The following is a 115,906-nucleotide window of genomic DNA, read 5'->3' on the forward strand; positions in this document are numbered from 1 at the left end:
GGTACAGGGGAATATATGTACTGGGGAACATAGGTACAGGGGAATATATGTACTGGGGAACATAGGTACAGGGGAATATATGTACTGGAGAACATAGGTACAGGGGAATATATGTACTGGGGAACATAGGTACTGGGGAATATATGTACTGGAGAACATAGGTACAGGGGAATATATGTACTGGGGAACATAGGTACTGGGGAATATATGTACTGGAGAACATAGGTACAGGGGAATATATGTACTGGGGAACATAGGTACAGGGGAATATATGTACTGGGGAACATAGGTACAGGGGAATATATGTACTGGGGAACATAGGTACAGGGGAATATATGTACTGGGGAACATAGGTACAGGGGAATATATGTACTGGGGAACATAGGTACTGGAGAACATAGGTACAGGGGAATATATGTACTGGGGAACATAGGTACTGGGGAATATATGTACTGGAGAACATAGGTACAGGGGAATATATGTACTGGGGAACATAGGTACAGGGGAATATATGTACTGGGGAACATAGGTACAGGGGAATATATGTACTGGGGAACATAGGTACAGGGGAATATATGTACTGGGGAACATAGGTACAGGGGAATATATGTACTGGGGAACATAGGTACAGGGGAATATATGTACTGGAGAACATAGGTACAGGGGAATATATGTACTGGAGAACATAGGTACAGGGGAATATATGTACTGGGGAACATAGGTACAGGGGAATATATGTACTGGGGAACATAGGTACAGGGGAATATATGTACTGGGGAACATAGGTACAGGGGAATATATGTACTGGAGAACATAGGTACAGGGGAATATATGTACTGGAGAACATAGGTACAGGGGAATATATGTACTGGGGAACATAGGTACAGGTGTACGCACCTCTTCTTGTGTGGGTTTCCTCCGCTTTGCCACCGCAGCCTAAAATGCACACTAAATAGTTCCTCAGCTTGGTACTGGTAGGATCTGGAGACGGTTCCCCTGGTACTGGAATCTAGTCACCCACAAACCATCAATAACATTTAGAAGTTAGAAGTCCATTAGCTGGACTATTAGCTCGTTACCGTACTCTCATGGAAGTCTGTGTTTTCTGTCAGTTTTAGCTTTAGTTATCCATCATTCAATTTGAGTAGATTTGGTTTAGCAAGTTCATTTCTAAAAAATGTACTCGCTGTCCTCGCCAAACAAATGTCATCTATTAAACGTTTGAAAATGTACATGTGAAAGTACAGTAGGTTATTCAAATTAAACAGGATTTACAGGTTTAACACCTTTATTGTTTTCTGTTCAGGAGTTATTTCCAGTCTATGACACATTTAATGGATCATTATAATGTCTCTGAAAGAACATTGCTCTTTGTTTTTGTTTCCAACCACTGATCTGTTTGCTCAGCTTTGTACTTACATATTTACCTCAAAATATACATGTTTAAAGAGCAGATCACAGCTAGAACTCAAAACTAAAAGCGTTTACAGTGACACGCCCCAAACCTCCACGAAGATCGATACTTCAGCAAAAACTGTTGGGGAAAAAAGGTAAACATCTTAAAATCCCCTCCGGTTTAGCATTATGCTAACTGAAAAACCTCCGAGGTGCGACGACGTCATGTTGTCGTCATCTGGCCAACCGACCCGCTCAGCTCAGGGAATTGTAGATCGCAAACGAGCATCACTGGCCGGGTCGCTCCATCCACTTCCTGTTTCCTGTCCGCGTCCATAGCTACGTGATGCTCGCGTGCGCCTCTTATTCATCGCAGCATTCCTCGAGTGTGCGCATAGGAACAGGCACAGTCAGGCCCAAAGGCAGCAACTGCTTGGGATTATCTAGAGAGGAAGTGACTATTAAAATGCCTCTCGCCCACTCACGCTGGGTTAGACGGGGAGAAAAGGCTGGATAACAAGACGCTGGCTCCTTCAGTCAATCTTTCTATTTAGACGCTGCCAAACGGGCTAAATAGACCCTTCAGACAGGCCAATGTTGTCAGTTGTTAATCTACGCGCAGACGATGTATTTCCCCCCCTGTTTGTATTGTGGCGTCACGGGCGCACTTGTGACATGGGCATGGTTAAAGCATGAATGCGGGTTATTGTCCGCGCGCGATGGCATGTCATTTGGTGGTGTTTGATGTCACCACAGGCCGGGATGGGTTCGGCTGCCAGAAACTTGTGCTGCACTGTAAAAATGTCCACGCTCGTGGAGAAGGAGTGCCCAGGCCGTGGAAATGATGGCAAAAATGAAACGAATGGGAGAAATATAGAACATTTTGGACTTTAAAAGAAGATGAAATTGAATACATTTGAATTAATACAAGTTCTTTTATAGTATATTTACATCCTTGAGTATTCTGGACATCAATATCATGAAAACACAAAAATATAATGGAAAAAATTGTCAATTATTACTATATTATACAAGTTTATTATCCTCGAATTGTGAGCCAAAGCTTAAAATGTTGGTTAACCACTCCAGAAGACAGTGGGGTTCGTACTACTAAACTAGGGGTTTTCTGGTCATTGTTATTGAGTTAATGTGTGACTTATTGCTACCACGTTTGTCCACAGGCAAGAGCTTCACCTTGACCATCACAGTATTCACCAACCCGCCGCAAGTGGCCACGTATCATCGCGCCATAAAAGTGACCGTGGATGGACCGCGAGAGCCCAGGAGTGAGTACCCCAAAAACACACTCATGCGACATGGTGAGGAGGCCAGAACGCAACATTATCGAGAAGAAAAAGACCCTGACAACCAGTAAATGAATCAAATGTTTGGCTCATTGATAGGGCTGGGCAATATGACAATCCCAAAGTAAACGTTTCCCAAAGTCAGACACTTTTCCTCATCCACTCCTACTATAGAGTCATATACAAACGCCCCTCAACATTCCAGCCAAAGCAAGAGTGTGGCAAAATTATTTCCATCCTTCTGCTTTTTCTTTGCGTCAATGTTGTCCGTTGAAGTATTGTTTTGCTCAAATTAACTTAAAAATGGAAACTCGAAAGTATTTTCTCTGTTGTTGCTTCGACTGCGCAGAGCTGTGCTGGGTTATTTGCTGACGGCAGGGGGAGATAAAGGACACTACAACTCGCCCCAAAATAGGGAATTTCCTCAACAAACTGAATTATTTGAGGAGAGTTCAAACACGCACGATCACAAAGTCCGTAACAGTGGTAAATGTGAGCTTAGCTGTTCTTTTGTGTACACGTTTATATTTGTTATTAGACCGTTGCAGCTCTTTGTTCGTTTTGTTTTGAGCTCTTACTGTAGAACATTTTAATTACTCCTTTCCGACATTTCTGCCTCTCAACGCTGCTAAAATTCCAAATGTTGTTATGTCACTCGCACGGCCTCTGTCAGCTTCCATCACGCTCCGAGTGAGTGACAGGCAGAAACAATCGCACCTCTTAAAGCCGGTATGAAGCTTCTCGGCGTACACGCAAGTGAGTCACATTCAAATTCGAAATTGTGATCTTGGCTCCGGGCCCCTGTTTGTTTTTGCTGAGTATCCATACACAATATACTGTACATGTCTGTTAAAGGAGACACCTCTAATAATAGCTGGGTGGAGCCGGCTACAGTGGAATAGAACTAAAACGAGTGGCTGCCTTGTAAAAGGAGTTATATGACAGAAAAGGCTTTTACTGGCGAGTGACTGTTTCTTAGCAATCACCCGGCGTGTAATTCCGGCGACCCATTTAAAACGCAGTCGTGACACTTTAAAAGCGAGAGGAATTAAAAAGTGAAGGGCAACGTTCCTGCGAGGGTACAGCGGGTTCTAGAGTGCTAGCATCAGCTCCTTTTAACGGCCCATATAAAAACAACTGGGGAGGGGGAAAAAAACTTTACTATAGCCGTGGATGCCAACTGGTCTGGCACGCAGCTGTTTCCCCGAACCCTCCTCCCGATTCATAAAAAGCATATTCTCATCTGGTGGCTTCGCGGCGGAACAATATCGCGTCGCAAACAAAGCCGCCCGCGCCGAACGTGGCACCGAGCGTGGCACAGAGCGTGGCACCGAGCGTGGCACCGAGCGTGGCACCGAGCGTGGCACCGAGCATGGCCCGAGCGGGCGGAGAGGGAGCGGGATTAGCACCAGCGCCCGACGGCATTGTGAGCTGTGTCTGATGTGCTGAGGGCTGTGTTTAGAGCTCGACAAATGTTTAGAGCTTGACAACAAGAACAGAACGAGACAAATGTTTAGAGCTCGACAACACGCACAGAACAAGACAAATGTTTAGAGCTCGACAACAAGAACAGAACGAGACAAATGTTTAGAGCTCGACAACACGCACAGAACAAGACAAATGTTTAGAGCTCGACAAATGTCTAGAGCTCAACAACACAAACAGAACAAGACAAACGGGAACGACAGGATATTTTGTGGTTTACAACTTGAATAATAATAGTCATAAATACCTAAAGTCTTTGCAATTTACTAATTACAACAATTAAAATCGCAGCCTACTGAAACCCTGCCCTCAGTACAAACCGTTGCCCACACATGAATGGTAGTATGGTATTTATCACATTATGAACACGGAATTATGCAAACAAACGCTCTCTATCGGAACCTGCCTGACTTATGGGGACAAAAATCTGGTCCCCGTCGGACAACACCTTTATTAATAGGTCAAAAACACGGTTCAAAGTTCAAATATGAATTCAAATAGGTTATTATTATGGTTTAGAATTAGGTTAGGCAAGTCGTTTCTATGATTAAACATGGGCCGGTCTCTAAGAAATGAATGTAAGTGAGTGTGCAGCCCCCAAAAAACATGGCACCCTATTGTGCGATGGGTTGAGGTCGCAGCATTGGCAGCTACATCGCCACTGGTCTACCCCGGGGCAGCTGTGGCTAATGTAACGACCCAGAGCTCACCACCTCTGAGTACAACTGAGGTAACTCAAAACCTGACAAAACCACTCTCAACTTGGCTGAATGTTCTGGACACGAAGAGAAAAACCTCTTTTAACTTGCGTGGAGCGCTTCTACTTGATCCTTTAATCAAGAACACATTCGCACCTCCCTCCGCGGCCATCTCGCGCCATCAAAAAAGCATTTCCTGTGCATCTGCTGTCCCTCGTCACCGGACTTTCAAACACGTCCAGTCACTTGGCGAACGCGAGGCACGGTTTGTTTAGAAAGGTTCGGTCCGATGCGCGGCCAGAACGCTGACGATAGTGTTGACCGTGGCTTTAGCGCAACTGCAACTTTCTTTTTCCTCGGCCCGTGCGTAGCGGGGGGAATAGTTTCAGCTCGTCTTCTTTGCTTTTCCATGTGGGCAGATGAATTTTGTTTCACGTTTTACCGTAAAGGATGTAGTGGAAGAGGCGTGACCGGGGCTGAGACGGCGCCTGTGTCCACAAACTCGCTCCGTTTACTGTTCTTTTTCGCCACCCGAGCAAAAAACCCTCGCACGGCTGTGAAATGTGTCAACACGAGCTCTAAGTATAGTCCTGGAGGTGACACAATGCCTCGTTTCATCCACGCCGCGCCCTTCGCATCCAATTTAGCTTTAATTGGAGCCCCATTTAAGACTCATAACTGGTACATTTACGTAACATTCTATTTGGCGTTGTGACTTGTGTGAAACGATCCACACAATCAAAACAGAGCGTACCCGTCTCCATGGTGACAAGCAGGTTACGGCACCGGGCAAAGTGGTTTTATTGGTTTGTTCAGCAAATGAATAAATACTGTGTGGACAAAACAAGAGGGTGAAACCTCCTCCCGTAAAATACACAGAGCACCTTTAATATCGCGCATTGCTTTTGTCCATGTTAATAGGGGCCGTGTGGGCGTGGCCTGCGACGCGGGTGCAACTCGTCAATAGCGCTTTAATATTTCAAGTCTTATATGACGGTAATGGTGTTGGACAGTCTCGTCCTCATCGTTCTTTGCCATAGACTTTCAGAAAAAAAACTATATATTAAGAGTTTAAAAGCATGATGTGGTGTCTAATGCTCATAATGACATTTAAAATTCTGCAAAATGTGTTATAACTTATTAATACAGTGTCAAAAACCGATTTAAATATGATGGCGCAGCTGATCGACCCCTGAACAAGCTTTCAAGCCTTTGATACTAATCGTTTTCGGTAAAAAAAACAATGGAAAATGTACTTCTGAAGTCTCGGCGACGCATTTGAAAATGAAAAAAGAGCACATCTCCAAACGTGTTAGTGCAACTCAAAACATCGCCGTGATGACATCGTGATGACATCGTGATGACATCGTGATGACATCGTGATGACATCAGGTGGACGGCGTCTTCGAAGCGTTTCGCCCGACAACACGGCCACAGCACGCGCGAATCGAGACAGTCGATTTCGCTGTCTTCTTCCCTCGTTTGCAAACAGAACGCCGGCCGAGTTCGACACTACTTTAAAGGGGCAAATTAGAGCAAATTGCGGGGGCAAACCTCCAACCAAATCGCCCGGCGAATCACCTTGTCTCAGGTGAGTTTCAAAACCACATCAGAGCGCTGGCAAAGAGCACAAACCCAAACAAGCGCAGCTCTTCTCTTCATTTGCCTACCGAAATTTGCTTATAGGGAAAAAAAGAGCTTTAAAGTAGAACGGGGCTCTGGCTCGCTCCTCTGCTGCAGCTACAGTCCCGGGACAGTAATTAGGGGCAATAAAGTGCGTGTCGTTGTACGTAACCTCTGAACTTCTTTGGTTTGCCGTTAAGTGGTCGGAATTGCAGCTCGGGTGTAATTTGGGCCCAAACCAGCGCCAGAACACGTCTACCTCTGTGGGGTCATTACGCCGAGGTCGGGAGGTGGCAAAACACACATGTGCCCTTTCTGCTCCCTCTCTCTCTCTCCCTCTCTCTCTCCCTCTCTCTCTCTCTCTCTCTCCCTCTCTCTCTCCCTCTCTCTCTCTCTCCCTCTCCCTCTCTCTCTCTCTCTCTCTCCCTCTCTCTCTCTCTCTCTCCCTCTCTCTCTCCCTCTCTCTCTCTCTCTCTCTCCCTCTCTCTCTCTCTCACTCTCCTTCTCTATCACAGCTCTTTTTCTCCTACTCCCACTCTGTCCCTCCCTCTTGTTCTCTCTTTCTTCTCCCCTCCTCATCCTCTCCCTTTCCTGTCTCTCCTCTTTTCTTCTTTTTCCCTCCCTCTCTCTTCTCTTGCTTCTCTTCTCCCGCTGTACTAAGCCTCTCTCCCCTCTTTCTCTATCACTGCTCTTTCCTCCTCGCTCTCTATTTCCCTCCATCTCGCTTCTCTCTTTCTTCTTTCCTCCTCACCCTCTCCCTTTCCTGTCTCTCCTCTTTCTCTATCACTGCTCTTTCCTCCTCCCTCTCACTTTCCCTACCTCTTTCTTCTCCTTTCCCACCCAACTAAGATTTTCTCTTCTTTCTCTATCATTGCTCTTCCCTCCTCCCTTTCTATCTTTTTTATTGTATCCCTCTCTCCTCTCTCTCTTCTCTTTATCACTGCTCTTTTTGCATCCCTCTCTTTCATTCCTTCACTCTTTCTTTTCTTTCTTACTTTTCATTCCTCTTCCTCTCTTCTCCTCACAACATTTATCCTCCTCTTTTCCTCCTCTCTGCTCACCCTCTTCTCCCTCCTCTTTCCATCTTTCTGCTTTCTCTTTCTCTCCACTCTTCTCTCATTTTACAGCTCTCTTTTTCTATCACTTTTTTACCTTTCTGCATTTTTCTTTCTCTCTGCTCACCCACTCTCTACCCCTCTCCCTTTTCTACACTCTTTCCCTTCTTCTTTTTCTGATTTATCTCTTTCCAAATCTTCTCTCTCTTTTCAGCTCCTTTCTTTTCCATCCTCTCTCACCCATCTCCTTCTGCCCTCTCCTGCCTCTGTTTTTTCTTGCTTTTCCTCGACTCGTCTACTTTCTCTCCCTTCTCCTTACTCTCCCTCTCTTCCTCTCCTCTTCCCTCTCTCTCTCTCTCTCTCTCTTGTAGTATTTGGTGAGTGGCTGTGTCCGGAAAGCCGCGATTGTATCTGTGAACGCTTCATTGACACATGGGGGGCTTTGTCGGCCATTACAGCTCTGTTTTGTGCTAAACGAGTGGGTAATTATGAGGCCAGAGGTGCACAGGGCCAGGGAGGGGCCCCACAGCGAGGGAGGGGCCCCACAGGGAGGGAGGGGCCCCACAGGGAGGGAGGGGCCCCACAGGGAGAGAGAACAGTGGGCTGTCTCAGAGCTTCATGTAGACTCGGCGGGTCCACAATATGAAAACACTGCATTATGTATACAGCACTGGCGCAACAACATTTGAAGTGCTTTTCCTGGCAGGTTCCACAGTATGGCATTACATGTGTTTAAATCGGGTGAAATCTCAAGTTACCAGTCAGATCTGTGAAACCATCTCCATCAAATCAGTTTTTTGAGCCATAAAAACACCTGTAATTGAATAAATGCAATATAGATTACTTTAATGCCATTTACTTAATGCCATACTGTGGGAAATGCATAGCAAAGTTAAAACATCTTCGTGGAGACAAGCGTCCTCCACCGCAGATGTCACATTTAAAAGTCAAATAATGTAGATTTCCATAAACTTGAGACAAAATATTTGTTTCTCTAGACGAATGAGAAACAAATGTAATTTTCTAATTTATGCAATGTTTTGTCTTGGGAAAAGAAATAAAAATGTATCGTAACGTGACCTTTTTACACCATGATCATTGTTATATAGAAATGCCATTAACAAGCAAGAAAAATGAATTTGTATTTGTATTGCAAAAGTTGTTGCAATACAAAGTGCTTTACTGTCACTGCAACGCAATTAAACCACAAAACAAATGCACAAAATCACAAAAAAATGCATAAAATCACAAAACAAACGCACAAAATCCCTGTACAAATCAAACACAACAAAACCTAAATAATCAGCATTGGCATTATAAATATCAACCGTATGCACTTCACTTTCACCTATACTGTTCTTTTTTATTACTGTATTACTGTATATATATATATATATATATATATATATATATATATATATATATATATATATTATATATATATTCACCAATTTTCATATAGTAGAATTGTTTGTAAGACAGCTGACATCCATTTTACTGTATATATCTTAAAGTCTTTGTCCTCTGTCAATCACAAATACAACTTCTCATCAGTTCATTTACTTTAAACATTCCCCTTCAAACTGAACACTTTTTACCCTCATTATGTTTTTCCCGTGTTAATGGCGCCTTGGCTCGGCGCCGCTGTATCACTGACAGGAAGGATGTGTTGCCTGTGCGTTTGATGAGCCTTCTGGTGGCCACATGACTTCTCCCCAGCGCTAAAGGCGGCGGCGGCGGCGGAGGACCACCCGGGAACTTTTGTGTCTTTTGAATTGCGTCCCGGAGTTTTTGCTAATTAATTGGTTGCTCGGCCTGAGTGGGGGGGCGGGCGGGAGTGGGAGGGGTGTGATTGTTGCCAGTGGTTTTGCACAGAAGTGGCTATGGCCCGTGAGTGTGGATAAGTGGTCTGTGAGGTCCCGCTGACCACTGTGCGATTAGCGGCGAGGCTAACACCGTTTCTGTGGCGGTTTCTCGTTGTGTTTAATCACTTGACGGCTCCTGGTTACTCTGTGGTTTGCCGCTGCACCGCCAGCGTGTCCTCTTCATGTGCAGGGGGGAGCATTTTATAAACACACAACTTTTTAGGGAATATAATTCTTCTTGTCCCCATGGAGATGCATATGTTGGTACCACGTCATGCCGGTGTCAGTGTCAAATTTATTTTACCAAGACTTATTCAAATTTAGTAAAGACTTTGTTAAGAGTATTAATAAGTAGTTAAGCCTAAACTGTTTGTGTCATTGTGAAATAAGGCATTGCTCATGATGTATTAAGGCTGATAAAAGATCATAAAGGGCTTAATACCATACTGTGTAACAACCCAAGGTAGAGCAAGAACATCTCCATGGTGACGAAGTGGTGTACCAAATGTATTTATATATATATATATATATATATATATATAAATATAATTTTCACTAGACTCATGTTGTTCATTCATCACAGAAATTAACCTCACTTTGAAACCGTTATTTTTCACCTCATTTAAACCGCCTCGCTCCCGAGTTCCCCGTGCAACAAGTTCTTGCACCGTCTGCCGGCAAACGTGGCACTTTGCACGTCCAAAACTCACGACTGCTTTACTTTTCTAGTTCCCTGCTTACACTGTCTTACTACTTCATTTGAAACAACACGGACCGTTGAAACGCAAAACGCTAATGCTAACTGTCACTAACTGTCGCTAACTGTCGCTAACTGTCGCTAACTGTAGCTAAATGTCGCTAAATGTCGCTAACTGTCACGTCATCTCTCGGCGAACGCGACGCTCGGGTGCAAAGCCGTGCCGGACGGTCGTGTCGCGGCGCCCGTGTTTACCTTTCTCCGAGGCGCCACACATGTTTCCACCACGATGTGTTTAGCCCCGAGAGCGAGTGTGTTATTGCTGCCATTAGCCGCGCGTAGCTGCTGATTCAGGACAGCGCTAATAGGCCTAATTAAACGTCATTGAGGCTAATACACAGGGAGTGGCTGTGTGCGCGTTTATAGGTGCTTCTGTCTCCTTTCAGCTGTTGCTAGCAGCGGCGGCGGCGGTGGCCTCGGACAAGCTTCCTGTGCAATAATGGCCCTCGGCGGTAATGAGGACACAATATACACGTCTTTCTGTCCAAAACCACTGTTCGCATTAGGTTTACGTGACGACGGGGCCGAGCAGAGAAGGTGACAAAAGCCCCTGTTCTGTGACGTGCAATAACAGAGGGTTTTTGAAGACGTCAAGCCTTTAAAGTCACTGTTTTTTTTTCTGGTAATATAAGCATAAACTCTAGAACGTCACAGGCAAAGCAAAGTTCCGATAAACCTTCAAAATGTTAGCAGGGGAAAATACTGTTGCTCTGCTGATTTTGTGGCGCAGTTTGAGGAATAAAGCAGGATAATGGACCTATAAACACTATTACAGATGACCAGATTTGTGATAAAAGTATAATCTATTTGATTTGAGTTTACCCCTCTCGAAAACCAATTGGATAAACATTGAAATTTCAAAAAATGTTTGATGATTGGAAACATAAATTAAAAGAAAACAAATAAAATAATATCCCCAAAAACAAACTTGCTTTAGATGTTCAGATGATTCGTTTAATTGATATTGATTGATTGATTTGATACGATAATCGTGATTATCATAAGAACTAAAACATAAGATGTAAGCAAGCTTAATAAATAAGTAATTTGCAAAATTAGGTATTTTTACTTCAGTAATAGTTCTCTGGTCTGGTCTGGTCTGGTCCTGGTCCTGGTCCTGGTCCTGGTCTTGGTCTGGGTCTGGGTCTGGGTCTGGGTCTGGGTCTGGGTCTGGTCTTGGTCCTGGTCCTGGTCCTGGTCCTGGTCCTGGTCCTGGTCCGGGTCCGGGTCCGGGTCCTGGTCTGGTCTGGTCCGGGTCCGGGTCCTGGTCTGGTCCGGGTCCGGGTCCTGGTCCTGGTCCGGGTCCGGGTCCTGGTCCGGGTCCGGGTCCGGGTCCTGGTCCTGGTCCTGGTCCTGGTCCTGGTCCTGGTCTTGGTCTTGGTCTCGGTCTTGGACTTTTTCGAAGACAAATTAGATTGATGTTTACCTTGACCTACGATGTCTTAAAAACAAAAGTATTTAAAAAGAAGATGAATATCATTAATGGCACGTGCTTTTCCCTCTCGATCTCGAATAAAACATGATTCATTGCAAGTTATTAGTTATTATTTACATGCGCCGTTGTGTTTTTGCTGATTCCCTGTAACTTTTTGCACCTACACATCTGTAAAAGTCTGTGGCATTTGGAGTGAGAAACTTAGAAACCTAAAAAGACATTTTATTTGGGTCTAATCTTTTAGTAAGCGTTGAGTTTAAAACGACTGAGAGCCGGATTTTGCATTTTAATATAACTTTGATGAGCCTCCACATATTTAAAGAGACTCTGAACATTAACATTGGGTCTGCAAAACATCAGAATTGCTGTTATTTAGGTTATTTTAGCTGATTATTTATGTCACGTGAATCCATCTGTTACATTTCCCTGAGTAACGTTTTCCTCACTGCACTTCCCTTTCCAACATCTACTTTTCACATACTTTTTTACTCTTAATCCTTTTTTAATGTTGCAGTACTCTTACAACATATTTTGAATAAGTTGTTTTTAAGTAACGACTATTGAGAAATTAGTTTGTGTTAATCGTTAATAGTAAATATAATGATGCCGTTTTGTGGCTTTGCGGTAAGACGCGTTAGCAGCCCGTCTGTCATGACTTCAAACGCGCTGGAACCGCTCAGCCTCGCCGCGCTCGTGCCTGAACACGCAGCCGCCGCTCTAATACTCGCCAACGCACGACAACAAAACACACCAAAAACAAACCTGTCCTTCTTAAATAGTCTTAAATTGAATGCTAAGATTGCAATTACCGATGTGATGTAAGACCGTTTAAATGTCCTAGAACGGGAGAGCTTTTGTGTGTACGGATTAAGACGTAACAACTGCTCCGTCTCTATCTTATTGCTCTCTCTCTTTTTCTCTCCGTACCGTATTTTCTGGACTATAAGTGGCACCTTTTTTCATAGTTTGGCCGGGGTGCGACTTATACTCCAGAGTGACTTATATGTGATTTTCACACTGGCAACCTCAAGAGGGCGCTCTAGGCTCTAAGTGACGCAGAAGAAGAATCTGCACTTCCTCTTCCTCTGGAGTTTGTGGAGTTGTTTAGAAGTGACACAGAGGAAGAAGAATTCAGTGGATTTAGTGATTTGGGGTAAAACTGATGCTTTGGTAAACTTGTTAGCATGTTCTTTATGCTATAGTTATCTGAATAACTGTTAATATGTTACGTTAACATACCAGACACTTACCACAGTTCTGTCTGTGCCTCATGTAGCTGAAGGTGTTAGCGTTAGCATACGTACACCTATTCACCATGTTCTCTCATCTGTTATTATTTTAAATTACATTTCAAGATGAAATATCTGTTCTTGGTGTTGGATTTGATCAAATACATTTCCACAAAAAATGCGACTTATATATGTTTTTTTCTTCTCTATTATACATTTTTTGGCTGGTGTGACTTATACTCCGGAAAATACAGTACTTTGAAGACATACAACTACAGTAGGTGGCGGTAATGTAACACTCGGACACCAACCGCCATAAAACACCAGAAGAAGAAGAGGTCTCATCTGTCCCTCCCGCCGGCTGTCTGTGTACAAAAAATGAAATAAAAGACGTTAGCATCATTCGACATCCTGCAATTAGAGTGGATTTAGTGTGCGTTTGAAAAGAAGCCGATTGTTTTCACAGGCGCCAGCATCCGCGCTGCAAACCTGCTGCTGGCGCTTTGTAACAATGGGAGCCGGACGAATAAAAAGTCAAACCCAACGAGGAGAAAACAACGAGGAGCGAGGGAACGAGGGAAGAAGGGAAAATGGGAAAGAGGGCAGAAAACAACAGAGACAACGTGGGGCTTTTCCAGAGGCAGTCAGTCAGTTGAGCGTCTCATGGAGCTGCTTGAAGAGGAGCCAAAGGCGTACCATCGGGGGAGGGGGGGAGGAAGAGGAGGAAGAAGAAGAAGAAGAAGAAGAAGAAGAAGAAGTGATTCATAAAGAGAGATAAAACACAAAACACAGAGCCAAAAGTCCCTGGGCTTCAGGCGCTGTCACTGAAGAGTTCCGTCACTGCAAAAAGAGCCAATCCAGCTCTCGTTTAGTGGACTTGTCATTGGTTTGGTTACTTTTATTTACTTTAACATCATTCTGACTCGTTTTGCTATAAATTATCATTATTTTGTTTGCAATGTTATTAGTGGAGTAAAAACGCCCTCTCTCCTCCTCTCTCCTCCTCTCCCTCCCTCTCTCCCTCTCTCTGCCTGGCTTGCTTCCTCTCTCCTCCTCCCTCCCTCTCTCCCTCTCTCTGCCTGGCTTGCTTCCTCCAGGCTGGAACGCACAGACCACACAGATGCCTGGCACAGCTCCACGACTGCATGGCTCCCTCGCTCTCGGACCACCTCCCATAACTCTCCCCGTCTTTCCCTCCACGCGCTTATATTTTTCACCATTCTTCTGCCTTTCATGTAGTCTTTACGTGTGCGTTTTTCAGGCTTATTTTTGCGAAGTAATTTGGCCTTTTACGCCATTGTCTGTTGCAATATATGTGTGCAAAACCAGAAAAGAGGATATAACATACATTTTAAAGCAAACTACTGTCCTTAGTGTGACGAGAAGCAGTTCAAATGAGGCTAAAACAATATCATTGTTGACATTTTGAGGCTAAATGTGTGTGGACTTTCCGGTTTGCCATCTACTGACATCAAACATGGATTTAGTGAGTTCTACTGGTAGTTTGGGTACCACTTTGTAATAACCGCATCTTAATTAGTCTCCAAAGAAATCCTGGTTTACAAGGTTGTCTTCTACTGAGCGCTCACAAAAAACTCAGGTTCAAATTTCTCAGATTTGTCCACATGCTTATATTATTAGCATGTCGCGGCAAGCTAGCTTTAGTCTATTCACCCACGATAATGCCCTCTGCTGTCAGTAGATGGAGTGGAAACACCGATCCTGATGAAAGTTCGCCCGATCTGTATAATGTATAATGTGTAGTTTTCAATGATACAATATTTTAGGTGTAAAACACCAGAGGCCAAATCAAAGGTTTAAAGGACAACATACAAATGCGTAATATGTGTCCTTTAATAAAGACCATGTACTTCATTAATTCGGGTTTAGTTGCTTTTAAGGAGTTATGGGAGGTAGCTTTAACAAATATTTACAAAGTCGGAATAACTCGTCACAAACAATTAGTTAATAATTCATGAATAAAGTATTTTTTTTCATGCTTGAATAAGGCTGATAAAAGAATGTACTTAATATAAATCATTTTCAGTTTTATATCGTGAGAAACGTGTGCTGTGCTGGAGCAGACAACTTCTCCAGACAGCACTTTTTATTTCAATTCAAATCCCGGTAAAAACAGATAGTCTTAACGAACACTACAACGTTGGCGGTCAAGCTCGCCCGTCGCGCCGCACGCTCTGCCAGCTCGGACCGCCGCCCGACATCATCGTTCATTGTTTCTGACGGGCCCACGAGAAGAAACCCAAAGCGGACGGCTCCGAATAAAAAAGTGAAATATTGGGCTGGAGATCTCATTCATCCCTCGCTGGCTGCTGCACGGCGAGATGAGTGACGCCGGAGAACATTCAAACACAGACTGGCTGACTGCCCCGCCATAAAACAGACCCGGGACGCCGCGTCGGGCTCAAAAACTGCGAAAACTACAACTGTATTCGCTCTGGCTTTTCCCCTCACATGTTACTTAATCAGGCATTAGGCGAAAGAATTTCCTGTTATCGCGTCCAAAGTCATTTTTTAACCCGTGAAGTGTTAACAGCGCGGAGTAAGCCAGGTCACGGAGACTATATTTGTCATAGAATTGATGAGCTACAGTTTTATAATGTGTCTCACGTCTGTTTTTGGCTGTATTTGTACGATTTTGCTCAAACTTTGGTGTAATGCGCTTTGTTATGCTCTGCACCACTCGGAAATCCAATCTTTTTTTTCACGTTTTACCGCGAAGAACGTTCAGAACGAAATGTTAACTGCCACGGAGGTATTTAGCAACGACGGAGGGAAGATGTATTCGTTTTATTGACGAGAGCGTAGAGAAAATATTCAGAATACCGTATTTTCCAGACTATAAGGCGCACCTTTTTTCATAGTTTGGGCCGGGATGCGACTTATACTTATATTTATACTTGTACTTCGGACACACCACATTTCATACTTCAGTGCAATTTTTGGCCGGTGCGACGTATAGTGCGGAAAATACGGTAGCGCAGGAAGGAGAAAACGGAGCTCTCGTGTTGATGTATTTGTGCTATTTCCGTCTCTAATCGGTGGTAAACGAATGCGCGACAGACATTGAAACAAACATAAAGTTGTTTTTAACACTACTGCAGTGTGAAAGTACTTTAGGTGTTAAGATTACAGTACTACCGTGTCAGAATGTGCTGCAAAATAGACACGGCCGGCAGAACTTGACGTGTGAACTTTCATTGGAAAACAGCAATTGATGGATTTGTTGATATCGATATTCTTAGCCTGATTAAGTAAGGATTTAACAACAAAAAATACAACAAAATTTGAATTTTTACTCACTTTTTCAGTCAGATCAAATGCTAAATAAGAAATCCAGAATCCCCTCGGCACATTTTTAATACATAAACTAAATGAAGAAAGAAAGACATTTAAACCTGGCTCCGTCACTTTCCTACATCCCGAATATTTAACATTTTGGCCAGTTCTACTTTACATTTATGCCAGAAAATCACAGTGAAGATGAATCTCTAAATACAAGATTGTTTCCTGTTCACCTTCAGTACTCTGTAACACAATACATTTCCAAAGTATTGCGCTGTAGTAGTACCATACGCCATTCAGATGAGTTCTGAAAGATCGACTTTTATCTCCTTTTTGTGAATGGTCAGACCGATGTAGTAGCTCTCCCATCAGGCTTTTTTAATGCTCCTATTAATTACCGAGGGCTTACTCTGTGTTTGCCTTCTTGCTCTGGCCGTTATCAGATCGGCCACTGGACCCAGACCTCCGCGAGCAGCTGGAATAATACTGTGTTTGGAGCGGGGCGCAGTGCGATTACAGATACTATCTATAGATCTGTTATTCAATCTCTGTAGTAGCCTAATACAGGGGGCGATCGTACGGGGGGCTCCACTCCACGTGCTGGAGCGTGCACGGGCTGAGTTTAGTCCGGATGCAGGCTTGGTTTGGTCCTCTTCTAATCCGGGTTTAGTCCGGCTTTAGTCCAGGTTTAGTCCGGGTTTAGTCCGGGTTTAGTCTGGGTTTAGTCTGGATTTATTTCAGGTTTAGTCTGGGTTTAGTCTGGGTTTAGTCTGGGCTTAGTCTGGATTTATTTCAGGTTTAGTTTGGGTTTAGTCTGGGTTTAGTCTGGGTTTAGTCCGGGTTTAGTCGTAGTCTGCTTCTGGTTTAGTTATTTCTGGGTTTAGGCTGCATTTGCACTCATCTTCTCCTGGTTTAAGCAAAGTTTAGTCCTGAATCTTGACTTAGTTTGGTCCTGTTCTAGTCCTGGTTTAGTCTTGTTCTACTGTAGTTCTGGTTTGGTTCTGGGTCCAGGCTTTATTCACAATTGTCCTGGTTTAGTCCTGGTTTAGTTCTGGTTTTGTCCTGGTTTATTACTGGTCTAGTCCTGGTTTAGTCTTGTTCTAGTCCTAGTTCAGTCTTTATAGCTCTTCTAGTTTCAGTTTTGCTCTGGGTTTAGCCTGTGTTTTCGCTTGCCTAAGTATGTTCCAGATTTGAGCCCAGTTTAATCAGGATGTAGACTTAATTTGATGCTCTTCTAGTCGTTGTTTACACTACGCTCCAGCTCGACTTGGTTTGGTCCTCATAGTCCTGGTTTAATCCTCGTCTAGTGGTGGTTTACTCTGTAGTATTCAGTCCCTGTTTAGTCCTTGTTTAGACCCTGTTTAGTCCCTGTTTAGACCCTGTTTAGTCCCTGTTTGGACCCCGTTCAGACCCTGTTCAGTCCCTGTTCAGTCCCTGTTTAGTCCCTGTTTAGTCCCTGTTTAGTCCCTGTCCACCGCTGTGTGTGGAAGTGTGAATGCAGCTTATATCCTCCCGTGTGTCTCTCCCTCTCGCTCTGTCGTTCACATCTGGTCTGAATCGGCGCTTGTTTCCGGCGGCCGGCTGGGCACAGGGAAGTGCCAGGCGCTATCGAAAATCTGCGCTGTTTTCTCAGGGATGATGGGAATCTCGGTACTTTCCCTACGGCGGTGAAATCATCCTCCTTCCCGCTCTTTAAATACCCCCGGCTCATTCCTCCGCCCCGCCGAGCTTACGCTAAAACAGCTGAGGCGTCTTTGTGTTTGGAAACAGTTGTCAGTCTAAAAGGTGTCATTAAAACCGTGAAAATACCGTACTTACTGCAGGATCCGCTAAACAAATGGACGTGTGTTTGCCCGAGGAAATTGGACAATAACGCGGTTGGCCGACGCACCGGATCCCTTGAAAGAAAGAGAAGTGCAGTTGTTTTTTAAAAAGGTTGTGACTCTCGTAATTTAAGGCGGGCCGTCTGTATCAGCGCGGTAACGACGAGGAGTGTCCGTGCACACAAAACAGAATAATCCTTGTACACACAGCGCGTCTGCTGAAGGATTGTCTTATCTTAATGTGGCGGCTAAGTGTCCGGAGCTAACAGGGATCGTTAGACTGGACTGGTCAAGCTTCAGTGTGGTCTATATAACCTTTCTTTACAAAAACACTCAAAAAAGACGATAATATCCGAGCATTTTACAGAATTGGACCAACTTTACGAACTGAAAAGACATTATTTATGCTAAACATTTATAATATTTTACCCTATACTCCGAAATGTCCCCATTGTGTGGACAAATAAAGGATATCTTATCTTATTATACAACATGCAAGGAGGTTTCAAAAGCTCAAATAAAACAGTATACTTCATTCAACTCTTGCAACCCATATGGATACGCTCTCGTGACAGTCCTCTGTGTTTTTAAAGTCCCCACACTTTTACCAGACTGGTTCTGATTGTTTTTGTGCTCACGTTCCCTCACTATGCAGCCGTTGTCTGTTGTTTAGTTTTAAATGCTTCACTCGGTTCGCCCTCCACTGGCGTTATTCTATAGAAATGTCACTTCAACATACACACGTTTACATTTGTTTATTGTAAGAAGCAACACGCAATCCAAATATATAACAGTACAAGCATGGATAATACTTACGGACGAGACGCGAGATTTGGTCCGCGAAAGCGAGACTCGACGAAATACTGACATGTTTTTTTGAGAAGAAATTGTTATATTTTTGCTCTCTTTGTTTCAATTTTTTTATGGCTACAGCTTCTGAATGACCCATTTTCATCCAATCCAAATGAAAATGCATAAAATATCACAACAAACACTGGAAAAAATACCATCTAAAATAAGACAAGTAAAGAAATGCTTAAAATCTGCAATATTTTTTTTATTTTGTTTTTTTTTGGTATATTTTGACTACATTGCCAATGGAACAAGCGAAAAATAATGAAAAAAACCGAGATATATATATATATTTTTTTTAATGCTGTTGCAACTTTCTTATTCTACTGGCAAATTATATTTTAAGAACGTCAAAAAATATTCAACTCAAGATGGATTTTATTCAGATAGTAATTCAGGACTTATCATAAGCAGATGCAGACAGCAAACGCAGGTCTTATTTTGACCCAGAGAGCCGCTCTAACAACGTATCTTCTAATTTGACTACGTGCGCAAACGGGATCGGGCACGGTTCCTTAATTGTAAGATAAACTGTACGCAAAACTGTGTACGAACAATAATAATAATACAGAGGATAATAATACGCATTAATGACCTCTGCTTTTCAAAACACCCATACCGCCTCTGCTCGTTCCCATTGGCCGTCCCGCTCCGAGCCTCCGCTAACTGCTTCTCCATTCACAGTTGTGCATGGAGGACTGGTCTCTGCTGCTGCTCCTAATTTACTGGTCAACAGGGTCTTCCTCTCCTCCGCCCGCCCCCCCGTCTGTCCCGCTATGTCTGTCCCAGTGCTATTTATTCCCATCCCTAGGAGACGGCCGTGCACAAAGCAGGCAGTGTGTCTGATGCTTTTTTAGAATAGAGATTCAGTCTGGCGAAAGTGGAAACGCTATGATTGACTGGGCACGGCGTGTACCGAGAGAGGCACAAATTATCCCCGGAATTGGCCGGGTATTATTGTTAATAAAGTTTGGAAAATTGTTGTGATTGGCTGAAGGACTCGTAATGTTTTTTGTATTTGTGTGTGTGAGGCTATTTTCTTTAGACTTAAATACGAGTACGGCAAATGAGAAGTATGACATTGCAGATCGAACAGTGCGAGGTCGACGCAGTTCGACTCTAGAACGAATTTGCTGTGACAAGTCAGATGACGCTTCAAAGCATTAAAGTCTGAGGAACTGAGGGTTTGCGTGTCGTTTACGAATTTGTTGGTGAAATAGATCAAATGTGCTGATATGGGAAAACGTCGCAGTGTCTTGCAGTTCTTCACGTTCGAGGGTAACGTGTCGAAGGACTTGAACATATAGCGCTTGCAGAGGTGGGGCGGGTGAACTACAACAATGAATATGTTAAAGATCCGTCTGTTACCTGTAAATGACTTGACGGAGGTGCGAGTAGAAGCGATTTAAGATAACTGTGCCTTGCAATAATCTTTTTTCAACTTTTTGAGAGGTTTCTTTAGACAATATCGATCTCCGGAGGCCAGGCCAAGTTACAGTTCAGATCTGTGGAGCGATATTCCCTGCAGAGTGAGAAGAGTGCGTGTGTTTGGCCACTTTTTGCAATAAAAACGTTGCTACTAATATACATTTAATGCCATACTGCAGAACATACTGTATCTCTCAAACATCTGGCCCACTTTGAAGTCAGCTGAAGTTCTTGATGTCAATTTCGCATCCATGTTCTCCATAGCTTGTTCAAAATATTCACATTTTAAGAGCAGAGCCACAAAACAGTGTATTTCAGTCCAAAAAAAAATACATTTGGATCTTACAATTCTGCTAAATGTGCAGAGGGAAAGTGCCTGTGCCCCTACTTTTCATATTATATTTTTCCCATAAAGTCTGTGGAGAAAGTGCATCTGAAGTTTGCTTCCAGAACCCAGTTGTGTGTGGTCCTGTTGAGCTCCATCAGAGACAAGCAAATCCTCCTCCAGAAAAGTGACACCTTTAAAACAACCATTTTGATTTGATCTTGTTGCCGATGCATTACAACACGAGCCCTTTTGGCCTTTGTGTCAAGAGAAACACTGTTTAGCTCTGACAGTGGCCCGCATCGCCCGCTCAGAAGCTGTTTACTGTCAACTCTGCTGTGTCTCTCTGCTACAAATGCTCTGTCTCTGGCTGTTTAGGTTTAGTGCCAGTTCTTTGTTCCCTTGTGCAGGCAGCAGCAGCAGCAACAGCAGAAGCAGAAGCAGCAGAAGCAGCAGAAACAGGTTGGGAAGAATTCTGAAGTAGTTGGCTGTTTCTGCCAGAGCCAAATGGACGCGAGCCAAGCACAGCAGGAGTTTGTACTCTCCTCTGTTTGATATTTACTTTACCACCTTCTCAGGGACACATCCACACACCGGCTCTGCTGAGTGTGCACTGGCCTCTGCTAAACCCAAGTCCTTCTCTGGAACCATCAGTTTTCAGGAGGAACGGGCCGTCGGGCCAGGGGTGTCGAACGGGAGGGGGGTAAAAAGGGGTACGTCTTGAGGGCCCATGGCAGGAAAGGGGCCCCCTAAAAATCTGACAAGATAATTACGTTTATTGGCAGGATGCAGCGTTTCTTTTCATTACGTCCGTAAATAGGTCGATGCTGACTCATTCAACAAACTTGGCAAAGGCAAACGAGACTTGTGTTAGGACAAAAAAACAAAAAAGGATTATAAAATAAAGGATTGGAACAACTTCAGTAAAAAGTAAAATTATCAATGACTAATTAAAAAATCAACATCTGTGCTATGTAGATTCTTCATTCATACCATGTGCTGGAAGAAAATTGACCTTGATCTGTGAAAATAATTGTAAAATATAGCCGCAAGCGGCAACGATCGGCCCTCGCCACGCCGCCGCCACGCCGAAAGAGGAGGGGGCGCTAACGCACCCCAATCGTCCTTTTATTACGCCTACTGCTGAATCTGTGACGCTGTCACATCTTCTCCCCTTTGTTTTACCACAAAGTAAACACCGTGACTCTTTGAATAAAATGTGGATAACTTTTGATAGTCCACCACTGAAGATGAGTCTCACCAAATTTCAGATTAATAGGACTAACACCCTGGGAGGAGTTCGTGAAAGTCTAAAGTGTAAACATGTTCTGAAGATTTCACCATTAGAATAACACGGGAGGTTTCGGTCATCGTTACGGCAAAACCATAACAATTATGACATGGGTCTCATTGACTTTTTTGATGTGGATGCCATAAGTTGAGTTTTTTGTCAAATTTCGTAAAATTTCGCTAAACTATGGTTAACCTCCATATAAAATCTGTAGGGGGCACTATGGCGCCAAATAAATGTATTTCACTTCAAGTAGGTTTAGGGCCAAGAATTTAACAACTGATTCTAATTTGACGCAATTTGGACTTGATCTGCGCAAACGGCAGAAATTTTGAATTTGGGAGATTTCTGAAATTCTTGCTACAGTTTGCGGCTTCGCCGCACAGAGACCGTGACAGGTATCAATGTAATTTGAATAACTTTTGATGTCCCACTCCTCAGCACCATTTTCACCAAATTTCAGCTTTTTAGGGCCAACGCCCTGGGAGGAGTTTGTAAAAGTACGACGTTTGGAAAAACTCCAGAGTCATCCTTAGCCATTTTTGAACCAATATGGCCGACATTTGGTTGGGCGGACGGCGTTGCCGTAATAATATTTTTTACTTCTCTTGTCACCATCTACCTCTGCGCCAAATTTCATGATTCTACGATCAGATTTTTTTTGGGTCATTTCCTATCTCTCAATGCATTTTTGGTACATTTGGGGGCGCTGACGCGCCAATTTTTAAATTTTAGAAAATGGAGATAGCCAGAATGTAGAGAAGCACGATTTTTAGAAGTGTGCAAATTTTTGTGACTTTTCATCAATGTTCACTGGGTGAAAAATAGGGGGGTTGGTCCCGAGAAGAAGAAAGAAGAAAGAAGAATATTCCGATGCGAAAACAATGTTTCCCATTTTTCAAATATCATAAACTATACATTTTCGCTCATGGTGTGGGTCCCTGGTCACTGATGGGTACTTTCGTTAATTTTGAGTAATAATTGCATTACATGCTTATATGCACGGAACATGCAAGAGATGGGGAACGTATTTGTGAGCTACTAAGCGCAAATGAGTGCTTTATATGCCCAATGTAAAGTGCTCGTTTAGTGCGCATTTTTGCACGGGTTTCGCCCGTTTACAACGGTAATGTTCCATTTTCCTACTACTAATTAGTATGCACGGGGCGTGCGTGAGTGAAGGAGTGCGTTAGTGAGTGTTTGGAAGTGGGCGAGCGCTTCGCGCTCGATTTTGTGCGCACTTTCGCAGACGTGCTTCACACGGCCTTACGGGACTAATAGGCCTCTCGCCAGCTTGTGGCGCTCGGGCCTAAAAAGCAATTTAATTACTTTTTAGACTAAATAATCGCTGGGTACTAAAAGAATAATTAGCGGCAGCTCTATCTTTTGTGTGTTTGCCGTCTCTAGAGGCTGGAGATGACTTCGAGGGTCCCTTGTGCTGGAGGTGTGTGATTTTATAGGCCGAGGAATGCAGAATATTACATTGAGTTTGGCATTGGCTCGGCTCCTGTGGGGATAATGGGTCCGTGGCGTGAGAGGCGCTGTTTACCTGAAGATGGAGCCGCGGGTCACGTCTAAGCATAGTTTCGGATTCTCACACTCGCCATCGTTCTGCGCCTCTTGCTGTTGTTCGTTTGTTAGCGGGGGTAACAAGGGCCTTTTTGCAAAAATCTGTAAATGGGACAATCCTCACTCATGCAATTGTACTATAAACAGTATATTTAAAGTACAATCGGACACACAAATCATCAGAAGTGACAGGCAGCTAGATAAGTGTGAAGTTTTAATGACTGAACACACAGCGCTTACCGGTAAAGCCTGTTTTCCTGACGTCTTCCTGTGTGTCTGCGTGCTGGCGTTTAGGGCACCGTCAGAAGCTGGAAGACCCCCCGAAGGCCGGCCTGTTCTCTGACCGCCTGAGCGAGCTGGAGAGGATGAGGGTGAGGGTGGCCGTGCCCACCCAGGCCCCCCGACCCGCACTCAACGCGGGCCCCAACTCCTTCACCCCCCAGGGACAGACGCAGATCACAGGTGAGACCCAAAACTGCTCCAAACTAAAGGTGCACCATGTGACTTTGGGGGGTGCGCCAAACGTAGCTTACAATGATCAGATTATAGCTCAAAAATACCTTGAAAAATATATATTGTAATTGTGAGTACGCTCGCCTCTCCACAGATCTGGTATTACCTGCTTACCTCCATTGAGTGTGATGAGTTTAAAGCCATTCCGTGTAACATTGCAAGCGCTGGAACCTCAAAACAATTTACATAGTGCACCTTTAAGCTTAAAGTAATAATGATAATATATTTTATTTATAAAGCTAATGGTAATTCCCTCTGCTGTCAGTAGATGGAGTGCTAATACAAAATCCGGATGTGACTGAGTTTTCCATATTTCCATTAGTTTATGTTCTAAAACAGATCATGTTTAATAGCCAATAAAATACAAATAATGCAAAGTATGTGTCCTTTAAAAAGAGGCGGGACTCTTGAGACGGGTGTCGAGTGGTTTCCTGGAGGTGGAAGGTCAGTGTAGAATATCAAACGCAGTATTTGAGACACAGTCGGAATGAATTAGTTAGAAGAACATTTAGCACCCGGCTTAGCTTAGTTCACATTTGAAGCGATAGCTGTGGTGTTGATGGCGGCAGCTGACACTAAAAATATCTATATCTACATTTCCTTGAGCCTTGATCGTAACATTGTTTGTACGAATATTGGTTCATTTTCAGTCTTTTCTAAATGTTAATGTTCCTAGAGTTGTGTCTGAACAAGTGCAGTCTGAACAGAAACGTATAAACATTTATCACAAATGCAGCCCGAATCTACAGAATATTCCCACTTCACTGCGATTACTCAGAACCTGACGCAGACTGACCAATAGGGGGAGTAAAGGCCAGTTTATACTTAGTTCCTACACTTGTTTGGCTAAACCACAGCTCCTGTTCTGCAGCTTGTTCTCGTCACATCGACCGAGCACAACTTTGTTCTTGCAGGGCTGTCAGAAAACTGTGCTGTGATTGGTTCAATTTTCAAAGTGGGCGTGGCTAATTGTAAATACATTTATTTTTTGTGAATTTAATGTAAACAAATACCATTTTACTAATACAAAACACGTATCAAAACTGTTTCTGAACTGAACTGTTGGCAATCTCCATAGCAACGCCAGAGCAACAGTTGTTTGATCCCAAGGAGGCGGGGCTAAGGCAGCAGAACGTCTGATGAAATATGAAATGTTTGAGCCCAGAAGGAGTTTGTTCCTGTTCTTACGGCTCTGATGAAATATGAACTGGTCTTTAGTGGTGAAAAGTAGCTTTGAACATAGACCTTTATTGAACACTTAATGACAGTATCATCAGAAGGACATGTAGTTTTTTTAAATGTAGTGATAAACATTAGCCAGAGCATGTTTGGTATCAGCAATTTTGAGGCTATTAAATGCATTTTTTTCCATCCTTTTTGATAGAAAGTTGTTGCTTGTCTTTTGTCATTAAGGCTAAAAGTGGTTAGCATGTTCATCTGATGTGAGTTGATGGGTGAAAATGTCTTACGGTTTCCTTCATTTTGCCTCCAGTTGCCTCCATGACACAGTTTTGTTTGTCATTCGAGGGTCTATTGAGCACGAGCGTTGATTTTGATGTCTCTCTCGGATCATCTGACGCTCACAATTAAAACTCAAACGTGTGCGAAAGCGTCTCCAAAGTGACTTTCATGTCTTTTCATGCGAGCAATTAAACCGTCGCTCCACCGCGGGACGGACTCCTTTGTCTGCAGTCAAAAGATGTTTTACTCTGAGCTTTAATCGCCGTATCACATTATAATGGCGGACGTCCAAGGACAGCGATACAGTTAATTAAGACATTTAATAGTTTATCACAGCCGCGCTTTTACTGGCAGGAGTCTTTGAGAGGAGATTATCTTCAACCTAGCTTTCACCTAGCATCAGAAGTGGAAGATACATCGCAAGATTGATAATATTGTAATTGTTGTTTTGGAGATATTTGTTTAAAATGCGTGTAAAAAATTAAACTTTGAGTGTATTAGACCTGCAACGATTATTATTTCAGTATTCGACTAGTTTTGCAATTTATTTTTTCATTAGTCGACGAATCAAAAGATTATTTGTATTGTACATTCATATTTTTAAACACATTATCAACCAAATAAAGGTGAAAAACGGTGACTGAAGCCTTCTAGATAAGATAAGATATTAAGATAAGATATTCCTTTATTGTCCCACATGGGGAAATTTCATTGATGCAACGCAGGAAGATACAGAGGTAGATACAGAAGAAAAGAACATAAAGTAAGAACATATAGATAAGAGTATATCTACGACTAAGGTATTTTATTGGTGGAAATTAGAAAAAGTATATTCCTTTTTAACATTTTGATTTGATTTGAAGTTATTTTTGTAAATTTTAGAGGCTGTTTAATCCAAATAATGCATACAATAACAAAAAATATGACTACGATTATGTTTTTTATTGTCGACTAGTCACAATAAGTTAATTCATTGAGTTTATTCTTTCAAATAACGGTATTTAGTGATATTTCGCCACTTTTAAAATTAATTTTCTTTGTGCGATACACGTTTTTTTCCCACATTTTTAGATAAATTGCCAAAACTCCAAACGTACCAATACCGTCCTCTGGCAAAGCGGCCTTTAAACGCTGCGGTTAGCGAGACGGCGTTCTTCCCGGGAGTAAAGCAGGACACGTGTCGCGGCCGAGACCTCCCGGATCGTCTGTCTGTTTCCCCCCGTCACTCTAGTCAAACGACATCCAGGAAAGAAACTCCATCCGCCGCGGCGACCCGATGCCTCACACCTCCGCACGCAGCATCACTTAGCTCTAAGTTACTCCCTGGCTCTGCTCAACGGGTCATTTGAGGGATGGTTAAACGCGAGCAACCGTAGAACGCCTCGGTGTTGTTCGCCAGCGTTAAATATGGCGCCGTTTTTTGCTGAATTTGGAGCAATATTGGGACCTCGTGGAAAAGTAAATTATGTAATCGAGGCCCGTTTTCTGCTTGACTTGCACTGCGGCTGTCAATCAGGTTCAAGAGTCATCTGAGTCCACTTTCTTCCATTTTATTTGACGGTTATAAAATGCTGTATTTGTGCCACGGCTGCAAAATGAATCACAAGGAAATCGTCATATTATTGTTTATTTTTATTATGATATACTTTCTTTAATGTCATCTACAAATAAATGATCTTGTCTACTTAGAATTATTAGTAGTTTAGACTTCTACAAACATTTTTTCCAAAATGCTAATGCTCCTCTATGTAAAAATTACTAATGTCTAATGTACAAATGCTGCAACTGTCAGTCATTTTGATCATCAATTGTTTAGTCTAGATAATATTTTGATTCATTGATTAGTTGTTTGAACCACAAAAGGCCCTTGAGTATGAGATTTGACTACATTTCACTTTCGAAGCTAAAGTGATGCCGCTTCTCGTAGAATGTGCATTTCTTGTGTCATTTTAAAGTAATTTTTGCTTTACCGGAGTCGTAAAACCTCATCTCGCTGCACATTTTCTCTTTTATTGTGTATTCACTCTTTTAGGACTAAACTGGAACTAGAACAGAACCAAACCGAGTCCACATCAGGACCAAAATGGGATAATTTTAGATACAAATAACGACCCGTGTGAACGTGTTGGTCCAGATAATGTAAACCAGATAATGTAGTCCAGATAATGTAGTCCAGATAATGTAGTCCAGATAATGTAAACCAGATATTGTGGTCCAGATAATGTGGTCCAGATAATGTAGTCCAGATAATGTAGTCCAGATAATGTAGTCCAGATAATGTAAACCAGATATTGTGGTCCAGATAATGTGGTCCAGATAATGTAGTCCAGATAATGTAGTCCAGATAATGTAGTCCAGATAATGTAAACCAGATATTGTAGTCCAGATAATGTAAACCAGATATTGTGGTCCAGATAATGTGGTCCAGATAATGTGGTCCAGATAATGTAGTCCAGATAATGTAGTCCAGATAATGTAGTCCAGATAATGTAAACCAGATATTGTGGTCCAGATAATGTGGTCCAGATAATGTAGTCCAGATAATGTAGTCCAGATAATGTAGTCCAGATAATGTAAACCAGATATTGTAGTCCAGATAATGTGGTCCAGATATTGTAGTCCAGATAATGTAAACCAGATATTGTAGTCCAGATAATGTGGTCCAGATATTGTAGTCCAGATAATGTAAACCAGATAACGTAGTCCAGATAATGTAGTCCAGATAATGTGGTCCAGATAATGTGAGCCAGATAATGTGGTCCAGATAATGTAGTCCAGATAATGTAGTCCAGATAATGTGGTCCAGATAATGTGAGCCAGATAATGTGGTCCAGATAATGCAGTCCAGATACTGTAAACCAGATAATGCAGTCCAGATAATGTAAATCAGATAATGTAGTCCAGATAATGTAAATCAGATAATGTAGTGCAGATAATGTAAATCAGATAATGTAGTGCAGATAATGTAATCCAGATATTGTAGTCCAGATAATATAATCCAGATAATGTAGTCCAGATAATGTAATCCAGATAATGCTTTGAGTAAATGAGTAAATTGGTTGACAATGGACTCAATAACAGATTCGTTGACATGGATCGATCAGACCCTTAGGCATTTGGAACACTGTTATTCCAGACTTCTTCCTCGTTTGCGGACTCTCAATCGTGCAGTGGTACGTTTCCATGGCGTTCGCGGCTCCGTTTGTTGCCACGCTCGTGTGTTTACCTCTTGGGCGTGTTCCAGACTCAGCTGCGACTCAGTGTTTTCTAAGGCAAACAGGAAGATCGCACCGAAGGCAAACATTAGATGTGTCACAACCGACGATGTTACACAATTCACCCGAGCGATCCCACCGGCCCCGCAGCACACGCAACGCTCTGTTTGTAAACACATGCGAGATACTGACGAGAAGAGGGACATCAAGCAAATCCAATGCACAAGTTAGCAATATCAACAGAAAAACACAATTGTATTAGATGATAAAAACTCTCAGCTTTTAGTAGCATCAGAGCAGATCTTCAGAAAACATTGATTTATTTTTATAAATTAATTAGCAGAAATATAAACTTTTTTTTTAGTTTTTCCTGGACAAATACTTGACCCATATTAAGCCATATTTTACTGCAATTCTATTTGGAGGTTAATAAAGTACCATTTTTTTATTGGGAAACAATGACAAAAAAATGTTTATTTATAAGAGTTTTTTTTTAAAAGAGTTTTTTTCATAAGATTATCTGGTTGTTTTTTTAATTATTATTATTATACTGTTGTGCCTAATCTGTGTTGCAACACTGGAATTTACCCATTGTGGGACAAATAAAGGTTATCTTATTTTACATTTCACCCCGTAAATTCAAAGTTGGTGCTTGATTTTTGTATTTATATATAATTATATATATATATATATATATATATATATATATATATATATATATATATATATATATATATATATATAAGATAAGATAAGATAATCCTTTATTGTCCACACATGGGGAAATTTCATTGATACAACGCAGCAGATACAGAGGTTGTATATATATATTTATATATATATATATATATATATATATATATATATATATATATATATATATATATATATATATATATATATATATATATATATATATATATAATAATAATCATTAGTATTTCTATCATATCTTTGTCAATCATCAGTCAATGATTTATGGCACTTTTGCCCCAAGTCGCCTCCATTTTGGGGCCTTTGGTCAAATATGAGCAGTTTTCCTGTATCATTTTTTATATTGTATTTTCACAGTAATGATAAATACATAAGTCCTACACAGCACCTTTCCAAATACTCAGTGTTGCGTTAGAATTGTATCCATTATTCGTTGACTCCCAAAGCTATCGTAGCCACAGCTGCCCTGGACAAACGAAAGTGAGGCTGCCAATCCGCTGCGTCGTCCTCTTGGAGTCTAAAGACACTGGTCCAAAGAAGCAGCACCTCAAAGAGAAATACACAAAACATGATCAGGATGCAGTTTGTTGTGTTGTTTTCTGAGCAAAACCGTCGGGGTAATTCTTCTCTCTCTGTGTGTGTCCCGTGTGCGTCCCGTGTGGTTGTCACGTGTGCCCCAGACCCTCGCCTCTCTCCTCCCTGGGCGTATGAACAGCCGTACTCGTCCTACCTGAGTCCCATGGCGTCCCCCTCCGTGCACTCCACCGCGCCCCTCTCGTCGAGCCGCGCCACGGGCCTGCCCACCGTGACTGACGGGCCCAGACGCATGCCAGGTAGAGCCACCGCCTCGCCGCAGTGTGACACCGGGGCCACGCGGGACGACGGGCCGCGCGGGACGACGGGCACGGGACACTCCAGCCCTGCTCTGCCCTGTTGTCCCGCGCGGCCCGTCGTCCCGCGCAGAGCAGGGCTGGAGTGTTTTTGAGGAGAATCTCCATAACGACAGTCAGGCGATGCTATTTGAAGCCTGTTAAAACAGTCTTTAAACGCTTTAGTTCAGGTTTGATTATCAGACAAATATCAAATGTGCAATTAATGACAAAAAGGCAGAAATATCACCTTATACTACAACTTTTTTATTAGGATTTTTCATTAAATCTTTTAGACGTACTCGATCTTCAAATCTTCAAACAAACTAATCTAAATTCAATATATATATATATATTTCTAATGTTTAGTGTTGAGAAAGCAGGCAATAGTATGTAGTATGTGGTAATTATTCAAGATAATCCTTCAAAAACATTTGATGAGTCATTAATTGTGCTCTGAAGTTGGGGGAATATTCCAAGTTTCATTCATTTATAATTGCTACACCTTTAATAGCCAAAATAAAGTGTGAACTAAATTCATAATGAACTAATAGTTTTAATTATTTACTACTTAATCTAATCTAAACTTAATCTAACTCCTAACGCCCTCATTAAGTAATTACTCATCATGAATAATGTGTGATAAACTAATTGTTCAGTCTTTGTTTTTTCTTTATTAAGGCTAATTAAGGTAAAGCTATGTTAATGTTTTAGATTAAAATCTCAATTTCTTTTGAATCTACTTTCAAATACGCTGCACCACATTAATATAACTGTTCCTCACTGATGCATGAACTAAGACTTTATTATGAACAATCAGTTTATTATCAATGATTCCAGCTTAGTGACATCGTCATTACGTGGTTATGGTTACGAGTGTTTAAGGTTCATTATTATAAAGGATGTCACGCTCCTGCTGAATGACATTTGTGCCACTTTTAGCAGAACTAGCTCCTCCTGAGTTTGGAGTCATTTGGTTTCCTTTTTCCTCGCTCCAAGCCTTTGATCTCAGAGGTAATAACAGGCCCGGGCTTAATAACAGCCTCGTGACTGACATATAAAGTGTCTTTACAGCGAAACGCCACTCTCACAAGGCATTCTGGGTAATCGCATTCGCCTGTAGCCTTTTTTGTTCTTACGGCAGCATCTGTGTTCCAATTTGTCTGTGTTTTCTGGATGTGAGCTCCTTTAAAGCCGGCGCGGGACAGTTGTGCGTACACCTGTTTGTGCTGCTCTGTGCGGGACACTCGGAGTGTGACTGCGCATTAGAAAAGGTTTCAAAGTGGGCCAGCTGCCGTGTCAGCTTTGATTAGCTCGCTCTCTCCTGCTGCTTTCATCTCCTGAGCAGAGGCTTTGTTCTCAAAGTGCACGAGCGAGCGTGCCCACGTGCACTTGCATAAACACAGAGGAACCTCCAGCGCTTAAAGCGTCCTAAGTGATGTGACTAAGGCTCTCAGATCTACAGATCATGTTGACACCTCTCCAGGCTGCGCGGTAACTGTATCCAGCCACAGAACATGGCGACAAGTACAAGCAGAAGCTGATATGGACGCGCTTGTGCAAACCTTTAGCACACACCTCCTCACACTCCAGCTCCGGTGGCCAAATGTCACAGTCACTAAGTCTCTGTTACAAAAGTTCATTAAGTCGGATGTGATGCAGCCGTTTGGAAATCTGCAGCTCCTGTTTGCAACCTTCAGGATCAGCTCCATCACAGACAGACAAAGTCCTGTGTCCACAAGAGACGTTTGATTGAAAAGTTATTTAGAACATGGAGTCAAACACTTTCCCAATACAAGGTGCAGTATTAAAGGGGAAAAATAAATGACATAATATTCCACGCTGAAGCAACAAACTAAACATGCTCCCACAGTCGAGGTGATCACGTGTTCTTTTCCAGGACTCAGAACCAGTTTGGTCACTTTGTCAGCAGTGAGAGGCCTGTGTGCTGCGCTCAAACCCTTCAGCCACAGTGCGGCACTATTTTATGTCCAGCGAGACATTTTACTGCCTTGTTTACTCATGTCAGTCCAGGTTTCCTCTAACTGTGGGGCCATTGTACCACTTCTGCCTCCACATCGGCCTGTGCAAAAGTGGAAGCTTCACTGTCTTAATCGGCCGCATGTGCGATCAGACGCACACGGCGCGCCGCCCGCCGTCTTCACGCTGCAGACACGGTGACACCGAAGACGCCTGGTGATTTATGATAAGAGCGCCGCGGCCCCGGACCCGGGCGGAGACGGGGGAGCGCGGGCGGAGCCGGGAGGACCTCCAGCCCGATCGCGACTCTCACCGCAGCCAGTTAGCGGTTTTTCCGGGGCACTTTTTAAGGGATGAAGGGGGGGGGGGGGACGGGAGGGCGAGATGCACACACACTCGCGCCGGAGCCGGTGGGAGCGGAGCGGAGCCGCCACATCAGAGCTCAGTCCTGCCTCATTATGGATCTCATGGAAACTGTTGGAGCTCAAAGCGTTGCCACATGTTCTGCTTCTGATTCATCCCGACTGCATTTTCTTCTTTTTCTTTTTTCTCTCTTCTTTTTTTTGTTTTAATACCGCCTCGCACACATACGTTAGCTTAGCCCGCGCACATATTTGCATGCGTAAACAGTTACACGGCGACGTCTAAACATGCGCAGACACACACTCCCCAACACAAATAAACAGATGCTAGCGTAGCCACATGTGCGCGAGCCGTTTGGTAGCTTATCAGAAAAGCGCTCGGGAAAGAAAAAAACAAAACCCAACAAGTGCGGAAAACACAGCGTCGATGAATGGAATAATATTTACAGTCCAATTAAGAATGCATAACTGCGCCCGCAAGAATCCATTAAGTCGTGTTTTTTTCCCCCGCGCACACATCCGGCCGGGAGCGTCTGTACAATTGGGTTTACTACCGTTTCAGTACTCGCGGGACTTGTTCGTTAACGTCAAATTACTCTTCCGAGACAAAGTGTTAAACAATTTATGAAGCCAAAGCCGCATTTAATATAATCTCATCTGGGTAAATAGGCAAAGAGGAATAGCGTGTATTTGTGTGTGTGTGTGTGTGTGTGTGTGTGTGCGCATGTGTGTGTGTGTGTGTGTGTGTGTGTGTGTGTGTGTGCATGTGTGTGTGTGTGTGTGTGTGTGTGTGTGTGTGTGTGTGCATGTGTGTGTGTGTGTGTGTGTGTGTGTGCATGTGTGTGTGTGTGTGTGTGTGTGTGTGTGTGTGTGTGTGCATGTGTGTGTGTGTGTGTGTGTGTGTGTGTGCATGTGTGTGTGTGTGTGTGTGTGTGTGTGTGTGTTTGAGGATTGTGTAATGGGCTCGAGTCAGTGGTTTTTAAAGGAGTGGAAGAGTTGCATTGAAGCTCAGCAGTGTAAATACATCTTCAGTCTTGGTATAGATTGTGTAAAAAAAAACAGATTGTGCAAGACTGCCTCCTGCTGTTAAGGATGAATCAAAACAGAAACACTGTTGGGCAATATATATATATATATATATATATATATATATATATATATATATATATATATATATATATATATATATATATATATATATAACTGCACCAACTGTCACAATCATGAAGTAAGAATTGTGATTTTTTTTGAGCTTGTGTTGAGCTGCTTTTATTTTATTCGTCCAAAGTTGCAATTAAATATCAGCTAAAGACTCAAATACCACACTTTAGTTTATGTCAGAGCGCAATTCATCTGTTTTTCCCTGATATATTTCAAAAATGTAAGCGTTAAAAGTTTAAATATACGACAGAACCAGCTTTGTGGGAACGTTTGTCCATAAACGCAGTCCAGAAAACACATTTAAAATTTGGGAAAATGTTTTGATAACTTAGCGATTTGTCACAGTTTCAGACACAGATTTTATCATAGTTCCTGTCGGCATTAGTTACAACGCTGAATAACTTTCAGACTTCCTTTAGTTTCATGTTATTTATGCATTCATCTTTCCTGAAGTGGTTGTTGTATTGCAGCTTCAGTGACTTAAGGTGATTGTAGATCTGAACCTGGGGCAGATCATCTTTTCTCTGGAAGATGAATGGTTTTGTTCACGGTCCCTGATAAATAAAGACTAAACTGATCTTAATAACTGTGTCTGCACTGAGGCGTAGCAAAGGATCATGGTCTTTGTAGTTCTCTCTACACTCAAAGTTACAATGTAATATAATCGAGTGAAGCTAGTGTTTCACCATAATAACATTTCAAACTTAATTTTCACAGTAAGAGAAAGTACAGCTTTTTAAACCACTATTTTCCACACAACATAATGTTACTTTCTTTGTTATCTGGATGTGGTCTTATTCTAGTTCTGATTCTAAAACTATCCATAAAGGTCACATTTATCTCTTTGATGTGCTTTCTTTTCCTCGTTTCCACTCATCAATTATTGTTTGACGTTTTTATACTAGTTTAAGTATCGATTAGTGTCTGGATTTTTGTTCTTTTTATGACACCTATTTTGCAGTGTCTCGTAAAATTCTTAATAACTACCTTTAAAACAAACCTTAGATGTTGTTGATGTTTGTCGTTGTTAGACTTTGTATTTATAATGGCAGTTTTTGTCTCTTTTTACAGTTACATTTAATCGCTTTTTTCTCCTCAATATTCTAATTGTGTTTATCTCCAAACAACAATCACGATATTATAAATGTTTTGATATATCTAAAAAAAGTGTTTTCCCATTTGATTCTTGATGATTCTTTAGAGCATTGTGAAAGTGTGAAAATAACAAATAATATCACTTATAAGTCACTCCAGAGTATAAGTGTAAGTATATACATTTAAATAAAAGTATAAGTTGCCAAAACTATGAAAAAAGGTGTAACTTATAGTCCGGAAAATGCAGTAAATTATTATTATTATTTTTTTATTTTTTTTTTATTTTATTTTTTTATTTGATCTGTCAGATTTTATGAAATTGTTTAGGTAAAGTCAAAACTAAACTTAAATGAAATGCAGCTTATTTGTGCAAGATCTGTGTTTAAGGAAGATTTAATTAAATATCTATCATCTTCTATTTCTATTATCTTTTATTCTTTGTTGTCCAGTCAGATTTTATGAACATTTTTAGGTAAAAGTCTTGTCTTGTTTCCGACGTTACGATGGGCGCATTTCAGGATTAACGGCATGTAACCTTATCTCCTGCCGCGTCAATCCTCTGTAAACCTAACCTCCTCTGACCTCTGACCTCTCCGTGTGTCTCCGCAGGCTCCTCTGACCTGAGTCCGTTCTCCGGTCAGTTCGAGCGCCAGTTCTCCAGCCTGTCCACGCTCGCCGACACGCGCTTCCCCGGGCCCCGGATGCACTACCCGCCGGGCTTCACCTACACGCCGCCGGTCACCTCGCCCATGTCCCTGGGCAGCGCGCACTACCACACCTACCTGCCGCCGCCGTACCCGGGCTCCACCCAGAACCAGAACGTGCCCTTCCACCAGACCAGCAGCACACCGTACCTGTACTACGGCACGTCGTCCAGCTCGTACCAGTTCCCCATGGTGCCCGGCGGGGACCGCTCGCCCTCCCGCATGATCCCGCCCTGCACCAGCGCCTCCACGGGCAGCACCCTGGTCAACCCCAACCTGCCCAGCCAGACGGAGGGCGGCGTGGAGGGCGACGGGAGCCACAGCAACTCCCCGACCGTGCTCAACACCGGCGGGCGCATGGATGAGGCCGTTTGGCGACCGTACTGAAGGAAACGGAAGGAGGCGGCGTTTTTTTTTTAGTCACTCCGAGAAAGGTTTCGAAAAGCACAAACGACATTTTAATCAAGGGGGATTTTTCGTGCGCGCGCATCAGCTAAGAACTGTCTCCGCCTTTCAACGTTGGAAATGAAGGTCGGGGTTGAGAAGAAAGAGAAACACGCGAGACTTGTCGGGACTCGTCGCCCTCGCATGTGTTTTGACCCCGGCACTACAAAGGGAGTCGAGAGGATTCAAAGTCGTTTAGCTTTTTTCTAAGAGTGGATCAAACTACATTTCTCTTTTCATAATCCACAAAGCGAAGAGATGCTTTGCTGTTATTTGTATAAGACTGTCTTTTTTGTACAGTGTTTGAACTTGGTAAGGCTTTTCGCTGGGCTGTGTTTTGTACTATGACAATATTGAGACAAGTGAAGCACTGAGGAGAGGAGCAGAGGTACTTTAAGTGGTATGGACAATCAGTTTTCTTTAATTTAACTTGTATATTGTGGGTGAAACGTGGATGTCGATGGAGACTTTTTTTTCTCTCTTTGTTTTAACTTATAAAGCCATAAATTATGTATTGTATTTGAAACTTGAGTCGAAGAAGTGTAATCTGAATATTTTTGATGCATCTATATGACTAAGTTAAATTAATTGTTTTGCTAGGTAATTTAAAGAGTGAGAGGTTTAATTTTGTAGCACCCAAAGATATAAATGGTTTTGATGTAACGTCCAAAGAGTATTGCAACATGTTTTTTTGGAGTAACTTTCGGTTCAACTGCTCCTCGTATTAAGAGCCCAGATCCATACTAGGCGTTGACACACATTTGGCTTGGAATGAAACCTTGGTATTTATTGAGCAATAACTCGTATTGTGCCTCTTGGCAACGCACCATGAAAGAGCTTCAATGGAGAAAGTGATTATGCGTTGGGGAAATTCTGCTTCATTTCTTCAGTTTGTTTCCTTATGAGCGTACAGATACTTTCTGTACTTTCTGTTGGCTCTGGAAGCTACATTGGTGCTGGAGCCGACACGTTGCTCAGAGGAGGTTCTGGCAGTGCCACGCCAGAGGCAGACTCTGATATTTAGTGATATTATTCCTCAGGATGGATCTTCTCCCAACTGGAACTAACTGCCTGTCTCCTTCCACCACAAGACGCCACAGCAGAACTCCGATCATGTGCAGAAGATAGCTTTAAGCTTAAGTGAGTCTTAGTGTGTGACACTAGTGTTCAGTCTGAGAGACTTCAAAACTAAACTATGACATTCCTTTTATTTATTTTTCTTGCATTTTGTTTACCAAAGTGGTTTGTATCTATTTCTTGCTCGGGTCATAAGTTCTCACTCTTGTGACACCATGATGATATACACAGTTTAAAATGAAAAGTCATAATTTAAAAGAAGGACAAAGTGCAACATGGAGATGATTGGAAGCAGCTGCTGGCAGCAAACTGGTGACTCGACTTGTGTCTGTTTGTTTGATGAAGCACTTCTTCTCCTCCTCTTTCAGCAGCACTTGCAGCGTGCTGCCAGCAGGGCTCGTGGTTTGAGTCTCTCAGGAAAAACCACACACATGTCGAATGGAGAACACTTGGCCAAACAACATTTACATTGAAGTTGAATCTGATCACTCTCGGCACTTGGTATTCATTCGATTTTTTCTAAACTTCACACAATTTGATATTCAGAGCATGAAGGTAATACAATAACCCAATTCAAAAAAGCTGAGAAAAACACGGGCCTGTCCAAGGATCAGGTTGAGGCCTTTCATTGCAGGTTTGCACGCAGACACTGCTGAGGCTGTGTTTCCAATGGAAGAGAACTCACGGCGATTCCCCCTCGGCCCAGACCAAAGCCAGCGTAACACAAGACAGCATATAAAAGTCCATTAGTTAGTTTAATGTTTTCTACGACTTAATTTAATCCCCTTCCCTCTTTAGACTGGACCTGGAAATGGTCTTTTTAAAAGTGTTTACACATCAACGCAGCACTGACATCCATTCTGTCCTTATCTGTTTTTGTTTGTGTTGTGTTTTTTTCATGAGGTTAAACTTATTTCTTTCTTTCAATTCCAGTCAACTTTATAATGTATTATTTAATGACCACCATGTAAAAATATGCAGGAACAGACCTTTACTTTCCTTATGTAAAATGTACTTGTTTCGTCTGTTGTTCTGCTTCTTCTCTCATGATTGCTTGTCAGGAAAACCTCCGTCAGGAATTGCTGGTACGTTTCGCGAACATCTTTTTTAAGGGATAAACACCTGACAACAGTGAGTGAAATTGGCATTGTGATTGTACATTTGTTTATTTTATGAATAAAATATGACTTTTGTAACTTAATTTCTCTCGTATCGTCTGATTTCACTCCAATTAGAAACAGTTAAAGGTGCACTATCTAGCTCTGTGAAGTTCTGTCAAGCGTATCTCCATGGAGACAAGGAATAAGAGTGCACGTTTGAAAGTTAGTTATTAAGAAAAGCCAGATGGATACGTTTGGAATATCCAAGGCAAAACATTAACATCTCCATAATAAAAGTGACTTAATGCACCTTTAAACGACACATAAGCTCAATAAAGTCTTTATTGAGCTTTCAGCCCTGGACTTGTGTTTAGCTTCTGTCACGATTGTTTGTCTCTCATCAATCCCGGTTACGAGGTCGTCCTCCTTTTAGCCTCACAAAAACACTCAGTTTCAAATTTCCCAGATTTGTGATTTCATGAGGCACGTTTTGACTGGTTCACTTTGGAGCGACTGGTTTGCTGTGGAGCGGATCGGGGCGGTCCGAGAGTGCTTTACATTGATGAATGTAGAAACGTGGTGAAAGGAAGTGGAATGAATGCAACAAAAGCTAATGATAAACCGGAAGTTGTGTCATGTTTCCGCTAGCTTTAGCCACGCCGAATCGCAGAGATCGGCTTTATGAATAAAAAGTATAATGCAGCTACACTTTTGATTTGACTTATTTCGAAGACATTTGTTATGTTTGGGTGACGTCAGCCGCTCACGTAGCAGACCTCTACAAACCAGGACGCAGACCTTCCTTAAGTGGCCCAAGACGCCCCTCGTGAACCGGTTTTATAGACCGGGGCCAGTCGAAACGTGGCTGGAGGCAGAGATCTGGAGGTCTCCTGAGCTGTGCTGTCCAGAACTCATCACCGGACTGATTATAAGTTAAATCACGTACATTACAACTGTGTGTTGACATTAGCATGCCTGGGCACGCTAGCTTTTGTTTATCTCTCTATGCTAATTCCTTCTGCTGCCAGTACATGTGGTACTAACATCAAATCCTGTTGAGGGAACGCCTTCCAGCAATAAAGGAACATATGCTAGCAAGTGGACATTTAAGTTCGAACATGAGCTGCTAAGTGACTCTAGAGCATGTTTAAAGACCAATAACGATAGAAATAATGCTTTATATATATCCTTGAAGTAGTTGAGTGCAACATATATCACGAACCATATTTACCAGCAAATGAACAACAGCATATTTTCCTCACATTGTTCCGCCGTAGTTTCCAAACGGTGCAGACTTTGTGTGTTAACAAGCGTCAGTGTCATCTCCCCTCTTTTCCAACATTGTGTTTGGATCCGGACCACTGCTGCCACTGCACTGGGCCGCGCTTCAAAGCCCAACTCCGGGAAGAACCGACACAAGCGAAAACGCAAGGGGAACCTGTTTTACATTATTCCAAGACATAATAGACCACAGCCAGCGCGCCGGCGGAGAGACAGAACCAGCGCTGCGCCGTCCCCGTCCACGCTGTGTGTTTTTTTAGCGTTTCGAGTCGAGAACATTTTTGGGATTTCCCTGAATGTAGCGAATATACAAGGAGAAGAGAAAGAAAGAGAAAAAAAAAGCCGGTTTCAAGTTCACATTCTCTGCGTTCTCAGCCATGTCGGGCAATTATAATAATGAACTCGGGAGAAGCAATGGGACCCAGACACCCAGAGAAATTAGCATAATGTCCTGGCTGCACGGCAGAGGCGCGTTTACGGAGCGCGGTGTAGAGTTTTGTCTCTGCTAAACTCAATACGCATGATTTTCAAACCAGGTTGTAAATAGTTTCGCAGCTGTGCAACAAAGAATATACACTTATCACGTTGAATTAGGCGCTGAATGGACAATACAAAGAACTGCATAACATATCGTGATATTATGACACGTTATGCTAAAGCAACAGGTCTGTGTTGTAATAAACTAAATACATTGCGATATCGTGTGTGATGAGACTTACAGAATGTTGTATGTATGTTTTTGTCTGCTGTATAGTTATAATCTACGGGATGGATCATTGTTTTATACTTTTGACATTTTTAAATTGTAATATTGATCTAAAATGACGGCCCCAAATATGGAGAGCAAAGATCATGAGAGCAATCATAGGATTATACGTGATCATAGACTAAAAAATCAAATCAAACAGTCAGTGCAGAGCGGTGGGCGTGTTGGGGAAACAGGATTTTATTTGGAGCATTGAAGTGTTGAATGTAGGAGAGTAAAGATGAGGAAACATGCTTGAATCACTCTAAATCTAACTTGTAAATGAAAAAGGAAAACAACTGTAACAGTCAAAAGCTCTTAAAAGTTGTTGTTTTAGATGTTGCTGCAACGACAGCACTTCAGACGCTCAATCCTGACCTGTAGACCCAGGTGGTCCTCATCTGCCTGGATGAACTCTCTCTACACTAGATGAACTGCTCTTCATCTGCCTGGATGAACTCTCTCCACACTAGATGAACTGCTCTTCATCTGCCTGGATGAACTCTCTCTGCACTAGATGAAGCTCCCTCTCTCCTCTTGAGTGGCTCTAGTTCCACAGTCTTCCTCTGCAGTCTGTCTGTCTGTGGGAGGAGGATCTCCCCTTCACTTTCCCACTTTTTCCTACTTTTTAAAAGGTTTTTCCTTACCAAGGACGCTCCGGGGAATTAATAAAATAATATATTTAATGTCTCAGCTTTCTTTCTTTCTCTCTCTCTCTCTTTCTCTTTCTCTCTTTCTCTCTCTCTATCTCCCCATTTCATGCTACCATAGTTCTGTCCAATAAAGACATTAATCATTCATCATTAATAATTACACATGAATTAATTAATGTGTACTTAATAATTATATTATTGTACTTAAATACGGTACATAAAGTCTAGAATTAAAAAGTGTAAAATTGGCAGCAACAACAATAATAACGTTGGTCCTCCATGTGTCGGCTCTTGTTTAGACTTTTGTAAAATGTTCAGTTTGACAAAAAAGTACAGGAACTTTCATTTTCGCATTCAAAGAAATCTCTTTCTATTCAGTGTTGCTATTAATCAAACGTTTCTATCGAGTCGCGGCCCAAACCCGCAGTCCAACACAAACTGTTGACGTGACCTCTCGGAGCACATTTGAGAAGGGCCATTTCAGACGGGAACTGCTCCTCGAGGGGCCCATGCTGCTCGGCGCGTTTCCGTTTGCTGACGCGGTGCTCTGCTTCTGCTCTTCACATCTTGACTTCTCATCTGCAGATAAACTCTATGGGCTCTGTGTGCTCCGAGCGCCGGAGGGGGAAAGGTTACGATCATCAGCCGAGGGCCCCGATAACACCATTCAGGCCACGTACTTCACCCAAACTATGAGTAAGGCGGGTTCATACGTAGATAATCGCGGTTGACGTCTTTAAAACGACAACAAACAAAGTCACGTGAAAGAAACCTATGAAAAATAATGAATGTTTCGGCGTTAGCATTTCTGACGCTAATTGTGTCTCTAAGGACGTTTTGCCTGGTTCAAATATAAGATGAGAGTGAAATGTTGGAAAATGTTTGATGCTTTATTGTTATTCCCTAAAACTTTCAAGTCATTCCTGGAGTTTATTTTGTTTTGTTTATTTATGTGTGAATCTGTTTTACTTTAACACACTTTACCACCTCGCTAACCCTCGTTCAAGAAGTATTCCTCTGTGTTTTTCTACTTTTAAAGATCTGCTTGTATTGGTCATCACTCGTCATCTTATTCTGGAGGCTGATTTGGGCGTCGCCGCCTGTTTCCGCTGTATTAGTCAACAAAGTGCTGCCGATTGCAACAGAAAATGAGTTTAAAGTTGTTTTCAGGCCCTGGGAATGGGTGCAATATGTTCTTGTCGGTCACAAGAACACTGCATATTTTACACAAATCAAAAATAAAATATAAGAGGTAAAGGTGGGCGGGACGGAATAAGGTGAAAACCGTTTATTACTAGCCAACCAGACATAGTATTACACAATCTGTGAGAGCGGCTTATAGACTTTTACCTTACATTTACATTACACATTACATTACTGCACTTTTAAAACACATATTTAAACAAAACACAGCAAGAAGGTCCTGGGAGTGATTTTCGACCCCGCCTTTCTGTGTGGCGTTTGCATGTTCTCCCTGTGTCTGCGAAGGTTTCCTCTACCGCTAAAAACATGTACAATAGGCCCCTCCCTTTTTCTTGGTTCCTTTCCTCGTTGGATGAAGGTAAATAAATAAACTGAGGCTCCGGAAATTCCTGTTTTCACCTTCCCCCTAACCCCGCCCACATTCCTGGACTTAGTTGCAATGATTTGATCACATTAAGACTCAGAGTGACACATGTTTGGGTCTAAAATGTGATGTAGCCACTTTTCCAAAATAAGAACATGTAAATGGCAATCTGCTGCATCTTACATTGAAGCGTCACTATGAAGAGGCGGGACTTATCAGAACAACAGTTTTGAACAGGAAAAGTCAATGGACAGGTTTCTATTACTAAACCATTTTGGATTGATATTGCGGTTTACAATGAACAAAATGTAAAACCATGATCAAACAAGGCTTGAGTAAAAGCACAATATGGGAACTTTATAGGTGAGGAGCCCGTTCTTACCGCCGTCCTGGGGCCCTGTGTCCCCCGGTAGCGCCCCTGCTTCCTCCAGCACGACCTCCCTGAACCTGCAACGTTTTTTTTTCTGACGTCCCTTAACGCAACGTGACAAGCCACACTAATGTCATCAAGCCAGGGCCATTATAAAACATCATAAAACCAGCGCAAATGATGTTAATATGACCCGAGTGTAACCGAACTGCTCTCCTCCCGCTCCAAGAGAACATCACCCCGAATCAACAATAACTGTGTACTTTGGCGCACTCTAGTGGCTTTTTTATATAACCTGGGGGATTCTGGTGAGGGGCCCACCCGTACGCCGGCCCACGGAGCCAAAGGCGGCCCGCGCTCTGCCAAGTTCTCTTATTATGTTAGTGGTTCTCCGAGAGCTCCTAAAGTTTCAACACCAAACGCAGCGTCGCCAGCAGCTCGGAGCCCCGTAAATGAATGCCAGATATTTAAAAAAAAAAAAAAAAAGCTCTTCACCCTCACTGGGAGAGGATGTAAAGGACAGTGTGTCTCCTGACCTGTAGTAAAAGGACTGATTTATTGGCTGGACGGTTGTGGAAGACGCCGTGTAAAAGCAGCTTGCAGACAGCAGCAGTGGAACCTCAGAATGACACTAGAATGAGGCTCGACACCAGATTAAAGCTGTGCCAGGCTTAACACGACAACGCGACTCCATGGAAACCAAAGCTGAACATTAAAATGACCGCTTAGTCTGCTCGTTCTAATACTTACTGTCTTTACATGATTATATTTGAGATTTGGCCACAGATCTTGCCCGGTTTTCTCTAGTTTGACCTTTCATCTGGACGTTGTTTTAAAAAAATCAAGACGTTTTGACTTGGAAAACTGATCTTCAGCTAAATCTCAAATATAATGAGGCTCTGTTAAATTTTGTGAAATTAGTGGTATAATCTGTCACTTTAAATGCAATATTGGTTTCATCCCTTTTTCTAGAAGTCTATAATTCTTCAACGAAGCAACCACAAGGGGAAAAGTTAAGTTGTCTAACTTAAAAAATAGTTTCCCTTTTATATCACAAATAATAACATCTGTATTTTGTTGAATTAATATTAAATCCGTCATAAAAACATGATCCTTGTGCGTAATTTAACCCTGGGTTTTGGACGTTTTAAACATTTGTTTGAACTATGGCTGTGTTTGGTTGATTCATTGGTCATTGGTCGACCAATTTTGACATTTTGACTAATTATTTTATTTAGATTATAAGGATTTACAAAAGAAAGAAAGAAGACGGTGTGGAGTGAGTTCTCTGGAGTTTTGGGAGCGACTCTACAGTTGATTTGACTTTTAACTTATGAACATGCTGTTTACTACATCTTTATATAACGCAGCGTTTTGAGGAAGATCTAAATCATTTTGCTACTCCCCATTTTTAGTCTTTAGATGGCCAAGAGTTTCGTCGACTACTGCCCAAGTTTGAACGTTTCTTTACAAACTTAAACTTGATTGAAACTGTGATAAACGTTTGTGACAATTGCTGGTACTTTCCCGCCAAACAAAGCGACAACTAGAAGTTAAAAATATGACGTAACGTGATATCGGCCGCAGTGTTTTTAAAAAGGGAATTAGTCTTAAATGTCAGGACCATGGACAGCACCCAAACACAAACAAAGACCTTGTTAGCCCCCAGGCCTTTCGCGTCCAGCTGTCCGATGACAACGTTAATGCTCCGTTTGTTTTCCACATTTCATCTGCTCTGTGTACATTATTTTCATTTTTAGCATCTCAATTATGACCACCAAAGTCGATTTCTGTCAGGAAAAAAACTCTTAAAGGAAACGCGTAAGACATTTAGAAGTGCTGTAATGTTTTAGGAAAAAGGCAGAAGTGCTGGCTTTAAAAGTGTAAAGTAACAGACCCTTCAACTCAATTTGAAGTTAGAAAATTGCAAAATATAAATCCAGTTCAATTAATTTACTCCAAAATCACAGTCCCCTCGCAGCGCTTCACTAAAACATGAAATAGATAACTACCCCAACCCATCCCCTGTCCTTAGACTCTAGTGTGGAAAGGAACGGGAAAGGAAATAAGGAAAAAATACAGAAAACTCAGTGGGAAAAAAGAGAACCTTTGAGTAAATTCCACCACAGGTCAGGATTATTGTGAACAGCAGTAAAAAGGAAACAGATATTCTGAATTAAAGTCATTTTAAAGGTGTACTATGTATGCAACTTTGCCTGAAATGTTCCACAGTATGCCTTTAAACGTATCCCCATTGGAGACAAGGAGGTGCTGAAGTTACCGGTCAGATCTGTGGAGAGATCACTGTTTGATTGTACGTTTTCCAGCGTGTTTTGAACAATAAAAGCACCAGAAATAAACCAGAAGCAACAAGGCAAGATGGATACATTGAACGGCGTGCTGTGAATCATTGCAGACAGCGCAGTCTCATCTGGATGGAGAAAAGCAGGTGACAGATCCGCGTTAAATAGTCCACATTTTACTATTTACAGTGTATTATTGTTGGAGGAGAAGTCCTTTGGTCCAGACAAAGTGAGAGATGCCCGCCGTCACGTCTGCTCCTGCTTCAGACATCCATCCTCGCCGTCTTCGCGGATCATAACTCGTGTTCGGGGGCAGGTTTTATGCTTTATGAGTGGAAAACACACAAAAAAAGCTCCATGTTTCCTACAGACAGAATGGTGATTTACAACCGTGAGTGATAAAGTGAGCGCTCGGGCGTACGGGAGCGGTTCAGGACCCAGGAGCGCCTCAAAGGTTTCGAGCTCGAGCTGCGGTTTGAAGTATCGATACCTGACATCATCCTCTCACATACTTAGCGCGGCGTCCACATCCGTCTCCTGTGACTGTGGCGTGCCTCATGTGGTTCTGGCTGCGCGAGTGCAGGAGCATAAATGCCTCCGCGGACGGGCAGGATGTGTTTATTCTTCACTCCTGATTATTTAATTATAGGGACGTAAAATAGTGAAATAGAGGCCACGTTGTGATATATGTCATGTAGTATTCTGCAGAACTTTTATAATAAATCAAAGGGGAAGTAAAGCAGTTCATATTTAGATGAAAAACAAAGACACATTTTATTTGTTTTATTTATTTTATTTATTTTATTTATTTTATTTATTTTATTTATTTTATTTATTTTATTTATTTTATTTATTTTATTTATTTTATTTATTTTATTTATTTTATTTATTTTATTTATTTTATTTATAGCAGATTTTGACCTAGAAAGCTGATATAGGCTAATGGTCTTAGCACTTTTTGAATCATAAACAGGGCTGAAGTTGACTACATGTTCTGTCTATCAATTAGTTAAAAAGGGTGTTAAAAACGTAGTATTTGTGTGATTTGACCATGTATTAGTACCCAGCAGGCACTGACAAGACCTGAAGACCCCAATTACAAATATGAAGACAGAAATCTACTTAAATCTGCCTAAAAGCGACGACACAACATTCGCACACTTTGACATGAAGCTTCCTCGTCCACATTAGCATAATCGTGCAATTACCGTGGCAGTTTAAAAATGTATGAACTAGTTGTTACAGAGGACCCAAATTTAACCCAAGAAGACTGTGGTTTGCTATCAAAAACTGCTGGTCATCTGGAGAGCGGTGCGTGGCAGGAGCGGGAACAAAGACATGCTCAGGTTTGCAACATTGGGAAGAAGAAAAACTGTACACGCAGAATCCAACTGAAATCACCGTCTCGCTGGTACAGGCGGGCACAGGTTGGCACAGGCGGGCACAGGCTGGCACAGGAGAGCAGAGCTTAGGTAGTCGTTCAGACAACACACACACAGGGAGAGAAGGGGAGGGGCAACAAGGAAACAGGATATGCCAAAGGGCGCGGCATGTGTGTTGGTGTAACTGCCTGAAGCAAAGTGAACCTCACTGAACAATCTGGAGTGATTCTGTGACTAAAGTCCATTTCTGGAGACGAACAAATGTCTTTTGGGACGTTTTAGAAGAATAATTCTTTCAGTTGAGACTTTTTGTCGGCCCGGCCCACAGCGCAGCAACTAGCTTCTGTCGTGTAATAAGATTTTAAAGAATGGACCTTAATGTTCTGATGATTCTAAGAGTTCTATTCGCTATGATTGGTTAAATGTTCCTGTTGCTTGTGCATTGAGCTGCGTTCAGTTTGGATACGTTCAGTTTTTTTGGGTTCTGGAGCAGGGCCACGCCTCACACGCCCCCACACACGCCTCTGCCTCTCCCCATTCATAAAACCCGCTCCTTTTCTTGCCATCTTCTAATTTAGGTGCCCCTACCGCCCTCTTTTCTTTCATTCTCCATCCTTCGGGCATGAGGAGGAAACCGAACATGCTTGAGTACAGTACTTTTACTCACTTACTCACTTTTTACTTTCCACCACACTGGACTGAAGACGTATTTAGGGTCAACAATGGTCAGTCAGTGGAGTCAAAGTGTTCTATTTGTACTATTTGTTCTATTTGTTCTAGTTAGAGGTGACCACAGCCGTTCAGACACACACAGTGAAGAGTCCAGACCTGCAGACTCCAGTGATCTCACACAGACCAGCGTTTGCCAAACAGCTTCTCTGGTGAGGTCTTCAGCCGTGCGCTCTAACCACAGGCGCGCGCCGAGCCGATCAATAATCCCCATCATCCTCCACCACAAGTCACTCACAGCCCGACGAGGGGGAAGTGAGAGCGCATCGTGGCCGTACCCTCCGTCACGTCTGCCCCAGCAGTCTACGACTCAGCTCTGTTTCTACTTTATGTCAAGTGTCTGTATTAAAAAGCACATTTAAAACGACCTCGTCCGACCAAAGTGTTACATATATTTTAGTTTAGTCGTTCAGAGTCGTACAATACTAGAATCAAAAATAAAGGTATTCAAGTCAACGCAAAGTAAATTTAACATACGACTTTTAATATATTGTGTTTCTGTGTAAATAAGGACAATTCAAACTTTTATTTATAATATTTATTTAAAGATATTTAGATGGAAAAAAGACACCATTTATTTACTTATTTAAATTAAATTGTATTTAATTTTCATGTATTTATTTTATTTCATTTTATTTCATTTTATTTTATTATTATTGCCATTGATAGCAAACATATTTCATAAAGTGGGAACTTGCTTTGCCAATATTGTGCAACATAAAACAATTAATAATAATAGTGATGACATTTTGAGATGTAAACTATGACAAATTAAAAGGTGTAATTATTTATAGTGCCATGGTTGTTTTGATTGGTTTAGTTGTACTTCTTTCACTTGTGTAATGATATAAAATCTTGAATTTAATAATAACTTTTTTAACAAAGTTCCCCTGCGTTGCACCAATGAAATTTCCCCATGTGGGACAATAAAGGAATATCTTATCTTATCTTATCTTAAATAAATATGAAATATAGAGGTGGGTCGTGTTGAATTGGACAGAACTTTGTTAAAAAAGTTATTATTAAATTCAAGATTTTATATCATTACACAAGTGAAAGAAGTACAACTAAACCAATCAAAACAACCATGGCACTATAAATAATGTCAATTCAAGAGGTTTACGCTGCACGATGAACTTGATCTCTCGGGTTTGTATCAGTGCAGGACGTTTCCTCTTGTTGCCTGAGAAACATCAGCGCCACCTTCTGAAGAACGGGAAGCATACAGCAGTTTCAGTAACCACGGTAACCCAACCAACCACAGCATCAGGGACGGAAGGACGTGGAGAGGAGACGGAGGAGAGGATAGAGGTCCACAACATTTTGATTTAACTGTCTATAGTGAGAAAATAAAAGATTAAAAAGCGTAAATCCATTTAAAGCGCAAATTACAGGTCTTTATTATATTCTAATTTGACTTAATTTGGTGTGTTTGTACCTGCTGTAAGTATAAATGATAGTTTTACACCGATCGAGTAGGTATTTGTGGAGAAAAGTTGAAAAATCTGTGGAAAGTGACAGGAAGTGACATCACACCAGGGACACACACGTTCCATCTAAAGTTTATGCATCATTTACACAAAAGAAACTACTTTTTTGACGCTCTAAACAAAATAAAATCTGCTCTTGTATATTTTTATCTGTCAAATAAATAAATTGAAATTGTGGAATTAAGAGTTTTTGGCCCAGTGGTTGCTGGGTAATTTCCTATTGTGATTGGAACACAAACAGGAAGTAAAAGTTTTCCGAAACCTAAAAAATTGCGATTCTGGGATGTTATTTGCATAATTTTTAGCAACATTTTGAACATATTTATCTTAACTTCCTTTTTCAAATTTGGACAAAATAAAACAAAACTCATAGTTTTTTTGTGGTTTTTTTTGTTTTGTTTTTTGACTTTTTGAGACAGTTTTTGGCAGAATGCAACAAATAAAGGTATAAATCAATGCCAGTGGTTCATATTAGTCCATCTCATGCGACTGAAGGGTAAATTCCAGCAGCAACAAGTGCATATTTTTGCTGTGTTCATGGGCAAGACACTTCACCTGATTATGTGTGTTTGGCTCCATCTACAGGTTAAATAACGCTTTAAAATACACTCAGTCGTCAGGCATTATCTGTTTTAAGTTTAGATTAATTGTGAAAATAGTAAATAAAGCCTTTGTTGAGTTACGTGAACCATAAATGAAACATAAATACATAAATGAAAGGCCAAATTAAGAAGATAAGGCTAAAATACTACGTTTCAAAGGGATTCCGCACTGCAGGGACCTTTTTTCAGCTCCTACTTTTTTGACTAAGTCCCAATTTGAGGGCCACACGAAGGACATTTTTTAGAGTGTACTTTCCAGGTAAACCAAGAACCTCTTATATAATATAAATATAACACTGCCTGAAATATGTTTAATCATTCTCAGACATGTAAAATATTTACTGCTCCACAAGAGAAATTAGTTGGACACAGTGGAAAGTAGTAAGCCTGATTAAAATGACAAATATTTGATAATTCGATTTAACTGTCATTTTGGTGGCTGGGTGGTGCCTCGGACTGGGTTTAGAGGATTAAATCTTACTGTTACGTGTAAAAATGCCTATTGTGTATTTGCTGTTCACGTCACTAGTGTTTCATCTGCCTCTGCTGAGGTTTGTGCGTCTCTAGTGCGTCAGTGCAGAACAGTCCTTGGTTCAAAACAGCCTCTTGAAACATTTCCTAAAGCAGGACTAAAGCGGGACTAAAGCTGGACTAAAGAGGGACTAAAGCAGGACTAAAGCGGGACTAAAGCTGGACTAAAGAGGGACTAAAGCAGTACTAAAGCAGGACTAAAGCGGAATAAAGTGGGACTAAAGCGGGACTAAAGTGGGACTAAAGCTGGACTAAAGTGGGACTAAAGCTGGACTAAAGTGGGACTAAAGCTGGAATAAAGTGGGACTAAAGCTGGACTAAAGCGGGGCTAAAGCTGGACTAAAGTGGGATTAAGCTGGAATAAAGTGGGACTAAAGCGGGGCTAAAGCGGGAACTAAAGCCGGGCTAAAGCGGGGCTAAAGCGGGACTGAAGCAGGACTGAAGCAGGACTAAAACAGGACTAAAGAGGAACTCTCACCAAGCTGCACGTTTTATTCCCCTGAACACAGAACATGCGGCGTTTAACCGTAAACCACACGTCCCACAATGCACTCGAAGACCTTTGTGTGCCACTAAAACTACACGTCCACTGAAACAGACAGAAGCGAGAAGAAAGCTGCACACACGCTCCTTTCAAAAGGTGAAACTCCCGTAGTAACCGGCACCTTTCCGCTCCCTCTGCCATGTCTCCACACGAAGGCCCGGGGAGCCTACTGTTGGTGGTAGGTCCTCACATGTCAGACGCACAGTTTATTTTAATCAGCTCAGGTCTCGGAGCAAGCCTCAACTTACGGAACTCACACCTCGAGCTGCGGAAGTTCAGTAAACGCGGCCATAAAAGCTGCGCTCTGTGAGGTGGCCGTGGTGCCTCGTGGTTCCCCTCGTGGTCCCCCTCGTGGTCCCCCTCGTGGTCCCCCTCGTCGTCCCCCTCGTCGTCCCCTGCTTGGGCCCCCCGCTTGCGCCGCCGCTGCGTTACACAAGCGCCGAGAACGTAATAACAGAGTAATGTGGCGTGCCAGTGGCCTGCGAGTGGACGTGTTTGACGTTAATGCTCCACTGTATATTATCCCGCCCGTAGAAGAGTTGGATTTGAGCGCCGGGATCCAGGGACAGGGGATGTTTAGGTACTAATTACCCAACAGCAAGGCACAAGGCCCCGCTGCATATTGCCTTTCTCCTGTGGAAACACCGGGCAGGCTCCATTTATTTTCTTTGACTGTTGTTTCTGGCAAGGCCGCGTCTCAGTAAACAGCGCTCGCCCACCATTGTAAATCCGACAGGCGCACGTCTTTCAAGTCAGACTCCTTTGAGGAAAAACGGAGACGGATCGGATGGCGGCGCTCGGGTTTTCCGTCTTAATGAGAGAGAAGAGAGGGACGGCGTTTGATCCCTGGCATGGAAGCCCCTATTTAAGCCTGTCAGCGGTCATCACTCTCTCTCGCGCTGACTTTTTCCCTGGGCTCGGCTCAGGATGGAGAACCAGACCCGCTGGATTTGATCAGGGACGTTTCCATGGCATTGTGGGGTAAGGGGCCTCGTATGCAACATGCTGCTGGCTTTGGGGCCCTGCTTTGCTCACATTTACAAACTCCTTTTCCCTTTAAAACTCCTTTTCCCTGTTTAGGAAGAACACTTTGAACATGTATTTAGTTACACAATACTGAATACTTGCATTAAAATGTATTTAGTTACAGAATATTCCGATGGTCCAATCAGAGAGCTGTATTCTGAAGAGTGCTGGGGAAGGTACTACACTAGTAACTTGTTAAAATTGTGATAGTACTTTACTTACTGCCCCAAGCAAATTGGTCACATTTATTGTGGAAGACTTTAGTTGTAATATTGTGTAAATTAATCAAATATGTCCGTTTATGTTTAAACAGAGGTAAACAACCAATGAGTGGCAACCCTCAAAGACACTGCAGGTTAAAAACTAAAAACAAAAATCAAAAAACGTGTAGATGTCTTGGAGGGCGGGGGGCCCGGGGCCCGGGGGTCCTCCAGGCCTGAAGGCTGCACGAGGGCCGTAATGGCAGCTGCTTCTCTCTCTGAGGTGTTTATGTCTTTCACTTTCAGCACATTTAGAGTGCGTCTTGCTTAAGCTCAGTCAAGACGTTTGCAAAGGAAGATTATGTTCTCTTCCCTGTTGTTAGTATCGCAAGTCAAGTAAATATGTAGTATGTTAGTAACTGTAACTCAAGTATTGCCGTATCAGTCACTAAGTTACACCCAACACTAATTCTGAATACTTAGAATACTTTCCCATTGATTTGCATTGCATTATAAAGTATTTTTCACTGATGAAGATGAATGATGACGATTAGCTGTACAGTCACTCTGAAGTAGCACATTTAGTGACTTCCCAACACTGTCCCTGAGCGTCGTGGTCACGCTCTCACATCAACACATCAACACAAGCTCTAACACTGGAACCACTTCAATCCTTTGACACTGAAGCTGACGGAAACAATGCCACGGTGAATGTGAGCTCTAATCAAAGCTAAAGGTCGTCCAACAAAATGTTTTCTGGACAGCTGCTCCTGACAGTTGACATTGAAGGATGGGTCAAATGCAGAGGACAATAACGTGTTAAAATAACCGGTTGGTCCGTGTGCAAATGCAAAGTCGTAAAACCGTACTGCGTGTGATGGACCCTGGCAGGTACTGCGTGTGATGGACCCTGGCAGGTACTGCGTGTGATGGACCCTGGCAGGTACTGCGTGTGATGGACCCTGGCAGGTACTGCGTGTGATGGACCCTGGCAGGCACTTTTACCTTCCAGGTGTGAGCACACATCACTGACACACAGTCCGTCCCCGCGCTCAGGTATCAGTATTGATTGATCACCTCGAAAGAAAAAGACACGGCGCACCAGTCGATCTGTGAAAATATTATTTTATTTGCAGAGCTTCACAATGAGCGAGCCTCTCGGCCAACGCGCTCCGGTTTCATCTCATGCATTTGTCCAAACCACACGGCTCTCTCTGCCTCTCAAAGGAAGTCTGACACCGGGCCAAAGACGATACAAGTCCTCGAGACTCGTTTCCGTCGTCGCCGCGGACAACGGATCTGCTGAAGCTTTTTTTTTTCTTTTCGGGGGGATGCAAATGGAGGGAAATGTGCGCTTGATGAGGGGCCGGAGGGCAGGGCCGCTGACCAGAGTGGACCAGCGCCTGGAAGACACGTTTCAACGCGGCGCTAATGGCTAATCACGCCTGATTGTGCTGCTGAGTAAACACGGCTGCGCAATATCGCGTGTAACTCAAGACAAAACCAATACCTGGACCGAGCGCTAATAGCCGGAGGCAAAAAAACGAAACGTCTCAGCTGCGCCTGCCATTTTTCAGAGCCCGTCAGTGCACTTGGCGTGTGATCGAGAGTCAAATAAAGGCACATTTTTCATACTCCGAGCGGGACTTTTGGATTTTGGATCTCCGTAGCAAAACATATAGAAAGTTGAGCAGGAAAAGCCCTTTTCTCATCAGCCCTAAATCTGCGAAAATGAACCTTTCAGACTAAACCGACGGCGACGTTTTGAGAAAGGCGAGACGGGTCGCAATAAACTGCCACGATCAAGCTTTAAATGCACTTTTAAACACACGGATGGTCCGTTAGAGCTCGGATTGTCAGCTTTACGTTGTCGTAAGTTGTATTCCTGATGGATTGACGCTCATGATGTCATACGGAGCGTCGCCCGCGTTTCTCATCCGCTACGAGCCGTTTAAAGCAAATCTTTCAAATCCTTAAAGCGTCTACTTAAGTGCGGGGAAGCGGTTGTTCCTCCAACTGCTGTGTTTGAACATAAACCTGGACTCGGCGCCACCTACAGGCCATAAATGTGCAGGAAGACCGAGCATCGGCGCGTGGGTTTGTTTTTGTGAGAAATAATTGTGACACTGAAAATGGCTTGTTTTCAGATTAAAATGATACAGTTGTGCGGTTATATCAGATGATTTTGCTCGTTGCTGTGGCCGATAGTCGTGATTTGAACTCTTATAATCCGTAAGCAGACAAATCTATCTTAAGTCGGAGTAAAAGTCGCAAATTCACTAAAATAACAAGTTGAAATAACCACAACGCATTTATCCGTGGTGTAAAACAGTTTGTAACATGATTGTGTGACAGTTTAACACGTCTAATTGCTCTTTTATCAGAATTTTTACTCATTAGTCTGTAAAAAAAAAAAATACTATCCGTGCCAAATATCGGCCATTTTATTATTAAAACCATTAAAGTCATTACAATTATCGACCATCCCTAGTACCGAGTTTGTAGTGTGGTTGGAAACGCAGTGGCGTGACGGACAATTGTGCATTTGTTGTTGTGTTTCTCATAAATGAACCAGCAAAAAGCTACAAATCTGAAAACGACCAACGTGTTACACTGCAAAAAGGAATATCTAGCAGAAATGATCATGTTCACATCATTTGAGCGCTTTATGTTTATTAGCTTGCATGACCTAGAGTATGTAACTTTTTTGTGAGGTTTCTGACATTTGAAATGAGATCATAAACCTGCAAATGAGGTAGAAGTGCAATTCTATTCGAATAATTGAGCTTCAAATGAGACGCTGAAACTGGTCGGGGTTTGGGAACGTCAATCGCGTTCGACAAATCTAGATATTTACTCTTTGCGGTGTGTTAAATCTGTATTTTTGTGAGTAAACCCGACGCAAACTGCTCCTTGAAAGCTTCGGGGTAAAGTCCTAAACGTGCGGCGGGTGTTTGGTGTTTTTCCTCGGGAGTTTGTGCCTTGTTTTCCTTCGTTCCTTTGTTCCTTCGTCGGTGGGTGGGCGCGGCGTTACTTGGCCAGCCGGCGGGCCACGTCCTTGTACGCCGTCTCGATCTCGGACTCGGCGGCGCAGGTGTTGGTGAACTCGTCTCGCGTGTAGGCGTTCCTCAGGTAACGCCACACGCCCGCCATCTCGGAGGGAATGTCGTAGTTGCGGTATTTCTTCGCCACGACCTGCGGGAGAAACGGTTCACAGACGCACACGAGATTAGAACAATGAAGAACGAGATTAGAACAATATAGAATGAGATTTGGACCCTCATCCAAGAGTCATTCTCAATCTGTGGATGGATTATCTTCCCATGATTCACAGCAGTATTCTGAAGCCATGAGGCGGCTTCAGCTCAGGCCATTCTGATGCTGGTGTCACTCCCCAACGATCGTGTCACTCCCCAACGATCGTGTCACTCCCCAACGATCGTGTCACTCCCCAACAACGTGCCACTCCCCAACGACCGTGTCACTTCCCAACGACCGTGTCACTCCCCAACGACCGTGTCACTCCCCAACGATCGTGTCACTCCCCAACGATCGTGTCACTCCCCAACGATCGTGTCACTCCCCAACGATCGTGTCACTCCCCAACAACGTGCCACTCCCCAACGACCGTGTCACTTCCCAACGACCGTGTCACTCCCCAACGACCGTGTCACTCCCCAACGACCGTGTCACTCCCCAACGACCGTGTCACTCCCCAACGATCGTGTCACTCCCCAACGATCGTGTCACTCTCCAACGATCGTGTCACTCCCCAACGACGTGTCACTCCCCAACGATCGTGTCACTCCCCAACGACCGTGTCACTCCCCAACGACCGTGTCACTCCCCAACGATCGTGTCACTCCCCAACGACGTGTCACTCCCCAACGACCGTGTCACTTCCCAACGATTGTGTCACTCCCCAACGACGTGTCACTCCCCAACGACCGTGTCACTTCCCAACGATTGTGTCACTCCCCAACGATCGTGTCACTCCCCAACGATCGTGTCATTCCCCAACGACGTGTCACTCCCCAACGATCGTGTCACTCCCCAACGACCGTGTCACTTCCCAACAATCGTGTCACTCCCCAACGATCGTGTCACTCCCCAACGACGTGTCACTCCCCAACGACCGTGTCACTTCCCAACGATTGTGTCACTCCCCAACGATCATGTCACTTCCCAACGACCGTGTCACTCCCCAACAACCGCGTCACTCCCCAACGAATGTGTCACTTCCCAACGACCGTGTCACTCCCCAACAACCGCGTCACTCCCCAACAATCGTGTCACTTCCCAACGATCGTGTCACTCCCCAACGACCGTGTCACTCCCCAATGATCGGTCACTTCCCAACAATCGTGTCACTCCCCACCAATCGTGTCACCCCACAACGACCAAGTCACTCCCCAACGACCCTGTCATTCCCCAATGATCGTGTCACTCCCCAAAGAACGTGTCACTCACCAACGATCGTGACACTCCCCAACAACTGTGTCACTCCCCAACGATCGTGTCACTCCCCAACGACCGTGTCACTCCCCAACAATCGTGTCACTCCCCAACAACCGCGTCACTCCCCAACGATCGTGTCACTCCCCAAAGATCGGTCACTTCCCAACAATCGTGTCACTCCCCACCAATCGTGTCACCCCACAACGACCAAGTCACTCCCCAACGATCGTGTCACTCCCCAAAGAATGTGTCACTCACCAACGATCGTGTCACTCCCCAACGATCGTGTCACTCCCTAATGATCATGTCACTCCCTAACAACTGCGTCACTCCCCAACGATCGTGTCACTGCCCAACGATCGGATCGGTCACTTCCCAACAATCGTGTCACTCCCCACCAATCGTGTCACCCCCCAATGACCCTATCACTCCCTAACAACCGCGTCACTCCCCAACGATCGTGTCACTTCCCAACGATCGTGTTACTCCGGCCCCGCCCCCCGGCCGGCGCCGTACCGCGTTTCCACAAAGGAGGAACTCATGAAACTGTGGAGAACAGTCGTCTTACCCGGAGATCGTCACGTTATCCCGTCGCAATACTGACCTAACCTAATACTGATGTGCAATTCTGTCGTATGTGCAATTGCTGTTGGAATTCATGTGCAATTCATTTGCAATTACTGTGAAATTCATGTGCAATCTATGTGCTGTCGTGACACATATTCATGTGCAATTACTGTCGGGATCACATGCAATGGTATTTATTTATTTATTTATTTGTCTATGGGAGTTTTTGTTTATAGGAGATCTTCTACTGAAAGTGTTTTTCAGACTTCCTATAAGTGATCTGTTCTTCTGGATCTACCTCTGTATCTACCTGCGTTGCACCAATGAAATTTCCCCATGTGGGACAATAAAGGATTATCTTACTCCCCAACGATCGTGTCACTCCCCACCAATCGTGTCACGCCACAACGACCGAGTCACTCCCCAACGACCCTGTCACTCCCCAATGATCGTGTCACTCCCCAACGTCTGTGTCACTCCCCAACGACCGTGTCACTCCCCAACGTCTGTGTCACTCCCCAACGATCGTGTCACTCCCCAACGACCGTGTCACTCCCCAATGACCGTGTCACTCCCCTACGACTGTGTCACTCTTCAAGTATCACTCCCCAACAACCGTGTCACTAAACCCGGCTGAACTCTGCGGCCGCTGTAAAAATGATTCACGCTGCACTTTTCCCCGCAGTGCCAGGATTCATCAAAACACTCCTCAATACTTTCTAAACTTTTGGTCTCGTTTACCCGCACGCCGTGTTTTTAATATGGTCCAATTTCAAACGGCATCCATCATAATTAGTCCATTATTATTCCAGTTATGGTGGTAACATTAGCCGGCCCGTGGAAGAGGATTCAGTCCTGGGCAGGATCACCGCCGCTCACTCTTGGCAGCACGTCCAACCCAGTGTATTAGAATAAGCCCCCTGTGCATTTCCTCAGGTGGGCCCCCCCCCGCCCCCGTTACCTTGACGATATGCAGTTTGGGCAGCAGGTTGCAGTCGGCCAGGGTCAGCTCGTTCCCGTCCAGGAAGGAGCGGCTGGAGCCCTTCTCCTCCTCCATGCTGTCGGCGTCGATCTCCTCCGGCAGCGGCCCGGTCAGGTAGTCGTCCAACTTCTGCATTGCTTTGGTCAGGCCCTTCTCCAGAGCTGGACATGGCATTTAGAGCAAGAAAGGGTTTGTTTAGAGTGAATTATGAGTGAACGGACGTTTGGCAGTGAAAGAGCAAAACGGAATGAACAAATCTGGGCTCAAATCACAGTGGAGACTTGTTTGAAAATGACAGAATAATAATAATGTATAAGTGAGACGGACGATTAGATGAGATGGTTTCGTTCTTCCCTCTGTGTGTCATATTTTTACTTTGTCTCTTCCATTCTAAACATTTAGCATTTGAAAACATTTATATTTAAAAAGGCCTTTAACATGATGCAGTAGGTTTTGTTTTATATTATTTTATTATTATTGTTGTTGTTATTATTATTATTATATTATAATTACTGGTGTTATTAGGCCAGAGCGCCACAAGCTGGCGAGAGGCCTATTAATCTCGTAAGGCCGTGCGAAGCACGGCTGTGAAAGTGCGCACGTAGTGCGCACGAAATCGAGCGCGAAGCGCTCGCCCACTTCCAAACACTCACTAACGCACTCCTTCACTCACGCACGCCCCGTGCATACTAATTAGTAGTAGGAAAATGGAACTTTACCGTTGTAAACGGGCGAAGCCCGTGCAAAAGTACGCACTAAACGAGCACTTTAAATTGGCGGTCGTCATCCCCATATAAAGCACTCATTTGCGCTAAGTAGCTCACGAATACGTTCCCCATCTCTTGCATGTTCCGTGCATATAAGCATGTAATGCAAAAATTGAACATTATTACTGTATAGAGGGCCAAAAACACAAAGTGGGCGGAGCCCACTCAAAATTAACGAAAGTACCCGTCAGTGACCAGGGACCCACACCATGAGGTAGGAAAGCGCTTTCCAAAAATGTATAGTTCATGATATTTGAAAAATGGGAAACATTGTTTTCGCATCGGAATATTATTCTTTCTTTCTTTCTTCTTCTTTCTTCTTTCTTCTTCTCGGGACCAACCCCCCTATTTTTCACCCAGTGAACATTGACGAAAAGTCACAAAAATTAGCACACCTCTAAAAATCGTGCCTCTCTACATTCTGGCTATTTCCCTTTTCTAAAATTAAAAAAATTGGCGCGTCAGCGCCCCCAAAAATGCATTGAGAGATGGGAAATGACCCAAAAAAAATCTGATCGTAGAATCATGAAATTTGGCGCAGAGGTAGATGGTGACAAGAGAAGTAAAAAATATTATTATGGCAACGCCGTCCGCCCAACCAAATGTCGGCCATATTGCTTCAAAAATGGCTAAGCATGACTTCGGAGTTTTTCCAAACGTCGTACTTTTACAAACTCCTCACAGGGCGTTGGCCCTAAAAAGCTGAAATTTGGTGAAAATGCTACTGAGGAGTGGGACATCAAAAGTTATCCAAATTACATTGATACCTGTCACGGTCTCTGTGCGGCGAAGCCGCAAACTGTAGCAAGAATTTCAGAAATCTCCCAAATTTTACATTTCTGCCGTTTGCGCAGATAAAGTCCGAATTGCGTCAAATAAGAATCAGTTGTTAAACTCTTTGCCATAAACCTACTTGAAGTGAAATAAATTAATTTGGAGCCACAGCGCCCCCTACAGATTTTATATGGAGGTTAAATGTTTCGTTTTGCGAAATTATATGAAATTTGACACACAACTACATTTTAGAATTCCCATCAAAAAAGTCAATGAGACCCATGTCATAATTGTTATGGCTTTGCCGTAACGATGACAGAAACCTTCCATGTTATTCCAATGGGGAAATCGCCAGAACATGTTTACACTTTAGACTTTCACAAACTCCTCTTAGGGCGTCAGCCCTATTAACCTGAAATTTGGTGAGACTCATCTTCAGGGGTGGACCATCAAAAGTTATCCACATTTTTATTCAAAGAGTCACGGTGTCTGTGCGGCAAAGCCGCACATTTTGCCAAGAATTCAAAATAAAATTGCTTTTTGATGGTAAAACAAAGGGGAGAAGATGTGACAGCGTCACAGATTCAGCAGTAGATGTAATAAAAGGACAATTGGGGCGCGTTAGCGCCCCCTCCTCTTGCGGCGTGGCGGCGGCGTAGCGAGGGCCGATCATTGCCGCTTGCGGCTATATTTATTATTGTTGTTGTTGTTGTTGTTGTTGTTGTTGTTATTACTTGTTCATTTTTATTTATTTATTTATTTTGTATTACTAAAACAAGCTAATTTTGGCAAAAGAAACACAGTCAGATGAATTATTTCAGGATGTTTCTTGTTGTGGTTTTGGGTTAAAGTTGAAGTGTTGTCAAGATAATTTCAAGAACATTTCATCTCATACTCGATACAGATTTCTACATCACAATGATACAAAAACAATACAAAAATCTTTCTTTTTCCGTCAATAGAATTTTCCACACAGAATAATAGCATGTGGTCTTATAATAATTCTAATAAAGCTCATTATATCAGTCCAAAACTGTTTAAAAAAGGTCAAAATTTGCCCTGTTTGTCTTGTTTTTACTTGTTAAAATGAAAAACAACTGTTAATGTTAATTATAGTATTGAATAGCATCTGATTTTTACTACTTTTGACAATTTTGCTGTTCAAGTTGTGAAATATACTACAGCATTTTTCATATCTACCAAAATACATGTAGTATAAATGTAGAGGGAAGAACTGAACGTGCTCGACAGTACCACTAGATGGCGGCAGTGCGAGCCCCAGTCTCTGGTCTGAATACACACTGAGTGGGGCCATGACACTGCCTCTTCTCATCTGTGTGTGTGGCTAAACGAGAAGCCCACCCGCGTTGGCCTCCACCCGAGTGTTCTTGATGTACGCCGAGAACTTGGCGAATATGTCGTTTCCGGCCGTGTTGGACTCTCTCTGCCGTGCCGCCAGTCTGGGATACCTGAAAAGAGACGGAGTAAAGTTACTGTGCAGAGCTGGAGGAGGCTGCAGAGCTGGAGGAGGCTGCAGAGCTGGAGGCTGCAGAGCTGGAGGAGGCTGCAGAGCTGGAGGCTGCAGAGCTGGAGGAGACTGCAGAGCTGGAGGAGGCTGCAGAGCTGGAGGAGACTGCAGAGCTGGAGGCTGCAGAGCTGGAGGAGGCTGCAGAGCTGGAGGCTGCAGAGCTGGAGGAGACTGCAGAGCTGGAGGAGGCTGCAGAGCTGGAGGAGACTGCAGAGCTGGAGGCTGCAGAGCTGGAGGAGGCTGCAGAGCTGGAGGAGGCTGCAGAGCTGGAGGAGACTGCAGAGCTGGAGGAGGCTGCAGAGCTGGAGGCTGCAGAGCTGGAGGAGGCTGCAGAGCTGGAGGCTGCACGCTCAGAAGCAGCACTTACATGTCACTTCTTCCTCTTCTTCTTCTTCTTCTGTCTGACTGTGGTTCTCCTTTCTAACTTCTAGACCTAAACCCTAATCATAACTCTAACTGTACACGAATAATACATGTCAAACAATGGAATGAGCATCAAACTGAGCTGAATTAAATGAAAGCAACCTCTTTAATTCTCCAGAAAAGTAAAGAAGTGGTTCACAGAGAATCAGAGAAGCACAAACTGACAAGTTAAATGTATTTATTTATGGCTGAAATTGCACTAAATCTGCCTTATAACTACAAGGTCACAGCTCTTTTACAGAAGCTTATTTAAAAGTGTATTTGAGTTTTCAATGTGTAAATTGTGCTGCTGAAACTCGATATTCTATAGTTAATACAAAGTCATTTCAATAGCATTCAGCGTCTGTAATATCTGCACAGTCTGTAATATAATGTGTGATACTGAAGAGTGAAATGAGCTTTCATATCTATAATCTGATATGGGACGAGGGCATTATGAGACTGTATTGTCCTGTTGAATAAATAAATAAATAAATAGATAAATAAATAAATAGATAAATAAATAAATAGATAAATAAATAAATAGATAAATAAATAAATAGATAAACATATAGGTAAAAACAAACCTTTGCTAAAAAAACAAAAAAAACTGCTATGAAGAATCAAAACTATTAACAATTTTTTTTTTGTTTTTTTTATGGATTGTAGTAATTTATGAAAGTTAATATTCAATAACTTTCACATTATTTCATGTAGTTACACAAACGTACAATAATGTCATTACCAAGCACAACCTTTTACCTTAAACTTACTTAGCCAATGTTTAATGGTGATTCATGAAGACTAATGATGAATATGAATATTCAGGGGTTTATGGGAAAAAAAGGGAAGTTAATCCCCCAAAACCCCCAAAAGGTTTTTAATTTTAAAAATGTTGCAGCAGATTGACATGTGTCAGTTTATTTACAAATTATTGAATAATTCATTGTTATTGAGAAGATTTATAATGTCTAAGAATATTACTTCATGCTGACATACGTCACAAAACAATAGTAGATTTAACACAGTTTTTAACTTTGTACTTTGACTTTTCATAAAAGTCAAAATAGTTCCCAAATGTGTTTTTCTCACTAACGTCTCACAGGGCGTTCAGCGCAGATATCTGGGCTTTGAATGTCTGTTCCACAACACAAACTTACAAGACATTCGTCAAAATAAACACTGAAAACTAAAAATGACATACTACATTTATATTTAGGGAAGGGACGGGAAGGTTTCAGACTGTTTCTGTGTCTAGAATATTCTATTATGTCCATGTTTGACCTGAATGCTAATCACAATGCTAACATAACTCAATAATGCAGCTGATCTTTGGACAAAACATACATTGTTGTTGTCTAAATGTCTGCTCCAGAGCTGAGAGTAAAGCTCAGGACTGTTCTGACATCTGAGCACTTTATGCAGATTTCCTCTCATCTGTTTACGGCTGCAGGAGCCTGACTGTTTCTACTAAATAATCATTCAATTAGGCCCTTAGAGCGCGGCCCTTCAGAGCGCGGCCCCTCAGAGCCTCAGAGCGCGGCCCCTCAGAGTGTGGCTCCAGCTCTGCAGATCCTGTCACATCTGGAGGTCATTAACACCTGGACTAAGAGCTGCTCTCTCTGACTCTCTGAACCTGTCACAGAGTCGCTTTGGCCCTCGCAGCGTTCTCACACTTTGCTCCTTTTAGAATCTAAAGGAAAAAAACATTTACAGGCAATAAAATAAAGATTTAGCTCGTCTGGACTTCTTCTCAGCGGCTCACGCTCTTTGGCGCTCGTTCTTTCTAAAATGACAGCGAGAGAACATGTTGTCTGCCATCTGCCTTTTCAACACTGAGCGCGTCATAATTGTTAAATACGTCTTTAAACGGCCCAAACATTTTCCACAGACATAAAAGTCGCAGAGAAAAGCGTGAGAAAGACTTCCAGACGACTTTCCAACAGAATGAGACACAAAATGTAAAACAGATATTAAACTAATGTATGTCACTGATAAAAATGAACAAAACGCTGCTATTAGCGTGTTTCCCTTTGGTTGCCATGGTGATTGGAGACTCACTTGGGTGGGCTCAGGACGTCCTCCAGGAACTCCTCGACCTTGTTGACGTCGGTCTTGACTTCCCCGTTGAAGGTGAGGAAGGGCGGGTGGGTCCCGGGGGCCAGGTTGTGCAGGTCAGCCGGCTTCCTGCGGCGCACACACAAAAGCATGAGCCGGACAGTAAATCCTGAAGGAACATCATTACCTCATCGCTGTAATTTGATTTAATTCAGATTCACATAATTATCTGTTTTAGCGAACAAAATGTAAGTGCTTTAAATACTAGAAAAATGAATGAGCAATGAGACGCTGCTTCTGACCTTTTGAGATCGACGGTGGTGACGTTGAACACGACTCCTTTGAGCCACAGGATCATGAAGAGACGCTGAGAGAACGGACAGTTTCCAATGCTCTCGCCATCGCTGCCAGCCTGGAACGACAGTGTTCAGGAACGACGAGTCACAGTGTTCAGGAACAACAGCACGAGTCACAGTGTTCAGGAACAACAGCACGAGTCACAGTGTGCAGGAACGACAACGCGAGTCACAGTGTTCAGGAACGACAGCACGAGTCACAGTGTTCAGGAACAACAGCACGAGTCACAGTGTGCAGGAACGACAACGCGAGTCACAGTGTTCAGGAACGACAGCACGAGTCACAGTGTTCAGGAACGACGAGTCACAGTGTTCAGGAACAACATCACGAGTCACAGTGTTCAGGAACGACGAGTCACAGTGTTCAGGATCAACATCACGAGTCACAGTGTTCAGGAACGATTAGTCACAGTGTTCAGGAACAACAGCACGAGTCACAGTGTTCAGGATCAACATCACGAGTCACAGTGTTAAGGAACGATTAGTCACAGTGTTCAGGAACAACAGCACGAGTCACAGTGTTCAGGAACAACAGCACGAGTCACAGTGTGCAGGAACGACAACGCGAGTCACAGTGTTCAGGAACGACAGCACGAGTCACAGTGTTCAGGAACGACGAGTCACAGTGTTCAGGAACAACATCACGAGTCACAGTGTTCAGGAACGATTAGTCACAGTGTTCAGGAACAACAGCACGAGTCACAGTGTGCAGGAACGACAACGAGAGTCACAGTGTTCAGGAACGACAGCACGAGTCACAGTGTTTAGGAACGACGAGTCACAGTGTTCAGGAACAACATCACGAGTCACAGTGTTCAGGAACGATTAGTCACAGTGTTCAGGAACAAAAGCACGAGTCACAGTGTTCAGGAACAACAGCACGAGTCACAGTGTTCAGGAACGATAAGTCACAGTGTTCAGGAACAACAGCACGAGTCACAGTGTTCAGGAACGACAGCACGAGTCACAGTGTTCAGGACCGACATCACGAGTCACAGTGTTCAGGAACAACAGCACGAGTCACAGTGTGCAGGAACGACAGCACGAGTCACAGTGTTCAGGAACAACAGCACGAGTCACAGTGTTCAGGAACAACAGCACGAGTCACAGTGTTCAGGAACAACAGCACGAGTCACAGTGTGCAGGAACGACAACGCGAGTCACAGTGTTCAGGAACGACAGCACGAGTCACAGTGTTCAGGAACAACAGCACGAGTCACAGTGTTCAGGAACGACGAGTCAAAGTGTTCAGGAACAACAGCACAAGTCACAGTGTTCAGGAACAACAGCACTAGTCACAGTGTTCAGGAACGACAACGCGAGTCACAGTGTTCAGGAACGACAGCACGAGTCACAGTGTTCATGAACGACGAGTCACAGTGTTCAGGAACAACAGCACGAGTCACAGTGTTCAGGACCGACAGCACAAGTCACAGTGTTCAGGACCGACAGCACAAGTCACAGTGTTCAGGAACGACAGCACGAGTCACAGTGTTCAGGAACAACAGCACGAGTCACAGTGTTCAGGACCGACAACACGAGTCACAGTGTTCAGGAACGACAGCACGAGTCACAGTGTTCAGGACCGACAGCACGAGTCACAGTGTTCAGGAACGACAGCACAAGTCACAGTGTTCAGGACCGACAGCACGAGTCACAGTGTTCAGGAACGACAGCACGAGTCACAGTGTTCAGGAACAACAGCACGAGTCACAGTGTGCAGGAACGACAACGCGAGTCACAGTGTTCAGGAACAACAGCACGAGTCACAGTGTTCAGGAACGACGAGTCACAGTGTTCAGGAACAACAGCACGAGTCACAGTGTTCAGGAACGACGAGTCACAGTGTTCAGGAACAACAGCACGAGTCACAGTGTTCAGGAACAACAGCACGAGTCACAGTGTGCAGGAACGACAACGCGAGTCACAGTGTTCAGGAACGACAGCACGAGTCACAGTGTTCAGGAACAACAGCACGAGTCACAGTGTGCAGGAACGACAACGCGAGTCACAGTGTTCAGGAACGACAGCACGAGTCACAGTGTTCAGGAACGACGAGTCACAGTGTTCAGGAACAACATCACGAGTCACAGTGTTCAGGAACGACGAGTCACAGTGTTCAGGATCAACATCACGAGTCACAGTGTTCAGGAACGATTAGTCACAGTGTTCAGGAACGACAGCACAAGTCACAGTGTTCAGGACCGACAGCACGAGTCACAGTGTTCAGGAACGACAGCACGAGTCACAGTGTTCAGGAACAACAGCACGAGTCACAGTATGCAGGAACGACAACGCGAGTCACAGTGTTCAGGAACAACAGCACGAGTCACAGTGTGCAGGAACGACAACGCGAGTCACAGTGTTCAGGAACAACAGCACGAGTCACAGTGTTCAGGAACGACGAGTCACAGTGTTCAGGAACAACAGCACGAGTCACAGTGTTCAGGAACGACGAGTCACAGTGTTCAGGAACAACAGCACGAGTCACAGTGTTCAGGAACGACGAGTCACAGTGTTCAGGAACAACAGCACGAGTCACAGTGTTCAGGAACAACAGCACGAGTCACAGTGTGCAGGAACGACAACGCGAGTCACAGTGTTCAGGAACGACAGCACGAGTCACAGTGTTCAGGAACAACAGCACGAGTCACAGTGTGCAGGAACGACATCACGAGTCACAGTGTTCAGGAACGACGAGTCACAGTGTTCAGGATCAACATCACGAGTCACAGTGTTCAGGAACGATTAGTCACAGTGTTCAGGAACGACAGCACAAGTCACAGTGTTCAGGACCGACAGCACGAGTCACAGTGTTCAGGAACGACAGCACGAGTCACAGTGTTCAGGAACAACAGCACGAGTCACAGTATGCAGGAACGACAACGCGAGTCACAGTGTTCAGGAACAACAGCACGAGTCACAGTGTGCAGGAACGACAACACGAGTCACAGTGTTCAGGAACAACAGCACGAGTCACAGTGTTCAGGAACGACGAGTCACAGTGTTCAGGAACAACAGCACGAGTCACAGTGTTCAGGAACGACGAGTCACAGTGTTCAGGAACAACAGCACGAGTCACAGTGTTCAGGAACAACAGCACGAGTCACAGTGTGCAGGAAAGACAACGCGAGTCACAGTGTTCAGGAACGACAGCACGAGTCACAGTGTTCAGGAACAACAGCACGAGTCACAGTGTGCAGGAACGACAACGCGAGTCACAGTGTTCAGGAACGACAGCACGAGTCACAGTGTTCAGGAACGACGAGTCACAGTGTTCAGGAACAACATCACGAGTCACAGTGTTCAGGAACGACGAGTCACAGTGTTCAGGATCAACATCACGAGTCACAGTGTTCAGGAACGATTAGTCACAGTGTTCAGGAACAACAGCACGAGTCACAGTGTTCAGGATCAACATCACGAGTCACAGTGTTAAGGAACGATTAGTCACAGTGTTCAGGAACAACAGCACGAGTCACAGTGTTCAGGAACAACAGCACGAGTCACAGTGTGCAGGAACGACAACGCGAGTCACAGTGTTCAGGAACGACAGCACGAGTCACAGTGTTCAGGAACGACGAGTCACAGTGTTCAGGAACAACATCACGAGTCACAGTGTTCAGGAACGATTAGTCACAGTGTTCAGGAACAACAGCACGAGTCACAGTGTGCAGGAACGACAACGAGAGTTACAGTGTTCAGGAACGACAGCACGAGTCACAGTGTTCAGGAACGACGAGTCACAGTGTTCAGGAACAACATCCCGAGTCACAGTGTTCAGGAACGATTAGTCACAGTGTTCAGGAACAAAAGCACGAGTCACAGTGTTCAGGAACAGCAGCACGAGTCACAGTGTTCAGGAACGATAAGTCACAGTGTTCAGGAACAACAGCACGAGTCACAGTGTTCAGGAACGACAGCACGAGTCACAGTGTTCAGGAATGACAGCACGAGTCACAGTGTTCAGGAACAACAGCACGAGTCACAGTGTGCAGGAACGACAGCACGAGTCACAGTGTTCAGGAACAACAGCACGAGTCACAGTGTTCAGGAACAACAGCACGAGTCACAGTGTTCAGGAACAACAGCACGAGTCACAGTGTGCAGGAACGACAACGCGAGTCACAGTGTTCAGGAACGACAGCACGAGTCACAGTGTTCAGGAACAACAGCACGAGTCACAGTGTTCAGGAACGACGAGTCACAGTGTTCAGGAACAACAGCACAAGTCACAGTGTTCAGGAACAACAGCACGAGTCACAGTGTTCAGGAACGATAACGCGAGTCACAGTGTTCAGGAACGACAGCACGAGTCACAGTGTTCATGAACGACGAGTCACAGTGTTCAGGAACAACAGCACGAGTCACAGTGTTCAGGACCGACAGCACAAGTCACAGTGTTCAGGACCGACAGCACAAGTCACAGTGTTCAGGAACGACAGCACGAGTCACAGTGTTCAGGAACAACAGCACGAGTCACAGTGTTCAGGACCGACAGCACGAGTCACAGTGTTCAGGAACGACAGCACAAGTCACAGTGTTCAGGACCGACAGCACGAGTCACAGTGTTCAGGAACGACAGCACAAGTCACAGTGTTCAGGACCGACAGCACGAGTCACAGTGTTCAGGAACGACAGCACGAGTCACAGTGTTCAGGACCGACATCACGAGTCACAGTGTTCAGGAACAACAGCACGAGTCACAGTGTTCAGGAACAACAGCACGAGTCACAGTGTGCAGGAACGACAACGCGAGTCACAGTGTTCAGGAACAACAGCACGAGTCACAGTGTTCAGGAACGACGAGTCACAGTGTTCAGGAACAACAGCACGAGTCACAGTGTTCAGGAACAACAGCACGAGTCACAGTGTTCAGGAACGACAACGCGAGTCACAGTGTTCAGGAACGACAGCACGAGTCACAGTGTTCATGAACGACGAGTCACAGTGTTCAGGAACAACAGCACGAGTCACAGTGTTCAGGACCGACAGCACGAGTCACAGTGTTCAGGACCGACAGCACAAGTCACAGTGTTCAGGAACGACAGCACGAGTCACAGTGTTCAGGAACAACAGCACGAGTCACAGTGTTCAGGACCGACAGCACGAGTCACAGTGTTCAGGAACGACAGCACAAGTTACAGTGTTCAGGAACGACAGCACGAGTCACAGTGTTCAGGAACGACAGCACAAGTCACAGTGTTCAGGACCGACAGCACGAGTCACAGTGTTCAGGAACGACAGCACGAGTCACAGTGTTCAGGACCGACATCACGAGTCACAGTGTTCAGGAACAACAGCACGAGTCACAGTGTTCAGGAACAACAGCACGAGTCATAGTGTGCAGGAACGACAACGCGAGTAACAATGTTCAGGAACGTGTCGGTGTAATCCCTCATTCGTCCAGGCGTGTTCCATAGTAGAAAAAGCTTCAGTTGTAGTTTTCAAACTGAGTCCAGATGACTACAACTGAAGCTTTTTCTAATACAGTGTTCAGGAACGACAGCACGAGTCACATTGTTCAGGAAAGACGAGTCACAGTGTTCAGGAACAACAGCACGAGTCACAGTGTTCAGGAACAACAGCACGAGTCACAGTGTTCAGCAACGACAACGCGAGTCACAGTGTTCAGGAATGACAGCACGAGTCACAGTGTTCAGAAACGACAGCACGAGTCACAGTGTTCATGAACGACGAGTCACAGTGTTCAGAAACGACAGCACGAGTCACAGTGTTCAGGAACAACAGCACGAGTCACAGTGTTCAGGAACGACGAGTCACAGTGTTCAGAAACAACAGCACGAGTCACAGTGTTCAGGAACAACAGCACGAGTCACAGTGTTCAGGAACGACAACGCGAGTCACAGTGTTCAGGAACGACAGCACAAGTCACAGTGTTCAGGAACGACAGCACGAGTCACAGTGTTCAGGACCGACAGCACAAGTCACAGTGTTCAGGAACGACAGCACGAGTCACATTGTTCAGGAACAACAGCACGAGTCACAGTGTTCAGGACCGACAGCACGAGTCACAGTGTTCAGGAACGACAGCACAAGTCACAGTGTTCAGGAACGACAGCACGAGTCACAGTGTTCAGGAACGACAGCACAAGTCACAGTGTTCAGGACCGACAGCACGAGTCACAGTGTTCAGGAACGACAGCACGAGTCAGTGTTCAGGACCGACATCACGAGTCACAGTGTTCAGGAACAACAGCACGAGTCACAGTGTTCAGGAACAACAGCACAAGTCACAGTGTGCAGGAACGACAACGCGAGTCACAGTGTTCAGGAACGACAGCACGAGTCACAGTGTTCAGGAACGACGAGTCACAGTGTTCAGGAACAACAGCACGAGTCACAGTGTTCAGGAACGATTAGTCACAGTGTTCAGGAACAACAGCACGAGTCACAGTGTTCAGGAACAACAGCACCAGTCACAGTGTTCAGGAACGATTAGTCACAGTGTTCAGGAACAACATCACGAGTCACAGTGTTCAGGAACGACAGCACGAGTCACAGTGTTCAGGACCGACATCACGAGTCACAGTGTTCAGGAACAACAGCACGAGTCACAGTGTTCAGGAACAACAGCACGAGTCACAGTGTGCAGGAACGACAACGCGAGTCACAGTGTTCAGGAACGACAGCACGAGTCACAGTGTTCAGGAACAACAGCACGAGTCACAGTGTTCAGGAACGACGAGTCACAGTGTTCAGGAACAACAGCACGAGTCACAGTGTTCAGGAACAACAGCACGAGTCACAGTGTTCAGGAACGACAACGCGAGTCACAGTGTTCAGGAACGACAGCACGAGTCACAGTGTTCATGAACGACGAGTCACAGTGTTCAGGAACAACAGCACGAGTCACAGTGTTCAGGACCGACAGCACGAGTCACAGTGTTCAGGACCGACAGCACAAGTCACAGTGTTCAGGAACGACAGCACGAGTCACAGTCTTCAGGAACAACAGCACGAGTCACAGTGTTCAGGACCGACAGCACGAGTCACAGTGTTCAGGAACGACAGCACAAGTCACAGTGTTCAGGACCGACAGCACGAGTCACAGTGTTCGGGAACGACAGCACAAGTCACAGTGTTCAGGACCGACAGCACGAGTCACAGTGTTCAGGAACGACAGCACGAGTCACAGTGTTCAGGACCGACATCACGAGTCACAGTGTTCAGGAACAACAGCACGAGTCACAGTGTTCAGGAACAACAGCACGAGTCACAGTGTGCAGGAACGACAACGCGAGTCACAGTGTTCAGGAACGACAGCACGAGTCACAGTGTTCAGGAACGACGAGTCACAGTGTTCAGGAACAACAGCACGATTCACAGTGTTCAGGAACGACGAGTCACAGTGTTCAGGAACAACAGCACGAGTCACAGTGTTCAGGAACAACAGCACGAGTCACAGTGTTCAGGAACGACAACGCGAGTCACAGTGTTCAGGAACGACAGCACGAGTCACAGTGTTCAGGAACGACAGCACAAGTCACAGTGTTCAGGAACGACAGCACGAGTCACAGTGTTCAGGAACGACAGCACGAGTCACAGTGTTCAGGAACGACAGCACAAGTCACAGTGTTCAGGAACGACAGCACGAGTCACAGTGTTCAGGAACGACAGCACGAGTCACAGTGTTCAGGACCGACATCACGAGTCACAGTGTTCAGGAACAACAGCACGAGTCACAGTGTTCAGGAACAACAGCACGAGTCACAGTGTGCAGGAACGACAACGCGAGTCACAGTGTTCAGGAACGACAGCACGAGTCACAGTGTTCAGGAACGACGAGTCACAGTGTTCAGGAACAACAGCACGAGTCACAGTGTTCAGGAACAACAGCACGAGTCACAGTGTTCAGGAACGACAACGCGAGTCACAGTGTTCAGGAATGACAGCACGAGTCACAGTGTTCAGAAACGACAGCACGAGTCACAGTGTTCATGAACGACGAGTCACAGTGTTCAGGAACGACAGCACGAGTCACAGTGTTCAGGAACAACAGCACGAGTCACAGTGTTCAGGAACGACGAGTCACAGTGTTCAGGAACAACAGCACGAGTCACAGTGTTCAGGAACAACAGCACGAGTCACAGTGTTCAGGAACGACAACGCGAGTCACAGTGTTCATGAACGACGAGTCACAGTGTTCATGAACGACGAGTCACAGTGTTCAGGAACAACAGCACGAGTCACAGTGTTCAGGAACGACGAGTCACAGTGTTCAGGAACGACGAGTCACAGTGTTCAGGAACAACAGCACGAGTCACAGTGTTCAGGAACAACAGCACGAGTCACAGTGTTCAGGAACGACAACGCGAGTCACAGTGTTCAGGAACGACAGCACGAGTCACAGTGTTCATGAACGACGAGTCACAGTGTTCAGGAACAACAGCACGAGTCACAGTGTTCAGGACCGACAGCACGAGTCACAGTGTTCAGGACCGACAACACAAGTCACAGTGTTCAGGAACGACAGCACGAGTCACAGTGTTCAGGAACAACAGCACGAGTCACAGTGTTCAGGACCGACAGCACGAGTCACAGTGTTCAGGAACGACAGCACAAGTCACAGTGTTCAGGAACGACAGCACGAGTCACAGTGTTCAGGAACGACAGCACAAGTCACAGTGTTCAGGACCGACAGCACGAGTCACAGTGTTCAGGAACGACAGCACGAGTCACAGTGTTCAGGACCGACATCACGAGTCACAGTGTTCAGGAACAACAGCACGAGTCACAGTGTTCAGGAACAACAGCACGAGTCACAGTGTGCAGGAACGACAACACGAGTCACAGTGTTCAGGAACGACAGCACGAGTCACAGTGTTCAGGAACGACGAGTCACAGTGTTCAGGAAAAACAGCACGAGTCACAGTGTTCAGGAACGATTAGTCACAGTGTTCAGGAACAACAGCACGAGTCACAGTGTTCAGGAACAACAGCACGAGTCACAGTGTTCAGGAACGATTAGTCACAGTGTTCAGGAACAACATCACGAGTCACAGTGTTCAGGAACAACAGCACGAGTCACAGTGTTCAGGAACAACAACGCGAGTCACAGTGTTCAGGAATGACAGCACGAGTCACAGTGTTCAGAAACGACAGCACGAGTCACAGTGTTCATGAACGACGAGTCACAGTGTTCAGGAACGACAGCACGAGTCACAGTGTTTACTCTGCTCCTCCTGAATCCAAGGACTATCAGTCGGATTCTCCTCCAGTACCTGGAATAGACCTTACCCGGGAGGCTGAGGATGTGATCCCTCTGTAGGTGGAACACCTTCTTGAACAGAGGGACCACCACCCCGGTCTGCCAGTTCAGAGGCACTGTCCCCGACCACTACGCGATGTTGCAGAGACGTGTCAACCAAGACAGTCCTACAACATCCAGAGACTTTAGGTACTCAGGGCGGATCTCATCCACCCCCGGAGCCCTGACAGGGCTTCAGCCCGGGTGATGGACGAGCCAGACTCTGAGTCCCCGGTCTCTAATTCCTCTTCAGAAGACGTGACTGAGGGATTAAGGAGATTCCTTCCACCGTCCGACGACATCCACAGTCGAGGTCAGCAGGTCTCCACCCGCACCATAAACGGTGTTGGTGAAGCAGTGCTTCCCCTCCTGAGGCGCCGGACGGTTTGCCAGAATTCCTTTGGTGCCGACCGATAGTCCTCCTCCATGGCCTCCCCGAACTCCTCCCAGGCCCGGGTTTTTGCCTCTGCGACAGCACGAGCCGCGCATGGCCTGCCGATGCCGGCCAAATGAATTGTAAATGAATGAATTATACACTTGTTCCTTTTATCTGACCTCGACAAGCCTCATCACTGTCATTTTCTAAAGATGTAAAATGTAAAAGTGCTAAATAACAGTTATGTCCATGTCAGCGCTGCAGAGCTTATAACTGGATATATCGTCACAGTATTTTGGTTATTGTTGCCTCTTTACTCTTTGTGCTGGACGAGTTAAACATTTCCAGTCGTGACGTAGAAGGTTGTAATTGGAAGTGGCAGAACAAGCACGTCTTCTTCACTTCCGCAGCTCTGCGTCGCCGGGGCAACAATAGAAAGTATCAGTGAGCCGCGCGACACACGATCCACAAACTCAATTATGCAGAGCCGTCCTAGGGCACCGCGGGGTCACGCTCGCCGCCCCGCAGAGTCCGGGCCCTCACGCTGCAGACACGCTGCAGTCATGTGGTCGTCATGGTGAAGACAGCAGAGTAAATGACATAGATTCATCACAGCATCATGTAGGATCTATAACATGCACGTTATAGGATGTGTTACAATACGCGAAGAACTGTCATATCCATGTTATGGTGATATTTTTGTGTTAAAATAAAAATATGCTTTAATTAAAGGAATAATAGAGGATTGTTCACAGAGTTGAGAACTCAAGCGACTGTTAGTCCCTTTTTTTTTTATCTGCACGCGCACACTCCCCCCCACCCTCCTGTTGTTTCCAAGACACCGCCTACCATCAAACCTCATGTGTTATTAGTGCAGATCACATCGCTCGTCTTTGCAGATTTCCGTCTCTTCTGAGCTCGAACGTCTTTTTTTGTCATCATTTTTGTACTGTTCACTGAAGGAACTCACTAAACACACACCGGCATATCAACCACGCATGCGCAGCCAGGGAAACGTGCTGCTGTCCTGGGCATGAGGCTGCAGGTGTGCAGTAGGACGCCCAGAATGATTGACATGTGGGAGAACTACTCGGCTGTCCACGTCACGAGGAAATGAGACTCAGATTGCGTGCCAGAAATCCTCTATTATTCCTTTAAGCAGTCAAACAAAAAATAATAAAGACAGTTTATAAAATACATAAATGATAATAATACATTAAAAAACCAGTCAAAACTGAGATTAATCAAGACTAAATTAGGCCTTAACATGGAAAAAATAAAGTAAAACCACCAAAACCAGCCAATATTGCAATATTGATACTTTTGTGATATATTGTGCAGCATTAATCAATAAATATGTATAATTGAAATATTTTTTTCTGTGTCAATAACGGATACACAATAAATTGTCCAAACGTTGTAACTGTATGTGTGAATTTGAGCTGCAACCCAGTCCAAACTTCCGATTTGTTTAAACCAAATATTTGATTTGAAAACATAAATTAAACGCACAATCTTATCGCAATCACAAATGCCTTAAAGACACTGTATTGCCCACGAGTTTCACAATGATGAAACTAAACATTTAAAGTTCTGAATGTGGGAAAAAGTCCTCAAAATGTTGCACATCAAACTAATAAAAAACTGTGTAATTTCATGATAGCAAGTGTAAAAGCATTTTTTACAAACCAGCCAAAGTATAAAAAAACAACAAAAAAGTACAAACACAACAACACCACCAATAACAACAACATTAAAATACAGCAATGTGACATTACAAATAGTCACAGTCTATAACAAGTAATGACACTTAAATCACATGTAATCAAAGGCTGAAAACAGTGGGGTCATTCGGGTCACGGTGTAATAATATCACGACCCGTCCCACTGCCCCGGGGCCCGGTCCCCTCAGAGCAAACGCCAGAAGAATCGTGTGTTTCTAAAAGTAGCTGAGCTGGGTGAATGCGCTCAGTGTCAGTGGCTTTGTTGTGGCTTTGGCTCTGCACAAAATGCGCCGGGCGATAATGGCCCGACGGCATTGAGAAGGTGAAGGACAAAAGGGGCCGCTCACGGGACAGGCACGGACAACACGGGACAGGCATGGACAACACGGGACAGGCACGGACAACACGGGACAGGGCACGGACAACACGGGACAGGGCACGGACAACACGGGACAGGGCACGGACAACACGGGACAGGCACGGACAACACGAGACAGGGCACGGACAACACGAGACAGGGCACGGACAACACGGGACAGGGCATGGACAACACGAGACAGGCACGGACAACACGGGACAGGGCACGGACAACACGGGACAGGGCACGGACAACACGGGACAGGGCACGGACAACACGGGACAGGCACGGACAACACGAGACAGGGCACGGACAACACGAGACAGGGCACGGACAACACGGGACAGGGCACGGACAACACGAGACAGGGCACGGACAACACGAGACAGGGCACGGACAACACGGGACAGGCACGGACAACACGGGACAGGGCACGGACAACACGGGACAGGGCACGGACAACACGGGACAGGGCACGGACAACACGAGACAGGGCACGGACAACACGAGACAGGGCACGGACAACACGGGACAGGCACGGACAACACGGGACAGGGCACGGACAACACGGGACAGGGCACGGACAACACGGGACAGGGCACGGACAACACGAGACAGGGCACGGACAACACGGGACAGGCACGGACAACACGGGACAGGGCACGGACAACACGGGACAGGGCACGGACAACACGGGACAGGGCACGGACAACACGGGACAGGCACGGACAACACGGGACAGGGCACGGACAACACGGGACAGGGCACGGACAACACGAGACAGGGCACGGACAACACGGGACAGGGCACGGACAACACGGGACAGGGCACGGACAACACGGGACAGGGCACGGACAACACGAGACAGGGCACGGACAACACGGGACAGGCACGGACAACACGGGACAGGGCACGGACAACACGGGACAGGGCACGGACAACACGGGACAGGGCACGGACAACACGGCAGTTGTATCACGCTGAAGTTATCTTGAAAATGTTGATATGGAAGCACGTCAGTCCAGCTTTAAATGGGAATAAACCAAGTTCTAAACCAGGACTAAACCAGGACTAAACCTAAATCACTAGGATTGGGTGACAAAAATCTAAATGTGCTCTCATTCCTGTGATTACACGCTATTTTTATTCCCTAAATTACTAAAATACTAAAAGAAATATTAGCAAAAACATTCCAATTCTGATTTTGATTCTATGGAAAATACTTAATTAATAATAATTAAAAAATGCTTTTTGGGAGAGTGAGTTTTTTAGACAATAAACTGACAGTTTAACACACAATAATAGTACTTTCTTTGTTAAACTCTGCTCGTGTGGTTCTGGTAGAGCTCAAGATCATTTGAGGACGTTTTTTAGGACATAAAACATCAAAAACAAACATAAAACAACTAAAAACTGGACCGGAGAGAGCTCAGGCAAAGTAAAGAAAAACGTTTGAAAATAAGTGGCATTCAAAGAAAAGAAGTGTTAAAGCACATTCACTCCAAAATAAAAGTCCCATTTTGTCCATTAATTATTAAATAATTATTGCATTTGTCAATTTTTTTTCATAATCGCATCAGTATCTAGTTTCGATACTAGTTTAAGCACCAGTTAGTGTCAAGAAAGGCTCTGCTAAATAAACCCGGAATACTCAGTGTCTAAAACGGTCACTAAACAAGAGTTTCACTGAAATGTGTTTGTTGTCTTTTCTTTTTTTTCACAAAATGTTGTTTCCATGGAGAAGTGGTTGCTAGGCCTGAAGTGCAGGAATGTATGGGATTAAATTATTCAGTTGCAGGTGTTTTTGTGACACACGCCTTTACACAGATTTGTAGTTTCTGTATTTTAGTCAGATAATACAACTGAACCTTTTTCTACAATGGCAGAGGATTACACTGACATATCTGTATTTTAACTCCCCATTTACGTTTATCTTTAATCCTCACATTATTTTGAAACTTAAGCGGAGAAAACTGGACTAATAAATGGCAACGCTTACATGAACATACGTGGAGGGCGTATAGGGCGTATTGTCGTAACCGCTACTGTTCATAAATTACGATAGAAAGGTGTCAAACGTGATGAAAATACACTAAAATCTCAACCTGAATCGACCCTGATTACTAAAACTAGAAAGAAGTTTGATTATCCTGCATTATTTATCCATTCCCGCCACCAAAAGCTGCAGATTTGTTTTGCCCGCAGCTCGTTTAAATTAATAAGGGAACGATGGATGTTTAGAACTGTTTTAAATTGTCTTTGTGGCGTAAGTTAAAGGTGCACTACGAGACGTTGTTTTCTTTAGTATTAAACTATAACATACGAGATATTGCATTTGTTCATTGTAAATTGCAAAATTGATCCAAAACGGCTTAGTAACGAAACAGTTTAGTTGACTTCCTGTTCAAAACTGAGAAACTGCTAAGCCCCGCCTCTTCACAGTGACATTTTAAAGTAGCAAGCAGTGGATCGTCATTTAAATGTTTTTACTGAAGAAAAAATAGCTACACGACATTTTGTAACCTGACATTTATGACTCAGAATTTGAATATTATGAATAATTGCAAGTTAGTACAGAGAAGTGGGCGGGGATAAGGGGTAGGTGGAAACAGAGCTTATCAATACACTATAAGATGACAAACAAACATGCTCGAATCAAAATACAACTTTGAGAAAACTTGAAAGGATGAATTTAAACTTAAATAAAAGCTCATAAAGTAAATGTTATACATATGGTGTCCCATTAAACACATCTATCGCCATAGAGACAAGCAGGTGACACAATCAGGCCAGGTTACAGGTCAGCTGAAGAAAGAAGGAAATACATGTTTTTCAAGGCATTTTTTAAGAACACTTAAAAAATGCTAGAAAAAAAAAAGACTGAATAAAGGCAAGATACATGTAAGTGATAGTTCCAGTGTTATCTCTTTATAATTATGATTTAGAGTACATTTTATTTACATTTTGCTCTTCCTTGGCTAATTTATTTTAGTTAGAATGACGTGACAAATGGTGTATTACTATTTAAGATCTGGTTTGGCCCTAATTTAACCCTGGAAGAGTCCTGTTATAGCCCCAACACAGCTCTGGTCATATCTTCATGGTATGTGGAACCACTGCTCCTGGCAAAGCAAAAACATCTCCATGGAGACCAGCAGGCCCCCCACATCTAGAAAAGTCCCATAGTGCACCTTCAAAACAATCTGAATACTGCAAACGCGCGACCGTTCACTGTCAAAAAACTGTTCCAGAAATGTATAATTGTTTCTTTTTTGCTCCATTCTGCATTAGAAACTGATCTGGGATAAAGGATGTTCTGGTGCGTCTCACTGGTTCAGTATCAATGTCACAACAGTCCTTCAAAAAAACAGAGCCTGCAACTCTATAGCCATGTGATTGAGTTACATGGACCGGCTTTGGCCCTGCTGCAACTCAACTCAGAACATCTCCAACATCTAAACTTTGCTCTTACCTTGACGAAAAGTTCAATTTCAGGTTCTTGACCGTTGCTTGACATGATGGTGCTTGCTTCCGGTGACCGCCCACTACGAGGTTATCTTTCTACATCTTCCTCAAAATGCGGCGTGAAGGAGCTGTCGGTGCTGTTCAGCCTGTCTCTGCTGGGCCCCGTCGAGGCTGGTGGAGGTCCCGGGGTGTTCAGCGGGTCTGCTCTGATTTAGCTGTGGCACAGATGGTGAGCAGCGCTGGAGCTCTCAGTGACACACAGGACAGGAGAACAGGTGTCAGTCTGTGCTGGGGGGGAGGAGCCAGAGCCCTCTCTCACCAACAGCCCACAACAAGAGCCCACAACAGCCCACAACAAGAGCCCACAACAGCCCACAACAGCCCACAACAAGAGCCCACAACAGCCCACAACAGCCCACAACAAGAGCCCACAAGAGCCCACAACAGCCCACAACAAGAGCCCAAAACAGCCCACAACAAGAGCCCACAAGAGCCCACAACAGCCCACAAGAGCCCAAAACAGCCCACAACAAGAGCCCACAACAGCCCACAACAAGAGCCCACAACAGCCCACAACAGCCCACAACAAGAGCCCACAACAGCCCACAACAGCCCACAACAAGAGCCCACAAGAGCCCACAACAGCCCACAACAAGAGCCCAAAACAGCCCACAACAAGAGCCCACAAGAGCCCACAACAGCCCACAACAAGAGCCCAAAACAGCCCACAACAAGAGCCCACAACAGCCCACAACAAGAGCCCACAACAGCCCACAACAGCCCACAACAAGAGCCCAAAACAGCCCACAACAAGAGCCCACAACAGCCCACAACAAGAGCCCACAACAGCCCACAACAAGAGCCCACAACAGCCCATAACAAGAGCCCACAACAGCCCACAACAAGAGCCCACAACAGCCCACAACAAGAGCCCACAACAGCCCACAACAAGAGCCCACAACAGCCCACAACAAGAGCCCACAACAGCCCACAACAAGAGCCCACAACAGCCCACAACAAGAGCCCACAAGAGCCCACAACAAGAGCCCACAAGAGCCCACAACAGCCCACAACAAGAGCCCACAACAGCCCACAACAAGAGCCCACAAGAGCCCACAACAGCCCACAACAAGAGCCCAAAACAGCCCACAACAAGAGCCCACAACAGCCCACAACAAGAGCCCACAACTGCCCACAACAAGAGCCCACAACAGCCCACAACAAGAGCCCACAACAGCCCACAACAAGAGCCCACAACAGCCCACAACAAGAGCCCACAACAGCCCACAACAAGAGCCCACAACAGCCCACAACAAGAGCCCACAACAGCCCACAACAAGAGCCCACAACAGCCCACAACAGCCCACAAGAGCCCACAACAGCCCACAACAGCAGACAACAACAGCAGACAACAACAGCCAACTTCTTCTTCTTCTTCTTCTTTGGTTGTTGTTGTTGTTGTTGTTGTTGTTTTATGGCGGTTGGCATCCGAGTGTTGCATTACCGCCAGACTTTATTCCTCAGACGTTTCGTAGTCCTCAGACTCTGTCGTAGTCCGTAAAAGTACTCCTCCCATTGCTTTGGCGTTACAAAGCCCATGAGGTCATGTTGTTGTTGTTGTTGTTGTTGTTTTATGGCGGTTGGCATCCGAGTGTTGCATTACCGCCAGACTTTATTCCTCAGACGTTTCGTAGTCCTCAGACTCTGTCGTAGTCCGTAAAAGTACTCCTCCCATTGCTTTGGCGTTACAAAGCCCATGAGGTCATGATGTGTTTTTGTGACTAGAATAGTTGTGTCAGAGACCAACCGGCTTTATCCCAGGGAGACTCTTCTTCACCTTCCTCGCCCTCTTTGACGTTCGGTGCTTTGGAAGTACAAAGCCCATGAGATCATGGGACATCTTTGTTGTTTTTGGTGTTTTATGGCGACTGGTATCCCAAGTGTTACATTACCGCCTTTATTCTTCAGACTTTATTCTTTAGACTTTATTCTTTAGACTTTATTACATCATAGCTCCTTCAAGTTTTATCACCCTGTGCGGATGCAGTCAAGAAAGTGTCAAGTAACGAGGTTAAAGTAAATACAGAGAGAGGAGCCAGCACTGCTCACAGCCAGAGCGAAGTGAGGGAAGCCAGCGTGGCTCCCAAGAAGTGTGGAGGTTCCAGGTGTGGAGGTTCCAAGTGTGGAGGTTCCAAGTGTGGAGGTTCCAAGTGTGGAGGTTCCAAGTGTGGAGGTTCCAAGTGTGGAGGTTCCAGAATTAATGAGAATACCCTGGTTGTGGATAGAGAGGATGTTGTACTCTTTATGGTGGATGTTGTAAACTGTGCTGCTCAGACTCAAAGCAGAACTGAAAGGATCAGGATCATTGCTAAAACTGCAGGAAGATTCCTTGGAACAAAGGAGCTTGATTGGGCAGAAATAGAAAACAGGCTAAAGGCGCTAAACTGGAGTCGGAGTGACGGAGGTCTACTTTTGGGGAGTCAGAGTGATCAGAGTGAAGATCTGGAGGTGGGGTCTGGTCTCCTGTCCTCGCCCAGTCTAGTAGATGCACGGCTACCAAGCAGCGACATCAGTGGAAATATCAAAGCCTAAAGAATGAAGCCTAAAGAATGAAGCCTAAAGAATGAAGCTGTACGGCAGAAGCACCGAACATCAAAGAAGGATGATATGTGGGCTTTGTAACACCAAAGCAATGGAAGGAGTACTTTTACAGACTACGACAGAGTCTGAGGACTACGACAAAGTTTCAAGAGTGGAGGTCCCAAGTATGCAGGTTCCAGAATTAATGAGAATACCCTGGTTGTGGATAGAGAGGATTTTGTACTCTTTATGGTGGATGTTATAAACTGTGCTGCTCAGACTCAAAGCAGAACTGAAAGGATCAGGATCATTGCTAAAGCTGCAGGGAGATTCCTTGGAACAAAGGAGCTTGATTGGGCAGATATAGAAAACAGGCTAAAGGCGCTAAACTGGAGTCGGAGTGATGGGGGTCTGCTTGTGGGGAGTCAGAGTGATCAGAGTGACGAGATGGGGGTGGTCTCCTGTCCTCGCCCAGTCTCGTAGACGCACGGCTACCAAGCAGCGACATCAGTGGAAATATTAAAGCCTATAGAATGAAGCCTAAAGAATAAAGCTGTACGATGGAAGCACCGAACGTCAAAGAAGGAGAGGAAGATGAAGAAGAGTCTCCCTGGCATAAAGCCGGTCGGTCTCTGAAACAACAACAACTATTCTAGTCACAAAGACATATGACCTCATGGGCTTTGTAACACCAAAGCAATGGAAGGAAGAAGAGCTAGTCTCCGGTCTGGAGAGACGGGAGATGGCGGAGGAGAGTGGATCGGTGGTCGAAGACGTTCTGGACGGCGTGGAGGAGCAGCCTTTTCTGGCTGCACGTGCCCGGAAACGTAAAAAGTCCCTTAGCTCGTCCGAGGGTTCTGGGAATGAGCAGCAGGATGAGGCTGAAGCAATTGATATCCGGAGTGAGAGCAGAGACTGTAAGGTGATCATAAAGCTTGCACAGGATAGTGCATCCTTTAAGGAGTGGAATTCAGTGGCATTGTCAAAGAGCCTAACTGTAGCTGTGGGAGTGATCAAGAGTGCGAGTGTCCTTAGAGATGGCTCGCTGCTGGTCGTGTGCAAGGACGCGGCTCAGCAACGGAAGGCGATTGGAACTAAACGGCTGGGTGGAAAGGACATTCTTGTGTCTGATGCTGAAAGAAACACGGTCAGAGGAGTTATCGTAGGTGTCCCTACGGCGACGTCTGTGGATGAAGTTAAGGAGAATTTGACTGGAGCTACGGTGGTGGACGCTAGGCGGTTGAAGGTGACCCGGTCTGGGGTAAGATGTGACAGCTTGTCGGTAATGGTAACACTTGAAGGGAGGTGCCTGCCTAGTAAGGTGTTCATTGTGTTCATGTGCCATGACGTTAGGCCATATGTTCCACCGCCCCTGCGTTGCTTTAAGTGCCAGTGCTTTGGGCATATAGCAGCGGTCTGTAGAGGGAGGCAAAGATGTGGTAAATGTGCAGGAGATCACGAGTATGGGAAGTGTGACGTGGGAGCAAAACTGAAGTGCTGTAACTGTGGGGAAGAACATAGCTCTGCCTATGGGGGATGCAGGTTTAGCAAAAGAGCTGCTGAGGTGCAGAAAATAAAGGTCTCTCAAGGTATATCCTATGCAGATGCAGTCAAGAAAGTTTCAAGTAACGAGTTTAGAGTAAATACAGAGAGAGGAGCCAGCGCTGCTCCCAGCCAGGGCGAAATGAGAAAGGTCAGCGTGGCTCCCAAGAAGTGTGAAGGTTTCAAGAGTGGAGGTCCCAAGTGTGCAGGTTCCAGAATTAATGAGAATACCCTGGTTGTGGATAGAGAGGATTTTGTACTCTTTATGGTGGATGTTGTAAACTGTGCTGCTCAGACTCAAAGCAGAACTGAAAGGATCAGGATCATTGCTAAAGCTGCAGGGAGATTCCTTGGAACAAAGGAGCTTGATTGGGCAGATATAGAAAACAGGCTAAAGGCGCTAAATGGGAGTCGGAGTGATGGGGGTCTGCTTTTGGGGAGTCAGAGTGATCAGAGTGACGAGATGGGGGTGGGGGTGGTCTCCTGTCCTCGTCCAGTCTCGTAGACGCACGGCTACCAAGCAGCGACATCAGTGGAAATATTAAAGCCTATAGAATGAAGCCTAAAGAATAAAGCTGTACGGTGGATGCACCGAACGTCAAAGAAGGAGAGGAAGATGAAGAAGAGTCTCCCTGGAATAAAGCCGGTGGATATTACGGCAACGTAGAGGAACGCCTCGGTCCGTATGACGGGGAAGAAGAAGAGGAAGCGTGACCTGGTCGGTGACGATATGAACAGCGGGGAGGACTCCCCTGGAGCCACTGATCCTGTGCAGCGTAGGGCGTCTTCTTGCTCGTCTATGGAGGGCTCTCTCAGTGAGGAGCAGGGCGGGGGGGTTGCAGATGTCGGGGATGTGAGTGTAAGGTGTTCATAAAGCTCGCGCAGGATAATGCGTCCTTTAAGGGGTGGGATCCGATGGCGTTGACAAGGAGCCTGACTGTAGCTGTGGGAGTGGTCAAGCATGCGAGTGTCCTTAGGGATGGCTCGCTGCTGGTCGTGTGCAAGGACGTGGCTCAGCAAAGGAAGGCGATTGAAGCTAAGTGTCTGGGGGGGAAGGACATTCTTGTGTCTGATGCTGTAAGAGGCACGGTCAGGGGAGTTATAGTAGGCGTCCCTATGACGACATCTGTGGATGACATAAAGGAGAATTTGACTGGAGCTAAGGTGGTGGATGCTAGGCGGTTGAAGATGACCCGGGATGGGGTAAGGTGTGACAGCCTGTTGATAATGATTAGATTTGAAGGTGGGATCCTGCCTTGTGTGGTGTGCGTTGGGTACATGCGCTATGGCGTACGCCCATGTGTTCTGCCGCCCCTGCGTTGCTTCAAGTGCCAGCGCTTTGGGCATATTGCGGCGGTCTGTAGAGGGAGGCGGAAGTGTGGTGGATGTGCAGGAGACCACGAGTGTGGGAGGTGTGACGACGGAGCGAGGCTCAGGTGCTGTAGCTGTGGGGGAGAGCATGGCTCTGCCTACGGGGGATGCGTGTTCGGCGGGAGGGCTGCTGAGGTGCAGAAAGTTGGAGCCTCTCAAGGCGTATCCTGCGCGGATGCGGTCAAGAAGGTGTCTGGTAGTCAGGTGACGGTGGATGCAGTGGGGGCTGCCAGTGCTGCTGGTGTCCTAGGCGACAGGGGAGGGGGCAGCGTTGCCCGCGGCCAGGGGGAGGTCCCCACTGGGATGCCTGTGAGTGTGGCTTCCACGGGCAGAGGCCCTGTGGGTGCGGAGGATGTACTGGTTGTGAAGAGGAAAGATTTCTTCCTCTTTATAGTGGAAGTGATTAACTGTACTGGGCAAACCAAGAAGAGATCCGAAAAGACTAAGATCATCGCTAAGGCTGCAGGGAAGTACTTTGGAGCTGGGGGCCCCGAGTGGACGGAGATAGAGGATGCGCTGCGGGAGGGCGCCCTGCCCCATTCTGGCAGTGGGAGTGGGGGGGCTCCCGATGCGCCGTCAGGTTCCGGGGGCTCATAATGGCGGTGGTTGTCTTGCAATGGAATGCGCGTAGTCTTCGTGCTAATGGCCAGGAATTTAAGCATTTTGTCTCTACCTTGTTGAACAAGCCTCACGTTATGTGCGTGCAGGAGACTTGGTTACGACCTAGGTGGGGTTTTGGGATACAAGGGTATGTGTGTGTTAGGAATGATAGGGAGCAGGGTAGAGGCGGAGGTGTGGCTGTGTTTGTCCGAGATGACCTAAATTACGTTGTTGTCAGTGTGAGTAAAGCGCCGGAGGCCCTGGCGGTGAGGGTCTGGCTGGGTGGTGAAGCTGTTACTGTGGTTAACCTTTATAATCCGTGTGGTGAGTTAACGTTAGAGTCCTTACATAGTATCGGTAAGGATGTTCGGGGAAAGGCCGTGTGGTGTGGGGATTTTAATGCGCATAGCGCTTTGTGGGGCGGTAGTGGTACCGATAGGTATGGGCAGGTGGTAGAGGGTTTTATCAATCAAAGGGAGTTGGTTTGTCTGAATGATGGGGGTGGGACCCGCTATGATATGGGGACCGGTGCGGAAAGTGCAATAGATCTTACACTTGTGTCCAAGGAGTTAGCTGGTGTTTGTAGTTGGGAGGTTCTTGGTAATCTTTCTTTTGGTAGCAATCACTATCTAGTCCGCACCGTGATTGGCTTTGGGAGCTGTGTGGTCAGGGGGACGAGGATCCAGAGGTGGCAGTTGGCAAGGGCGAACTGGGGGGCTTTCCTGAGGAAAGCTGATGATGGTTCTAGGGTTCTGCAGGAAGGAGGATTGACTCAGGTGGATGATCTCAATAGTGCAATTGTCTCGCTCATCACGCAGTCAGCGGTAGGCACGATTCCTAAGAGTGGTGGTAGTGGACATAGGAAGCGGGTGCCGTGGTGGACTGAAGCATGTGGTCATGCTGTTAGGGCGAGAAATGCGGCGTTTCGCCGGCTAAGGGTTGCCCACACTGAGGGTGCCCTCATTGACTACAAGAGGGCCCGCGCTGTTGTGCGGAAAACTGTGAGAACGGCCAAGAGTGCCTATTGGAGGCGGTATTGTTCCAAAATTGGGAGAGAAACGCGTCTCGGGGATGTTTGGGGGATGATTAAGCGGATGCATGGGGTTGAGCGCCGTCATGGGACCCCGGTCCTAATACTGAATGGTGTTGAAGCAGTCAGCGACGTTGACAAAGCTGAACTGTTGGCCAGCACCTTTGTGTCGGTGCACAGCTCTGACAATCTCTCACCTGCGGAAAGGCACTACAGGGAGAGTACTTTGGCCCAGAATTCTGAGCTGATTGGGCACCAGCCTTCGACTCAAGATGACCTTGACCTTCCGTTTAGTTTGTTTGAGCTAAGGAGAGCACTTTCTAAGGCGAAACAGACAGCCCCGGGTAAAGATGAGGTGTGCTATGACATGCTCTCTCATTTGACTGATGACACGCTTGGGCTAGTCCTGGGTCTTTTCAGCCGTGTTTGGGATTCAGGTTGTGTTCCATCTGCGTGGAAACAGTCTACGGTGGTGCCGGTTCTGAAGCCGGGTAGGCCAGCGTCTGACCCTTCAAGTTATAGGCCGATTGCCTTGACGTCGCAGCTCGGGAAAACGATGGAGCGCATGGTTACCGAGCGGTTGGATTACTTCTTGGAGAGTCAGGGTTTGCTTCCCGCGCACCAGAGTGGTTTCCGTAGGGGCAGGAACACCATGGATTCCGTGTTGTGTTTGGAATCTGATATCCAGCTGGCCAGGGCTCAGAAAGAAAAGGTTATTGCGGTGCTCTTTGATGTGGAGAAGGCGTACGATATGGTTTGGAAGGATGAGCTCCTCATTAAGCTGCGGAAGTGTGAAGGGTAAACTGTTTAACTGGGTCCGGAGCTTTCTGTCTGGCCGGCGTATCCAAACCAGAGTGGGCGCTGCTTTCTCTGGGGTCTATGGGGTGGAGAATGGGATCCCGCAGGGGAGTGTGTGTAGCCCTATCTTGTTCAATGTTATGATTAAGGACATCTTTGACGACGTGGATGGGTCTGTTGGGAGGAGCCTTTATGCTGACGATGGCGCTCTATGGGTGAGAGGGAGGAATCTCCGGTTTTACGAGGCGAAACTGCAAAGGGCAATACAGCAGGTGGAGCAGTGGACCCTGAAGTGGGGGTTTAAACTGTCCGTACGGAAGTCTCAAGTGATCTGTTTCTTCAATGGGCATAGGGACGTCTCCCTTCGACTGCATGGGCAGGTGCTCGAACAGGTCAGGGAGGTGAGGTTCTTGGGGGTCACCTTTGACGAGAGGCTTAGTTGGCGTCGGCACATTGATGAGGTCAGTGGTAAATGCAAAAGGGTGAATAACTTGCTTCGTTGTCTATCCGGCCAGGACTGGGGGGCCAGCAGAAGGTCGCTCCTGGGTATCTATCGGGCCGTCATGAGGGCGGCTATTGATTATGGCTGTATAGCCTACATGTCTGCGGCTGAGACTAACTTAAAGAAGCTTGATGTGGAGCAAGCCCAGGCCTTGCGCATCTGCTGTAGGGCTTTTAGGACCTCCCCTGTCTCGGCGCTGCAGGTTGAGTTGGGGGATTTGCCGTTACGGCTCCGGAGGCTAGAACTTCTGTTGGCTTACTGGGTGAATGTGCAAGGTCATACGAGCTCTCACCCGGTGAGGGACTTTCTCAGGGTTGATGGGGGGCAGAGTGAGGCTGGCGGTATGGTTTTCAGCCAGGTAGGAAATGCGAAGGCGCGGCTTGCGGGGGTTGGTGATCTGCGTGTGAGCCCGTCGGTGGCTTTGTCTGCTATAGCTCCGTGGAAGTTTGTCCCGGCTCCTGTTGATGTTAGCTTGCATGGCAAGCTTAGAGGAGTCGCTGGGAGGGCACCGCAGTTTGCCGTTCAAGCGCTCATCGATAAGCACTCAGGTGATGTGTTTATTTATACCGACGGGTCTAGGGATCCTGAGAGTGGGCGTACTGGCGCCGCTTATTTTGTGCCTGACCTGGGGCTAGCGGTCAAGAAGAGGTTGACAGATCGCCTTTCTGTTTTCACGTCGGAACTTATAGCGATACGGTTGGCGTTGGAATGGGCGGAATCTGCTTTGCAGTGTTGCGGCATTGTGGTGGCCTCTGACAGCCTTTCTGCATTGCAAAGCATTAAATCTGGGAAATCGGATTGCAGACAGGATGTGTTGAATGGCATCTTCTGTCTGATGCTCTCCCTGTCCAGGAAGGATGTGAGGGTTTCCTTCATTTGGGTCCCTGCGCATGTGGGGGTGGATGGTAACGAAATGGCTGATGCACTGGCTAAACGTTCCCTTCGGCGGCCATCAATTGATGTGGCGGTTGAGTTGGGCAAGTCTGAAATCAAGCCCGTTATCAAGAGTCATGTGGTCGGCCTTTGGCAGGAATTTTGGAGCCACTGTGTTACTGGACGGCATCTCTATCACATACAGGGTAGTGTGGGTCCTTGCGGGTCTATGGGCAGGAACGCGTGGGAGGAAAGGGCCTTCGCCCGCATGAGGATTGGCCATACTGGACTCAATTGGTCACTGAGTAGGATAGGCAAACATCCGACCGGTCTGTGTGGTCACTGTCGGGTGCCAGAGACTGTCGAGCATGTGCTGATTTGCTGTGAGGCTTATGATAGGGAAAGGGCCGGGTTGGCCTTGTGGTTTCGGAATAATGGGCGGGAGTTCAATCTGCGGAACGTTCTGGCGATCCAGTCACAGGGTTTGTGTCAGGCTGTGGTTGCTTACTTATGTAGCACAGGGCTGGGTAAACGTTTATAGAGGTGGGGGGTGTTGGAGACTGAGCCGAGGATGAGGAGCAAGAGGATGTTCTAACGCGCTTGGACTTCATGGGCCTAGAAACGCCAAAGTGATGGAAGAAGGACTTCTAAAGGATAAAACGACAAAGACGTCCCATGACCTCATGGGCTTTGTAAAACAACAAAGACGTCCCATGATCTCATGGGCTTTGTAAAACAACAAAGACAACCCATGATCTCATGGGCTTTGTACTTCCAAAGCACCGAACGTCAAAGAGGGCGAGGAAGGTGAAGAAGAGTCTCCCTGGAATAAAGCCGGTTGGTCTCTGACACAACAACTATTCTAGTCACAAAAACACATCATGACCTCATGGGCTTTGTAACGCCAAAGCAATGGGAGGAGTACTTTTACGGACTGCGACAGAGTCTGAGGACTACGAAACGTCTGAGGAATAAAGTCTGGCGGTAATGCAACACTCGGATGCCAACCGCCATAAAACAACAACAACAACAACAACAACAACAACAACAACAACAATCAATTGATGTGGCGGTTGAGTTGGGCAAGTCTGAAATCAAGCCCGTTATCAAGAGTCATGTGGTCGGCCTTTGGCAGGAATTTTGGAGCCACTGTGTTACTGGACGGCATCTCTATCACATACAGGGTAGTGTGGGTCCTTGCGGGTCTATGGGCAGGAACGCGTGGGAGGAAAGGGCCTTCGCCCGCATGAGGATTGGCCATACTGGACTCAATTGGTCACTGAGTAGGATAGGCAAACATCCGACCGGTCTGTGTGGTCACTGTCGGGTGCCAGAGACTGTCGAGCATGTGCTGATTTGCTGTGAGGCTTATGATAGGGAAAGGGCCGGGTTGGCCTTGTGGTTTCGGAATAATGGGCGGGAGTTCAATCTGCGGAACGTTCTGGCGATCCAGTCACAGGGTTTGTGTCAGGCTGTGGTTGCTTACTTATGTAGCACAGGGCTGGGTAAACGTTTATAGAGGTGGGGGGTGTTGGAGACTGAGCCGAGGATGAGGAGCAAGAGGATGTTCTAACGCGCTTGGACTTCATGGGCCTAGAAACGCCAAAGTGATGGAAGAAGGATTTCTAAAGGATAAAACGACAAAGACGTCCCATGACCTCATGGGCTTTGTAAAACAACAAAGACGTCCCATGATCTCATGGGCTTTGTACTTCCAAAGCACCGAACGTCAAAGAGGGCGAGGAAGGTGAAGAAGAGTCTCCCTGGAATAAAGCCGGTTGGTCTCTGACACAACAACTATTCTAGTCACAAAAACACATCATGACCTCATGGGCTTTGTAACGCCAAAGCAATGGGAGGAGTACTTTTACGGACTACGACAGAGTCTGAGGACTACGAAAAGTCTGAGGAATAAAGTCTGGCGGTAATGCAACAATTGGATGCCAACCGCCATAAAACAACAACAACAACAACAACAACAACAACAACAACAACAACAACGGACTACGACAGAGTCTGAGGACTACGAAAAGTCTGAGGAATAAAGTCTGGCGGTAATGCAACACTTGGATGCCAACCGCCATAAAACAACAACAACAACAACAACATCAAAGAAGGAGAGGAAGATGAAAAAGAGTCAGCCCTGGAATTAAGCCGGTCGGACTCTGAAAAATGAAGTCCAAAGAATAAAGTCTGGCGGTAATGCAACACTTGGATGCCAACCGCCATAAAACAACAACAACAACAACAACAACAACAACTTTCATGTTCTATCATTACCGACAGGCTGTCACATCTTTCTCCAAACCGGGTCGTCTTCAGCCGCCTAGCGTCCACAACCTTAGCTCCAGTTAAATTCTTCTTTACTTCATCCACTGTCACCGCAGGGACTGTGATAACTCCTCTGACCATGTTTCTTTCAGCATTTCAACAATATTCTTTCCACCCAGACTTTTAATCTCAAGCCCCCTGGAGGCTTCACCTGGGAGGGTGATACATCAGTGTGAAGCTTAGAGGGAACATCATATGATTCTAATGCTGTTTTCTGTCAACTTATGTCAACTATGTCAAAACACTTTAGATGTTATCAAGCAGAAATATGTGTCAAAAAGTGCTAAAGCTAATGCGCGAGTTAGCTTCAGCGCTGCCTTTTGTCAGAAATGGCTGAGAATGGGCTCATTTTGGAGCAAACACTGAGATTTTTTTGCTATAAAAGGGAGTACTTGAGTAAAAATGTGTTTGTATAGAGTTGAATTCTGGATTATTTGGAGACAAAATTAAACCAACTTACCCACAATTGAACACCCAAAGTATGAATAAAGGCAAGAAAAGAATAATTGTAATGCTTTTTTGTGCTCAATTTTAAAACGTATTACCCTGTATTGCTTTTTGGTGTTGCACTGTGGCATGAAATAAATGTTATAAACGGTTTTGTGGGAGGAAAAACACTTTCCAACAATATACAGCATGTCTTTGTAGCTTAAAAATATATTTCTCTTTTGGATTTAATGGGAGCAAAACTTCAAACCTCAACAAGTCAAAACACATAAAAACACAAAAAACGCAGAGAAAGTGAACAAACAATGCCACAAACCCTCTAGAAACATCAAATTGAGCCTTTTTAAATCAAAACATCCCAAATAGGTGGCAGAGTGGACAGACACAAAAAATAAAAAAATATGCATCATAAACAGGACAGATTCCGACCAGTCCTGTGCATTCTTTATCAGAACACAATTAAGGTGGCACATGACAACGTACAGAAAGTACTATTACTTTTACACTAACAGTATTAATTCTACGCAGGAAGAACATGCAAACGTGCACCCCCGCTACACCCGGGACTCGAACCTGGGGCCTTCTCGTCACTTTCAGTATTCTCTAAACCTGCCACATCCCGCTTATGTCCGTGTTACTGTTTAAAATACCCGAGCAGATATTTATTTTGAATGCCGGTCCGTCGCATGTTTGGTTTTGACAGCATGACAGGTTATGCTTAAGCTCCGCGGAGTGTCGCTTTGTGAATTATTAACACGCTTGAATTTGGCACTGAAATCAAGCCGATGAAGGATATGCAAAATGTGCCTGTGCAAAACGCTGCAGAGGAAGCACAGGGCAAATAGTTCAAGCTGCTGCCATTTATAGAGCAGCCCCCTCTTCTGGCAGATGCGCAGACATGCAGGTCACATAAGTCATGATATAAGTAAAAATGCACTTACATGATCAGGTTCAACATTTGTGCCTAATCTGTTTGATATTTCCCATTAAATCGTTTATTCATTTCATGCGATTTGAGGCTTTGCCAAAGACGTGTGACATTGTTTGAGGCCGATTAAAAGCACTCAACTGGATTTTTACCATGTTCACAATGTTGGAAAACGTATTTCAATCTGTTTCAATCAGCGCACTTTCTGATTCTCGGGCGATTAAAAAAAAAAAACTATAATTAGATGCAGTTGGCGCACAGCAGTCTCATTCTGACACTAAAAACTGCTTTGCTGAAATATCTGTGAGGGAAAATTTAGTTTTTACTTAATTACATGTTAAAAAATACTAATGGTACAGCCCCTTTAAAGCAGTATCATGGCCCCGCCTCCAAACCCACAGTAAGGGGACAGGTTGTTGCTGGATTGTTGTCTAGTTTTGTCTAAAAAGGTAATAAAAAGGGGATTTAAACTGAAATGGTGTTTATTGATTTTATTGATTTTATTAATTTGTATTTATTTGTATATTTTTTTTTTTTATGAATGCTATAAAAATAAGACCCTTATTGATCTTGGCTGGGTGAAGGTTTATCTTTATAGGACAGTCATAGTGAAGCCGTTTAATTTATTTTTATGAATACAGAATAAAATTGTGATTAGTTCTTCAATCAGAATGACAGATATTATTTTATGTTGACAATGGTGTTCTGTGGTAGGAAAAAGGGTGTTGTTATTTGACATTATAATTCACTTTCTGTGTTGTTTCCAGTCTTCCAGTTCCACATTTAACTGGAGAAAATGTTTAGTTTGGCCTTGAGTTGAGGCTGTGCAGCTCAAATCACTTACTCGTCTGGCTAATCATTCACTCCAACATCAAACAATGACAGATTTCTATCTTTTTGGGCAGAACAGGAGAAAGTTACGTAAGAGATTCAACGAAGAAGCAGTTTATAGTTCAAACCTTCCATTCAAATGGAAAAAAAGGAGTAAAAGAGCTTTTATTTTGTACAATTTTGAGCTTTTGATAACATAGCCAGAAGCCGCGCTATTGGTTAAACTAATAAAGTCACAATTGTTGAAGATTAAGCGGTTGTGAAATCCACCGTGTTTTCCTCAGATAGTTGCCCAGGGAGAAGTCAAGACTCCTTTATTTAAAAGTGATGAAATGTGCCGAGATAGTCTATCGCTCGAGGAGAAAATGTGTACTTTTGAACTTTTTTTTACTTTAATCATACAATAATATGATCAAATCTGCAAGTTTGCCTGAAAAAATCCATTCAATCACAGCCACACGGTCGAAACAGCGCCGCAAAAGAGGATATTTTACTTAGATTACAAAGGATTACGAGGCGTGGAGTGAGTTAGCTGAGGGTTTGAGTTTAAAGGAGTGTTCACACGTTCACATTCACCACATCGAAATCGGGACGAAACCTGAAGCTAAAACAAGGGCCAGAACAGGACCAAAGCCAAACCCACATCAGGACCCAAATGGGCTCAATTTAGGACCAAATAACGACAACTTCCCCATTACATGTAAATACTAGCAATTTTCCGTGTAAATAATCAGTTACAGTGTTGGGAGTGTTATTCGGGTCAGTGTAGATCAAAGAGAAAGGTTTTGAGAGCTTTTTCCAGTGTCATACTCGGCCCAATCGATCGGCCCAAGAGTGTCGGCCACCTGGTTTTCTCTATGTTAGATGTTATTGCTTTGCCTGTAATGTTCCACCGTATGCCATTAAACTTCTCTATCGCCATGGAGACAAACATATGACTCCTTGGCATTTGGTCCAGGGTCGTCCCAAAACTCTAATCCAGGGGTGTCAAACATGCGGCACGTGGGCCGCATCCGGCCCCCCAGATGTTTTAATCCGGGCCGAAGAACATATTAACCCATTATGCTTAGTGCGTTGGACTTTTTCTTTCTTTATAACATTTTTCTTCTAGTTTATAAAAGGGAACTCTCAAGCTGCTTCATGTGCTGTATGTTAAAATAAAGCTATAAAACTCTTATTTCCAGTCACATCAATCATTCTGGGAAGCATCTGGGTCACTTTGTACTCCAAGCCCACAAATAAAAAATGACCCTAAAATAAAATGAAAAATGAAACTTTTATATGGATTCCAACTGGACATTTTCGCTTTATTACATATCCCAAAAACGATTTTTTTTGTGAATTTACCTTCAGCTTTTAAAAGAGAATTGTCTAAACCCAAGTCATGAGTCTATGTTCCTGTTCCTGCTGCTGCATGAATATGGACTCAGCAGATTTGTGCATCAGTGTTCACACAGAACTATTACTACGCATTATAAAGCTATTCATTTTTTTTTTTTTAAGTATTTTTAACGTTATGTTCGGCCCACGACCCAAAATGAGTTTGACACCTCTGCGAACGTGCTCACGGTTTAAGAATTCATGTTTCTCAAGGTGTTTTCTGCACAAACGCCTGTAATTGAATAAACGCAAGGCACAACAGTTTAATGTCATACTGCGGAACATTATGGTTGATCCAGTAACATCTCCATCAGCTGGCAGACACACCAAAAGTTACATAGTGGACCTTCAAAAGAGAACCAAAGAACCATATACGCATCCATGGGCACCACTTTATAATAACGACACCTTAATTCACCTTAACAAACATGAACAAAGACCCAATTCACAATGAACATATAGTTTATTAAGCACGATTAAGGCTTTGTACCTAGTTAAATAAAGTTAACGTTAGGGTTAGAGTCTTAGTAAAGTCATTATTAAGCCTGAAACATTCTTAATAAACTATAAGATCATTATTAATGCAGTATTTTCTCATGCTTTACTAAGACAGGAATAAGAGCAGTTATTATAAAGTCTTACTCTTCCATACGAGCGTTGATTCATCTACTCAATTACGTCACAAACATTTTTAACAAAATCTTACAGTATTTGGGAGATATTTTTGTTCAAATACAATATATCTTATAACCAGTCCAAAACAAATCTGAATGAAGAGAGTTTGGGACGCTCACAAAGTCCTAAATCATCCATTCGCCACAGACTTTCATCACGTCTTGTGCTCGTTGTGTTTTTAGACGTTCCTTTGTGTTGTTGCACTTTCCTCTTTAAAACTCAATTTCATTATATTTGTTTTTGTCCTGTTTGTGTTGTAATTTTAGCGCATCTTTTCCAGTCAAAACTACTCCCAATGAAGACACAAAGTAGTATTAAGAACTGGTCATCTAAACGTGTCAGTGTTAGACCTTGAAACGACTTTTATTCAGTGTTGTTTGATCTGCAAAGTCAAACTCTTGAGCTTTATCAGGAACAAAACGACACACGACTTTGCTCTGTTCATTATTATTATCATCATGCCCATGTAGTAGTCGTATTAGTAGTAGTAGTCTTAAATACTGGCTTAGTTTTTCCTTTGTAAATTTAGCCACATTTTTTCAAATAATTATTTCTCATACTTTCTTTTACTTTCACCTTCTCCGCCCTCCACAGTCGACTGAACACAAACATGCCTCATGTGTAGAAGGACGGGTCAAACGGCTTCGGGACAATAAAGAGCACCTTGACCCTTTAACAGAGTCACACCTCGATTTAACCACAGACCCTTTAACATACGACTAAAAACAACTCTTCTTTAGTCATTGTGTTGTAATAGAATATATCATCAGCAGAACAAGCAACAGAACAAGCAGCAGAACAAACAGCAGAACTAAGCAAGCAGTGCAGTTTTATGTTCCTCACGAGCCAGATCACTTCAGGGCGCCTCCGGGGCCGCAACACGTGTAAGAAACTGACTTCAACACTTCAGGCAAACGGTTTGACTTTCAGTGTTTCTCCCTCACTAAAGGTTAACATGTCGTTTAATATGACGCAATAACATTCTAAAGGAGACTTAGGGCCAATCAATGAATCACATTTTGATCAAATCGAGCTGTTTTAAATGGTCAGTTATAACGTTAGACTCTTCTGCATGTAGTTTGGAGCAGATTTCAGATATTGAAAAGATGAATTTGAAAATGTTTTGTCCTTTAAGTCTGTCTTATATCTAAAATGTTTACTCATGATTGTTCAATACAAGGAAATCGTTGTTTCTGTTATTTAACATGTTAGAGATTTCTTTGACCTACAGCTTTGTTCAAATAATGTCCTGTAATGCACGTTTAAAGGAGACGCATTGCCCTTTTTTGTGTTATAGAATTAAACTAAAACACAAATAAATCATAATTTTACACTTTGTTCATAGTAAATCACAATAAAAATCTAAAATGGCTCAGTAATTGAAGCAGGTTCATTGACTTCCTGATCAAAACTGCAGAACTGATAAGCCCCGCCTCTTCATACTGACACGTCACCATAATTAATGATCACACATGAGTACAGAACAGTGGGTGGAGGTAGGGGGTAGGTGAAAACAGGGATTTCCTGAGCTTTCGAGCCTCAGTTGCAGGACAATACAAGATTAAGTCAAACGTGAACTATGAGGAAACGCCGCTATTAGCTCATTCAAGTTGATTTAGCATAATATGTTCCCTTTAATATTTGTGGCTTTGTGAAAAATACAGAGTGACGAGCCACATCTGTGGGAGGGATTTCATCACGGGGCCACAAACTGCACAAGTCCTTCCTCACCTTGACGAACAGGGAGATGTCGGGCTGCGTGGGGTCGACTGCCGCGGCGATGTCCTCGTCCAGCGTGGCGATCTCCAGAGTCTGGATGCTCAAGTTGACGAGACCTGCGGCTTTAGGTTCCTCTGCGGCTTTAGGTTCCTCTACGGCTTTAGGTTCTTCTGCGGCTCCGGTGTCCGCGTGGGCCGTCTCCAGCTCCCCCTGGTGGCCGGACTCGAGGGAGTGCGGGGGGTCGTCGCACGGGTCCCCAGCGGAGGCCGAGGAGGCGGACGACGAGGATGATCTCCTGGAGCTGGACTGATGTTCCTCCTGGTTCTGCTCTTCGTGCTGCTCCTCTTCACCGTTCACTAAAGAGGTCAGGGACAGAAAGGTCAAGATTATTGGCCTAATTGATATTTGTAACGATCCAAGTGACGAGTAACAACTGAAACATAAGAACGATGAGAATTTTATGAGCAAAACAAGAACATGCCTTGATACTTCCACATCCTTCCAGACCTTCTGCGCAGAGTAATGCGTGGTACTTTGTCTTTTTATTTTATTTGATATGTCCCTATGGACAGTTTGAGCATTATTAGTGCCAAACATACAATTTACCAGCATTAACATTAACATTAACAACAACAACAACAACAACAACAACAACAACAACAACAACAACAACAACAACAACAACAACAACAACATACATTAACATGATGTAGACGTGACCAAATATTCACAAACAAATAATTAATTTAGACTTTCAAAGGATTTTATAAGACCATGTTCTTGGTTATGTTTTTCAATTGAATGAAAGTATGTTACAGGTCGGAGGGAAGTCATCTTTACATAGTTAAAGTAAACATTTATTTGCAAAATATGTAAATTTAATCAATATTCTACGTTTCCTCCTCGGGCTGTACTTTCAAGAACTTAATCAATGATATTTATTACAACAAATTGTGATAATGTTAATTATCCACATGACATTTAAAGACCTTTGTATTATGAAGTACTTCAAATAATGTTCAAATGATGTGTTAAAATAAATACTCAGATCTGTGGAGAGGAGAGCCCACTCACTTTAGGAATACATGTTTTTCAATATTTTATACCCAAAAAAAACACTTTAATCAAATAAATGCACATTAAGGCTGCGCAATTTGGGGAAAATATCAAAGTATTTAAGCACTGCAATTGTGATTTATGTTTTAATTATAGAATTGTGTTCAAAAGTTCACATTTTGAACGAGGGATTTGACAAAACGTCTGACTTTAGCCCACGACAAACTCACAACAGAATCTCGTGTGTTTCAGAACATGTTTGAGCAGCTCCAAACTTCAAATTCAGACGATTTTTATGCAGAAAAACAAGATCAAGTAAACCAATAACATCCCCTAGGAGACGAGCAGGAAGGAGACCTCCCACTGGAAAAGTTACACAGTGTACCTTTAAATGAAAACCAGGCCTGCTATACTGCAAAAACTGTATCATTGAATAACTTTTCAGGCCTGGATCACGTTTGACACTGTGATTCTGTTAATAAAGTGAATAAATTGTATTATTTCAACACCACTCACTCCTATATGTTTCTCCTAAAAGTAAATAACTATACATAACAGCAAAATGTATCTTTAAAGTGAAAAATGCATGAAAAAGAGCTGATTAAAAGCAAAAATGAAAAAGGTTGTGTTCAAATAAAGGTACAAAGTGATATTCCAGCACTTTTTTAAGCGACATTTTACATTCCTCAACCTCAACTACTACGTAACAACTGTTGGACCGAGACGATATTGCTCAAAAATAACACCATCAGTACACTCCAAAAATATCGATACATTCACCCGATTCTCGTCTCGTCGACACGGCCGCGACACACGAAACATCGCCCACTTACCGCTTTCCACATGGATCTCCGGCGTGATTTCCAGCACCACCGTCTCTCGCTTGCCCCCGCGCTCGTCCCCTTCATCCCCAGACGATACAGAGGAAGAAGAAGAGGAGGAGGAGCTGCGGTGCGCCCCATTCTGATGCTCTTCGGACACGTGCACCTGGATCTCGCTGTGAACGTGCTCCATCGTTTCGCCGGCGTTTGGAGCCGGTTCCTCCGCTCTCTTCTCCTTGCTCTGCTCTTCTTCTTCTCGCTCCTCCACCGCCGCCGCCACCAGGTCGTACTCGTTGTCCATGTCGTCGTCGGTCGTGAGGTTCTGGAGATGTTTTTCTTGTTCTTCCTCCGGCGGCGCAGGGCGAGAGTGACAGAGTGACAGAGTGTGTGAGTGTGTGAGTGTGTGACCCGGTGCGAGGGCAAATTCCAGCGTTAACTCATTAAAGAACTTTGATCCTTAAGTTAACAAGTGGTGGAAGAGGGGGGGGAATGGCGGCCTTCAAGGACGTGGAGGAGGGTGGAGGAGGGTGGAGGAGAATGGGAGTAGATAAGAGAAGGAGCCGACGCGCTTCATCAGGCTCATTATTGTGTTGTATTGTGTTACTTTTGCTTCCGATCGTTTCAAAAAAGAGAACAAAAGTTGTGAGTTTACGTCACTTTTTAAAGAGACTGTACTTCTCTGCGTATTTTCAGACCGCATACTATAGAGTAATGCATAGTCTGAAGTACTGGTACTCTTTAAAGTTACTCTTCTGTCCGTCCGTAAACAGTAAATTACCCGTATATTCCGTACTATAAGTCGCACCTTTTTTAGTAGTTTTGGCCGGGGTGCGACTTATACTCCAGAGCGACTTATATGTGATATTGTTATTTTCACACTGGCAACCACGAGAGGGCGCTCTAGGCTCTAAGCGACGCAGAAGAAGAATCTGCACTTCCTCTACCTCTGGAGTTTGTGGAGTTGTTTAGAAATGACACAGAGGAAGAAGAATTCAATGGATTTAGTGATTTGGGGTAAAACTGATGCTTTGGTAAACTTGTTAGCATGTTCTTTATGCTATAGTTATCTGAATAACTGTTAATATGTTACGTTAACATACCAGACACTTACCACAGTTCTGTCTGTGCCTCATGTAGCTGAAGGTGTTAGCGTTAGCATACGTACACCTATTCACCATGTTCTCTCATCTGTTATTATTTTAAACTGCATTTCAAGATGAAATGTCTGTTCTTGGTCCTGGATTTTATCAAATAAATTTCTCCCAAAAATGCGACTTATGTGTTTTTTTCTTCTCTATTATGCATTTTTTGACTGGTGCGACTTTTAAATCGAATACGGTAATTTTTGAGGGTCTGTTCTTTACCCGAGTCATATTTTTAGCTGATACTACAATGTTTGTAGTACCAGTACATTTGAAAAACTATTGTAATACTTTCTACTCCACTGCAAAAAGTAAAGGTACTTTTGTGAAGTAGTTTCCACGTCTTTTATGAAGCTGAGACCATGAAACGACTCTTTTAATCATTTCAAACCGGGAAAAACATGTAAAAATGTTTGAAATCGTTTATTTCAATAGTTTTATTCAAAGTACACCGCTTCAAATTTTATAAGTAGATAAAATACAATGTCATTCTTTTCAAATAATACGTGGAAATCGTCTCGCACTTGAGTTTATTTTCACTTAAAAGTAGTAGTGTTGTGTTTTGTATTGAGGTCAACAAACAAAGAAACAAACAAACAGTCGACAAAAACAGTTTAACATATTTCCCTTTATTTTTAGAAGACTCTGATTGACATTTACAAGGCAAAGATCATATTAAATCTCATTACTTTCTTTTAAATATTAACGTTTACAATCCGGAGTAACCAAACCAGAAAAAACCCTAATCTAATATTTCATAGGAATTCTTTGAAAATATTGTGTATTCTTCATAGATTTTCTGATTTCACAAAACAACTTCATAAAATCAACCATTTGAATATAAATAGGTTTATGAATTTAAAGTTTGTAAAAAGTCGATCACAGTGATGTTTGTCCTTTTTGGGTGCAAATGTTGAAACAAACAAACAAATACTGCTTCAAATGTTTTACTGATTAAGATTCTACTTGAGTCTCGGTGATTGCGCGTATCTTTTTATTTTTTTGACAAGAGGCACCTACATTTTTTTCTTTTTTTAAATACGCAACTACGAACAAGTGCAAAGAAGACATGACCTAAAAGCGTCCAACTATGATCCCCCGTTTCATTCTAAATCTATATTAGTGCAAGTCAGGGGAACAGTCTTATCACCCGAGCAACAAAACAAACAAAAAAACTGAAAAAAATCAACAGCAATTGCACTTTTCACTATTCACCAACAGATGGCGCCAGTCGTGACGGTACGTATGGACATCTATCGGTTTTGCTACGCTAAATAAATAAATAAACAGTAGACGCACGGACGATTACACGCTCAATACACGTCGTTTTCAAAGGCAAATGGTTGAAAAAGTACTTAAAATGGCCGACACATCTACAAGCGGTAAGTATTCTGGCACTTCTTCTTCTTCTTCTGTTTTAAACTAGCTTCAAGTAACATTCAAAAGTAGCTAACGCGGTATAACTTAAGTATTGGCGTTTTTCCCATTCCTGCCGTTTCACCGGTCGGAAAACATTTGATGGAAGAAAACGAGGGACTTGCCGAATCAGATCTACGTTGGGGCGAGTCCGGTTTTGTTCGTCAAACGTTGAAGAGCAAGTCACCATCGCTCACATCGTTATCCCGCGAATACACGACGAGATGAAGCCTACTGCGTGAGAACGAATAAGGAGGAGTTAGAGGAGTTAAAGGAGGCATTTCAGGAGGCGTAAAGGAGGCGAAAAAGGAGGTGAAAAGGAGGAGATAAAGGAGGCGTAAAAGGAGTCATTAGGAGGCATTAGCGGAGTTAAAGGAGGCATTAAAGGAGTTACAGGAGGCATAAAGGGAGGCGAAAAAGGAGGCGTTAGGAGGCATTAGAGGAGTTAAAGGAGGCATTAAAGGAGGAGTTAAAGGAGGCGCTAGAGGAGTTAAAGGAGGCGCTAGAGGCATTAAAGGAGGCATTAAGGGAGGCGTTAAAGGAGGTGAAAAGGAGGCCTTAAAGGAGTTAGAGGAGGTGTTAGAGGAGGCATTAAAGGAGGCATTAAAGGAGACATATTAAGCTTTATGTTAGACGTTTTGATACTACAATAGTACGATACTACGATACTACAGATACTACAGGCGTTGATGTCCTGGGTAAAGTGCACATAAGACCATTCTCAGTGACGTCACGTTATTTTTGTCTCCGGAGGCAAAACGCTGTAAATGTAACGGCGGTTTATCTCGTTTGGACTTATTTTCAGCTCGATTTCCCTCTGATTTTCAGTCCTAGTCAGCAGTTGAACACCATCGCCGCTGCGCCGTTCACACTGCACTCACCGCGGTCCAGACTGTGGCCTATAAATGCTTAAACCTTTATTTAAGCTTGAATTACTGTAAATCTACATCTACTGTAAAACTAGTAAAACAAACCAAACAGACAAAAAAACAGCAGCTTTAACGTGTCTCCTTTGACGACACGATTAGAGGCGTGATTATTTCATACTATTATTGGTTTTCTGTGGATGTAAGAGCGTCACAGTGGCAGTCGTCGAGAGCAACACGCGCCCTTTTCCTCTTTTCCGTTTCACACGCATGTTAAATGTGCCTCACGCCGACGCAGCCGCTGTGCGTCTCCAGGAAGTGCAGGTTCACGTCCTCCTGCAGGAGCGGCCGGGACATCTCCTCGCTCCCCCGCGGCAGCGTCGGCAGCTGCTTCACCGTCACCTCTTTGACGTAGAAGAGGAGGAAGCCCACCACCATGACGATGCCGATCATGGACCCGATCGCGGGGGCGTAGGAGTGCTGGCGGGGCGGGGCGCTCGGGACGGGGGCCGGCGGCGGCAGCGGCGGAGACTCGGACAGAAGATCCTGCACGCGGGACAGCGAGCCGTTGTTGGCCAGAGGGCGCAGGGCGAGGATGTGGCACATGAGCGGGTACAGGTCCACGGACTGCATGGAGGTCTGGACATAATCCTGGCGGAAGGCGGGGCCGCGGGCCACGAAGACCGGGTGCATGCTGCGCAGGGAGTTGTTGTAGCCGTGGTTTCCGACTGAAAACAAGACGGGACGGGTTTGATGTCAATATAGTAACATTACGTTGTCATTATGTCATTGATTACAAAGGCTCGTGGGGGGCTTTTTAAGTTTTTACCGTATTTTCCGGACTATAAGTCGCACCTTTTTTCATAGTTTTGGCCGGGGTGCGACTTATACTTATATTTATACTTATATACTTATACTCGGGAGCGACTTATATGTGATATTATTTGTATAATTATCCGCATTTCATACTCCAGTGCAACTTATACATGTTTTTTTCTTCTCTATTATGGATTTTTTGGCTTGTGGGACTTATACTCTAGCAAACAGGCTTTTAGATAGCCACCCGTCTTTCCGTATTTTGGACGGGGTATTTTAAAATGTGGACGGGCATTTTCGAGTGCAGGGACGGCCATATTATTAATAAATCTTAGAAAAATAGGGAATGTTATCATTAAATAGGGGCCGGGAAGCATTTGACAATAATCCGCCATTACAGTTTACTGTTTACAAGTGAAAATTTGCATGCTGCGCGCTGATTGGTCGACGAAATTTGTGTGCTTGGCTCTGATTGGCTGCCGAGACGTGGTCCGGAGAATGCCGAAGCTACTCGTTTTTTCCCCTAGTCGGTCCCCGTACCCCCGGACAAAATTATTTGGACGGGGTGTTTTCAAATCCTATCTTAAAACCTGCCGGTGCAACTTATAGTCCGGAAAATACAGTAAGTCACGGGAACACATTTTGAAGGGAAAAATATCACAATAAAATATCACAATCATGACTACTTGCCAAGTAACACAATGATCCAAAAGCAAGACAATTCCTCTAAACAATGTCATTAAAAATTCTCACCTTTTTACATTTAATAACAACAAAACAATTCAAATTCCAGGCTCAGAAGCTTTACCGAGCCTTAAAAGATGAATCACTGGAAATCGTGAGACGCAACTGCATATTATGAGTGTAAACAGGCCTTGTTTATTGTCGATTCGTTTCCTTCAGATGATTCACGGCACTTTCTCCCGTCTGACCGGCCGCCGCTAAATCACTCTCAGCTGAACCCGTGTTTGGAGAGCTGAAACGCCCATACTTTCATTTTAATATCCCCACAATCGATGGGAGCCGTTTGTCATCGCGGCCGGAGGAGAAAAACAACGGATGTAAATTGACTGCTGAGATAAAGCGGCGAGGCTAAAGCTAGAACCTGACGAGCCTTTTTTGTGGATGAAAAGCATTAGTGAAGAGCTAATTGTCCTGAGATTATGTTACTTATGTTATGTTTTAATTTAATAATAACTCAATAACCTGTCTGCGAACACCTTTGACACTAAAAATGTATATTGTGCTTTTTAACGTCAAAAAACAGACACATAATTTCAAACTTTTACCGTCAACCTGCCACATCCGCTTCTATTTATTTAGTACAATTATAAAGGCATTAAAAAAATATGTTTATTTAATTAATCAATATTTAAGTTATTATTTAGGTCTAATTATATACGTAAGTACTAAATAAAATAGAATAAATTAAAAGAAAACAAAGCTAAAATGATTTCAGTCTACTTTCAATCTAGACTCCAAAAAGGTAAAACCATATGTGAAGTGTATCTTTTATTATTTAAAATCTGGTTGTTTATGTCATTTTACTTTCACACTTTCATAGGGCTGATCACTTCCCGAACATTTCACTCCAGGATCTGCAAAATAATCACACATTCGACTCGGGACCAAGTGTGGAGTGGGAGACATGTTGAATCTGGGTTCAAACACATCTAAGTGACATTGTAACTTATTAAACGTCTTTGTAAGTGAGATGGATAAATATGTATTTTTGAAGCGTTTGAAGTGCCCGACGTCCGTCAGAAAACCCACCAAAGACAACTCTCCTGAGAAACCCTGGCTCTTTTTTAATACTGTATATATTTGGCCATATTGTAAATGTGATTACCGTATTTTCCGGACTATAAGTTGCACCTTTTTTCATAGTTTCGCCGGGGTGCAGCTTATATGTTATATCATTATTTTCACTCTGGCAACCGCAATTTTTTTTCTGTCATTGCTGTGGTTGTCATGGTTGTTGCATCTTTATTTATTCCTATGTTTTGATTGATCTGTGTTTTTCTTTTAATTAAAAAAAAAAAAAAAATGACATGAACATTATTTCATGGGCTTCAACCACAGAAACGATCCAGGAGCAGCCCACGTGGTGAATGTTTCCCTTCTTTTGCTGCTCAGGCCGTCGCTCGCAGGAGACATGACTTACAGTGCGACCGTGACGACTGAAGCCATCTTTTCACATGCGCTCATGAATAGCACTTTTATTTCTATGATATTATAACGTTAAGGAGTATTTTTGTGTCAGAATAGGAATAGAAAGAGTTGATGAAACATTCGTGATAATTTTACAGACATTTCCTTTGTTTGGTACTGAAACTGTTTGGTACTTGAACTGTTTGGTACTGAAACTGTTTGGTACTGAAACTGTTTGGTACTTGAACTGTTTGGTACTGAAACTGTTTGGTACTGAAACTGTTTGGTACTTAAACTGTTTGGTACTTAAACTGTTTGGTACTGAAACTGTTTGGTACTTAAACTGTTTGGTACTTAAACTGTTTGGTACTTAAACTGCTTGGTACTTAGTCCTTCTCAAGTCATTGTACAAAAAAGCTAATATTTTTTGCAATTTTCACTTTTTGAATGGTTATTCTTAAAACAAAGTCCTTGTTACATCGAAGTATCAACTGTCAAGAGAAAACACATTTATTGTTTTGAGAGAAGCTTCAAGTCCAAGGTTTTAGTCCTCTTTGGGTTTAAATTAGACAAAAAATATAGTTAAAAGAACCAGTTTTGTACATGAATGGAGGAAAATAAGGCGCTAGCTCCTCTGCCACATGATAATATAATAAGAAAAGAAATAACAAGGTTTCTGTTTTATATTTGCAACCGCTGCAAACTGTAAAACTAAAAAAAGCTCCTTTGTGGCTAATATTAGATCAGCCGGATGTTAAAGTTTAAAGCTTTCTTTAAACGTCAAAGTAAGTGTCGGTGCCGCTTCCACTTACGCATAAAGGGTGCGGTCCTGTTTTGCACAATGCTCCATCCCTCCTGTGCTTCCAGAACGATGGGCATTATCCTGAGGTTGTCTTGGTAATGGTACTGCGCGGGGATGTCGTGCTTCTTGTACACGGCCATGTACGGGTTGGCGTCCATGAGCTTGCCGTAAACCTCCTCGAACTTCCCTGCGAGGAGAAACGCAGGAATGGCAGTGTTAGAACTTGTGCAACGTTGTACTCGCTACACGGAAAAACAGATGTGAGCGACGATAGCCATGTCGCTATGCTCAGTTTTAGAATTATCTTGATATTTTGAGACATTTTAGACTTCTTTTCATGAATGTTTTTGTGAATTGACGATAAGTATTTCAGATGACGATTGCCGTGTTCGGACTTGGTAAAATGTCTATAGTTCATATCAACATGTTGTGTTGGATAGAAAGAGCTGGATAATGCTACTGTGGATTTAGCTGGATTTGGGTGACACAAGATGCGCTGCGTTTCGGACGACAACGACATTTTATAATCTGATTTTGAGACTCGAGATTTGAGAGTCAGAGCTCGTCTGACCCCGGGAGCTAAACAGGGCTGGGTCTGGTTAGCGCTGGGTCTGGTTAGAGCTGGGTCTGGTTAGAGCTGGGTCTGGTTAGCGCTGGGTCTGGTTAGCGCTGGGTCTGGTTAGTGCAAAATCAAATTAAAATAAAAGTCCAATTTGGTCTAGTTTATCTATTTCCAAATTAAGTAATCGTAATTTTTTCCATTTGTCTTACATCTGTTTCTATTTCAGTCAATTTCTTAGTGATGGCCTTTTCTACTCCAATGTTGTATGTTTATTATTGCATTTGGTTAATTTTGGTTAATAAATGTGTTATTTATTTACACTACGGGTTAAGTTTTAAATCTTTTTTGGGCTCAGTCCACTCAAGCTTTAGTCTTGTCCAATGCCACGTCCTGGGCACAGTCTTAGTTTGGCGGGTTTTTTAATTGTTCTTGTCTCAGTCTGTGTTAAAAAGGGAGTCGAGTCTGTATAGAGCTCCAATTAAGAATTATTTTAGACTGGCCATCTGTAATGTTTTAAATTAGATGAATTAACAAATGATTATTTCTATTACAACTAAATAAAGCTTGAAATATGGTTACTGAAGACTTCTAGATAGATAATTTATGAATAAAGTGTATCACCGGCTTCACCACGAGCGGCACGCACCACCACGAGCCGCACGCACCACGAGCGAGCGGCGCCGCTTCTCCTCCGCTGCACCGGCGTTTCCACGTCCGATCACCGGCTCCACCACGAGCGGCACGCACCGCCACGAGCCGCACGCGGCTCCGCTTCTCCTCCGCTGCACCGGCGTTTCCACGCCCGAACACCGGCTCCGCGCTCCCGCACCCGCCGCCCCGGAGGTCTGTACCTGGGCGAAGGTGTGGCCCCAGCCCGCCACAGGAGCAGACACGGAGAGCGGGGCACCGGCTCCACCCGGAGAAAAGCAGCCCCATACAACCAAGGTACAGCCCCGTTTCTCTGCTTTCCCCGCTCCACAGACGGGGGCGATCTGGTCACAAAACTGGACTCTAATGCGTCTTGATTGGGCTAGAGCAACGCCGGCGTCTGGTATGTGGACTGCCGCTTCTGTCCCAACGTCTTTGTTTTGTTAGTCGTTTCCATTGTTTTGTTTTGTTCCCGCGTCTCTGTGTTGTCTTCTGTCTACATCCCTGTTCCTTAACTTCATCGGACATTACTGCACCGTCCATCACTCATCTCCTCCCTCACTCCTGGACTATCTACTGCCCTAGCCGCCAGCTAACAGCTGGCTTAACACCTGCTGAGGTCCGTCATGGTATCGCGGGGCCTCCCTGCCATGCAGACAAGGTCTGGGGCAACCAACGCCACTCACTCCACCAGCTTCAACACCCGGTCCACTGCTGCTTTTTCACAACTCTCTGCCCACCAGCTTCTAGTTAACCAGCCTCTAGCCACCGCCAACATACTAACTGGATTACTCTCATCTGCTGCTACGTTCCATCTCCTCCTCGGACTATCACTCCCGCGCCTCCAGGCCACCGCTCCACCAACTTCTCGCCTACTCACCTACACCGCTGCTGACCTTCACCTCCTCAACCATAACCACCGTCTCCCAGCTGCTGCTGCCTCTGCAGCTAGCTCAGCTGGGATCCTTCGCCGGCCCCGCTACATCCACAGGGGCTCTGGTCTCTCCCATAACCAACACTCCAACGACGGCTCACCTATCCCCTCACTCTGGACTAGTTTTCGCCCCCCCGTCACCCCCACCTGCCGCACTGCCAACCTCAGCAACCTCCGCCTCCCCACCCCTGCGCCCCCATCCATCTCCGCGCCCCCATCCATCTCCCTTGCACTGCTGAACTGCCGCTCCCTCTCCAACAAATCACCTGTTATATCTGAACTGCTACTGGACAATAACATTGATCTGCTTCTCCTCTGTGAAACATGGCAACAGCCCCTGGACTTCTATGCTCTCAACCAAGCCACTCCCTCCAACTACACTTACACTGCCAAACCCCGCCTCTCCGGGCGTGGGGGAGGTCTTGCTGTTATTCATAAAAAATCTACATCCATCACTGAACTGAACCTCAACCTTCCATCCATCTCATCATTTGAATACCTCGCCTTCTCCCTCCCCAACTCTATCACCGCTATCCTGATCTATCGTCCCCCAAAGCCCCACCCCTCTTTCCTCACTGAATTGTCTGAACTCCTCACCATCGCATCCTCTCTCTCTGCCCGCCTCCTACTCACTGGTGACTTCAACATCCACATTGACTGCCCCAACGCCCCACTGACATCCGACTTCCTCTCTCTCCTGGACTGCTTCCATCTCACCCAACATATTGACTTCCCCACCCATACCAAAGGCCACACTCTGGACTTAGTCTGTTCCTCTCTCCTACCCATATCTAAGCCCCACCCCCTCCCCTTCCCACTCTCTGATCATCTCTGCATCCTTTTCTCCGCCCCCCTACCCTCGCCCCACAACCCCAAAAAACACACCATCACCTACCGCAATATCAAGTCAGTCAACCCCCTCACGCTCTCCCAGCTCATATCCTCTGCTTTCCCCCCTGACTCCCCCGCTCTTCCCCCGACGACTATGCTGTCATGCTCAACACCACCCTCTCCGACTCCCTTGACTCCCTAGCCCCCTGGAAAACCTCCTCCGTCTCATACATCAACCCAGCCCCCTGGTACACCCCTGAACTCCGCACCATGAAGCAGACTGGCCGCCAACTCGAACGACTCCTCAAAAGAACCCGCCTCACCGTCCACGCCGAAGCTTTCAAATTACACATCTCCTCCTACCGTGACGCTCTCCAAGCCGCCAAATCTGCCCACCTCTCCACCCTCATCAACAGCTCCCACCGGAGCCCTCGCACCCTGTTCTCCACCGTCAACAAGCTGCTCCAGCCACCGGACATCACTCCACCCTCCTCCCCTGACCTCTGCAACTCTTTCCTCCTTGCCTTCAATGACAAAATTTCCAAAATCAACAGCTCCATGACTGCCGTCTCCATTAACTCCATCACCACCCCCACCCCTGCCCCCCCTCCTCTCCCTGACCACCCACCCTTCCCTCCCCTCACCACCTTCTCCTCTGTTAACTCCTCTCATATCATAGACCTCATCACCGCTTCCAAAACCACCACCTGCTCTCTCGACCCCCTCCCAACGACTCTAACCAAGGCCTGCCTCCCTGCTCTCATCCCCCATCTCACCACCCTCTTCAACCAGTCTTTATCCCTCGGCCATGTTCCTTCCATCTACAAACTGGCCTCCATCACCCCCATCCTCAAAAAACCCACCCTAGACTCCGCCAACCTCTCCAACTACCGCCCCATCTCCAACCTGCCGTTCCTCTCAAAAACGCTGGAACGCATCGTCGCCGCCCAACTTCACACCCACCTCCAGTCAAACAACCTCTATGAACCCCTCCAATCTGGCTTCCGCCCACTTCACAGCACTGAAACAGCCCTGGTCAAAGTACTCAACAATCTCCTCACCTCTGCAGACTCCGGGGCCCTCAACATCCTGTTACTACTAGACCTCAGCGCAGCCTTTGACACTATAAACCATTCCATCCTCCTACAAAGGCTGCGCCAACTGGGTGTTGAGGGCTCTGCACTTGACTGGCTCACATCCTACCTCACCAACAGGCAAGAGTTCATTTCCCTCTCCGGTCACTCATCCACCCTCTCCCCAGTAACGCAGGGGGTCCCCCAGGGCTCAGTCCTCGGCCCCCTCCTCTTCATCTGCTACATCTTCCCCCTTGGTCACATCCTCCGCCAACTCAACCTGGACTTTCACTGCTACGCTGACGACACCCAGATATACCTCACCACCAAATCCACCCAAAACCCTCCCCTCAGCCACATCGAAACCTGCATCTCTACAATAAAATCATGGCTCACTCTCAACTTCCTCAAACTGAACAGTGACAAAACAGAGCTCCTCCTCATTGGCACCAAATCCACTCTCAATAAAACTGGTCCCTCTTCACTCAGCATCGACACCTCGACCATCACCCCCTCTACCCTGGTACGCAATCTCGGTGTCATCATGGACCCCACCCTCTCCTTCACTCCCCATGTCAGCCACATCGTCAAGACCTCATACTTCCACCTCCGCCGCATCGCCAAAATCCGACACTGCCTCACCCTCCCCGCTGCTGAATCCCTCATCCATGCCTTCATCTCCTCCCGCCTCGACTACTGCAACTCCCTCCTCACTGGCATCTCCTCCCATTCCCTCCACAGACTCCAAATGGTCCAAAACTCCGCTGCCCGCCTCCTCACCCACACCCGGTCCCGTGATCACATCACTCCCGTTCTCCGCTCTCTCCACTGGCTCCCCATCAAGCAGCGCATAAACTTTAAAATACTCCTCCTCACCTTCAAAGCTCTTCACCACCTTGCCCCCCCCACCTGTCTGACCTCCTCATCCCCCACCGCCCCTCCCGAGCTCTCCGATCCTCCTCCTCTCTCACCCTGACTGCACCAACATCCCGACTCAAAACTTTTGGCGACAGAGCATTCTCCCGAACAGCACCCCGACTCTGGAACTCCCTCCCCCAACCTGTCCGCGACTCTCCCACACTCACAACATTCAAATCCCGCCTAAAAACATACCTCTTCACCCAAGCCTATGACCTCCCCTACCCCTAGCCTCCTCTACCCCATTGCCTACTCTTCTACCCCCTGTTACATCCCCATCTTTTTCTCTCTACTTCTTCTGTCCTTTTCGTCATAAGGCGCTGGTACAGCTGGCAGCCCGGTGTAAACGCTCTCTCTTCTTTCTCACACTTATTGTGCTTTATCTCCTATATTTTGTAAATATAGTTAGTATATTTTTTCTATTTTACTGTACGATAGGGACACGCGCTGGAATAGTTTTTTAATTCAACTGTTTTTGACTTTTTTCGGCTGGATTTGAGCGTTGTTCGTTGCGTTCGTTGTGTTGTTGTGACGTGAGCTAACTCCGAGCGAGCCCACCAGCCAGTATCTACCTGCGTTGCACCAATGAAATTTCCCCATGTGGGACAATAAAGGAATATCTTATCTTATCTTCATTTTATCTGTATATTAATGTGTATTGTACGTGTTGTCCCCCCCCGTCTGTAAATACCCCCCCCTTTTTTATTATGTTCAGCGTCTTTGGGTCACTGAAAAGTGCTATATAAATAAAAGTTATTATTATTATTAGGCCCGAGCGCCACAAGCTGGCGAGAGGCCTATTAATCTCGTAAGGCCGTGCGAAGCACGGCTGCGAAAGTGCGCACGTAGTGCGCACGAAATCGAGCGCGAAGCGCTCGCCCACTTCCAAACACTCACTAACGCACTCCTTCACTCATGCACGCCCCGTGCATACTAATTAGTAGTAGGAAAATGGAACATTACCGTTGTAAACGGGCGAAGCCCGTGCAAAAGTGCGCACTAAACGAGCACTTTACATTGAGATGACGACCGCGAAGCGGTCGTCATCCCCATATAAAGCACTCATTTGCGCTAAGTAGCTCACGAATACGTTCCCCATCTCTTGCATGTTCCGTGCATATAAGCATGTAATGCAAAAATTGAACATTATTACTGTATAGAGGGCCAAAAACACAAAGTGGGCGGAGCCCACTCAAAATTAACGAAAGTACCCGTCAGTGACCAGGGACCCACACCATGAGGTAGGAAAGCGCGAGCGCTTTCCGAAAATGTATAGTTTATGATATTTGAAAAATGGGAAACATTGTTTTCGCATCGGAATATTATTCTTTCTTTCTTCTTCTTCTTCTCGGGACCAACCCCCCTATTTTTCACCCAGTGAACATTGACGAAAAGTCACAAAAATGTTCACACCTCTAAAAATCGTGCCTCTCTACATTCTGGCTATTTCCCTTTTCTAAAATAAAAAAAATTGGCGCGTCAGCGCCCCCAAATGTACCAAAAATGCATTGAGAGATGGGAAATGACCCAAAAAAAATCTGATCGTAGAATCATGAAATTTGGCGCAGAGGTAGATGGTGACAAGAGAAGTAAAAAATATTATTACGGCAACGCCGTCCGCCCAACCAAATGTCGGCCATATTGCTTCAAAAATGGCTAAACATGACTTCGGAGTTTTTCCAAACGTCGTACTTTTACAAACTCCTCCCAGGGCGTTGGCCCTAAAAAGCTGAAATTTGGTGAAAATGCTACTGAGGAGTGGGACATCAAAAGTTATCCAAATTACATTGATACCTCTCACGGTCTCTGTGCGGCGAAGCCGCAAACTGTAGCTAGAATTTCAGAAATCTCCCATATTTAAAATTTCTGCCGTTTGCGCAGATAAAGTCCGAATTGCGTCAAATTAGAATCAGTTGTTAAACTCTTTGCCCTAAACCTACTTGAAGTGAAATAAATTCATTTGGCGCCACAGCGCCCCCTACAGATTTTATATGGAGGTTAAATGTTTAGTTTTGCGAAATTATATGAAATTTGACACACAACTCAATTTTAGCATCCCCATCAAAAAAGTCAATGAGACCCATGTCATAATTGTTATGGCGTTGCCCAACGATGACCGAAACCTTTCATGTTATTCCAATGGGGAAATCGCCAGAACATGTTTACACTTTAGACTTTCACAAACTCCTCCCAGGGCGTCAGCCCTATTAACCTGAAATTTGGTGGGACTCATCTTCAGGGGTGGACCATCAAAAGTTATCCACATTTTTATTCAAAGAGTCACGGTGTCTGTGCGGCAAAGCCGCACATTTTGCCAAGAATTCAAAATAAAATAGCTTTTTGATGGTAAAACAAAGGGGAGAAGATGTGACAGCGTCACAGATTCAGCAGTAGGCGTAATAAAAGGACAATTGGGGCGCGTTAGCGCCCCCTCCTCTTGCGGCGTGGCGGCGGTGTGGCGGCGGCGTGGCGAGGGCCGATCATTGCCGCTTGCGGCTATATTTATTATTATTATTATTGCCGGAGCAGCGCTCGAGGACCCGGTGCCAGATCTTTGCTTCACTGGAGGATTTTACTTGGTGCACGTTTTGAGTTAATGGGGGAAACCTGAGCACCCGGAGGAAACCCACCCACACACGGGGGGTGAACATGCAAACTCTACACAAAGAGGCCCGGGAGTCACACCTGCGACCCTCTGGCTGTGAGGCGAGAGTGCACCCGTGCCACTTAAATATGATGAGACAATAAAGCTTGTGAATTGTACCTTCAGCTGGGATTATTCCAACAACGGGACTCTTGTCGATCCACGTGTACAAGTCTCTGGCGACGTATTCGTCCAGCTCGATGATCTTCTCGTTGGACAGCTGCATCATGCCGTGGTCGCTGGTCACGATCAGGTTCAAACGCTCGTACAAGCCGGCCCTCCTCAGCTCATTCCTAAGAAACCCCAACTTCTCATCGATATCCGCAATGATTCCATCCATGAGCGGGCTTTCTGGGCCGAGCGCATGTCCGCTTTCGTCCGGCTCTTCCCAATAGAGGACGGCAAAATCCACGGCGTCCTCCTTGGGGCCGGAAAGCCACTCTGTGATCCTCTGCACCCTCGTTTCAAAGGGAACAGAGGCGTTGTAGGGGAGGTATCGATTCGGGTACGTCCCACGGATCTTAACGTCCGAGCCTGGCCACATCGCCGCCCCGCTCCTCCCACCCGCTTTCTGAACGCTCACCCAAAGAGGAACGGCTTCGTCCCACCACCTGGAGTCGTAGATGCTGTCCGTCTCCATGGAGAAGGACAGGTTCAGCGCGGGGTCGTACATCTCATTGGCTACGATGCCGTGACTCTCGGCGTACAAGCCCGTCACGAGGCTGTGGTGGTTCGGAAAGGTCTTGGTGATGTAGGTGTTCTGCACTTGCTCCACCTGGACGCCTTCCCTCATGAGGGCGTGGAAGTTGGGAGTGGGGACGCGGTCGATGTAGTCCCAGCGGAAACCGTCGAACGAGACCAGAAGGAGCTTAGGACGCTCCGACGTGACGCTGTGTTCCTGAGGTGGCGGCGCGGCCAGGCTGAGGGCGGAGACCAGCGGCAGTAGCAGAGTCGAGACGCAGAGGAGAGGAAGGCAGCTCCGCCCCATGGCGCACAGCGATGATGGGACACCTACAGCCAGGAGGAAACAGTACGGTTACAATTTGGACCATTGAAGTGGGACGTGTGGCAAAAAATGTATATCCCAATCATTGTAAAGTGAGAATATTGAGTGTTTAAACGGATATTTCTGCATCTTTGTGGTTATTTGATCGGTTATTTTTTTTTTTTATGTGATATTAATCTCAACCATGAAATCAAGTAATGTTTCTGCATATTTCGGATTAATTTAGTTTAGATATTGTTCAAATAGTTCTAAAAATATTGCTAGACAAGTATTACAATGTTGGCTTGACAATTGACTACTAAGCTCCTCCATTTGACCGAACTGTACCGTTTTTTAAAATAGAAAACGTTGAGTTTTGGTCAACCTTTGAATCGGTCTGACATGCCACATTAAGGCATACACATATTTGTTTCGACCTAACTTATTGTGTCACCTTCATCTCAGTCCTCAACAGATGCCTTTTAAGACTTTCACCAAACCAGAACACGTCAACATTGCACAGAAATGTCCCAATACTGTCAGGGAATCTAACCATTAACCTTCTTGCTGTGAGACAACGCTCAACACTAATTCCACCAATATTTACAAGATAAAGAACACACTCTTATATCATTACGTATAGGTATTATACATTTAGATTCAGGTACAAAAGTGGTGCTGGTTACATCTTTCCTCGATAACATAATGACAAAAACAATGGTTAGTTAGGGCTTAATAGACATCTGCTTTAACCCTCTGCCTTTTTGACCGTTTCATGCATGATGTGCTTGTTGTGATGGCATACATTATGACAATATTTTCTGAAATCAAGCCCAGTTTGGAGTAGCAACCTAGAAAATACCTCTGTCTGTGTGTTCAGTTCTCTAAGAGTTAATTCCCCTTTATCCTGTCATTATTGTCACCGTAATGAAGTTGTAACAGCGCACTCTGACACGTTAACACTGGTGACAGAAACAGAACATGTCATTCAGAATTTGGCATAAAATACGAGTGCCATAAGAGATCATTACTCAACAAAAGCAGTTCTGTGGCGCGTCTTTAGCGTTGCGGTTCTGGTGAGGAACGTTGGCACGGCCGCGTGACAAAGGCATCACGCGCGGGTTAGTACGTTTTTCGGTCGATCCACACAGAGGCAAACAAAAGCAGTGTTTAGTGCGTCATTACCGTGCCCCGTGGTATCTGATCCCGCACGAGCCCTTCCGCCGCTCTGCCCGCGGTGATAAGCCGTGTCTGGCGCGTGCGTCTGTGCGCGTCTGTGCGCGTCTGTGCGCGTCTGTGTGCGTCTGTGCGCAGCTCAGGCGCAGTGTTCCTCTCCCTCCGTCTCCATTCTCCTAATCATCTCTCTCCAAAACCAACATCCGCGACACAAGTGCACAACAAGACCCGATGACGTAATGGAGGAGGCGGCTGCCCTCGTATCGTTCCATTCACTGCCTCGATGACAGACGGCGGCCGCGAGGGGTCAGTCCAGAGCTGCACTTCACAGATAACGAGAAACGGAGACAAAAAATAGCAGTTATTAGATTTTCTGTAATCTGTTTTGGTCTGCAGTATATTGAGATATATGTTTTTATTGCATCAGTAAATACTGTATTCTGTTCCTCATATTAAGTTTATGTACTTGCTGTTGTAAACGAGTTATTAACGAGTTCACCCATAGAGGGCGAACTTGTCCTGGTGTGCAGGCAATTCAGGGAGTTCAGTGTCTGTGGGAGAGCAATACATTTTGAGAAAACAATGTCCCATAGAAATCTGTTTTGTCGTGTCACGCCTTAAATTAAAGAGAGCAGAAGACAATGCAAACTTTGAGATGCCCACGTCCCTCATACGCCACTGATATTGAGGACAACTATATGACTCATTCTGTCTGTCTTTTAGGTCTGGACTTTAATTAGAAAGACATTTGAAACTGTTACAATGAAAATAATTCCATTTTAAATAGGATTTTGTATTGCAGATTCACACGGGATGT

At 44.7% G+C, this 115,906-nt stretch overlaps 3 protein-coding genes across 6 annotated transcripts in view; 1 reads left to right on the forward strand and 2 right to left on the reverse strand.

Moving 5' to 3' along the window:
* runx2b (RUNX family transcription factor 2b) overlaps nucleotides 1-35,910 on the forward strand; it is a 69,969-nt gene extending 34,059 nt beyond the window's left edge. For 2 of the 3 annotated variants that reach the window (XM_072440140.1, XM_072440139.1), the window contains exons 5-7: nucleotides 2,577-2,681; nucleotides 23,732-23,899; nucleotides 35,417-35,910. In XM_072440140.1, coding sequence (XP_072296241.1) covers nucleotides 2,577-2,681; nucleotides 23,732-23,899; nucleotides 35,417-35,898 — 755 coding nt within the window. In that variant the 3' untranslated portion in view covers nucleotides 35,899-35,910. Of the gene's footprint in view, nucleotides 1-2,576; nucleotides 2,682-23,731; nucleotides 23,900-30,020; nucleotides 30,174-35,416 lie in introns of all 3 variants that reach the window. The other variant, XM_072440141.1, reaches the window with a different exon arrangement.
* Nucleotides 35,911-52,663: 16,753 nt separating this feature from the next.
* clic5b (chloride intracellular channel 5b) lies at nucleotides 52,664-96,380 on the reverse strand. 2 transcript variants are annotated; one of them, XM_072440146.1, is made up of 6 exons: nucleotides 96,261-96,380; nucleotides 63,394-63,503; nucleotides 63,095-63,220; nucleotides 60,466-60,572; nucleotides 57,542-57,723; nucleotides 52,664-54,750 (listed from the first exon to the last, which is right to left on the reverse strand). In XM_072440146.1, the coding sequence occupies exons 2-6, from the start codon at nucleotides 63,447-63,449 to the stop codon at nucleotides 54,586-54,588; spliced, it is 636 nt and encodes a 211-aa protein (XP_072296247.1). In that variant the 5' UTR covers nucleotides 63,450-63,503; nucleotides 96,261-96,380; the 3' UTR covers nucleotides 52,664-54,585. The 2 variants fall into 2 exon arrangements, with proteins under 2 accessions (XP_072296247.1, XP_072296246.1); XM_072440145.1 differs by lacking the exon at nucleotides 96,261-96,380 and adding an exon at nucleotides 78,649-78,840.
* Nucleotides 96,381-99,880: 3,500 nt separating this feature from the next.
* enpp5 (ectonucleotide pyrophosphatase/phosphodiesterase 5) lies at nucleotides 99,881-115,186 on the reverse strand. The gene is made up of 4 exons (XM_072440147.1): nucleotides 115,099-115,186; nucleotides 113,049-113,939; nucleotides 105,329-105,505; nucleotides 99,881-102,277 (listed from the first exon to the last, which is right to left on the reverse strand). Exons 2-4 carry the CDS (start codon nucleotides 113,914-113,916, stop codon nucleotides 101,823-101,825), a joined length of 1,500 nt encoding a protein of 499 aa, XP_072296248.1. The 5' UTR covers nucleotides 113,917-113,939; nucleotides 115,099-115,186; the 3' UTR covers nucleotides 99,881-101,822.
* Nucleotides 115,187-115,906: the final 720 nt, after the last annotated feature.

The sequence above is a fragment of the Eucyclogobius newberryi genome, unplaced genomic scaffold, assembly GCF_026437365.1.
Source record: "Eucyclogobius newberryi isolate DKJ021-1_F unplaced genomic scaffold, fEucNew1.0.hap1 SCAF_1, whole genome shotgun sequence".
Classification (NCBI taxonomy): Eukaryota; Metazoa; Chordata; class Actinopteri; order Gobiiformes; family Gobiidae; genus Eucyclogobius; species Eucyclogobius newberryi.

Excerpts from the sequence above, each read along its gene's own strand:
- clic5b (XM_072440145.1), bottom strand. The coding sequence starts at position 78,693 with ATGTCAAGCAACGGTCAAGAACCTGAAATTGAACTTTTCGTCAAG. Across the intron at positions 63,504-78,648 it reads AAATTGAACTTTTCGTCAAG|GCTGGCAGCGATGGCGAGAG; the intron begins GTAAGAGCAAAG and ends CTGTCGTTCCAG. Across the intron at positions 63,221-63,393 it reads ACCACCGTCGATCTCAAAAG|GAAGCCGGCTGACCTGCACA; the intron begins GTCAGAAGCAGC and ends TGTGCGCCGCAG.
- enpp5 (XM_072440147.1), bottom strand. The coding sequence starts at position 113,916 with ATGGGGCGGAGCTGCCTTCCTCTCCTCTGCGTCTCGACTCTGCTACTG. Across the intron at positions 105,506-113,048 it reads TGGAATAATCCCAGCTGAAG|GGAAGTTCGAGGAGGTTTAC; the intron begins GTACAATTCACA and ends TTCTCCTCGCAG. Across the intron at positions 102,278-105,328 it reads CAGGACCGCACCCTTTATGC|TCGGAAACCACGGCTACAAC; the intron begins GTAAGTGGAAGC and ends TCTTGTTTTCAG.